Below are 144179 nucleotides of genomic sequence, written 5' to 3' on the forward strand. Positions count from 1 at the left end.
CGAGACAGGACCCCATCGTTTAGTAAAGATAGACTTTTGGAGCCTTAATGAATATGTGATTTGCTCCATTTGGTAGATGTCCCATACTTTTTGGGTCCATATATTGTATGTGGGGGGGGTCTGGTTTTAACCATTTGATGGTTATACACTTCAATGCTGCTGTGAGTAGTATGTTTAGCAGGTATTTTTTGGCCCTCCCATCCAGGCCTTCAGGCATCGCTCCCAATAGTGCTACTGTGGGGTCTTGTGGGATGTCCTGCTGGAATATCTCTTTGAGGGCAAAGACTTCTCTCCAGTATGTGTTTAACTTAGGGCAGAGCCAGAATATATGTGTGTGATTGGCAGCACGTGTTCCACAGTTCCGCCAACACAAGTTGGAATGAGTCGGGCCCATCTCGGCTAATCTGGTAATTATTTTCCATTTAAATTCCCTCCAGGTGTTTGAATTTGTAACTAGGTGTGCCTCTGTGCACATCCCCTCCCAGGTATTCTGTGGTATGACTGTGTTCATTTCTGCCTCCCATCTCTGCTTTATCTGTAGGGAATTATATAGATTCATAGATAGAAATATGTTATATAGTTTACTTATTGTTTTCTTATCTTCGTTCCCCATCTGTATTTCTATTAAGAACCCCTCTAAAGGGGTACGTTCTCAAAAAGTTCTCAATTGCAGATATCTGAAGAAATCTGTTTTGGGGAGATCAAAATCCCTTTTCAGCTGCTCGAATGTCTTGAGGTTGTCCTCATTAAATAGCTGGTGCAGGTAAACCAATCCCATATCTGACCACTTTCTAAAGCCTGTGTCTAGATTGTTAGGTGTGAAGGTCTTCATAGATCCAATGCTTGTTAGTGATGAAATTAACTTCGGAAGCCCAAAAGCGGTCTGTATTTTGTTCCAGGTTTTAAGAGTGATCTTAGTCCACTCTGCCAGTTCTTTTATGGGTGCATCTAAAAAAGGCAAGTTTTGTAAGGGCTCTGGGCATAGGTTTTTCTCAATATTAAGCCAGCGAGTGTATGTGCTATTCTGAATCCACGCTATCAAAGGTTTCATTTGTGCAGCCCAGAAGTAATATTTTAGGTTTGGAAGTTTAAGGCCTCCGTTTACCTTAGATAGTTGTAAGGTTTTAAGTCTAATTCTAGGGCGCTTTTTTTGCCAGATAAATTTGGAAATTATTTTATCCAGGTTATCAAAAACGCATTTGGGAATTTCTATAGGTAGCATCTGAAATAAGTCTGGGCAGAACATTCATGCGAATACTTTCAACACGACCGAGCAGGGACAGAGGGAGCGTAGACCATCGTTCCAGGTCACTATCAATGCACCGAATTATTTTACTATAATTGGCCTCGTACAAATTCTGTAAGGATGAGGGGATGTATATGCCAAGGTATTTTATACCGTCTTTTGGCCACTTAAATCCACTTTGGAGTTTTACAGTTCTTGAGATGTTACCATTGACATCTGTTTTTTCCACATTTACCTTGTATCCTGAGTAGTATCCATACTGTGAGATGAGTTCCTTTAGATGTGGTATAGTTGATGCAGGTTGGGTCAGATATAATAATACATCATCAGCGTAAAGGGATATTTTATGCTCTTCTTTATGTATTACAGTTCCTTTTATTTTGTTATCATCTCGGATGAGCTGGGCCAAGGGTTCGATACTAATTGCGAACAGCAGGGGTGATAAAGGGCAGCCTTGTCTGCAGCCGCGTTCCAGTGTGAATCTTTGTGATCTATATCCATTAACTTTAACAGCTGATGAATATAATGTTTGTATCCAATTTAGAAAGTTGGGGCCAAATTTGAACCGTTTTAGTGTTTGGAATAAATATTGCCATGATACCCGGTCAAATGCTTTTTGAGCATCTAGGGACAATTGATTCTGATTTTTCTTCTTTTTGATGGGATATAATGTTTAATAAGCGTCGTAAGTTATCGCCATAGTATCTTCCAGTGATGAATCCCGTCTGATCCGGGTGGATAATTTCAGTGATTATATGATTGACTCTTCTTGCTAAGATTGCTGTTAGAATGCGCAGATCCCCGTTCAGCAGCGATATCGGCCTATAGGATTGGCACTCTGTGGGGTCTTTACTTTCTTTATGAATTACCACTATAGTGGCCTCTTTCCAAGACGGTGCCATAGTTTTAGATTCTAATGCATGGTGGTATGCTTTTAGCAACAGTGGTGATAACATATCCTTAAAGGTTTTATAAAATTCATTAATATATCCGTCTGGTCCTGGGCTTTTATTATTTTTGAGCGTTGAGATCACTTGCTTGATCTCCCATTCCTCAATAGGCTCATCTAATTCCTTAGCTGCTGGTTCTGTCAGTTCAGTTAATTTTATAGGGTTTAGGAACTCTGTAAGTTTTGCATCATCAGAGCAGGTATCTGTATTTTTGTATAAAGATTCGTAAAACTCAGCAAAGGATTCTGCTATTTTATCTGGTTTTGTAACAAACGTTTCTTTTGATTTTATTTTCTGTATTGTATTAGATGATTGCTGTTTTCTTAATCTAAATGCTAATAATCTGCTTGCCTTGTTACCGTGTTCATAGTATCTTTGGTTTGTGAATCTTAAACTTCGCTCAATTTTATCTGATAGTAGGCTGTTGAGTTCTCTCCGGGTTGCGTTTAGGTCATTTAGGAGACTGGCCGACGCTGATTGTTTATATTTATGTTCTAAATCTTTTATTTTATCCTTTCTGTTTAGCCTCTTTTCCTCTTCTCCTAGCACATGTAAATGAAATAATACGGCCTCTGATGTATGCTTTGGCACAGTCCCACAATATAAGAGGAGTCGTTTCAGCCGAGGTATTATTATCCAAGTATTCCTTGACTTCTGCTGTGACAAAGGAGGTAAATTCTTTATCATTAAGGAGAGATGCATTAAGTCTCCATTGTTTAGATGTTGGTCTTTGGCCTATGTCCCATTTTAATGCCACAGGTGCGTGATCAGATATAGTTATAGGCAGAATCTCAATGTCCACTATCCTATGTAGCTCTGCTTTAGTGGTAAAGAAATAATCAATCCTTGAGTAGGATGTATGTCTACTTGAATAGAAGGTGAAATCCCTGCTTCTCGGAAACTTGCTTCTCCATATATCTACAAGGCCTGCTTCCAGGGATTGGTATTTGAGCATTCTACTCATTCTAGAGAGTGGAGCTTTAGAGGCAGGTTGTCGGTTGATTAATTGTGACATTACGCAATTCAGGTCTCCTCCCATCAGTAGCAGTCCTGAACTATATTGTAAGATCTTATTGAACAATGTCCTGATAAAGCCGGGCTCATCTTCATTAGGTGCATATACATTTATGAGAGACACTTCTATGCCATCAATTAAACCATTAACTATAATATATCTCCCCTCGGTATCTTTATGTACCAGTGTTTGTGTGAAGTTAATTTGTCTGTGTATAAGTATGGATACTCCCTTTTTTCTCCCTGACCGGTGTGAAGAGTAATATACTTTATCTGCCCAGGACCTTTTCAACTTTTCATGTTCCGCATCAGATAATGGGTTTCCTGTAGGAATGCAATGTGACAGTTGGCTTGTTTCATCTGATGCAGAATTTTCTTTCTCTTAGCAGGGCTATGGAGACCTTTGACATTATAACTTTTAGCGGGTCCATTACGTATAATATGCAATTTGCATATTTTGGGAGTTCGTTCAGGGAAATGGGAAGCGGAAGTAAACAGTGAGCACATGGGTCATGTATCTTGTTATGTGGAGTGTGAGGACTTGGACTACATAATGGAACCAATAGGGGTGGGTTAAACAAGGATATTTAAGAAAAATAGGTAATGACCTTGTTGTTCTTATATCCAACATAGGATCCCCTGGGAACAGTGGGATCAGAACAAGGGGAGCACAACAGTTGTGACTGCTGTTAACTAACATTAACAACAGTCCGGTGGGACCTAGTCCCTAGCCACTAAGGGCAAGCAGCAACGGTGCACAGTCGAATAGAATTGACTATGCTATGGGTGTGCTAAGATAAGGAATAGAGAAAGAAAGATTCAGGCCCCTGCAGTACCTGGCATAGGTCTGTAAAGTCAAACAGCTCCTCATGGTAAAATAGTATCTGAGTTGCACGCAGAGCTAATAGTCTCCTCTTAGGGTAGCTGCCTGTGAGCAAGTATAGTGGAATTATACAAATAATATGAATAGAAATAACAGGCACAATATAGGCTATAAGGGTTTGTGTTCTCAAGTGGGATTTGAGTAATATAAAAAATATATATATTTAAATACAAAATAAACTAGGAAATAATGATGTGCCAATATGTGAGAGTGCAAAGTGTTGGTAGGGATACATTTAGTCAGCAGCCTCAGTAGATGGAATAACTTTCTTCTGGACATACTCCATGGCTTTGCTGGGATCCAGAAACTCCTCGTCTTCGTTGTTGTGTGAAATCCGGAGCCTGGCTGGATACAGTAGACCGTAGCGGACTCCTTTCCTTCCTCGTAGGGCCTTCCGTATGTCTGTGAACGCGGCTCTGGCTTTGGCGACGCTGGGTGTATAGTCTGGGAAGATAGCGATCCGGTTCCCGTTGTACATCAGCGGTGCTCTGTCTCGGGCTCTCCTCAGGATCTCTACCGCATCTCCGTCATTGTGTAGTTTAGCGATGATCACTCGTGGTTTCTCCCGGTCTCCTGGTTTCCTAGTGGCGAATGTGCGGTGCGATTGGTCAATCTTTATATCCCGGTCCATCTGCAGGACTTCTCTGATAACTTTGGCAACTGTTTTGGGGGAGCTGGAGTCCAGTTGTTCTTGAATGCTGGCTATTCGGATATTACACCGTCTCATTCTCCCCTCCATGTCCTCGCATTGGTCTGTTAAAGTTGTCACCTGTCTTTGAAGGCTGGTTACCGTAGCTTGTTGTGCCGCCACCTCGTCGGACCATGTTGATAAGCCGCCCTTCATGTCTTTTATTTCGGTTTTCATGTGGTCAACTTCTGTTTGGATGGCGGTCGTGTTATTAGCAATTTCGGACCGCACCGCTTGTAACTCGGACTTCAGGGAATGGAAATCCTCCGCTAGCGCACTTTTAATTTCCTCTCTTATAATTTTGGAAATCTCTCCCTTTAGGGAAGACAAGATGTCCGCTTTAATTCTTTCAGTGGCCATACCTGGGCTTTCACTTCGGGTGGGGGAAGGTTGGTCCGGATCACCTGGTGGTCTCTGTCTTGTCGTTCTTGTAGGCCGCGATGAGCTACCGCCGGATTTATATTTGTATTTTTGAAGCTTTTCCGCCATTCAAAACGACGTAGCTTGCATAAGTCAGCTTTTGGCCTCTTTGTGTTGTCCTCGGTGAGCTTTGTTGCTGATATTTATGTAATAGTAGCTGTTTTTTGATGAAAATATTGTCGCTTCTGCAGGAGCACCGAAATTTGCGTCTTACTCCATATCTTGCTCACTAGCGCCCCCGGAGCTAGGGTTTTTAATGAATTTGTTGTTTATATCAACGGATAATACGGGTTTAAATGTAATTATTTCCTTAAATTTAGCTACAGCACTATCAGGTAGACATCTAGAAAATTTGTTTTTTATTAGTGGCATATATTCTGATAATGAAAAATTGAAGGTTATTAAATTATGGTCTGATAGAATTGGATTGCGCGGGAGTACTGTTAGATGTTCAATTTTGACACCGTATGATAATACAAGGTCAAGTGTGTGGTTACAACAATGAGTAGGTTGGTGTACACACTGACTGAAACCAATTGAGTCTAGTATGGAAATAAATGCTACACTAAGGCTATCTTTATTATTGTCAACATGAATATTAAAGTCACCAACAATAATAATTTTATCGGTCTTTAGGACTAGGTTTGATAAAAACTCAGGGAATTCTGTTAAAAATTCAGTATAAGCCCCAGGAGCAAGGTAAACTACAGCAAATATGATTGGCTGTTGGTGTTTCTTGGATGGGTGTGGAAGACTAAGAACAAGACTTTCAAATGAGTTGTAGCTTAGTTTAGGTTTAGGATTAATTGATAGACTGGAGTTAAAAATAGCAGCAACTCTACCTCCTCGGCCGAATTCTCTGGGAACGTGTGAATTTATATGACTGGGGGGAGTAGATTCATTTGGACTGACATATTCATCGGGATGCAGCCAGGTCTCAGTGAGGGACAATAAATCTATTTTTTGATCTGAGACTAGTTCATTTACTAAAATAGCCTTTGATGATAATGATCTTATGTTTAAAAGACCACATTTAAAAATCTTTGTTTCCTGAGTTGTTGCAGAGGTTGTGTTAATTTGTATTAGATTTGTTTGTGGAATTCTCCCTCTGTTATTGTTTGATTCACAAATCACAATTTGTCTCATAGGGCTTTAACAGTGTGTGACATCCTCTGCCCTTAACCCTTAACAAGAGTAAGGAAAAATTACTAAAAAAACTTTTAACAGGGTAAAAAGAAGGTAGAAACCTCAGAGAGAGCCACATGTGAGGATCCCTCTCCCAGGACGGACAGAAGTGCAATAGATGTCAAGTGTAAAGGAGAACATCAGCAAGATAAAGGTTTTAGCAGCATTGATAAGGGTAAATAAGAGGTGCAGCTCTAAGTAGACCTGTAGCCCCTCCCAGAGGGCAGCAGAGCTAACAGGTGGTTACCTGGGTGGGCCGATTCCTGGGTTATGTTTGTGGCCCGACGCCAGCATCGGACTCTGTATATGTCGGTAAGAGAAGGTAGTTGAGTGTTGGTGAGGTTCTGTGCTGAGGTAGTGCTTTTTTGTCAGCCGCTGTGCAGCTTGTAAACCACACCAGGATGTGGGAGGATACTTTCCACAGAACATCTGTAAAAAGACAGCAGCAGCTGCTGGGACAGGTTTACTCTCCTCAGTGTCCTTAAAAAGTAGAGCTGCTGTTGTGCCTTTTTCACCAGACAGGTGGTGTTAACAGTCCATGAAAGGTCCTGGGAGATGTGTGTGCCCAGGAATTTCAAGTTGCTGACTCTCTCCACCACGCCTCCTTTGATGTATAGAGTGGCTGGTTCCTGTCTCTTCCTCCTGAAGTCGATAATCAGTTCTTTTGTTTTGGAGTGGTTGAGTGCCAAGTTGTTGGCCGAGCACCATGCAGTCAGTTTTTGAATTTCATCCCTGTAGGCAGACTCTTTGTTGTTTTTTATCAGCCCCACCACAGTTGTGTCATCCGCAAACTTAATGATTGTGTTTGTGATGTGGGTTGGTGTGCAACCACTGCAGATGCTTGATGCTATATATATTCATGTCATTGTTATCATATTGGCTACACTATATCAATGACGTGAATATACATTTTTGGGGCAAAGAGAAAAAAAATGTATGCTGTAAATGTTGAATCAAAGCTTTATTTACAGTGTGTACATTTTGAACAAACAAAACTGGCCCAAGCAGTGTCAGCCAAATGCAGCCTACACCCAGATCTGGGGTATCATTTGAGACTTAAAATGTCTCTTTGCAGCCTCCGGGTCGTAGGATCTGGGTGGCAATCTGTCCGAATCTGCCCCAGTGTGCAGACGCCTGTGGTGCGTTGCTATGTACAGAACTAGGAATTTTAACAACAAAGAGCCTTGATGAACTTCAAACTAGAGTAGATAATATCAAAGTACCTTACGAGGTTGGAAGAATTCCCCTACGAATTTCATCTGGTTTCACAGGATTTACAGCAGATCAGTGGAAAAACTGATTTACAAAAAACAATTTACTCTCTGTTTTGTCTGAAGGGTCTTATTGACAGCAGACACTATGACATGTGGTTTGACTTTGTACAGGTGTAACAGAGTTAGAAATGTACTTTATTTATTTTTATTTATAATTTGTATTTGTGAATTTTATTAGTTATTTTACTTTATTAACGCTACCTGCGGAAATTACCTTGCTGTGCATCACCTTTTGTGTTCCTCCGAAAGCTCATACTTCCTGTCGACTCCTCCCCCCCTCAGTGTTGTTTTACATTGCTGAGGGTAAGTCACCTGCGGAAATGCTCCGCGCTATTTTATAATTTTCGTTGAAAATTAACGGTTTAAATTACATGTTGTAAATACAAGTACACTGTGCTGCTGTTTTGAGTGTTAATATGTTTTGTAAATGTCATTTAACTTTCACGGCGATATATTTTACACGATGGTGGCGCCATTTTGTTTAGTAGCGTCGCGGGGATTTCGGCAGCCCTTTGAAGTTAAATTATTTTATTTTGTATGTTTAAGAACGGAGGTGCAGCAAGAGAGGAAAAACAATCACAGCAAAATAATGTGTTGTTTTCTACAGGTATGTGGGTTTTCATTTTTGAAACCAAATTTTTGATTAAGCTGTTTAATAACCCAACCCAGGGCATTATTCTATTTCACCCAACAATGTGTCACTTTTGTCCTGTTGTATATAATTCATTTGTAATCGTTCCCTGCAAAAGTCTGTGTGGTAGACTGTGTTTATTACAGACTGTTGTGAAAAGTATGAATGAGAGTGTTGTTTTACATTGCTGAGGAATGGAGGTGCAGCAAGAGAGGAAAAACAATCACAGCAAAATAATGTGTTGTTTTCTACAGCAAATAAAAAGCTGGAAAACAACCCCCTGAGTCGTTCGTCCCTGTGCCCAATCCACATCCGTTACACAGGCTTGTATCATACTCTGCTCCAGAGTCATATTCATCAAGAGACTGGAAGTAACGGATAGATGCCTGCGGACATTTCTCTCAAAATTTGTCGAACTGTTTGGCCCATTGCACTGCACCCCCAACATGCATTTACATCTTCATTTGAAAGAGTGCATATTGGACTATGGACCAGTTTATTCTTTCTGGTGTTTTTCATTTGAGTGTGTTTTGGTGTCAGCAGAAAGACTTCTCTCAGAAAACTGTACAGTGGTGCCACTCTCTCCATTCCAACATATTATCTTGGATGAGCTTGACAGGCATGCAATGTTAACAATGTACCAACATTCTCAGGCTTGTAAAACTGCCAGAAACTGGAACCCCGCGTCAATTCCGGGCAGTTTTCTGTGCTGCCTGCAGATTCCTGTGAACAGTCGTTAACCTGAAATTCCACCGAAGTTTCCAGCGACACTAACTGACACAAATTCTTCTTTTCATGCAGTGAAAGCACTTCATTACTGTAGAGGTAAGAGCCACAGGTCTGTAGTCATTCAGGCAGTTGATAGATGGTTTCTTGGGTAGAGGCACAATGGTGGCAGATTTTAAACATTTAGGGACCGTTTAGTTGATAGAGAGAGGTTAAAGATGTTGCTAAATACCTCTGCCAGCTGGTCCGCACAGTCCCTGAGTACCCTCCCTGGTATGCAGTCGGGGCCAGCAGCCTTCCTGGGGTTCACACCACGGAGAACTCTCCTGACATCTTCTGTGTTTACAGTAAGTGCCAGGTTGTTTGTGGATGGTAGTGGTGCCGGCCCGGTCTCTGCCTAAGTCACCTCAAAACGGGCAAAGAAGTGATTGAGCTTCTCAGCAAGCAAGTCGCTGCAGGTGCTGGTAGTTGGGTCCTTGTTGTCCTTGTAGTTTGTCAGATGCTGAATGCCCTGCCAGACACCCCGGGGGTCCCTCTCGCTGAAGTGTCCCTCGATCTTCCTCCCATATGCTGCTTTGGCCTCTTTGATGCCTTTCTTTAGGTTAGATCTGGCAACGCTGTATAGTTCCTTGTCCCCAGACCTAAGGGCTGAATCACAGTCTCTCAGCAGCAGCTTGACATCCCTGGTCATCCATGGTTTGTTGATCCGATAACATCTGATCTGTTTGTTGACAGTGATGTTATCAATACAGTGGATGTGTAGTCTGCCACATCCTGTTGTGCAAATAGATCCCAGTGAGTGTGCTCAAAACAGTCTTGGAATTGGATGGAAGCATCCTCGGGCTAAATCTTTATGCTCCTCACACTAGGCATAGTTTTCCTAATGAGAGGCCTATATGCCGGGGTGAGAAAAAGGGAAAGGTGGTCAGACTGGCCTAAGTGAGAATGGGTGGAGACTTTGTATCCTTCCCTGATGTTGCTGTATACATGATCCAGTGTATTTTGACCCCTCGTCTGACATGTAACATGCTGGTAGAATTTAGAGAGAACAGTTTTTAGATTTGCATGGTTAAAGTCCCCAGCCACGATGAAAAACCCATCAGGGTGCAGTCTGTAGATTTTTGATGGCTGTAAGCAGGATGTTCAGTGCTATGTTGACAGACAAATACGCCCATGCTAGCGGTTACTGTCATGCTGAAGAGAAAGTTTTCCAAAGACCTCCAGGACTCTTCACAAAGTATACTATCTGGTCAGACAGTAACTTGGACAGTATTAGTTTGGCCCCCAGCTCTACTGTGAGGAACCTTGTAGTTATGTTTGACCAGGACATGTTATTTGACCCACATATAAAACAAGTCTCGAGGACAGCTTTTTTCCACCTGCTTTTATGAATGTAAATTTAATTGAATTGATTAGTGCTATACTTAAATTAGTCATACACAGTTAAGTGACGTTTAATGTGCTACGTCAATTCTTTAACATTAATTCAATTCAATTTTATTTGTATAGTGCCATATCCAGAGATGGGCAGTATTTCTATTACTTGTATTTGAAATTTCAATTACTTTTGAGTATTTTGTAATTTGTATTTGATAGGGCCGATAAAAAATCTAACGTAATTTGTAACAAAATACTTTAGAGTGGAGTAATTTTGTATTTAAAATACTCAAAATACTTTCTCCACGAATCAAAAAACAGTTCACGAGTTCAGTCTTCAGATCTTCAAGTTCAACGGATTGTCTGTCAAGGTAAATATTTTATCTGAGTGTGACAGATGTCAACTAGCTTGATGTATAATTTATGTCTGGGTACATAGCCTATTGTATATACATGGTGATGGTTATAATATCAAGCTAGCGATCGATGCTAACATGCTAATGACGCTAGCATGCTGTCTAGGCTAGTGCATAGCCAGTGTTTAGCAAGTTAACTTATCAGTCGAGTAGCTAGCTATAGGAAGAGGGAGATTGGGAGCTTGTATGTTCATACCCCTAACCAAAATGGAAGGATTATTATGTCATAAAGATGTCAGTGTGAACCTGTATGAGACACTTAACACTGTAATATAGAACTATGTGGCCTACCATGCCACTGGCCAATGTAAGAGAGAAATAAGTAGGCTACCATGCCACTGGCCAATGTAAGAGAGAAATAAGTAGGCTACCATGCCACTGGCCAAGGTACAGTAAAAGAGAAGTAAGTAGGCTACTCACTTGTTAAGTTACCTGTTCACTTCTGTATTGATTTACTATTTACCTTTTATTTGTATTCATTTTTCTGTGCAGAACTTGATGTACAGTAATTTATTTAGGCTCTTTACCTGTGTACAACTGGTTTTAATTCTATATTTTGCTTTTATAGTATACATAGGCCTAATGTGTGATGCTATTCATATGTGATGAATATTTTCTTGTTGATACAAAGCCAACGTTTATGGGCTGTTAAGTCCAATTAATAAAAATATATATACATAATCAATCAAGTTGTCTTTTAATAGCTTTGCTTAGTTACACTGACATTCTGTGACTGTTCTTCCTTTTTGTGGGGTTCACCAGAGCTTTGTGTACATTATATAGCCCAAACCTGAATGCTCTGCTATACCAAATTGTGAGAAAACGGAAAATCCAGAAAAAGTATTTCCTATATTTTAAATACAAAATACATGTATTGTATTTTGTTACATTTTCTGGCACCAGTATTTTGTATTTTATTTTAATACATTTATTTGAGGGGTATTTTGTATTTTGTATCAAAATACATTTTAATGTATTTTTGCCCATCTCTGGCCATATCATAATATTCATAATCTCAAGGCACTTTAGATAGAAGTTCAAGATATGGAAGCCCATTTCCGCCACTGTGATTAAGAAAATAAAAATCCTGTATCTCATAATTATGACTTAGTATCTCATTATTATGAGATAGTATCTCATTATTATGAGATACTAAGTCATAATAATGAGATACTAAGTCATAATTATGAGATACTCACTGTGGGCGTGGCGCAACAGAGCAGGGAAGCCGTGGTTGAGAGGCTGCGGTCAGGACAGCCGCCTGTCTCGCAGAAGAGAGCGACTTCGCATCGATACAGAGACATAACAATCGATTCATGTTTTCTGCTCAGTTCATTGTCTTCGCGATGTGCTGCTGCTGCATAATTATAACCAGCGCTGCTCCAGGATCAGAACAGACGCTCATTAAAGGTCCGGTCGATCTGTATGTGTCGGAGTCTGTTTACGCCTCACTTCCCCTCTGACCTGCGCTCACTTTACACTTTAACAATAAACACCAGCACTGATCACAAGTTAGTAGGACACGTACAGGACTGACGTTTACTTTGTGTTTGTTTGAGTTCATGAGACACATGTTTAAACACCGTGTCTAGTTATAATAAAAACAATATGAGTGTAAAGATGTTATTAAAATAGCAACAACAATTCATATAATAGTAATAATAATAATAATAGTTGTTACCACTATACATTCAAGTGCACTCGAAATTATTCAAAATTATTTGCACGAGGAATACGATTTTAGATTTTTATAGAGATGTAAGCCTATCAGAGGTGTGAGCAGCACTAGCAATACTCAAATTTATGACTATGAACAATTTTGCAAATTTTTCATATTTCATGTTTGAACTATTTGTGAACTCTATTAGGCTCTGTTATTTTAGTCATAGTCATCTCTCTAATTAGAGAATTACTATTATTATTATGATTATACTATGGCTTGGTTGAATCCTATTGTGACGCCTTCTTTATAGGAAAAACGATGAACACTACTACTGTGTGAAAAGGTGTCAACCCCAAATTTCTAAATGCCTCCTGATTCTGAGCGGTCTAGATCTGGGCCTGGTCCTGCCACACACTCTTAACCCGAATAAGTTGACTTTACTTGAAAAGTGCGTGGAAACCCGTTGCCTTAAATCATTTAAGTTTTTACGCAAGCTAAAACTTAACTGGTCAAGTTGTACTAACACAAAAACGTAATTAATCAGAGCACATATTCAAGTTTATATTAGCCATCTTCACTCAAAATCATTAGTTAACATAAATTATTTCCTAGTTTAATGAAATTATCATTTTAAGTTTAACAGAAAAACATATTTTAGGAATAATGAATAACAAACATTACTTAACACTACTTCAAATCATTTGTTAATGTAAGTAATGTCTTTTCTTTTAATTTAATCATATGAGATAGCTAAATACATAGTTTAAACTAAATTGTATGGAAAGTAAGACATTAAACAATAATGTAAATTCTCAAAAGCATTTTATTGTTAACAAAACCATTTCAATATTTTATCACAGCAGTAAAAAAGCTTGTCAATCTAAAGAAAGCACAGCACTTTCATGCTCAACAAGGAGGATCCCAATATCAATATGGTCATCATCAGAGCCCTTAATAAAGAAGACAAACATAAGAGCACAATGACAACTCATTAAATAAATATCAAAAATGTTTAGCGATGTAGCCGAAAAAGCTTGGAAAAGGCTATTGCTAGTACAGTGGGGCAAAAAAGTATTTAGTCAGCCACCAATTGTGCAAGTTCTCCCACTTAAAAAGATGAGAGATGCCTGTAATTTTCATCATAGGTACACTTCAACTATGAGAGACAGAATGGGGGGAAAGAATCCAGGAAATCACATTGTAGGATTTTTAATGAATTAATTGGTAAATTCCTCGGTAAAATAAGTATTTGGTCACCTACAAACAAGCAAGATGTGTGGCTCTCACAGACCTGTAACTTCTTCAAGAGGCTCCTCTGTCCTCCACTTGTTACCTGTATGAATGGCACCTGTTTGAACTCGTTATCAGTATAAAAGACACCTGTCCACAACCTCAAACAGTCACAATCCAAACTCCACTATGGCCAAGACCAAAGAGCTGTCAAAGGACACCAGAAACTAAATTGTAGACCTGCACCAGGCTGGGAAGACTGAATCTGCAATAGGTAAGCAGCTTGGTGTGAAGAAATCAACTGTGGGAGCAATTATTAGAAAATGGAAGACATACAAGACCACTGATAATCTCCCTCGATCTGGGGCTCCACGCAAGATCTCACCCCGTGGGGTCAAAATTATCACAAGAACGGTGAACAAAAATCCCAGAACCACACGGGGGGGACCTAGTGAATGACCTGCAGAGAGCTGGGACCAAAGTAACAAAGGCTACCATCAGTAACACACTACGCCGCCAGGGACTCAAATCCTGCAGTGCCAGACGTGTCCCCCTGCTTAAGCCAGTACATGTCCAGGCCCGTCTGAAGTTTGCTAGAGAGCATTTGGATGATCCAGAAGAGGATTGGGAGAATGTCATATGGTCAGATGAAACCAAAATATAACTTTTTGGTAAAAACTCAACTCGTCGTGTTTGGAGGAGAAAGAATGCCGAGTTGCATCCAAAGAACACCATACCTACTGTGAAGCATGGGGATGGAAACATCATGCTTTGGGGCTGTTTTTTCTGCAAGGGGACCAGGACGACTGATCCGTGTAAAGGAAAGAATGAATGGGGCCATGTATCGTGAGATTTTGAGTGAAAACCTCCTTCCATCAGCAAGGGCATTGAAGATGAAACGTGGCTGGGTCTTTCAGCATGACAATGATCCCAAACACACCGCCCGGGCAACGAAGGAGTGGCTTCGTAAGAAGCATTTCAAGGTCCTGGAGTGGCCTAGCCAGTCTCCAGATCTCAACCCCATAGAAAATCTGTGGAGGGAGTTGAAAGTCCGTGTTGCCCAGCGACAGCCCCAAAACATCACTGCTCTAGAGGAGATCTGCATGGAGGAATGGGCCAAAATACCAGCAACAGTGTGTGAAAAGCTTGTGAAGACTTACAGAAAATGTTTGACCTCTGTCATTGCCAACAAAGGGTATATAACAAAGTATTGAGATGAACTTTTGTTATTGACCAAATACTTATTTTCCACCATAATTTGCAAATAAATTCTTTAAAAATCCTACAATGTGATTTCCTGGATTTTTTTTTTCTCATTTTGTCTCTCATAGTTGAGGTATACCTATGATGAAAATTACAGGCCTCTCTCATCTTTTTAAGTGGGAGAACTTGCACAATTGGTGGCTGACTAAATACTTTTTTGCCCCACTGTATATAAGTTTACTCGTGTAAATGTCTGAACAGTTTGAGCTCAACAATAGACCACTTATCCAGCCTCAGTGGGGTACTCAGTGAAGAGAAATATTTTTGGCAGATTAAAAACCACCATTTTCACATGAAAAGTGGAACAATATCATATTTTTTTAATTGTATGGATAAAACTATGCCCATATGGTTTTACAAATAATTGTACAAGTTTATATAATATGTTTGGATACGCTTACATAAAGAAAGAAGTTACTTACAAGAAGTAGGAGTGAAGAAGTCTGTCGGGTTGTCTCCCAAGAATAATGGGAAGGCCTCCGTATGGATATCAGCTCTGTCATTTTTTTAGAGAGCAAAATGACACTTGATAGATAATATAATGACAAGAAATTAATGGTTTATAAATGAAAGCTGAAACAACCAAGCACAATTTGGATTGGATTGCACAATTACACAAGTAGAACTTTTCAGAAAATGTTGTCATGACATTGGCAAGTACATGATGGGTATGCACCAACATCTTGTGAGAACTGTGAATAGCTGCCCAACCTTCCCTCTATTGGATCAAAATATTTTAATACGAGCAGGACTGTGCCCATCAACGCCTTCATAGAATTTCTGCTTGAGGTTCTTGCCCCCAAACCTGTTGAACTCCACGTAAACCTGAAAAAACTGAGAATGTTACAGTATTACATTACAAGTCATTTCTGCTCAAGTTGTTTCCTTTCCACTCTACCTGTATTGTGTGTGCATATCAATACCACCCTGTACCTCTACAATCACAGTCATTTAAGGTTAAAATCGTGAGCAGTTCATTAACAAGCCTCATTGTTTCAACAAAACACAGTGCACATTTTGAATCGGTATGAACAGCGAGCATGAGCCCCAAGTACATGCTACATGCATGCTAACATCTTGCTAACACTAAATTCAAATTTTAGCTGAGAGTTTTGCACAATTTTTCCTTTACACACACACCATTTCATTTGGTGTAACTTTAATTAACACTGCTTTTTAAAAAAAACTGTTTTCGTAACTTAAAGTTAATGTTTCGCTATCGGCAGCAGTCTGTGAGCCGATAGCACATTGACACTTACTTAAGCTTGTGTTGTCACTGGACCATCTTTTTGATAATAACATGTTCCAGAGAGCTGTCTGAAAAATACTTAATTTGGTTAAACACACTCACCGTTCCACTTGGTGTTGATGCTTCCAAACTCTCACAGTTCTCACAGGTCAAGTTCTCCTGTCTACACAGTAGCAACGGACTCCTCACACAGAATGTCCCAAATTGTTACCGGCAGAAATTCAAATAAATTACCTCTGTTTAACATGATAATTAACACTGGATGCTACAGCTGAATAGTACAAACAACTAATTTGTTTTAGTAATGACATGATGTTTGTACAAAACAAGATAGAATAAGTAATGACCACTAAAGAAGTTTATTTCAAATAAAATCCGGGTTTAGAGCGCAAGCTGAGGAGTTTTTGGATACCATCTTCAGTTTAAATAGTGGCCTTTACAGCAGACAGTTAATCTCTGACTATCTCTCTGTGATTTTAAGCCGCTCCATTGACTTTCTAACTCTGAGAGAGTGGAAATCTGATTCCCCTCCTTGCTTTATATATCATATCCTCAACCTGCATCATCAAACAACACAGAAACCAGGCTAACTAGCCGGATAAGTTGCTGATCTGCCTTCAATCCTGTTCATGTTATCTGGCTGCATCAGAGGAGAGATCAAGAGCTGAGTGGCACAACCGCTTGCCCTGACTCCAGTGATCACATTACAAAAAAATGTATCCACATAGGGCTAAGGGAAAAAAAATATACAGGGAGACCAGCAGAGTAATCACTTTTTAAGTTTTATTCATTACGCTGCAGTTTAACTACAGCATAAGTACAAGCATAAAATCTTTGACTACAACAGCAACATTTTTAGATTTTTTTCTATTTTTTCTGTAAAAGTATTGCAATAACAGACCTTAGGCCTAAACCCTATTACATCACAATTGCTTAAATAAAAAGAGGCAAAAACACAACTTTATTTCTGTGGCTGAGCACAGAGGGAGAAGGGGAGAATGAGAATAATAAATCTTTGCAAATAAAGCAAACTGATGTTACAAAACCAATGATGGAAGCAGTCCTATGGTAACTGTCAAGACAGTGATACCAAACGGTTGAAATGCTATCTTTGCTATTATAATTGTTATTGTTATCTGGAACAGTAAAAACAGCTACTAGTCAGCATTTGAGTAAAGACTTCTTACAAGTGGAAAGAGGGAGCACACTGCAGGGGCAGAATTTAAATAATTATCAGTCAGAGCCCAAGCTAGTTCTTCAAGCTAGTGCAGGAAACAGAAAAAAAACTGGTCTATTGGAGGAACAAGAGCCAAGCTCTAACCAAAGTTACTGCCCCTTATTTGTTGCTTTGAAGAGGAAATGGCGTGTTGCTATGTACATCGTCTATAGGTAAGAATAAACATGCTCTGCTGTTACTCTACAGTGACGTTGTTTTCAGTACATACTGTAAATAAATGACTGCAGATTAAACATCACTCGTGTTTCAATATAATGTGCCAAATATAATATTGCAATGTAGAAAAAAGATAAATAAAAGAGAGAAACGTTCAATGACAGTTAAATATGCATTTTTCACACTGGTGCAACTGTCATCTTGACCACAAAAAAAAGAGTGGGAAATAAACCTTTTTCCTTTCTGTTCAGTAATCAAGTATTAAAACATTAACCATTCCAATTCTGAACAGCTGAAATGCTATATGTATAGCCCAACATTCAGCTACATCTATAGCATTTCTAGTGTGTTCTAGTTTTATTGTGACTGCTTGTTCTCAGAAGAGAAATTTAAAAAATATATATTTCTCAACAACTTGCTCAAACCAGAAGTTATCCTTATCACAACACACTATCATTTATAGCAAAATATTATGTTTTTATTTGGGTTACAACCATATTCTAAGCATAACTTGCAAACCATGTTTTCTCATTAAAAAAGACAAAGTACTTATTTATTTTTTTACTGTAGGCATATACAAATTTGATGCTTCCTTCTTAAAATTCTTATATTGTCTATACATTATATTACATCATTCACAAAAATGTTTGTGGTTTCTACCCATTGGGTAGGATATGTGCATAATATATTCAAGTTATATACAGCACCTTACAAATAAACAGAAAGACAGACTACTGAAAAAAGCACCGTTAGAAGTGAGGCACAACGAAGGTGGGAGCTTTTTGAGTGCAAGTGGGTTCCAATGTCTGCTCCACACGTGGCCTGTTACTGAATGAAATGGCTTAAGCTGCTTCACTGGGAACCACCACTCCTGTCTGGCACAATGGAAACACGCTTTGTAAACATTGTCAGTGAATCCAGTCATAACTCGGAGCTAAAAAAATCTTTTCAAGGCTGAGCTGCAGGTTATTATGTTGTCAACATGGAAACACACACACACACACACACACACACACACACACACACACACACACACACAGTGCTGGTCCTGTGGTAAGATTCAGTCTGTAATTATGGAGGAGCTTGAGAAGTGAAGACATTTTGGAAAAGCACTCCACACTCCAGGAAAGCGTGTCAGCACTGGAACTATACTTTGCAAAGAGATGGAAATTATCTTTTTAAGGCAATCTTAACCAACTCTCCCTCACATGTTTCTGTTCCAGTCGGCCAGACAGGCTGACGGTCAGCCCTCACATCAAGCACCTATAAGGATTCCAAGCAGCAGTTTCACCAAGGTGTGGTCTGGCACCTTATTTACTCACATAATAGTAACATGCAAACCTCCTTGTAGAAAACATAAAATGTATCTTTAGAACTACATTAACAAGCTATGACTGTGCAGACAGAACAAGCTGAGAAAACAGAATGAAGGAAGAAAAGTGAGGAAAGAAAGAAGGTCTGTATAGACAAAGGGCATGTGTTGGGACAGTATCTTCTCCCAGACCTTTCTGTGTAACAAAATGTTCTGACAGGTAAAAACAGACCATGTTTTCCCTCAATACTTGTGCATGTCACTGCAGACAGGCAGATTTCTCTCCTTTCAATTATAGGCGAGGGAACTTGGGAAGGGACATAAGAAGCAGCAGTAGCAACAATGGTAGCAGTAGCAGCAACAACAATAGCAGCAGTGATGTAGTAACACACACACACACGCACACGCGTGCACACGCACACACACACACACACACACACACAGATGATAACAGAACATAAGAGATATGTGCTGTTCTTATCTGCTGCATTAATATACTCTCTTTAGTCTCTACTAATCATGTATCAAGATAATGTCAGTATTAAATTCAAATGATAGCTGTGTTCCAACAGATGAATGTACTTTTCTTATTTGCAAAATACATGAAATAATATAAAAATGTGATTTTTGTATAACACCAATAATACAAACGAAAGGAGAAATCCGGTGATATTTTAGACTTTTGTAATGGTCAGTATATCCGCTAAAAACACAACAAACATCAAAACCAATCAACAAGTGTCTCATCCCCTTTCTGTCACTGGCCTCCACTGTTGTTTGAAAAACAATTTAAACACATCAGTGACAGTGCTGCACTTGGTAACACCATTGATTAGCATAAATAGACACTGACTTTTGAATCCACCCAAATAGGCCTATTCACTAGACTAAAGTACAACATGTGTAAGCTGCCACTGAAAATAGTCTAAAATATTCACTATTTCTTCTTAAAACTACAGATGGGCTAATGTGGACATGTCTGGGGCTTTATATTAAAAAGAAGATGAAACCCAGTTTTGGTGAGCCCCTAAAATGTGTTCTTGACATTGAAAACAGCTCCAGTTTCCTGGGGCCTTCCACCATCTATCACAGTCTTCATTTGCAGAAGGGGTTTGCTCAATCAATGACATGAAAGAAGTTGGTTGTATGTGTGGGGATCAGATTGGTAACCCATCTGTTTTAGTAAATGGATAACAGATAACATTAAAGGGGACATAGCATGCAAATTCCACTTTGTTAGTGCTTCTACAGGTTAATGTGGGTATCTGGCATGTCTACCAACCCAAAAACTCTGGGGAAAAAACACTCGCGCGTTTTGTTATAGTTCCTCTAAGTCAGAAACGTCATGCTTGAGCGACTCGATTGCGCTTCCTGGGTATTGTGTCGTAACAAGGAACTGGAAGTCTCCTACATGGTCTTGGCCCCCGTTACTTCGGGTTTACACCGAGGCAGCGCAGCGCCGTTCCAAACACGCAGGCGGGCTGTTCACACGGGGCCGAGCATTTCTCCGCTGGTCAGCCCGCGATTCACTCACATGTGGCATTTGTCTGGATCGTTGGGACTGGGAGGCTGCAGCAGCTTCTCGGGAGGGCCGCGCTCTCCCGTGCGTGAGCTGGAATTTGTGTCAGCGCCACACAGCGCCAGCAGTGTGGAGGACTTCCGCAGTGTTCAGCGCTACTGTAACCCCCGAACCCCGACATTCAACGGGTACAACAACAAGCGGAGAAAGCAGAATCGCGGGCTGACCTTATATATACAGTCTATGGGGCTGACCAGCGGAGAAATGCTCGTCCCGTGTGAACAGCCAGGCGGCTGCGCGCTTGAGAACGGCGCTGCGCTGCCCGCAGCGGTCTTCCACACTGCCAGCTGTGTGGAAGACTTCCGCAGTGTTCAGCTCTACTGTACGCCGGGGTACAGTAGTTATGCCGGGGTACACCGGACGCGGAAGCGCCGCTGCGAGGCAGCGCAGCGGCGTTCTCAAGCCTGCAGCCGCCTGGCTGTTCACACGGGACGAGCATTTCTCCGCTGGTCAGCCCCATAGACTGTATATATAAGGTCAGCCCGCGATTCTGCTTTCTCCGCTTGTTGTTGTACCCGTTGAATGTCGGGGTTCGGGGGTAAATGATGGTCTTCATAGCCCCCACCCCCACCCCTCTCTTTCTCTCTCTGTCTGTCTGCTTGTGTGCTTGTAGTGGATGGGCAGAGGGGACATTTAATTATGTGATTGGGAAAATTAAAACTCCAGGACAACAAGGGAATACAAAGTATGGGATGCATATTTGATAATTTATATCATATAAAATATGTAATTTATATCGTTTAAAATCATGGGGGGAGAGGGGGGAGGGGGGAGCTGGCTCATTAGCATTTAAAGGAACAGGCACTCAAAACAGGTCACTCTGTGGAGGGCTGTTTTATACAGGGTAAAAAGGGTGCTGTTTTAAATGATCCTTGTGGTATTTTGACCAAAGTATGTTACAGACATTTCATTAAGACCCCAAGGAACCATATCAACTTGTGGTAAAATGGGCATGCTATGTCCCCTTTAAAGTCTTCAGTATGAATCAATGGTCCTGAGGTTGATAGCCACAGCCAGCGTACAGAAGTCACCAAGAGTTAAGATTACTTTGTGTTTTCATGAAATTTATACATATGACATTTAGAATAAACACCAGCCTTCTCCTCTAATCTTCTACAAGACAAGCAAAATAGTTTCCTCAAGATTTAGTTCTTATTTTTTGTTGTTTGAGTAGTCTCAGTCTCTACAGCTGCAGTTTGTACTTTGCTCAGTTTACATTGTTTTCACTGTGCAGCTTTAATGGAGCCTGTGGGAGGACTGCGTGCCCTTTGTTTGAGCTTTTACCCTGAGGTCACTTCCACCCTATGTTAATAACCATAGTGCATCTGTGATTTTTTAAAGAGACACTCAACTGAATTCTAATTAATAGCTTAATTAATAATAATGGTTAACAAGGACAATGCCGCGCGCGCACGCACACGCACACGCACAAGCACACACACGCCTCACACACAGTAAGCACACAGGGAGAAGACAGCAAAAGCACACTGCCAAACAAGGTCTCCACTCCGGTCTACTTTAAAGGGCTTCAGTGGACTTCATTTTCACACACCTTTTCTGCACATGGATGAAAGGAGGGAATGATGAACACTGTTACAAAGCTGGGATGCATTTTGGGGGTGGGGGCAGGGGGGGGAAGAGAGTGCAAGAAACAGAAAAAGCACAAGAGCGAGTAGATAAGGCAACGATGAGCAGAGAAAATGGCTAGATTTTCATAAATGTTTTTTAACCCTCCCATAGCCCTTTCACTTTAACCACAATTTTCATCTTAAACCTGATTGCTGTGCTGACAGGAATCTTCACTTTGTAAAGTCTTGTTTTTGTGACTTAAGAGACTTTAAGTAGCCTTCTTCTTGTTGTTGTTTTGTGTTTATGTTGTTATGGTGGCAGGGTTCGAGTTTCAGTGTGGCTGTTGGCAGATAACTGTTCATGCCAAAATGAGCAATGAGAGGAGGTCAAGGGGGTAGGTGGAGTTATAGATGCAGGAAACTGGAAAGAGGAAGTGTCAAGTGCTCAGAGGTCAGGACAGGGTTGAGAAAAGACATATTTGCTGTGACCAGGCTGCTGAACAGACATGTAGATATTTTGTTATCGAGTTCAGCTGTTTAAGATTAGGTTGATATCCAACCAGCTGGCCAGATTAACCACTTGTTGGTATGGGTCTCACCAAGCAGCTCTCATCAATCTAATAGTTTACCCTGGCTTTGGAAAGCCATCTTCAAATCCTGTAACAATCCACCAGAGGATTTAGAGATGTTTTGTCCAACCAGCAGCTGGTTACACAGCAGATTCCATCCGCATGAGGCTGAAGTTTACTAAGACATGAAGCAGTACGAGGTTATTCTCTTACTAAGTCTCGCTGTGCCTGTGGTGTCAGCCGACAGTGATACCGTAGGCTGGGTACAAGCATTTCTTGTGGTTTTCAAAGGAAGGATTTAAGCTTATAATACTTGTTGTTGGTTTTAGTTTTTTGCTCCTTTGGAGCTTAAGTTCAGTCAGTCCATTCATGTAAAGGACAAAAATAAACCCCAAGAAAACAAACAAAAAATTAAATTAAACAAAACATCAGAATAATTATCATCACATACCATCTTCTCTTTAACAGCAAAGGGATAGTGCAACTTTTCTTGCTTGTGTTTTCAATGTCATAATGAGTAATTTCCACCCTTTGTTTTGTTTCCTCGTGAACCTTGGCACTAAGATTTGGGTTTGTGAGGCTCAGGTTTTGTTGTGTTCTCTTCATGTCCTTAATTCTCACCTCAGTTCTCGCTTTGTGCACAGGTCCGGAAAAAAAGGAAAGAAAAGAAATAAAAAATAGAAAACAAAAATGAAAATCATAATTTTCAGTTCCCAAAGAGGGGAAAAATAAAGCAAATGGTTTCAATCTATGCTCGCAGTATGTTTCTTTCTTATATGTTTCTTTCTTAAAAAAGTCTTCACGCAGTGCATATATCCCGAATCAACTCTTTGTTCCTCACATTCCTTGTTTAGTTTTAGCTAAGGTTGATATTTGTTTGTGCATGAGAGTGTGGAAGGAGGACATCAGAGAGACAGAGAGCAAGAACACTTATTGATCATCAGGGGTGAAGTGGAGAGACATTTCTCAGTCTGGGGTGGGTGGCCAAGCCTGCTTTGCTAGCCTTTTAGTCACACCAGGTCCTCCGGCTGGCCATCCTTGGCCTTTGTAGGTACTATTGTGCTTTCTGATTGGCTCTGCTGCGGGATTGTCCTGCTCCCTGCGCCCCCTAACCTCGGGTTATTGCTGTGCTGCTGTGGAAAGAATGCAGAGCCGGGGTAGTGGCACATCACCTCACTGTATGCCGGTGGGGGGCCCTCCAAGCATCCGTGGTTGCTAGAGTTGGCTGCGCTGATGCCCATGTTACTGCTGGGCGGCCTCGGACCACCACCTCCCATGCCTATCCCTCCACCCACAATGCCACCCAGACTCCCACCTCCTCCCATGTCGATCAAGTCACTGTCGTAGATGGTCCTGTTGGGTGGCGCCCTCACTGACTCACGGTTGAGCTCCATCTGCTGCTCAGAGTCACGGAGCTGCAGGGTGCAGGGCCCTTGATATGGTGGGGGCTCCTCGCCGTCCGACAGCGATATGGTGGGCGGAAGGTCAATCTGGTGCTGCAAGTAGGGATAGGTGGGCTGAAAGCGGCTGAAGCGGTCACGCTGCATAAAGGAGGGAGCAGTGAAGCGATCCCTGGCCTGGGGAGTGTATAATACCTGGGAAAGTGAGAGAAAGAAGGATGCAGAAAGGGTGAAGAAGAAAGGTAAAAGGAGGTGAGGAGGGGGGAGAGAGATGAGAGAAATTTAATTGACTTGTACTGACGAATGCTGTATCGTCTCTGTTTTGAGTTTATAAAGCAACCTGTGAAACCTTTTTAAATATCCATAGATAGAACTGCATGTCACCGAACACAATCACTACACAAAAATGCTGTTAAATTATGTTTTGCCTGTGTAAAACAATGAATTTAATGTAAACACTCCCAACATTTAAACATTTTAAAAAGCCAACTCTTGATTCAGAGGTTTTAGCTAATTATAAACCCGTATCAAACCTGCCCTTCATTTCCAAAATCCTTGAAAAAGTTGTTGCTAACCAGCTGTTTGATTACTTAGATCAGGTCTCTTCAACGTTTTTCAGGCCAAGGACCCCCAAACTGATGGAGAGATGGAGCAGGGACCCCCTACTATATATATTGTATAAAATTGTGTTTTATATTAAACTGGGCCTAGTGCCATGTATAAACATAGCTACCCTGTTATTGTGCATTCAATACTAAGCTATTCAAATAATACCCAGGTTCATATATTCATGTTTTTATTTTAAACATTTGCAAGGTACAGGGTGGCCGTGCCACTGCCATTTATAAACATACATCTTGCATACAATTATTTTAACACTGAGCTATTAAAATAATTCACAGATTCATGTTAATGTGTATTTAAAGACATTTAAATTTGTGGAAAAAAAATTGGTTGGAAAAAATTTTAATAAAATGTTTTTAAAAATTGTCTAATCAACCAAAAATTTCGCGACCCCCCTGCAGTACCTCCGCGGACCCCCTGTTGAAGACCTCTGACTTAGATAGTAATGGTTTGTTGGAAGACTTCAGTCAGGATTTAAAATCCATCACAGCACAGTTAAAAGTTACTAATGACCTTTTCATAGCCTCAGATAATGGACTTGTCCCTATACTCATCCTGTAGGATCTTAGTGCCTCATTTGACACCATAGATCACAAGATTCTTTTACAGAGACTGGAACAACATGTAGAGATTAAAGCAACGGCACTAGACTGGTTTAAATCATATTTATCAGATAGATTTAAATTTGTTAATGTTAACAATGACTGCTCCATGCACACACAAGTTAGTCATGGAGTACCACAAGATTCTGTCCTTGGACCGATACTTTTCACCCCTATATATTCTCCCTTTAGGCAACATCATCATAAAGCACCACATACACTTCCATTCTTATGCAGATGACACCCAGCTGTACATATCTATGAAGCCTCCAGCTGGTAAAAAGTGCTGCAGCAGGACTGCTGACGGTAACTAAAAGTAGAGATCATATTACTGCTGTCTTAGCTTCTCTGCATTGGCTCCCTGTAAAATTCCGAATAGAATTCAAGATCCTGCTCCTCACCTATAAAGACCTTAACAATCAAGCCCCTTCATATATCAAAGAGCTCATAATACTGTATTGTCCAAATAGATCCCTTCACTCCCAAAACACAGGCTCCCTTGTGGTTCCTAGGGTCTGTAAGAGTACAATGGGAGGTAGATCCTTCAGCTATCAGGCTGCTCTCCTGTGGAACCAGCTCCAAATCTGGGTTTGGAAGCAGACACCATCTCTGTATTTAAGGTCAAACTTAAAATGTTCCTTTTTGATAAAGCCTATAGTTAGGGCTGGATCAGGTGAGTCCTGAACCATCCCTTAGTTATGCTGCTGTAGGTGTGACTGCTGGGGGAACTCCCATCATGCACTGAGCACTTCTCCCCTTCTCTCTGTCTCTCTGCCCCCACATTTATTTATTTATTTTACTACATGTCACGAAGCATCACTACTTCTGGTAGCGGACATTTAGGCTACAGACATGGTGTAAATGATGCTGGTTCGAGTCGAATTTGAATGTCGGGGCTTACAGACACTTGGATGACACCACAGTAGCAGTATGGAGGCATTTTATTATGTATGTTACTTCAATTGTATTTGATTTGGCTGCAATGCTGTTTACCGCTGGACTCAAACACTTCACTCACCACTCCAGCAGCATAGTGGTGAGTAGATAATAAGAGTTTTCCGAGAGAGAGAGCAATGAATAGAATAAAGAAACTAAAGCATTTTCTGGACATTGGAGCCTGTAAACCTTTTCTAATTAAAATTATGAACAAAAATGAGCAAAATAGGCCTCCTTTAAAAACATTACAGTTTATTTACAGTGAAAAGAAAACTAAAATATTTAACACACTGCTTCATAGTGAAGCTTCCACCAGAGAGCTTCACATCAATTATTATTTCTCATATTTTTTTCCAATACAACACATTGCTGAGGAGAGTCCCTGTCAAAGGGAATCCATTTCCATCTGACTCTGGCTCCAATAGTCAACCTACACTGACAAGGCCGCTAGGATGGAGAGACCATCAGACTGGAAAAACATTAAAAAAATGGGGGGATAGAGGATCAGATCAATTGAAAGTGAGACACAGAAAGAGAAAGATAGGAAGTGAATGGATTAAAGGGAAGACTATTGAGATTCAAGATTCAAGATTCAAGAGTTTATTGTCATATGCACAACGATTACATTAAGCAGTCGTTTGCAATGAAATGCTTGGGTCACAGGCTCTCTTTAACAATGCTCAGAATATTACAAGCAGAAAAAATATAGAGTAAAATAAGATCAAATAAGATCAAATAGAATATCAAAATTTAAAATAGAAAATAAAATATACATATCTAAAATATATATATACACCTAAAGAAAAACAATAGTGCAAGTGTGTGCAATAGTGCAAATATGCAATAGTGCAAATATGCAATAGTGCAAATATGCTAAGGTGCAGAGTAGTGGAATTATGACAGATTGGAGGAGTTTAAAAGTCTTATGGCCTGGGGGATGAAACTGTCTCTGAGCCTGGTGACGGCAGCAGGCAGAACAGTTTATGGCTGGGGTGATAGGGGTCTTTGATGATCCGGTTGGTCTTCTTCCTACACCGCTGGGTGTAGAGGTCCTCCATGGATGGTAGCTCCGTCCTGGTGATGTGCTGAGCAGACTTCACCACCCTCTGTAAAGCCTTACGGTTCAGGGTGGGGCAGCTGCCATACCAGGCGGTGATGCAGCCAGTCAGGATACTCTCTATGGTGCACCTGTAGAAATTGCAGAGAATCCTGGCATCCATGTTGAGCCTCCGCAGCCTGTGGAGGAAGAAGAGCCGCTGTCTGGCCGTCTTCCTGATGGAGTCTGTGTGATGGGTCCAGGTCAGGTCATCACTGATGTGGACCCCGAGGAACCTGAAGCTGCTGACTCGCTCCACCGTAGTCCCGTTGATGGAGAGGGGGGCGTGTTCTCCTCCTTGTCTCTTCTTGTAGTCCACGATCAGCTCCTTTGTTTTGCTGACGTTGAGATGGAGGTTGTTGTCCTGACACCAAGATGTCAGGGCTCTGACCTCCTCTCTCTAGGCCATCTCATCGTCACCGGTGATCAGGCCTATGACAGTCGTGTCATCAGCAAACTTAACGATGGTGTTGGAGCTGTGGGTGGCCACGCAGTCATGCGTGAACAGGGAGTACAGGAGATGACTGAGCACACAGCCCTGGGGGGCACCGGTGTTTAGAGTCAGGGTGGAGGATGGTGCTGCCTATCCGCACCGCCTGTGGTCTGCCCGTCAGGAAGTTCAGGATCCAATCACGGAGGACGATGTTGAGCCCAAGGTTGGTGACGAGCTTCAGGGGCACGATGGTATTGAATGCTGAACTGTAGTCAATGAACAGCATTCTCACATATGTGTCCCTCTGGTCCAGGTGGGAGAGGGCAGTGTGAAGGGTGAGGCAGATGGCATCTGCAGTCGACCTATTTGGCCTGTAGGCAAACTGAAGAGGGTCCAGAGAGTCAGGGAGGGAGGAGGTGATGAAGGGTTTGACTAGCCGCTCAAAACACTTCATGATGGTGGAGGTGAGTGCTACTGGGCGGTAGCCGTTCAGGCAGAGGATTTTAGTTTTTTTGGGAACAGGGACAATGATGGTCTCCTTGAAACATGCGGGGACTGCAGACTGGAGCAGTGACAGGTTGAAAATGTCTGTGAACACATCTGCCAGCTGATCTGCACACACCTTGAGAGCTCGGCCAGGAATGCCATCAGGTCCAGGTGCCTTGCGTGTGTTGATCCGGTTAAAAGATCTCCACACGTCTGCCCTGGATATTACAGAGGGGCAGCGGTCCTCCTGGGCCTCTTGTATCTCCACAGCCGGGGAGTTGCTCTCAAAGCGAGCATAAAAGGTGTTCAGATCCTCTTGGAGAGATGCAGACACTACATCAGCACTGCTGGTCTTTCCTTTGTAGTCAGAGATGGTTTTGAGTCGAGCCCACATGTTCCTTGTGTTGGAGCCCTTGTAGTGAGACTCCACCTTGTCCCTGTAAAGTCTCTTGGCACTGCTAATAGCACTTCGGAGCACATACCTGGACTTCCTGTACTCCTCTCACCTGAGATGTAGGCGTCGTTCTGTGCTTTAAGTTTGGCATGGACGTCACCATTAATCCAGGGCTTCTGGTTTGGGAATGTTCGTACAGTAATCCTGGGTACGACGTCATTGATGCATTTGCTGATGTAGCAGAGCTGTGGGGGAGCTTGAGACACGGCAGCCTTCCTCGGCGCCATCATGTGGACTCATGTCCACATGATGTGGATGGATGGATTACAGAAAAAAGTAATGTAATGTAATGTACAGAAAAAAAAGAGAGAGCCATGTTGATAAAGAGAGGAAGAAGGGTAAAGGAGAGCTAAAGAGGTAAAGACAGAAAGAGATGGAAGAGAGAGAGAGAAAAAGAAAATGTATAGAGCCAGACAAATAGAGGGAGGGAAGGTGGGAGAGAAAGGTGCATCACCGATAGAGGGAGGAGAGTGCAATGGGGCAGGGCAGCTCTCAGACAGCTGTCTAGACAGTGTCAGGGGAGGTGTTGCTGATTAATGATGCACCAAAATCTGTCCACCTCCTCTGCCGCAAACACCAAGACACACATAGACACACACACATGCATGCACAGCCCCCCATCACTGCATCTATCAGCCACCCACACACATTGGCTGCGTCACCCTCTATGTTTTTCTTTCCATGGCCTTTTCCTTGTTTCTCCGTGTCTGTCTGGGTTCTGTCTCTCTAACGTTGACACTGTTTTTTTCTTAGCCTCCACTGATACTCCTACACCTCCTACTCTCTGTCAAATTTTCCCTGCCTTTTACCATTTACTCTCTCTATCCAATCCTCACGTTTTTCCCTCATCTACTTAAGTCGTTCACACATGACAATTTTAGCTGTCAGGAGACTTATAATGAAAAAAAAATGGTGTGTTTGTTTTGGTGGAAATGTGTTCTTTGAACTCTGTATTTTTCCCGGCGCGTCTCTGCCCACTGGTAATCGTAACCTCCTCCATCTGGCATGGACACCATCAAACAAACAGTCACAGTGAGTGTACTGGCATTTGTTTGTGGTTATGTATTCACGAGTCTTGCCAAATTGTGATTTTGTTTTTGGAGTGAATTGCCAGCTATACCCAGTGCAACATAGAAGCTCTAATTCCTGGATGATCAAATATTTACACTTCAAAAATATTTGCGCCCCAAGAGTTTTCCTGTCACTGCTGAGTGATTCTACAAATAGTGAGCACTAAGAAAAACAAACTGACAAAACAAAGAAGACCTGAGAAGAGACAGATATATTTTAATACAGAGCAGCTACAATACAAAAAAGAGATCACTGATTGGATTCAGCTCTTCTCCCTCTGTTTCATTTATATTATTTGCAATCTTCATAGCCTATACTTTCAACACTGCCTTTGTATGTCAAACAAAGTTTAATGTGCTACTTGAAGCAAGTTATCATTTAAACAAACTATATACAAAAGCTGTACAATGTGTAATTTTTCAATTTATTTAATTCAATTAAATTTTATTTGTATAGCGCCAAATTATAAAATACATTATTTCAAAGCACTTAACATTTTAAGGTCTTAAATATTATACGTAGTAATTGTTTTACTACAATTGATAGAACAGTGAAGCCTCTGAAACCAAATCAGATTCAGCAGGAAGTCCACTGAATTTCCTTACGGGACAGTGCGTTTATTTTATGGAACAAAACAAAGGGAAGGGTTACCTCTTTCAGCACAAATTACCCTTGGCAGAAAAGAAAATCCTACATGTTGAAATGTCTTCAGTGAAGCCCGAGAGGAAACAGAACAGGCACACATGGAGGAAAGGGGTAATAGTAACACTTGATTACAAGAAATGTGACTCACACTAACAACGCCATGGCACCGCTTTTTCACCCAGAGATATTTGTTTTCTTTCTATCGTGTGTTAGAAACGTCATCAACCCCTTACTTACTGCTACATTTGTCATTACTGAGATGAAACAAATGACTCCACTTATCAGGCTGCTTGTCATGTCAGCTCTCCTCAACACCTAATAACATGTCTCTACATACAGCTGTCATTGTGCTGTATATATCTGAATCTAAGTACAGTCTTGAGAGCAACAGTTCAGGGCTCTCAGAGTCACCATGGTTGTAAATATCAAGCATATCTATAGTCCTGCTGGGATGGCTATTCTCTATGATTAAGAGGGTTTAGTAGATGTCTTACCTCGGAGGCACCTTGTTGAGATCGAGTCGCTGAAGGCCACAGACACCCTTCCTAAACATTAAGACGAAACAAGGACAAAGGCTAAGGTTTAAAAGTTTCCCAAGTGGTTTGAATATGTTTATGCACGTGTCTGAAGATGATGTGTGAGCTTCAGGGGTTAAGTAAGTGCATCTTTATTTTCTAATGTTGACAAAGTCATCTTTTTGAACAGTCTACTTTTTTATTTGACAATATATTAAAATCAACATTAACTATAGATTTGTTACTTGTTATGTCTGGGATGATTTTTGATTTGACCCATTAAGCTGATGCTACAACCTTTCTCTCTTACAAAAAAAGGGAAGGAGAAGAAAAAATATAACAACTTAATTAGAACACAAACGATGAAACAGCCACGCGAAAGACGCCTGGTGGATTCAAACGAAAATCCTGTCCATTTTGGGAATGAGGACAAAATAGCTCCCTAAATATTGGGCAAAATAAAGGGTACAATAAAGAAATACAATGATGAAATAGTAGCTGTTTTTTTTTTATCTACATTAGGGCTGGCACCATATTAGGAAAACATGCAATAACGTTGTTGAATGTTGAAATGACGATATTCCTTGCGATAAATAAACAAATGCTTAAGTATACTGTGTTAAAGTCTTTCTTCTTTGGGTTTGCTGCTATTATAGACCTCATACAGTGAGTAGCTAATGCAGACACTGAAAAAAATTAAATGCATTATCAACATGTTTTTATTGAAAAAATTCCACCTGGCTACGGACGCAGGGACCATGGACAGCTACACAGCCCGAGGGAGAGGGCGCATAGACCGGCCATAGCGCCACCAAGTCTGGGGCAAACACCCAGCCTCCACTAAGTCTGCTTACAATGATCATTTGTGGTCTTTTCATTCATGTTTGGACCATAGAAAAGTCTTACAGTTTTACCAGTTCTGTCAGTAATTTACTGAACTATTGGAGGCTGCTTTAGTCTGATTCATTTTTACTTGTCGGCACACAGCAGAGAGTGACTAAAAAGATCAAAAAGAGGAGATGTGGGTTTATTAGCTGAATTTCAGTGGGTGCAATCTTGCAGTGTGCGTATGTGCAAGTGGGTAAGCATGTGTTTGTCGCCATGCCAGGGTGCAGCGGTGCTGCTGTCTAGACAGCACTGTAGTGAATTAAAGATCAAGGTCTGACAGAGCTTGGCTATGAAGAAACCAATTCTGCTAATTCACCTCACAGACTGGAGCAAAGCTCTTACCTCAGTGACACAGGGACACAGACTCTGACTAGGATGAAAGGATTAATTTAGCTCAGTGCAGCTTCACTGAGAACAAACTGTTGAGCTATGTTAGTCCTGCTTCAAAAAGGAAGAATGCACAGCCTCACTGACCACGCAGGGATATTCAGTGAGAACAGATGAACTGATACACTGACATACACTGAGCTTGTTACTCATCAGAAGTTTTGATCAAAATGTTATTGGCACAGATGCTGAGAGAATAGCACTGCCAGAATCAGAGCTCCAGAGTGGGTCACACAAGCGACTGAAAATTTACACCCGTGTGCCTAACATTTAGCTGGTCTGTCTCAGTGTATTTTAGTGAGTCATGTCCTCTGAATTTTTGTTAACAAAGCCAGAGAGTCCATTTTATTTATTGGTGTTTATTTAAATTTTTTTTTTTTAATTTATTCAGGATATTTTAATATTTAATTCAAATGTAAGACTGAATATTCTTTATAATTAAAAGTTAATTGCTCTTTGAAATGGTTAACTCGCAGGATTATGTTATATTATCATTATATCAGTGGTATAAAATGGTTTCAAAATGATGACAATAAAATCATTTATCGCAATAATTTATAATTTATTTGTTTATAACAAATTGTCCAACAAAATTTGTTATTGTTATAGCCTATCTTAAAATCTTTGATAATGTACTAAGTTAGAGGTTTCCTTGCACAGCTTTAGTTCTCTGAGAATTTCTTTCACAAAATAAATTGGTATTGTACAATGAAATATCCTTAAGTGAATCATTCACTCACCTTGTGAGTCGGAATCAAAACGATCTGAGAAAGCAGTGATAGTATCCAGCCCTAGTCAAGAAATTACCAATGTATATGGGAACTGTCAAGAAAAGTTATTATAGGAGCATTATTGAGGTGCCAAAAGGTACAGTGAAAATGTTTGGGCTCACCTAAATTATGTGCTGGTGCACCTAAATGACGACCATTTAAAATGTAAGTCTGGAGCCCTGGCCAGAACAGATAAATACAACCTGATACAAACATTTATTTTCTGTCTCATTCACTTTCACTTTCACTTTCACGCACGCACACGCAGAAAGACAGACTGACCTGCTGAAGGGCATGGTTGTGCCTGTGGGCCTGGCTCTGCCTTGTAATTAAAGACCAGGTGGAGAGCTTGTAGTGGTTGAGCAGGCAGATGATCACCACCACCATCACTGTCATCACCAGGATAATGATGACGATCTGAACAAACTCCAGTTCAGCTGCAGAGAAAAGGAGAGAGGGGTGGGGGTTAGAACCTGAAAAGTCTTTCCACGCAGGTCATGTCATGTCTTGTCTCCTATGTCTGTGTTACAGCTTTTTCACAGGGAGATATTAGTTTTTCAAATTTTGGCTTCTGTTGCGTGTTAGAACCTCCCCACACGCTCACTGTGAATCCAGCAGGGATCCCTATCGAATTCTCCCTTCTTTCTACAGACAATATACAAGGTCAGGCGGAGAGAGCCGCAAAAACTGCGGAGGCTGTCACTCTGACATTTGCGTTAAAACATGCACCACCTCCAGAGAAAATACGGAGGATCTACAGAGTTCAGTACATGTCTGAGAGCAGCTCAAGAGAGGTCTGTCCAAAATCAAATAATCCACATTAAAAAATATGACCTTGTTTAATTTATTGAGGCTATTTAAATAGTATTAAAATTTGGTATAATAAAATCGAAAGTAGTGGTACTACTAAAGGAATATGATTAATCTGTATATTATTCTATATTGATTAAGCCAACAATCTATAAAAATAAAAATATATAAAATGATTATTGAAAAAAACTGTTACTGTAATTTGATGCACTTAAATGATTTGCTTGAGTAAAACCACATCAACGTCATCAGTGACACTTGCGGTCTTCCTTCCATGACAAGTCAAAATATCTCTGGGGGAAAACGCTTTTTTTACAAAAGAATTCTACAGTTCCATGACAACAATACTCATGAAAACCCTGTGATATGAGCTACTAAATTGACCTAGTTTTCTCAAGTAGGAAACAATGTTTTAGTGTGTAAACAGAATATTTAAGGAGTTGCAGACTCATTGATTGAGCAGCACTCTGTCTGTTGTTAACAACTATTCACCAGCAGGGGGCAGCACACGACAGACTCCCAGTCAGTCTGTCACATACTGAGTGAATGCCTGGCTTTTGTTTGTAAAGTGTGCAGGGCATGTCAGTGTACAGTGGTTTCTTTGTGGAAACTCTGAATAACTGTGTTGTTTTGTCCTGTGATACTCACACTTGCACGCACTCATCAGAGCTGATCGGGCATGACCTCCCTCCCTCTCTTGTTCATTATTTTATCCTTTCATCTTTTTTTACTTTCCTCCCACACCATCTCTTTTAAGCCTTTATTTATCACCACATGGCCATCTTCTCTATAACCAATCTTTCCTTTCTTTACGCCACTATCCTCCTCTGTCTTTCCCACACCACTTCATGGACTCTCCCAACACTTCCTGCCCTTTATCAGTCTTTCTTCTTGCATTTCTCCCTCAAACACCATCATTCCTTCCCTGCTTGTCTCCTGAAGGTCGGCAGTTCGATCCCCAGTCTTCCCCATCTGCATGCCGAAGTGTCCTTGGGAAAGATGCTGAACCCCGAATTACCCCTCATAGAACAAAAAAGTGCTGCTAATTGCACTGTATGCATGTGTGTATGAATGGGTGAATGTAAGTGTACTGTAAAGAGCTTTGAGTGGTCATCAAGACTAGAAAAGCGCTATATAAATACAAAACCATTTACCATTTCCTATTCTTCAGTCTCCCATTTTCAATCATCCATTCCTCTTTCCTCCACGGAGGAAGTCTGCAGTCTGAGACACTTATCAGTTTGTTTTGAGCAAAAGTCTTGACCTTGTCTGGTCTTGGTACTCAGTGTCAGACCTGACTCACACTTACTCGTGGCTGGACACTCACTCACTTGTGTGAAGTTCCTGTGTGGGAGGAACAATACACAACACTCTGAGCTATAATGCCTGGGCGCTTGAGGACACTTTTTCCACAAAGCTCTGTGCAGCTTTTAGTGTATTACAACAAGCCATTGTAACATTTGGAACAGAACAGGGATTGAATCAGGGAAAGGTAAGACAGCATGATGTAAAAATCCCAAAACAGCGAGAGACTTTCAGAGTTTTAAGTTTGATTATAGTTGGAAAAAACACTTAATTCAAAATAACTTCTTAGGAGCAACATGACAATTTGCAAGAAACACAAAATGCCCACCCCAGTCCTGTTGTACCCAACCTATCCCAGTCTAAGGTTGGGCAGAAAAGTCCATCGATGATGGCTGAAAGTTTTAATTTTGGCTGCTCATCTCTTTGTCTCTATCACAACCGAATCGAGCCAAAACAAGCGCACCCCACCATCTTCTCCGGCTGTCCACACAATGTCTAAGTTTACAAATTCTGTTGTTTTTACCCAGTCTGAGTTTACACGTGTCTGATGACACTGTTTGTGTGTAAGAGTGCGTGTGTCGTTGTGTATCTGTGAGAGAGAGAGAGAGCGAGAGAGAGAGAGAGCGAGAGCGAGAGAGAGAGAAAGAAGACGGAGTCAGGATGAGCTGAAATAAGTGCAGCTATGAAGAAAGATTTAAGTCATTTAAGAAAAGTATTGATCATTATGTGGTGACCAGTGTTGATATTGTGACAGTTATTTCAGACAAAACAACGTTCAAACTGTAGCAAGTCAGCTGACATCTGCTGAGTCGTTTGTGTGTGTGCGTCTGCGAGTAGAGTAAGAAAATTTGTTTTACGACCCCCCCACCGGATGGCATCGTCCATCATACCTCGTCACAAGCCAATTAGGTTGACATCACCAAACCCTATCCCAGTCTTCCCAGCATCAGTAATCAACTGACATTAATCACCACAGAGCAGAGGAATGCAGTGTTTAAGTGCAAATGTCACTTCAGAGTTAATCTACATTAACACACTATTTACATTTCAATAAATTATGTTTACATTTGCACAAATTGGGTACTTACTGAATGTTATAATTCACTTTCAAATGTGATTATCAATTGAAAGGACAACCAACTGTTACAATACAGATAGAAATAAGGAATAGAATAAAGAATAAATGGGAATAGGGGAAAATAATTAACAGTCCAGCAGATCCATCAAATGCTCGTGTAGAAAACCTATGCATTCTATTAGCACAGTGGTTCTCAAACTTTTTACACCATGTACCACCTCAGAAAATATTAGGCTCTCCAAGTACCACTGTTATGAAACAAGTTAAAATACAGTAGTGTAGGCCTAACCTATTCAGCTACAGACAGTTCACGCAAGATGAAGGTTTATTCCTAATAAGAAAATTATTTTTGCCACGCTGTACAAAAGGTGTAGAACTAGAACTGGCACTTAAACACTTCCACACACACGGGTGTATAGATATAGACGCGGCTCCATCAAATCTCGCTCCGCTTCCTCCAACTAAACTAGTGATCACGTTTGTCTCGAGTTAAATTCATCATTATGAGCGGTTGATTATATAAAAGCATTTTGAAGCTTATTAATGATCCCAGAACCTGAGGGAAAAGTAACAGCACACACACACACACACACACACACACACACACACACACACACACACACACACACACACACACACACACACACACACACACACACACACACACACACACACACACACTCCGCTGCTGTGTCTCTCTCACTCTCTCTCTTATATGTTTGTCACCACAATATTAACACTGATCATCACATTATGATCGATACTTTTATTAATGAGTTCAATCTTTATTTAGAGCAGCATTCATCAACCGTCAGGCTCACTCTTTTCCTCTCTCTCCAAAAACAACACAAACAGTGTGATCGGACACGTGTATAAACTCAGTCTGAGTAAAAACAACAGACCTTGTAATCTTAGTAAATGTATTTAGAGCTGGAGGAGATGGCTGCGCGCTTGGTTTGGTTTGACGCGGTTGGTGCAGCGCGAATGACAGAGCCACAAGAGATGATGTAAACTACTTACAGAGCCACTAAAAACTGTTTCCAAACATGTATGAAAACACCCCACATTAACACTGTAAGTGGACATAGTGGAGCTGTGCATGGCTCCCTGGTTTCTGCCACAACTGGGTGGTGGCGCTGCCGCCGGGCTGAGCACCTTATCCCGGCTGTGGAGCTGTCTGTGATCTCTGCGTCCGTAGCCAGGGACTGTTTATATTTATTTATCGCAAGTCATATTGTCATTCCAATATTAAACAACATTATCGCATGTTTTCGTAATATCGTGCAGCCCTAATGCGATGGATTCATGGATTCATTGCTGAGAACATCGCCACATACCACACACTGCGGCCTGGGCTCATCCTGCATCCCGCTCCTACTAAATCCAAATTGGAGGTAACTAGTGTCATATCTCCTTACTGTTTTGCGCCGTTCCCTGCTAGCAGGTGCTGTGGAGACTTCACTGGCGCTGCTAACGTAGCTACTAGCACTTGCGCTCGGTTTACTGTCGGTGGCCACTTCACCTTCAACACGGCTCTTCCTTATACGGTCTTTTCTTCCAAATAGAAGAAAAGGAGCCAAGATTGTAGTATTTTTGAACCGTCTATTTTTTTTACAATAATATTATAATATTTCTGAGATTCTTATGCGTACCACTGTTGGTACGCGTACCATAGTTTGAGAATCAGTGTATTAGTGGATTGCTTGTTTGACTTTTTTGGAGTCATGATACCTCTGAAATATTCACAAGACATTCTCAGATGTTACAACACCCACATGAATGCTTTCTCTTAGCAGGCTTCAAAACTATTCAGTGTACAGGTCTAGTTTCTCAGTGAATTCTGTGAGACTCCAAGACACAGTGTACAGACTCTTGCACTGGCTAAAGAACAGAGTGTGTCCAAGCGCCAGTCTGATGTTATCAGAACAGTAATCCACTTGTCAAAACAAGTCTGGCATCTGCAGCGCCATTATTCCCTCAGCAAGCTGAATCATTTGCACTGTAAGTCACATGTTCCGTCACTTTTTTCTGCTGTGATGAGGAGAGAGGCCATCAAGTTCATTTAAATCATTTGAATGTGTTCAGAGAGGTTACAACAGTGACAACTCTTTCAAACAATGAGACAACAAACACCTATTCACTGAAAGTAGTAAAAGAACAACAACATTAAATTAGTTAAACTATCAAATGTAATGTAGGTTATTCTTTTAAGGCTAAATTAGCATAAAGTTGTTGACAGCAGAGTTGACAGAGAAGTTGACTTCTCTCCTTTTCATTTTATTGGACGAGTAAACGTTGTTTTGAGTGACTTGTAAATGCTTCAGTACCATTTCAGGCATTTCCTCTAAAACATTAAGGCTACATTTTACTGAATCAGCCTGTCCTCTCCTCCAAGCCATGTCATTGAAAATATGGTTTATTCAATAATAATGCAATTGCGTATCGTTGATTATGACCGTGATGGCGAATCGTGGTGGCAGTTGATATGAATATTTGAGTGTATAGGTGAATGGCAAAACTGGGATGTAAGGTGTGAGTGGTCATCAAGAATAGAAAAGTGTTCTATAAATACAGACCATTTACCATCCCTCACATGCGGCTTTCTCTGAGGTAGTATTTTGGTAGTTCTTATTAGTTTTGTTGAGAGTTAAGACAGACAAAGATACAGGGATATCCCATAGGGACTCGTGTGGTCCGGCCAGGTTTGAACAAGATTTTTAAAAAATATTCGGGTTAGGTCACGTTGGCTGGGCTATCTGCTTTATTTTTTTCACTCCAGTGGCCTGCAATCAGGTAAAACATCAGGCTCTGAGACAAAAAAAAACAGTGCTTATCGGGTTCAGGTCGCGCTTGGTATGTTTTCGTTTTTTATTACCTGTGAATTAGGGCTGCACCTATCAATTTTATTTTTATTAATTAATCTAAATAAAAATTTCAAAACTCGTGTGATTTATATTTATTTATTAATCTTCTCCTAAATACAGACAAATCTGACAACAAAGTATGCACTGCAAGGCATTATTCCATTATTATATCTGGAGCATCACATTTGTGGGTTCGATTATACTCTCAAAATGGCCAGAAAAAGAGAACTTTCATGTGAAACTCGCCAGTCTATTCTTGTTCTTAGAAATGAAGGCTATTCCATGCGAGAAATTGCGAAGAAACTGAAAATTTCCTACAACGGTGTGTACTACTCCCTTCAGAGAACAGCACAAACGGGCTCTAACCAGAGTAGAAAGAGAAGTGGGAGGCCCCGGTGCACAACTCAGCAAGTAGACAAGTATATTAGAGTCTCTAGTTTGAGAAATAGACGCCTCACAGGTCCTCAACTGGCAGCTTCTTTAAATGGTACCCGCAAAACGCCAGTGTCAACGTCTACAGTGAAGAGGCGACTCCGGGATGCTGGCCTTCTAGGCAGAGTGGCAAAGAAAGAGCCATATCTGAGACTGGCCAATAAAAAGAAAAGATTGATATGGGCAAAAGAACACAGACATTGGACAGAGGAAGATTCGAAAAAAGTGTTATGGACAGACGAATCAAAGTTTGAGGTGTTTGGATCACACAGAAGAACATTTGTGAGACGCAGAACAGGTGAAAAGATGCTGGACGAGTGCCTGACGCCATCTGTCAAGCATGGTGGAGGTAATGTGATGGTCTGGGGCTGCTTTGGTGCTGGTAAAGTGGGAGATTTGTACAAGGTAAAAGGGATTTTAAATAAGGAAGGCTATCACTCCATTTTGCAACGCCATGCCATACCCTGTGGACAGCGCTTGATTGGAGCCAATTTCCTCCTACAACAGGACAATGACCCAAAGCACACCTCCAAATTATGCAAGAACTATTTAGGGAAGAAGCAGGCAGCTGGTATGCTGTCTGTAATGGAGTGGCCAGCGCAGTCACCAGATCTCAACCCCATTGAGCTGTTGTGGGAGCAGCTTGACCGTATGGTACGCAAGAAGTGCCCATCAAGCCAATCCAACTTGTGGGAGGTGCTTCAGGAAGCGTGGGGTGAAATTTCTACAGATTACCTCAACAAATTAACAGCTAGAATGCCAAAGGTCTGCAATGCTGTAATTGCTGCAAATGGAGCATTCTTTGACGAAAGCAAAGTTTGAAAAACAAAATTAATATTTCAAATAAAAATCATTATTTCTAACCTTGTCAATGTCTTGACTATATTTTCTATTAGTTTTGCAACTCATTTGATAAATAAAAGTGTGAGTTTTCATGGAAAACACGAAATTGTCTGGGTGACCCCAAACTTTTGAACGGTAGTGTATGCCAATTATAAAAAACTCCTTTTCTAGATGTCTACCTGATAGTGCTGTAGCTAAATTTAAGGAAATAATTCCAATCTGAACCTCCACTGAACCCAGTATTCCTTGATCCCTGAATAACAATATCTTTATGAGCTTCTTTAATGATAAAAGTCAAAATATTACAGATAAAATCAACCATCTCCTGCCCTCAGTTGGCACTAATACCCTATCAAGAACAGAAATCTCAGGAACAGCTGAGAATCTTACCAATTATTTAGACAGCTTCTCTCTGATCACCCTTGATCAGCTGACCAAAATAATCTCATCTTCTAAACCCACAATTTGTATCTTAGATCCCATTCCCACAAAATTACTCAAAGAAATTCTGCCCCTAATTGATAGTACGTTACTGAACACAATCAATCTCTCATTATCATCAGGATATGTACCACAGTCTTTTAAACTAGCTGTAATCAAACCCCTTCTCAAAAAATCCAACCTAGACCCAGAGGTTTTAGCCAATTACAGACCGATATCTAATCTCCCCTTCCTGTCTAAAATCCTAGAAAAAGTTGTAGCCAATCAGCTGTGTGAGTTTCTCCAGGAAAATAATATATATGAAGACTTTCAGTCAGGGTTTAGAGCTAATCACAGCACGGAGACAGCCTTGGCAAAAGTCACTAATGACCTTCTAATAGCTTCAGATCAGGGATTTGTGTCTGTCCTCGTGCTGTTAGATCTTAGTGCAGCATTCGACACTATTGACCATCAAATTTTATTATAGAGACTAGAATAGTTAATAAGCATTAAAGGAACTGCCCTAAACTGGTTTAAATCCTATTTTTCAGATCAATTCCAATTTGTGCAAATTAATGATGAGTCATCTGTGCACACCAAAGTTAACTGCGGTGTTCCACAGGGCTCTGTGGTCAGCCCAATTTTATTCTCATTATATATGCTTCCACTAGGAAACATTATCAGGACACACTCTCTAAATTTCCACTGCTATGCGGATGACACCCAGAACAGTGTAATCAATTAACTAAACTCCAAGTATGTCTCAAGGAAATAAAAACCTGGATTAACCGAATTTTTCTCTTATTAAACTCAGATAAAACAGAGGTTCTAATACTTGGCCCTAAACACCTTAGAGATACATTATCTAATGATATAGCTGTGCTATACGACATTGCCCTTGCTTCCAATGAAACAGTCAGGAACTTGGGAGTGATCTTCGATCCCGATTTGTCCTTTAATTCACACTTAAAACAAATTTCTAGGACCGCCTTCTTTCACTTGCGTAACATCTAAAAAAATCTGACATGTCCTTTCTCAAAAAGATGCAGAAAAATTAGTCCACGCCTTTGTTACATCCAGACTTGATTATTGTAATTCCTTCTTATGAGGCTCCAGCAGTAAGTTGTTAAAGACTCTGCAGCACGTGTCCTCACAAGAACCGGGAAAAGAGACCACATTTCTTCTGTATTAGCTTCGCTACACTGGCTTCCGGTTAAATCTAGAATAGAATTTAAAATTCTCCTCCTCCCCTTCAAGGCCCTTAATAATATGACACCATTATACCTTAAAGAACTGATGGTAACATATCACCCCACTAGAGCACAGCGCTCCCATAATTCAGGCTTACTTGTCATCCCTAAAGTCTATAAAAGTAGAGTAGGAGCCAGAGCTTTCAGCTATCAAACTCGTCTCCTGTGGAATAATCTCCCAGTTTCAGTTCGGGAGGCAGACACCCTCTGTACGTTTAAGAGTAGGCTTAAAACCTTCCTTTACGATAAAGTGTATAGTTAGAGCCGGTCCAGGCTTGTCTTGTACCTGCTCTTAGTTATGCTGCTATAGGTCTAGAAGATCGGGGGACGCATGACACATGGAGCTTCTCTTCCCAGCTTCTCCAGCTTCTCCTTCCTCTTCTACCTCCTTATCTCACAAATAAATTAATATCTCATCAAAACATGTTACTGACTTGACTTCTTCTACGGAGTCCCTTTGCCTTATCGTCCGCAGATCCAGGCCGCCGCTGCGGCCACATCGTGGATTATGACGGTGGATCGCGTATCAGAGATCGTGATCGTAATGGTGGATCCTGTATCGTGCTGGCAGATCGTGATAATAATGGCGGATCATGTATCGTGCTGGCAGATCGTGATAATAATGGCGGATCCTGAATCGTGTTGGAATCTGATAGTGGTAGTGGACCACGATCGAAGTGGCAGCTGATGGCAGATCCTGATGGCGGCAGTGGATCATGATTGTGGACTATAGTGGCAACCGATCATGACGGTAGATCCTGATTGTGGTGGCTGCTGGCCGTGGAATATGATTACAACAAGACTGCTTGATATACAATATGTCTATCAGATACTCAACCATTACTGACAATAATCCATCAATTAATTTTCCTTCCATTATGCTGCAAACTGTTTATTCTAACCAATGCTGTAAATACTCTTATCTTTTTGATGCCCTATGAGACAAATTGTGATTTGTGATTATGGGCAATACAAATAAAATTTGATTGATTGATTGGGCTCAGGGGTTAGAGCAGTCATCCTCTAACCAGAAAATAGGCGGTTTGATCCCAGTCTTCCCCGTTCAAAATGGAAGGGACCATTTACCATTTACGTATTAACTCGAGTAACGGTGAAACCTTTTCTGGAAAGAGTGTCACAGTTGAACATTTTTATATTTTGTTTTTGTTGTAATACGGGAATCAAACCAACCTTTCTTTTTTTTTTATGTTGCCTTGAGGCCTAGACACACACAGACACACGCATTTACTATCCGAAGTGAGCACAACAACATCACCAGCCCAAACATGTCTGAGAGCGAGAGCAGCGTGTCAATAGTTTTGAAAAGATATCCAAGAAAACTGTTACTGCTAAAGGTGGAAACACAGCAAACACCACTTGAAGCGAAAACACACCGTCGAGTACAACCAGGCTGTGAAGGCATGCTAGCAGGAGACACGAGCAGCTGGTGATGTGTGGCCAAAAAGTAGACAAACGACTCAACCGAGCATCGCTAGTTGCTCTCGCTAGTGGTTCTCCATATGACAGGAAGAGCAACCGGTGGATGTAAAGTACTGATACGGTTACATATCCTCGCATGCAATGTATGAAGCATGCCGCAACAAACAAGCAGCTACACTATCGTTGGTGGAGTTTTTTGCCTCAACCACGGACCTGTGGTCTAGCCGAACCACGGAACGAAGGGTGAACATATTGCGAGTGGTTTAAGGGAGTTTCTGAACTCATGGAAGAGGACAAGCAGCGGTGCGAATGTTTTGAAAGCCATCGCTCTAAATAACTGGACAACACTGTCATGCTTTGCCCATCGTCTGCATATTGCTATGCGTAAGTTTAATTTACCATTAAAAAGCTTGTAATGTATTTTATGAGAAATGTCTGTTACTTTTCTCAAATATCAAGTAAGAACCAATCACAATCCTCTCTATTATAACCCCCACGTATAACCCCCAAGAGACAGAGAGAGAGGGAGGGTGTGTGTGTGTGACAGAGAGAGACTAACTATCTTTCTTTATCTTCAGAGAGGAGTGTGAAGGACCCCAGGATTGACAAAACAGTGCAAGTTGGAAAAAAGATTGTGGCTGCCTTTGCTCACCGCTGGAAGCGGCATCTGGCTTCTAATGCTCAAGTGGAAATAGTCCTACCTCAGCACAAACTGGTCACAGAAAGACAATATATGATCCAGCGGCTGTTAGAGCGAGAAAAGGCTGCCACACAGGTCTTGGCTGGTAACAGGTCAACCAGACACCTGATGCTAACGTCGCAAGAAGGAAAAGAAGGATGGAAAATGCCCATTAATTTAGTTCGGACTAATATATGCTGCTGCCTGCAAGCTGCAATCACAGATAAAACGTTGTTCAGTATTTTTTTCCCTATATCGTCATAAATATTGAATTTCCTTTAAATATCGTGATATAATTTTGAGGCTATATCGCCCACCCCTACCGTCTGCCTCTTTATTCTGGCTTAGCAAAACTTTTTCAGTGTTTAGCTCTCTATAAGTAGGACCAAGTTAAATCTACAGCAAATTCATTCCTACTGGCAACAAGAAACGGGGAAATCTCACTTCTGTGACTAATGACGGCGTATTGGCTTAGAATGTTTGGCCATGAAATGAAAATCAGGCTAATGGTTAACTACAGAGACTGCACACACACCAGGGCCTCTAAAAGCAACACACCTAACATCTGAGCTTACATGACCTTAGATTCACATGTGGCTCTCTCTGAGGTTTCTACGTTCTTTTTACCCTGTTAAAAGGTTTTTTTAGTAGTTTTTCCTTACTCTTGTTGAGGGTTAAGGACAGAGGATGCCACACCTTGTTAAAGCCCTATGAGACAAACTGTGATTTGTGAATATGGGCTATACAAATAAAATTTGATTGATTGATTGATAGATTCTTCCCAGAGAAAACAAGGCCATGGCTTGCTTAGCTTGCAAAAATGAGCATTATTTGTCCATAACCACAAGGAGGTGTTGTATTGGTCAGGTTTTAAAGCAGATGTATGGTGACAGCAGAGCAGAGTGTGGAGGGAACGTCTCCCAAGCTGCTTGCAAATTCAGAGTAGTAAAAAAGAAAATGCCTTTTTTCTCAGACTAAAGAGACTAAGCAGCTTCAGCTATTATGAATCCCTTCTTGAAACCAAGCAGCACACAGCCCCAGAGCTAAAGCAGCTGTTTCTGGGATCAATACAACAGTCAGCCTTATCAGATGCTACTCTGGGACATGATATGACAACAGAATACAGGACACGACTTAAGAATCTTCATCGAAATGGCCAAAATGTAATTGTCCCCATAATAACTAAGAGCATGCTGGGCACTTAACATGTCGCTTTCTTTGTTTAGTTGTACATCCATAAACCACAAACCTGAATTATTATAAATTTGAAAGAAATATGAGCGATAGAACAATTTAAATAAACAAAGAATTATTTTCTCCTTCTTGTTCATATTTCTCATGTTGCCCAGAGAGCTCCAGCCCAGCAAGAGACCTGCTGAGTTCACTGCCTTCTGCCCACCACACGGCAAACACACACACACGGAGAGAGAGAGAGAGAGAGAGAGAGAGAGAGAGAGAGAGAGAGAGAGAGAGAGAGAGAGAGAGAGAGTCCTCCTTTGACATACATAGACACACACTGCCCTGTCTGCTGCCACTGCCGTTGCTATGGTAACTCTTGGGCCTCGTGATCAACGAGGCCCGGAGCTGCTGGGGCACCATGGCAGCAACCTGGTTGGTTGGCACACACACACACAAACACATAGAGCAAGATAGAAGGAGACAAGGAGGGAGAGGAAGTGAATAATGAGCACTCATACACAGACACACAGACACAGACACACACACACACACACACACACACACACACACACACACACACACACACACACACACACACACACACACACACACACACACACACACACACACACACACAATGAAACAGAGCAAGATAGAAGAAGACACGGAGGGAGAGCAAGTGAATAGTGTGTGCACACACGAACACACAAAAATACACTACGTTCCTTGGGAGCAACAGTGTCACCCACACTTAACCACAGTATGAGTGTGTGTGAATGTTTATGACAAAGCATACTGTAGGTATCAGTTGAGAGGAGTCAGGGCAGCAAGACAGCTAACAATTACAGACCTGTGCTCAGAGCCCAGCACTGTGCAGCTCGATTGGCATTCGCCAGAGAACACCAGAATTGGAAGGTCCGCCACTGGCGCCCCATTTTCTTCACACATGAGAGCACATGTGATGTGGCGGTATATCAGTGATGTTCTGGGGAGGCAAACCTCCATGTCATAGCCAATGGTACCATGACTGCTGTTAGGTACAGGGATCTAATCCTCAGAGCGATTGTCAGACCTTACGCTGGTGCAGTGGGCCCTGGGTTCCTCCTGGTTCAGGACAATGCCCCAAAAACCCACCTACATGCATTAATACAAACAAACAAGAAAACACTTAACAGATAAAATACAATTTTATTGAGCATGGAAATAATGAACATAAAAGGCATTGTAAGTCTAGCATTTCATGGTGATAGATAATATTGGAGAGATGCAGACACCACCTCAGCACTGCTGGTCTTCCTTTTGTAGTCTGTGATGGTTTTAAGTCTAGTCCAAATGTGACTAGTGTTGGAGCCCTGGTAGTGAGACTCCACTTTGTCCCTGTACTGTCTCTTACCACTGCTAATAGCGCGTACCTGGACTTCCTGTACTCCTCCAGATCACCTGAGTTGTAGGCGTTGGTCTGTGCTTTAAGTTTGGCATGGACGTCACCATTAATCCAGGGCTTCTGGTTTGGGAATGTCCTTGCAGTAATCCTTGGTACGACGTCATAAATGCATTTGCTGATGTAGCAGATGACCGCGTGTTGATATTGTTGCTCTGGAACACACACCACTCCGTAGTGCTGAAGCAGTCCTGTAGAGCCAAGTCTGATTGGTCGAACCACCGCTGAATGGTCCGAGTCACCGGTCTGTCACATTTGAGTTTCTGCCTATCGGAAGGCAGCAGCAGAACTGAGACGTGATCTGATTTGCTGAATGGCGGGGGGATGGAGGGCCCTGTATGCATCCCGGAAGGGAGTGTAAACATGGTCCAGTGTGTTCTCACCACGCGTAGGACAGCTGATGTGTTGATGGTATCTTGGAAGGACTTAAATCACCAGCCACAATAAACGCAGCGTCCGGCCGTGAGGTCTCTGTCCTGTCGATAACCGCATGCAGCTCGTCCAGGGCCTGATAAGTGTCGGCATGTGGTCGAATATATATATACCGCTGTTATAACGACCAATGTAAACTCCCTTGGGATATAGTTCGGCATCTGATCATGAGGTGCTCCAGGTCCAGAGAACAGCCCGAAGAAATAATCTCCACATCTGAGCACCACATATTGTTCACCATGCAGCAGACACCTCCCCCCTTGCTCTTCCCCGAGTTTGTTGTCCGGTCCTGGCGGTGAATGGAGACCCCCTCGGGAACAATGGCGGAGTCCGGGATCGAGGGGTCGAGCCAAGTCTCTGTGAAAACCATAACATTACAAAACTTAATGTCCCGTTGAAAAACCATTGTGCTCCGAAGTTCGTCCAGCTTATTATCCAGAGACTGAACATTAGCCAGAAGAATACTCGAATACTGCAGGCCAGTTTGCACGTTTCCTCAGCCGGACTAGAACGCTGGCCTGCGACACTTGTTTCCTTCGACGCCTCCTTGTTCCAGGTACAACAGGTAAACACCGGCGTGTTTTCCACCTTCGACCGGATGTACAGAAGTTGTTGTCTATCATATTGCATGATAGGGCTTGCTTGGTCATTGTGCACAATGCAGAATAAAGCAGAATAAATAACAGAAAAACTGAAAGAAGAGCAGAGATATAGGGGAGCTTGAGACACGGCAACTGTCCTCGGCGCCGTCCTCAGCCCCGACTTTGGGCCTGCCGAGACCTGACTTGCTTGATCTGTTGGGCACACCTCTCCTTAACGCATATCTTGAATTATTTGTCGATGGGTCAGCTTCTGGTGCTCCGGAAACGGGCACTTGTCAGCTTGGGGTGTCCGTGGTTACACCACATGAAACACTGGTTAGTGGCAGACTTCCTTCAAACCTCTGCACAGGCAGCATTTGGTGTAGTGCATGATTTCGGATCTCTTTGGAAACACAGAGGGTACCTGACATCATCTGGTAAACCCATTGCACGCCACACCCTTGTTGCAGCTCTACTCGATGCTATTTTGTTACCCCAAGCTGTTACTGTGGTTAAATGTGAAGCTCATACCTCCTCTTCTGATCCTATTTTTTTAGGAAATGTGGCTGCAGCAGCAAAAACTGCAGCATCATCTGGTCCATTCTTCCCCCTAGCCCACCTGCTCTTGACACCAGTTGACTTTGACCCATATGCTGATCTTCCCACACTCCAGTCTCTCGCCGGTGCACAGGAGCGCTTCCTTTGGGCACGCTCCAGTGCAACATTTCATGTCGACGTCTGGATAAGTCAAGCGATAGTAATGATCTTCTTTTACATCCACGAATCACGACCACGTAACCCTGCCAAGGTTACGAGTCCCCACCATTGCCCCAAAAGATAATGGCAAGAAGACAAAATTGTTTTCCACTGCCCAGCCAATCAAATTTATATGAATAACTGTTTATATATTTGACAATGGTGCGCTAGTAAAAATTTAAAATCACCTCCTTCAAATCACTTGCAATGTAAAAGCAACATCTAAGAGTGGATGCACAGTAATGACACGCAAACTGCTCAATTCAAATGTAGACTCATTTTGGTGCAGGGAACAACAGTCGTGCCAGGAGGTCCCCACTTATATTGGCTATACCAACTGGAGAAAAATGTGTCAGGAGACACAACGACACATTTATCAGACACCATCTTTAGCGGCACTATCTGCAATGGTTAGCCCAAATCTGTCAATTACTGTTAGCCAAGCAGTTTGGAGGTAAGGAATTATAAGTTTTAAGTGTCTTAGAGAATCGTGCCCGGGGGATATTTGTGAAATATAAACATTAGGACTCAGCAAACCCCTTATTCAGTATTCCCCCCACAGGACATCCTAGACAGAGTGCAACGTTAACAAAACCTGTTCTGTGACACTGAGTGCAGATCATGACACGAGCTGGGAATACCCTCTCTGGTGCTGTAGGCCTGCAAACTGCAACACCGAACCTGCTTACCTAACTGAATTTGACTGGGTATATGCTTGTAAAGTAAGCCTGGTGTTAAGAGGACTGCTGGCTCGTATACCTCCTCATGAGGACGAAAATATTGCACTGACCATGATGTCTGAGTTTGCTCACAAAAGAAATATCTCAAACTGTTGGAGATGTCAATATATGCCCTTTTCTTCTAACATCCCTATGCTTGCACCAGTTCCATTGAGAGGAGCAGACTGGAGCATCATGTGGTGGCCTACTATATCTATCTATATCAGGTTGCAGTCAACGATGGGGGATGTTACACCCCCCCATCAAACGCAGAATCAGCCACCCAGACTACGCCCAACTACAAGGGGGACAAAGGGGAGGTTGTACAATTCGCGATGGGAACGTTCAATTATGAAAATAGACCTAGAAAGGCCAACTGGGTAGCTCTGTTTAGACTAACATATTATAAACGGTACGTTCAACAAGGGTTGAGTTATCAAATACAAATGACTAGCAGAAACTGATGGCAAAACGAAAAGTGAATGGTTAAATTCTGCATGCACTCTTATACCTGACACTGCTTCTATTCGATATAAAATAGGTATACAAAGCATACCTTGGGCAAAAACCTTTAAAGTTACATATTCTTCCTGGACAAGACATAATTGTACCAAGCCTTTAATTCCGACCTAAGGATAGAGATTGTACCAATCCAACACCCCCGTACCCGTACATCCCTTAACTAATGTTAGTCATTGTGTCCAATGTCTTGCAATGAAGGGATTCTTTATGGGCACAAGTAGCTGTACCGGCAAAATAGTTTACCTTTCTGGTGAAATGGACCTTACACTGCCAGAGCAAGCTTATTTAGTTTGCGATAACCTTGCTGTTCCCATTATAGGAAGAGCTCACAGGAAGCCAGTTACAGGTAGCTGTTATTTAGCTTATCTTATCCCATAAATTAGACAAGCTAATTCCAATGAGCTCGCTCCATACCGCGTACACCACAGACGTGCCATTTCTCTAAATTCAATAATCCTGAGTGTATTAATACCTTCAAATTCTTTGACTCAAACCTTAATTTAATGCATACTACCGGCGAATGTGTGTAGACGGGCTCTCGTACTGCTCAGTGGCCACTGTGTTTCACACGGATGACTAATACTGTTGCACAACAAGCCTGTTTAGAGGGCAGAGTTTCCCCAAAAGTTCACAGATTGTGTTGCCACTTGTTGTTCTCACCACCATTTCTTGTTCTTTGTTCCCCTGTGCATTACAAAGGAAATGAGATGACAGAAAGCATCGTTGACAATGCAAATGACATTTACCCCATAAGTTTAGTTTTTGGTGCTGCCTTCAGGTGCAGTTGAAAAACCAAAACACTTCACAGAGTACAACCAAGCTAAAGTCTCCCAGTTTACACAGTTTTCACATTTGCTAAAGCATAGCGGACTGTTTAATGTTTTTAAAAAATGCATTATTATTAATGTATTCAAAAATAATAGTCAGTGTTGTGTTTAATTGCAGCGTCGTCCACAAACAGTTTCCTTTTTTCCTGAGGTACCTGGACTCATCACCTGTATGTGTGCTTCTATGGAGGCGTAACAAAGTCCAGTGGCTCTATATAATTTGCCAGTTGTCACTTTCACCGGTACATCACTTCGCAACTGAAGATCAACTAGATGTGTGAAAATTTCTCAATTCTTAGATGCATTGCGATGCAGTCTGTTTGAATTAGAATTAAAAATATTAAAGGAGACTGTTATGCTAGTTTTTGGGGTTCATATTAATAATAACAATAATAATAATAATAATTTGGGCCACACTTGAAAAGGTTTACAGGCTCCAAAAATGCTTTAGTTTCTTCATTCTATTCATTGCTGCAGCAGCAGGAGACTCTCACAGACTCTGTCCGTGTGCGAGTGTGTAAGTGAGTGGGGGCCAGGCGAGCCAGGGGCTGTGTAAGTGTAAACTCTGCAGAGGAGATGAGATGAGGAAGCAACACGAATCGCTAAAATACAGAGACAAAACTAGCTAAATATTTGGTGCACCTTCACAGATTTTTGGTCGCACTCTGGAGCATTCAGTGGTCAGTGCTCTCCACATTGATTTGACATACATTCAGTTTAACCTTGTGTGCTAAAACTTAACTCTAAAAATGATTATAACCTTTACTGTACCAGGTTGGCCCCCCCCTGGTCCCCCTTGGCAGAGTCACTGCATTAAGGCGCATTAGCCTACTCTACTGGTAAGCAAGGGATTTCGCTCCTCTAATTTTTTCTAATCACTCACTGGTGAGATGGTCTTTATAATAACCTGCTGAATTCATATTTAGATTGGGCGTTGCATATTCTGCAACAATGAAGTAAAAAAAAAAAAGCTGCGGTGGTAATAATTATGCAATAATGTCCTGTCACTTTGATTCCCACTTAAAACAAATTTCTAGTACTACCTTCTTTCACTTACGTAACATCTAAAAAATCAGACATGTCCTGTCTCAAAAAGATGCATAAAAAACAGTCACCGCCTTTATTACATCCAGACTTGATTATTGTAATTCCTTATTATCAGGCTCCAGCAGTTAGTCGTTAAAGACTCTGTAGCTTTTCCAAAATGCTGCAGCACGTGTCCAGACAAAAACCAAGAAACGAGACCATCTCCTGTATTAGCTTCTTCAATCTAAATCTTTAAATCTAGAATAGAATTTAAAATTCTCCTCCTCACCTTCATGCCAAGCTTCTCAGGCTTGTAAAACTGCCCGGAACTTGTCCTTGGCCGCTGGTCATTACGAGCATTTCATTCCTACATCCACAACAACCACTGCATGAAAAGAAGAATTTGTGTCAGTTAGTGCCCCTGTAAATTTCTGTGGAAGTTCAGGTTAACGACTGTTCACAGGAATCTAAAGGCAGCACAGAAAACTGCCAGGAACTGCCGGGAATTGACGTGGGGTTCCAGTTTCGGGCAGTTTTACAAGCCTGAGAAGCTTGGCAGTTGATCCCCCTGCTCCGAGGTTTATGGGTCTATGGCTTTCACATGTAAGAGCTAAGCTAAAGAGAGAAGCCATTGCTAACTGCTAAGCTAACTAAGTAACTCTTAGATCACAACGAGGCAGTCACTGCACATTTGGCCGAGACTCTCGCTGCAATTCCGGATTTGCAGTGTGGAAAATGACGCCCTTGTATGTAAGTAACTGTTTAGTAATTGTGTTTTTTTACTGTGGATCTTCCAACGGTGATGTAGCGAGGCTATTTCTGTTTATTAATAATATACTCATGTTACTCATGTTGTTTTCCAGCTGCCTGTACTATGACGTACTAAGACATACTATGAGCCAGTATGAAGGAACTTCCTGTACATCCAACCGGACCTTGCAGCTCTTGCAGCAGCATTGAGAAGTTCAGGAGTTGACAGAGAAGAAAGAGGGAATTAGATTCATTAGATCATTTTTCGGTTACATGTATAGGTGTATATTGTCATTGAACTGTGCCGATTGTACCGATTGTGTTTACAGCTGATTGAAGTGGGACAGATGACATGGATCCATCCTTCCACAGCCAGGAGCTCACCGACCTGTGTGCCATACTTTAAAGAAGACCAGAAGCTACACTGAATCTCACAGCTACACACCACAGACGTCTACACACTGGAGCAGATTCAGACAGAGTCCCACCAAGAAGTTATGACCCAGAGGCGGCAAAGAGACATTTCAAGCTTCACCTGATTAGTTTTTCACTGGCTAGGCCAGTTGTGTTTTTACAATATTTGTACTGTATGTAAATAAAGCTTTGACTCAACATATACCTTTTATATGTTTTTTTCCCTCTACAATATAACATCAAGCATCACATGAATAAATGTAGTCTTCAGCAACTGCAGTGCTTTAGGTAAAGGCTTACTAATAATTCATATTAATAAATAAATTATTAGTAATAATAACTGTATATTCATTATTAGTAGTAGTAATATCGTGTGGGAGGGGATTACCCACCTGTGTATTATAATGACCCAGGGTGACTGTGACGACCCTCTCATTCTGCCTGCCGGTGTGCCTTGCTCTGTGCTGGTGGGTGGAGCTACAGCCACCTACCTGCCCATCTGGGTGGGCCTTCCCAGAATGCATACAAGTCTGCTCTTCTGGGAGTGTCGCTCTCTCTCTCAGCAGGGCCTGCTGCACCAGCCTGAACCTGGATCCTTTGTTTGGTTTGCTGCACTAACAAACACGCATCACACGATATTCTCACTCATCCACACACTTCTGACACCACTGATGCCCTTCATACTTACACACCTCAAAAGTTAGGAAATATGATGTTTGAGTTCAGTTGAATAAACTACTTTTGACTGGTCGATCTGTGTGTGATCTCCCTTTTTGTTGCCAGCCTTGAGTCAGGTGGTAACATGACCAATAGCAACAGATCTACCAGCCAATCACAAGTGACTTTTCGTTTCAAAGGTCTGTGGTTTATCCAATGGTGAAATGAGATAAGTTCTCACAAGCGATTTCGCTGCGATTCATATGCTAATTCGATCACACCTTCGCCCCGCAACCCCCTGGCAGACTCCCCCCACTGCACTACCAGGGGTATGTTTCTGCCAATTTGTGTCACGGGCGAACGCAGAATTCGCATCCTGTAAACGGGCACTAACTGCCAGGAATTAGGCGAGTTTACAGGTGTTTGCAGGGGTGAAAATTTGGCTTTTCGTGCAGTGATTGCCACAACAAATTCAACTAGGCAAGAAACGCAAAATATTATAATGCGCCATTACACTACCTGATTAACATTATTGTGAAGTCTAATAATGTATCCTTTTATTAAAAAGAAACAGTGTGTGCACATGTATCAAAAGTAAAGCAGTTCAAAGCTGAACCAGGAAGTCTGTCCTTAAAAGTGTTATTGTTTACATAAAGTTACGTTTGACTTACATGGGGGTATGTGTAAAGCAGTGGTAACCAGCCTTTAAGCCCAAGGGCACTTTGTAATTCCAAATGTTAACCGAGATCTATCAACTCAATGTACGAGCATAAATATACACAAAGAAAGGCAGTTATGCAACTTTATCTATTCAATGCACAATATTCAATGCACTTGCATTCAAGGAAATGCAGTAGATATGCCAGCAGCTCTGTTGCCAGTAGCAGACAACAGACAACCGCCACACACAGCTGGTCTGCGGCGCAATAGCGACCTGTGGATCGACGGGTTGGTGACCTCTGTGTATTAAAACATTAAATTGGCAAGTAAAAGGTTATCTTTAATGACAGCACTGATGGCCAAAAACTACTATTTTGTTTAAAATGCTCCCATCCACTGACTTTCCCAGGGAACTTAAAAGGATCACAGCAATGCAGGCTAGTAACTACAAACCTAGTCTAATCTACCTTTGATGGAAGTTTGCTTTGGAAAATTCTGATTTGAAAGCAGCCATACTAAAGGTCATTCGTACATAATACCACACAAACAAAATGCCTATAAAGGGTAAAGCAAAAATATTATGTTTCAATTACTGTTCCACTCATTCACTGTTGGGGCTTTGCAATGTGGCCAAAATACTCAATGAATCTCAAATCATAATTACTTTTAAGTTTAAAGACAGAAAGCACAAATGTATTTAGCAAAGAAAGTTAATTTTCTTTTTTTCTCCTTTTTTTGGTGGGGGTAGTTGTCTTCCAATACTTCTGAGTTAAATGTGCCTGGGGGTTCTGCAATCTCAGGGCTGTCATCCATCTTGAGTGCACAACTTAACTTTTACCGCAGGAATGATCACTCAATCTTGATTGGACCAAAACAGTCATGTGCAGGCAGAGAGCATACAATTTAACATACAGCTTGCACTAAATTAAAATAGAATACTGATTTTGTGATTTACATGTGTTATAGTGTTAATTGTGTCATGAAAAATTTAGTACATAAACAAAAAAAGTCACACAAAACAGAAGTAAAGTTACAAAACTTTACAAACTCTGCAACAGACATGGAGAAAGGCCGTCCAGACGCAACCGCGACACATAAGCCATGGACTTTTGAGACACAAACTGGTTCCTGTACTGTTAGGTTACAGGCCTGCTTGTTCACACACACATTTGCTTTTAAACTAGTGTCATTCTCATGTTGCGTCAATCACAGGTCTTTATTTCTTAAACCTAACATGTATTTGTGTTGGTTCCTGATTCTGAGAGAAGAGCAGCATTCATCCAGTCACTGAGCTGGCGGACGCCAGCTCGGATTTTGAACAGACAACAGCAGTCCCAACACCAGACAAGTGCTTCAAATAAGAATAAAGGAGCAAGGCAACAAGTGATGGAAACACCGGGATGACAGTGAAGGGTATTGTAGTGTGGGGGTTGGGTTGGGCACACACACACCAGACAATGTTGTCCTGCAGGCCATAATAGCCTGGAACAGATTAAGAAAGCCAGGGGTGTGTAGTAGTAGTGCGCTTTAACCTGAAAGGAGCATTTCGATAGTGGCTGGCAACGAAAGGCTTTGGATTATTATAAGGCGTGGCGTTTAAACGATGCTCAATTGGTACTAAGGGGCCCAAAGTGTGCCAAGAAAATATCCCCCCTTTCTTCCCCATTCTGATGCTCGGTTTGAACTTCAGCAAGTCATCTTCACCACGTCTAGATGGCTAAATGCATTGAGTTGCTGCCATGTTATTAGGTATTTGTGTTAACAAGCAATTGAACAGGTGTGCCTAATAAAGTGGCCGGTGAGTGTACGTCTCTTATTTAAACACTGTTGCCCGGGGCACACAGGCTGCAGAATGGCCGCGGAACCGCCGCTGTTCAGAGGGGCTCTTCTTCTTTTTCTGTGTTCCATGCACAGTTCATAGCAGAAAAAAGAAGAGAAAATTATCTTTCAGCACAGTTTCAATGCATCTGTTCCACGGAGCAGATGCTGCAGTGCGTAGGATTCATACTAAAAGTCTATGTGCGAACAAAAAAGCCGAAAATGGCGTAAGAAAAATAAGATTCAGATATATAAAACCATTTTATAAAGCAATAAAAGCATTTTTATGTTTTAAAAGCAATTTTCCCTTTATAAATCACACTGTTTGGTGGCCACAGCAGTGGTGTTATTACTAACGATAGAAAGAACAGTGCCTGAAATAAAAAAAAAAGGTGGAGGCAATGCAGAGGACTCTCTGCATTGTACATCACATGCTCATATGGGTCCTGATATCACATATGAAAAACAATGGTTTAGAGATGAATGCAAAAATGATAAACTTTTGATAACACATTTATGCTTGGACACTGATCAGTGTGTGGGTTTAATTAGCTTATCAGAAAAAACGTCTGAAATGTTTCAAGTCTCAGACTCCAGCCCACACATCTCACTTGCTTAAGGTGAAAAACAAAAATGAAAAGACCTAGGTCTCTTTGCTAAACAATTAAAAAATGTCACTGATTGGAAAAATACATAGGATGTATCTGTACTATATTCCGCCCAACTGTATGCATATAAAAAAAAAAAAATTCTGTTACAGCGCACACGCAGAGAACTGTTCATCTGGTACCTTTAATGTCGTCGACTAATCCTTTTTTATCTCAAATAGATGTTGTGAACATCTCCGCCCTACAGGAAATCCCTAAGACACTTTGGGCTCAAGGCAAACATGACGTTGGCTTAATAGAAACTGCTGAACCCGTAGTTATTAACGCCTTAAACTGACTACAGGCCCTGCCAACAGCAATATCCATTAAAAACTGAAGCCATTAAAAGGCATTACTCCAGTTTTTGAATCATTACGAAAAGTAGGAGTAATCATTCCCTGCCATCACTCACCAGTATGCTATGTTTCACGTGAAAAATCTAAATTGCAATTTGTTCGACAAAAGTAACTTTTCTGGGTCATGTGATCACCGCAGAGGGCAAATCCCTCTCACCCAAACATATAAAGACTTGACCAACGCAGAACAAAGACTTGACCGACGCAGAAGAACAAAGACTTGACTAAGACTATGCACCTCTGAGTTCCCTATGAGCAAAGAGAAACACTCAATGACGATGGAGATAGCAGAACTTCACCCCTGCGGGTGAGGCCATCCATGTTTGTTTCTACCTGAGACAAATCCCTACTGCTTTCCATGATTTCTGTTAGTGTGATTTCTAGTAATCAGACAGTGAATTCTTATAATTCTAATAATTGTGTTTCTGTTGCTTTAACTCCATAGATAATTTAGATATTATAAATGATTTACAGGACTGTTACCCTTTTTGTGACTAATTCTATATAATACTTTGTAATGAATTAAAATATTTAATTCCCAGTTTAACTTTAGCATATCTTTTGTTTAAGTGCTCCTATTTGATGTGATTATTAAACTGTTCTTATCCCAAGGGTTCATACCCTCCTAAAAAGCTCAGTTAGTAATTGTCCCAATAATTCTGTAACTGTACAATATGAATGTTTAGATTTTAACAATTCAATTAGAGAAGCAGTTTACTGAGCTGGTAACATATATCCTGTGTCAAATGTTTTTATGTATTCAAGAGCAATTTTTGTTAACGGGACTAGAGAGTCCATCTTATCTGGTGTTCTAGTTGTGAGTTGTTTTATTTATGTTTTTTTATTGTTTTATTAGACATTTATTATATTTATGTTTTTTTATTGTTTTATTAGATGTTTATTTTATTTGTTTTTTATGTTTTATTCATAAAGGATATTTTAATATTTCTAAATAAAAGGCAAATGTCAGACTGAGTAATGTTCATTGCTCTTTGAAAAGGTGAACTTGCATGATAATGTTATATTATTTTTATATCAGTGTCCTAAAATGGTTTGAGAGTTATGACATATCACCCTACAAAATTTGCTATCCAGATATTTTTTATAGTGCACCAATTTAGAGGTTTCCTTGCACTTTTACACATATCCAAGCAAAATTGGTGTTTTTGACAATGATATATCCTTAACTGAATAGATACTGAATCAAATCGAAATTAAATCGTGTGAATCGGAATTTATTAATAATAAACACGTTTTTATGTTAGACTTCTATAAGACATGAAATAACAGATGTTTTTACAGAACAGCAACTTTTATTCCCCTCCGACATTACAAAATATCTAAGTCAGTGCTAGCAACAGTAATTCAGACTTATATTTGAAACTTTTAGTCAGACTAAATAATTTTCAAATAAGACATTTGACCTTTGTGATGCATTGTATCTCTTCAGCTGACCTGCAATGCTTATTTTGGGAGGAGCATATGATTATCACCATGTTAATGATGTCCGAGATTGAATCTTTCAGAATTTCTGGGTCTGATGTTTATTATGTTTTATATATACTGTTGTGATCATTGTATGATCAAAAGGGAGGAATGCAATGGCAAATTTTACCATTATACCACACTTGTATTATCTCTGCTTATGCATACTATTTCTCCTTGTGAAACTGTTAAGATGACATCAGAGCCACAAATCTGACTGGGCTTGTCTCCCCCACCAAGACCTCGAAGAAGCCTTCAGCCAGTGTCTGGGTCTTGGCTTGGCCAGGAGGCCTTCAGCATGTGTCTTATCTCCTGGGATTTTACTATTCACTCAGTTGACACACATAGTTCTCACACACACACACAGTTCTCACACATAGTTCACACACACACACACACACACACACACACACACACACACACACACACACACACACACACACACACACACACACACACACACACACACACACACACACACACACACACACACACACACACACACACACGAAAAGCATACTGTATGACCTTCATTGCAAGGAATAAAGTCTACTTAAAAGACTATGATTCTCTAATCTCTTTATTTCAGAAGTCTCACCAGGTCAAATTTCCATCACAGTAGTTTTTCTTTATTTTTCGTGAGTGATATCCAGTGCGCTCGGTGCACTCTGTGCGCCTGATGGCACAATCACATTCACTGCAACGATTTTACACACACTTGTACTTGATGATACACAGTGTTAGAAGATATAAAAAACTATTAATGAATCGGCTCTTCAACTGCGCTGTTTAATTGGTATTTGAACGTAATTTGCTGTAAGTTGTTTAATATCTTTTTAAATTGAAGGTTCTTATGGAACTGTTTTGTCGCGCAAGCACATATAACACTGCTGGTTTTAATGTTAAAGATGAAGTGGATCAATAATCTGGCTTCAATTCATCACCTCACACCTGCATCGTAATTTCCCGTCTCCAAAATGTTCGCACGCATGGGTCAGAGTTAGCGTAAAGTGCGCACATTCTCCCTTGAGGTTGGTTTTAATAAATCCGAACGTTTACAGGGTTGTGGTGTAAGTATCTTTCAGGCCCTGTTGTGCATACACAGCAGTTATAAATGAGGCCCCTGGTCCTTGATTAGCTGGAGCTGCATTACCATTAGGTGAACTGGAGGCCCCTGGCCAGTGCCGCCTACCAAGACGCCAGTGTGCCATTGCCACTGACAACATGCACCACACCGTGATCATTTCAACCATATAACCACACTGATTCCACACTATCACATTCCATGTTGATTATTGACCTTTTCCTTAATAAACAATCTGCAGCTGAATATAGCTCCCAAAGTACTGTTTCCTCCAGCTTGAGAAACATATCCTAAGAGCTGCAGAGCCCAGCTGTTAAAAGTTACTGAGTTTTTGGAAGAAAAAAAAGATGAACCCAGTCGGCTTGCGGCTGAGTGTCACAGAGAGTAATGAGAGATGGACTAAAACAATTGATTGGATTTGTAGACAATAATAATATAGAAGACAACAAATATTATCCTTTAATATGTTAAAATGTTTGCTGGTATTGGAGTACTTCCTTAGCGCTTAAAAAAAAAAAAATACACATACGCAGTTAGTTCCCTGGATTTAATAGTAAGCAAACAAGACCCAAGGGCACCAATTAAAAAAGCCATCATTAATAGAGACTGCTTATGCACACATATGTACATACACCATCTCACCCTGCTGACTTCTATCAGCCAAAGGCAACTCAAACAGCCATGCAGAAACATTGACCTTTGTTAACTTAGCAGGCTGGTAATAGACATTATTCTGCAGTAAGGATACCAGGAATCTCATAGCCGGTACCAATAAAGGTGAAATCCAACAATTCCATCCATCCATTTGCCATATATCTTTTGACAGTCATGGATGGGAGGGTGGGGGGCTTGAGCCAATCCCAGCTGACATTGGATGAGAGGCAGATCGCCGCAGATCCTCTGCATTTTTTTTGGAGGAGGTGCATGTGTCAATGCAAAAGTCTGAGTGAGAGCCTCCACAGTTTCTACGGAGTTAGAAACTCAGGATCTCTAATGACGCTGTGTCACCGCAAAAATCCATTCTGTCACTGGATTCTATGGTTGAAAGATCAGTTTAAAGTACAAAATGGCAAATTATCGCACTAGCCTGAGAAATATAATCTCTGAAATCAATCAATCAAATTTATCAAATTTTATTTGTATAGCCCATATTCACAAATCACAGTTTGTCTCATAGGGCTTTAACATGGTGTGACATCCTCTGCCCTTAACCCTCAACAAGAGTAAGGAAAAACTACTAAAAAACCCTTTTAACAGGGAAAAAAGAACGTAGAAACCTCAGAGAGAGCCACATGTGAGGGATCCCTCTCCCAGGACGGACAGAAGTGCAATGGATGTCAAGTGTAAAGGAGAACATCAAGATAAAGGTTTTAGCAGCATAGCAGCAAATGAGCATCAATTCCCTGAAACAAAGACGAGGCGACACGCATACAAGGCCAAACTAACTAAAGAAACCCAGGAGAGCCGAAGTGAATTACTTACCAGACTATCCAGTCCAAAGAGAGTCTTGAGAAAGAGAGGTTGGAACTACTATCTGAGGTCAAGAAGAGGGACAACCATCTGATGATCAAGTGAAGATGGACAAAACCTTTGCCCACAGGAGGCATGAATTCATAATCGACATGCCCTCCAGTGCAGAATTCAAAAGCAGATGGCCAGCTTTTTTCTGAACGTGTGGTAAGTCAGAAATAAGTGTCCAACTCTTAACATGACACACTTAGAAGATAATTATTATTGAAAAAATATTTTATCAGAATTTGGAATGTAAAAAATCTTAATATTTCAACCATATCACCAAGCCCTACTGAACAATACAAATTTTTTTTTCATGCAGCTTTTTTTTTTTATTTCTGTATTGCCAAATTCTGTAAGTTGTTGTTTTGTGTCTCCCCTCCCCACCCCATAAACTCATATAATTCACATGTATTACCACCATCCCACTGATGTCCAAGTTTATGTCAGAACTTGACCACCACTCCACCAAGCTGTCCAGAGGGTGCCGTAAGAAGGGAGGAGCAGCAGGAAGCAAGATCGTGGAGATCATGGCTGTCATAAACAAGGTTTGTGATTAGTTGTTTTGTGGAGTGTTTTAGTCTTGCTGATTTTACACTAGAGACAACATTTAAAATGATATCACAGTTTTGTAGTAAGGATAAAATCACCCCATTAGCTCTGCGCTCCTGTCACCACAGTTTGTGAAAACTGGAAAACTCAGTTGGAGACGTCTTAATGCAGTTTCTTTCTCATTTGGACAATTGGGGAACATTTTTTAATAAAATTATATTACTAGTGCATGTGCCAAATCTTGCATCAATAAATCTGCTTTTGACTGTCTTGATAGGAGAAAAAGGACACTTTCACACGATTCACAGAGAGTCTAGCATGCCAGTCTTTCCATCGGGATGTTGTAAGGCAGTCATTCTCAAAGTGTGGGCCGCGGCCCCCTGGTGGGCAATCAAAAAATGCATGAATAAAAAAGTTTCAGATTTGTAAGTTAGCATTATATTACCACAAAATATTTGATTGATTAAAAAAAAAAAAAGTATTCATCACAGGTAATGAAAAAAAGCCATGAGATTTAAATTCCACGTTATTCTTTTATCTGAAAGCAGGTATCATTGTATTTGCTGACCATCACATTAACACCTGAACGCATCACACATCATTAGCGGGGAATCATAGGTGAGGGAAAACTTTGAGATGTGCTGGGTCGAGCAAGATGGAGCAGTGGCTGTCAGGGCGAAAGAGGCAAGCTGTTTATGACGAGGGGGAATCAGAAAATCAAACTGAATCATTCAAAACAAAAAAGAGGACTCGCAGAGAGTACTCAAGTGAGTACCTGTCGCTTGGATTTACGAGTGCTGGCTCAGAGGCAACCCCAAGCCAGTTTATGGACATGTGAGAGCAAGCATTTTTTCTTCAGGGGCCTTAAACGCGTCAAGTATATTTGGTTAAGCTGCAAATGTGTTTTTCTTCTTCCTGATATTATTGTTGTGAAATGTAATGTGTAAGTGCACTGTTATACAAACAGCAAGAATATACATGTATGTTTAACAACCCACTATTTGCACTTAATATTTTACATTTGTTGCTCTGCAAATTTTTACGCTTAAATGTGGATGGATTATTACGGACAATTTTTTGACTTTTGAGAGAGCGCTTTGATTTATCGAATGTTGGGAGTTGTGCGCACGGATCCCCTCTAAATTCATGGCAGCCACCATATTTGGAAGCTCCCTTTCTTCATACATGCAATAGATATGCAGTACTTTCCTTAAAGCTACAGTAGTTGTCTCTGAAGTTGGGTTAGTTTGTGTTCTAAAATATTTCATAATTTTTCAATACCGAGGGTATTTCCCTAGCTTGTCCCTGTATTTTTATCTAAACAAAAGTGGCACCGGGTTGTAATTCTGTGTTTCTATCCGTGGCAGTTGACCGTGCCATGGGGCTCTCCAACACACAGCCAGAGACAAGGCTGTTGCTTTTCAGCATCTTTTATTCTTAACTGTAACTCAAAAACACGCAACTTAACTGTGCTAGCTTTTAAGCTGGCACCTCGGCTTTGCAGCTCGGTTCAGTTCAGTGTCCATGTGCGTCTCTGTCCGTGATTCTCGTGTCTCAGTTCTCCGCTTGTATTCCTCCAGAGGCAGCACCGCTGCTGCCTTTTAAAGCTGAGGATCAATCAGCTAACAGCTCTCACCTGCGCGGAATGATCCTCTCCTACAGGTGGAGGTGCTCTCCCTGCCACCTCCACACTATCATTGACTGTAACACAGAGGGCACTGTGGAGCCAAAAAGTTTGATAGAAATACAGGGTCAGGCAAGACAAAAATCCCTCTGTATTAAGAATTATGTAAAATTTCAGAACAAAAACAATTGGACTTCAGAGACAACTGTGGCTTTAAGGCAAGTATTGTATATTGTGATTGTTGCATGTATATAGAAATGGGGACACCAAATGTAGTGGATACCACGAATTTAGGGAAGATCTGTGTGAGACTGAGGTGAACATTGAGGCTATGCATGTAGTGCTTTTGTTACATACATTGATCGACATTACTTGGCTAAATCTGTTCCCCATAACACTGTTAATTAACTATGCAGCAAAAATAATGGTGGGAGTAAAGAAAGAATGAATAGATTTACCTGTTCAACCCATGACATCTAATGTCCAATAAATTTAAGTCGTTTGACAGATTGTTGTCCCATGAATGTCTTTCTCCTGTGCAAAATTTTTTGTTCGTCAGGTTTTGCTGTACTTGCCTGTTAATCAATAATTAGCATAGTTCCTGAGCGATGTCTAAAGTGGAGGAAGAACAGGCGATTTCCTGAGAAATATGTTTTGGTAATATATGCACTTCAGCTGTTCATTTGAACATCAAGAATATTTTGTCTGTTTTTGAGAAATGTTCTGAGGCAAGTAAAAAATTTGCCTGTGAGCATCAATACAGTGAACAGATACATTTTGTTAACCCTTACTGTTTTACATGTCTGCACTTAAAGGACAGTTTTTGAGAGAGGAAAATGAGAAGGCTATGAGAGAATTGAGGTTTTATGTATTAAGCTGCTGCTGTTTTATTATGTTCTGTCAAGTTGCTTGCAATTTATGCAACTACAGTTAGCTGTTTACAAACTGCCGTTTAATGCAAAATAAATGCAGTTTTGTTGTGAAAGACACTGTGTGTGAGATTCCTTTTTTAACATTATTTTTCTATTTAACAGAGCCAGGCATTTCAGTAGGACAAATTCAGTTACTTTATATCTACTTTGTTGTGTTGAGTTTCAATTTACTTAAGAATGTTATGTCAAGTGTGGTTCCACGCAACTGTCTTACTTAGTAACTTAACTTGACTGTGTTCTTCTTATCTACTTAACTTAAATTAGTTGAACATCACAGTGTTAAGTAGGTTCAATGTAAGAAAAATCTATTACAAATTAACTAAACTAGTTAAATTGAATATACTCAATTCACTTCTGTATAACTTGAATTATTTGAACGTAACAGTATTAAGTAGGTTTAATGTAAGAATAATCCATAAAAATTTAGTCCATATTAAAAAATAAAGAACCTTAGCAGTTACTTAACACAGTTGCATGGAACCACTTGACATAACTTTTTTAAGTAAATCCCAAAATATTTTTTTAAGTGTACTTATCTGACTTACCTGCTTCTGAGGTGCTTAAAGAAGTCAGATGTTTTTCCATCTTTTGTTTGAAATGCTGTGTTAACAGATTATTATAATGCTGCTGACCTTGTCATTCCAGAGGACTTGCATATCCACCACATACCTACGACATCTACAGTACCTAAGTAGAATTTTGGCATCATTGTGATAATGAAGTATCGATGGAAAAAAACAAAAAAGGGAAAAGTAGAGGGGAAATAAATGAATAAGAAAACAAACTAAGAATGGAAAAGAGGGAGAGAGTTAGTGACAAAGAGAGAGATAAAGAGCTCAGAGAGCCGACAGGAGCAAAGATCATAGATGGGAAAAGGACAGACAGGGGAAACAATTGAGTAGAGGAAGAGATAGTGTGTGGGGGGAGAAAGTGGTAGAGGCAGACCGATGTTAAAAGCAGACAAACAACAAAGCATGGCGTCTTGTGTCTCATCTCTGAGACTGAACAATTAAACAGCAGAGCAGTGGAAACGAGTAAAACAAAAGATCATCTCTTTTGTCTTTGAGAGATGGGAGGGTAAGGAAGAAACAAGTGGGCTTTTGTCTGTCTGTGTCAGTCTATGTGCATGTCATGTCTGTCTGTCTGTCTGCATGCTTCTTTTCTGGCAGATAATAATTTGATTAAACAGTCAATTCCTGCTTCCCTCTAACTGTCACACACCTCACCAAGGAGAGGCAGATTTACTAGGGATTCACCGATATGGAAATTCTTGGCCGATACCGATATTTAAAACAACAATCTAGCCGATAGCCGATACCGATATTTGTTTATTACTTGCATGTGGCCTTCTTGGTGTGTAACGCCGGGTTTACACCGGGCGCTGAAGCGCCGCCCCGCGCCGCGCAGCGTCATTCTCAAGCGCGCAGCCGCCTGGCTGTTCACACCGGACCCGCATTTCTCTGCGCCGGTCAGCCCGACATTGAACGGGTTACATACAACAACAAGCGTTCCACCCGTTCAATGTCGAGTGTCGAGGGTAAATGACGTATTCTCCAAGCAAGCCTTTAGCCCCCCCTCTCTCTCTTTTTATCTATATGACTGCTTGTGTGGCTGTAGTGGATGGGCAGAGGGGGACATTTAATTATGTGATTGGGAAAATTAAAACTCCAGGACAACAGAAGGGGAATACAAAGTATGGGATGCATATTTGATCATTTATATCATACAAAATATGCAATTTATATTGTTTAAAATCATTTTTCAGTCTCTTTCCTGGCGCGATACGCTCGCTCGCACGCCGAAAATATCGGTGAAGGGCGCTGGTGCGACGCGGCGCATCGCAGCCCATGTGAACCGCACAAAGGTTTAACAGGGGGGTGGATGGGAGGCGCCTGGCTTTCCTTGGCGCTGCGCTGCGCGGCGCTTCAGTGCCCGGTGTAAACCCGGCGCCAGTGTACCATAATCTGGATGCCAGATTGGCAGGCTGCAGAAAACATACCAATGAACATCGGCCAATGTTATCGGTGAAAGTCAAGTTTATTACCGATACGCCGATGGCAGTAAACGAGGCGAATATCGGCCGCTACCGATATACGGCCGATACATCGGTGCACCACTAAGATTTACCATGCATCAAGATTTTCCTTGCATAGAGGTGTCCTAATACTTTTGCAGGGCGTATCACCAATAATTGGTATCACATGAGTATTAATAATATCTTAATGCCTCACGGTTTTAAGTAATTGAAAGGTTTTTCGCAGTAATTACTTAGTCAATCACCCAAAAAAGAAGACATTAAAATATAGTATTCTTTCACCAAATACTCTGTAATCCTAGCCTCTTAAATATGAGGATTTGCTTCATATCTGTTTTATAACATTGTAAATTGAAGCAGACACTGCAAGGATACGATCCTGCTGTTGCTTTCCAATATCTCAATGTGTACCAAATTTACAATACAATATTCTGCATAGTATTTATATTTCACCATATTTTACTAGTAGGTATAAAACAGGAATGTCACCAAATTGTCCCAAATGTAAAGCTCATGTCGATACTACCACAGTGTGCATAAATATCAGTTCATTAATTGTGCTGCAGGTGTCAATAGATCCACTAATCAATCTATGTATCTATCTATCTGATAATATAATCGTGTGTGTGTGTGTGTGTGTGTGTGTGTGTGTGTGTGTGTGTGTGTGTGTGTGTGTGTGTGTGTGTGTGTGTGTGTGTGTGTGTGTGTGTGTGTGTGTGTGTGTGTGTGCACTTTCAGGGTAAGAAGAAATTGTTAATTGCTTTTAATGCTGAGAAGGAGCGCAGTCGTGGCTGGTCCTTCCAATGTCATGAATTTGGAAAGAATGGAAGAAACCTCATTTGGACAACAATTATGATGGGAATCCATGTACCTAGATTTTTATTTTATATTATGTGCGTGCTTCCTACTTTCCTCTACGGACCAGTCAATTTCTTTCTTAGATGCAACGCGATGCAGACGTGAGCTACTCTGCATAGATGCAGACACAGAACATAATCGATTCATGTTTTCAGTTATGTTCATTGTTTTATTGATGTCCTGCCGCTGCATAATTAGAACCAGCACTGCTCCAGGACCATGACAGACGCTTATGAAAGGTCCGGTCGTCCTGTGTCAGAGTCTCTGTCGGAGTCTGCTTCCTCCTCACTCCCTTTACACTTTAACAATAAACACCATCACTGATCACAAGTTATAGTTACTTTGTGTTGATTTGATTCTCTAGAGCAGCCGTTCCCAAACTTAAGAATGTCGCGGCCCAATTTGAGAACTGAAAAATTTGTGCGGCCCACCCACACCTTTAATCACAACTATAAGATCCACACACAGGACAATAATCATCTATTACCAAACATATTATTCATTTTATAGCTAAAATAATTGTATATGAACGTAGGCATGTGCAGTGCAAATCCAATAACATCCACATTTAAGCGTAACAATTTGCAAAGCAACCAATGTAAAAAAACATGAAGTGCAAATAGTGGATTTTTAAAAATATATTCTTGCTGTTTGTATAACAGAGCACAACAACAATATCAGGGAGAAGAAAAACGCTCGCTACCACATATCCATAAACAGACATTAACACTGGAATTCCTCTAGTCTGACACCTCAAGCAATTTATCTCGATATACTTGATGTTGAATCACATATCGCGTGAAGTGACATTGTGTCACCTATAACTCATCCAATGAGAGGGGTGATGTTGCCGCGTAGCTGGCTCCGATGCTCTCTCAGCGTATTTTTAAAAGATGCTCGAGGCTTGGATAAATATTGTCCATGTTTAGTTTCTAAATGGCGGCGCACTTTACATGGTCCCAGGGTCTTGTTAGCTAGCATCTCAGCGCACAGCACACACAGGCTTGGGGGTTGTCCTCTGGGCCAGCGACAGGTACTCACTTGAGTCCTTTCTGCGAGTCCTCTTTTTAGTTTTGAATGATTCAGTTGGACTTTCTGATTCCCCTTCGTCATTAGCAGCTTTCCTCTGCTCCATCTTGCTCGACCCAGCAGACAACAAAGTTCTCCCTCACCTATGATTCCCCCGCTAATGATGCGTTCAAGTGTTAATGTGACGGTCAGCAAAAACAATGACACCTGCTATATAGGTCAGATAAAATAAGAACAACGTGGAATTTATATCTCATGTCTTTGTTTCATTACCTGTGATGATTACTTTTTTTTTTTTAAATCAATCATAAATGTTTTGTGGTAATTTATTGCTTACTTACAAATCTGAAACTTTTTTATCTATTTATTTTCTGATGACCTCTCACGGCCCACCTGCAGTGGCTGCACGGCCCACACTTTGGGAATGACTGCTCTAGAGTTTATGAGAGACATGTTTAAACACACCGCGCATGCATTCCCCTGCTTCACACAACATGAGACACAAAGACAAGAGATCAGGGTTAAAGTGTGTGGAGCAATCCGGAGTCATGATCCAACATCATCGATTAATAACTAAATACATGTGGTTATCAGTTTGTGTTTGAAGAGTAACAGAGACGAGCAGACACACACACGCAAACACACTCTTGCAGACATACGTTTTCCCCTGCAGATTACAATGTAACGCAGCACAGAGTGATGTGCCTTAGTGCAGTGGCACTGCTAAGGGGGGGCCAGTCGGTGCCACCTTGATACAGTAAAGTCTATAATCAGTTTGTCCTTTTAAGCCTTAGGTGCAACACACAAACTAACATTGACCATGGGCCTCCTCCCCTCCTTCTGTCTCCCCCCTTCAGGTTGAGATGCTTAACAACAAAGAACTAGGGCTGTCAAACGATTAACATTTTAAATCAGATTATCACAGGGTAGCTTTGATTAATCACGATTAATCACCATTTCTAAATGTCCGAAAAATCCCCATTTTCTATGTATTTTGTTGCGGGAATGGAAAGACAGAAGGTGGATATATACATTTAACATTTGTTTTTTTATCGATGACAAGTCCAAATGATAGAGTTATTAAGTTATTAAGAAAAATAAAATAAAATCAAACTAAAACATACCACACCATAATTAAATTTGGCTGTCTCTTTGCTATGCCTCTGAGCAAACATAGGATGATGTTATTTATCAAACTCAAAGATAACCTTTATCCTAAACAATTGGGGCATCTTAGCTTTTGCTCTTCTTCTTTTTAAGCAAATATAGGATGGTTGAATAAAACTTATTTCTTTTTCTTTTTTAAATCAAATTAACACCCAAACCTTTACACAATCAAATGTGAATGGGAAATCTGAATCTGAGCCCATCTGTAGAAGCAGTGTTGAGCCAGTTCACACTTAAAAAGAACGAGTTCCAAGTTCAGTTCATGCAGATGAAAACAAACTGGTTCACGTACATAGTTATTTTTTTATTGGGATGATTTAGGTGAAAAAACTTATGGTCATGTGTTTGGTTATGAATCGATGTCAGATCATGTCTGCGCGTCGCTCCCTTCACTTAAACACTGCGTCCTGACTGTGTGTGTCACGTCTCGTGTTGTACAGAGCACAAAATGTTGCCAAGTCATTTTCATGATGTTTAAATGCAGCCTCATAAACTCTGGAGCGAATCAAACAAACACTAAGTTACTTCATGTATTGATCAGGTCCTGATAACTAGTGATGAGTGTTTATTAGTTCAAGTGAGAGCAGAGTGGAGGAGGACACAGAGACTCCAGCTCGGTACAAACCAACTGCAGCTTCTGCTCTGATCATGACGCAGCGCCGCTGATCACTGAGCAGCTCTGACCAGAATAAAGGGAAGTATGTGAGCAACAGCTGCTGACAACAGAGGAAACAGCTGAAAAAGAAAAGAAGCTTCAGTACAAGGAGGCGGAGCAGGCAGGCAAGGTGTAGGGGTGGGGGTCGAACTATTCTCTAAGTAATGGTGGTGGTATTTTGAAGATGGCAAGGATGTTTTAGGCTGAGGGAAGGACAGAGGTATAAAAAGACCAGGGATTGGCGGGGTGGAGGGGGGAGCGATGGGAGGACAGACGGGAGGACAGTTCCATGCAGACAGCAGCTCACGTCTTTCCAACAAGAAGTTAAACTTGACTCCTCTGAGTATAAGACCCTCCCAGATGCTACAGTACTCAAGTCTATTATTTACCTCTGCAGTTGACTGCTTCCCTCGTCCGACATGCTTCCACGAATGCTAAGTGTGCAGTGGTTCATCCATTTTTATTGAATTTTCAACACGTTCTCTTTCTCTCTGACCTTCAGTGGTAAGTATAGCTGCCCCCTGAAGTCCAAGATTCAAATCATTCTTCCGGGAATTTATTTCCCCTCAAAACTTATACTCCAAAATACTGTTTCACTGTTGGTTCTGTGGATGATCCACATGGATGGGGTGACTTATTCTGGAAAATTCTTCTGATTCTTTAAAGGGGACATAGCATGCCCATTTTACCACAAGTTGATATGGTTCCTTGGGGTCTTAATGAAATGTCTGTAACATACTTTGGTCAAAATACCACAAGGATCATATAAAACAGCACCCTTTTTACCCTGTATAAAACAGCCCTCCACAGAGTGACCTGTTTTGAGTGCCTGTTCCTTTAAATGCTAATGAGCCAGCTCCCCCCTCCCCCCTCTCCCCCCATGATTTTAAACGATATAAATTACATATTTTATATGATATAAATTATCAAATATGCATCCCATACTTTGTATTCCCCTTCTGTTGTCCTGGAGTTTTAATTTTCCCAATCACATAATTAAATATCCCCCTCTGCCCATCCACTACAAGCACACAAGCAGACAGACAGAGAGAGAAAGAGAGGGGTGGGGGGGGGCTATGAAGACCATCATTCCCCCGAACCCCGACATTCAACGGGTACAACAACAAGCGGAGAAAGCAGAATCGCGGGCTGACCTTATATATACAGTCTATGGGGCTGACCAGCGGAGAAATGCTCGTCCCGTGTGAACAGCCAGGCGGCTCTGCGTGGAGAACGGCGCTGCGCTGCTCGCAGCGGCGCTTCCGTCCGGTGTACCCCGCGTAACTACTGTAACCCGGCGTAACTACTGTACCCCGCGTAACTACTGTAACCCGCGGCACAGTAGAGCTGAACACTGCGGAAGTCTTCCACACAGCTGGCAGTGTGGAAGACCGCTGCGAGGCAGCGCAGCGCCGCTTCGCCGCAGCCGGCTGGCTGGTCACACGGGACGAGCATTTCTCCGCTGGTCAGCCCCATAGACTGTATATATAAGGTCAGCCCGCGATTCTGCTTTCTCCGCTTGTTGTTGTACCCGTTGAATGTCGGGTTCGGGGTTACAGTAGCGCTGAACACTGCGGAAGTCTTCCACACTGTTGGCTGTGTGGCGCTGACACAAATTCCAGCTCACGCACGGGAGAGCGAGCGGTCGCGCCCGAGCAGCTGCTGCAGCCTCCCAGTCCCAACGATCCAGACAAATGCCACATGTGAGTGAATCGCGGGCTGACCAGCGGAGAAATGCTCGTCCCCGTGAACAGCCCGGCTGCGTGCTTGGGAACGGCGCTGCGCTGCCTCCGGTGTAAACCCGGAAGTAACGGGGGGGGGCCAAGACCATGTAGGAGACTTCCAGTTCCTTGTTACGACACAATACCCAGGAAGCGCAATCAGGTCGCCAAGCATGACGTTTCTGACTTAGAGGAACTATAACAAAACGCGCAAGTGTTTTTTCCCCAGAGTTTTTGGGTTGGTAGACATGCCAGATACCCACATTAACCTGTAGAAGCACTAACAAAGTGGAATTTGCATGCTATGTCCCCTTTAAAGATCTTTTTTTCGCAGGTTTGAGCAATATTAATACAATTTCCATGGGGTGAAGGCAAAGGTCTAATTGAGGGTTAGGCTTCAAGAGACTGATCCAATTTGGATTCACTTGCTGGTTGGCAAAACTGATGCCAGCAACTGTATTCTGTAAAGAGAAGTGTAGAAAAAATTCGGGGAGCAGCTTCTCATCTCATGTTCACGCCACATCAATGCACATGCAATTTGACAATGTTGGTGACGGACGGATCTTTGACCACGAGTGGAAAAGGTTTTTTTCAGTTCAACAAGAACAACATGGTGGTGACACTTTGCTAGAGAAACCATCAGCTGACCATATCATGTCAAATCTAATACATATCACTGTTAAACTTTGATGCACAGCTCATCTATATTTATCAGCTTAACTCTTGTTATTTAGTAGTATCATGATGAAACTACTGAAATTATGAAACTTGGAGGAAGGATGTTGTATGAGTCCCAAATTTTGGTGCGGATAATTGTTTTAGTTTTGTCTTAAGAAATAATGGTGAGATCTTTGTAAAAATTCTGTAGATCTGTAGAAACCCAGTATCTATTAATATGTGAAAATGTGTGCGGATCTGGACAATGATGCAGATTATGTGAATCAAAATGTGTATTTTTGGGTTGGTGATAATTTTTTAATTGCTGTATGCTAGCAAATATTCCTTTCAGCTATATCAGAGAATGGATATTTAGTCTGTGTTCGATAAACAGTCTGCTGTGCACGTAGTATATGTATCTGATGCAATACTGTGATAAAGTGGCTAATCTGCCTTGGTGGAAGTAAACACTCTGCCCTTGTAGTTTCCATGTATCATACACGTACTAACATATTAAGGAAAGATTATCTACATTCTATTTTCAAATTTGATAATTAAATTTTTTGGTCTATATATAATGCCAGGAACATGTCCAAAACCCACAGCAACAACCTAAAGATAGTGCATTTATTATCCTTTAAGACAAAAAAAAGCTCTGAGGGTTAATATGGGAAAAGCTGTAACTAGGGAGAGTATTTTTGTGCATGAAAAATCATTTTAATGATTAAGGCTGTATCAAAGTAGTTAATGATTAATAATCTCCTTCAGTGGATATAACGATTAATCTCTAACTGTTTCAGTCAGGTTGAAGCCTCTAGGTGTGAACATGAGCCTGCCACTTAATGGTTTTTGTCTCCTCAAATACAAGAACAATACAGATCATAAAGTGTTGAGTGAGTTTTTTATAAGATACATTTTTCGAAAGGTATATTTTAATCAAATTGAATTAGGCTTGATGCACTTGGAAAAGATTTGAAAAAACACATGGAACACGAAGTTCTGAAGCCAACTCTGGACCTTTTTTCCATAAACTTTAATTATATTGGAGTTTGTATGGTCAGTTGGTTTGCAGCTAGAAGCATTACTGTGTGTTTATCCTCTGTCTTCTGTACATTTTCAGCATAATGGGATGTGGTAATCTTAGCTAACGATAGCAGAGAATGTTAGCAAACTTTTTTATTCTAAAGTTTGAAAATACTCCAACATTATGCTCGACATATTTTGGCACGTAAGACGGTATGCATATGCACACACGAGACATTTCAGTCTGTATTTCTTTTAATAAGATGTATGTCATGTTTGATGTGTTTGGTGCAGTCATTTGTTTTCTGGCATTGCGATTGGTACGATAGGGTTGTTCTGATTATCCATCATTATTAATGCCAGTGGAGAGAGTTACAAAAAACATATGGTAGACAGGTTTAAGTTCATGCTTACAATGCAGGTTCAGTCAACTTGATGCTCTTCTAAATTTGTATCAGTATTGATGCTGAATAGTTACATGACAAATGGAACTATGTGTTTTTTTATTGTTGATAGCTGCTAAACGCTTTTTTCAGACTTCAGATGGACTCATCCTTCTTGCAGACAGTAGTTTGTTTCTCTTCTCTTTTCATTTATATTGCATTGAATTTTTGCCATCTTGAAAATCATCCTATGAAACTAACATTCTCACCACAGTTTGGTTTTGCTGCAGGACCAACCTTTGACTCCTTGTCTAATATTGCTCAGTAATTAACATTTATTATATTGTATATTAGATAGGTTTTTAAAGTTAAGTGTACTTGAATGAAGCATTAATTTTCTTCCTAATAAAGACGTTTGCAAAAGTCGAGATGCTGTTTGAGTTTCAGATGGAAAAGAGCATGTGACAGTTGGACACTGGATGATCAGCACTGAGGATCATATCGTATGTGAGGGCATCCACAAAACTTTGTTGTTTTTACAGGGCTTGCTGCTCTGTTTTCAGTGTACTACATCTTTAACTGGGAAGCTGCCTGCCTACAAGGTATGGCTTGCACTGTCCATTAGTCATTTTCTCTTTTTTTCCCATGTGTATTTTAACCCAAACTCCATGATCACTTCATATAGTAGCTAACTTTATTTCTATTCAACCTCTAATCTCAGATTCCAGAGTTTTTAGATGCTTCAATTAGTCTCTGCTCACCCCAACCGGTCCAGGCAGATGGCCGTCCACATTGAGTCTGGTTCTGCTAGAGGTTTCTTCCAGTTATAAGGGAGTTTTTTTCTTTCCACAGTCGCCAAAATGCTTGCTCATTGTGGGAACTGTTGGGTTTCTCTATCATTTTTAAGGTCTTGATCTTCTATGTAAAGTGCCTTGAGATAATGTATATTATGATTTGGCACGATGCAAATAAAATTGAATTGAATTAATTGGAATCAACCCAGAAAGAGGGATAAAAGCCGTTAGGAGCTAGATCGTCTACAAGAAAACAGTCATTCAGAAGAAGTATGTCACAGTCAATCCTCATGTTCAATCCTCTTGTGATGAACCTCATAGACTGTTAGTGGAATTTCATAGGTCAATGAGAACTCTCTACCAAGGCACATCAATGCAGCCACGATTATTTGCCAATTTTTGTCTTTAATTATGTGATCATAGTTGTTGGGATCTAAAGCCAGTAAAGAGAACAATAGAGGGGCCTACACGTAACCCCAGTAGCCTAAGCCAGAGTTTTCAGTAGTTGGTTAAAGTGTGACAGAATTCCCTTGTGGACCCCCCGGAATTGCAAACCGCTGTCTGAATTCGAACTTTGGCCTCTCACTGGCTGAGAGACAACAGACTCCCCGTGACCCCCCAGGAGCTGCCTGTAATGCCATGCAGGTGATAAAAGAGAGCTGGCTCCTCAGCTCTGTGCTTTTTCCCGTGCTCCGCTGTTACTACAAGGACCTCTCCAAGTTGTTCCGTGTGACCCGGTCACTAAAAGGGAGCAAACCCGCAGACGTTTGTTTTACTTTCATTTCGTTTTACTCTGTTAGTTTTTACCTTTCTGCCACGGACCGCGCTGATTACGCACAGAAAAACCACGGAGCAGCACCAAGTAATAGGCTTATGTCTGGGCAGAGACTAGTTAATATTTAGTTTTATTTTTTAATACAATATTGTGTCGGACCGCTGGGTCCTTGTTGTTGCTGTGTATTTACTGCTGTGTATAGAATCCGTGCTTTAAGCACACCCGCGAACTGTTAGACTTGCCTACGTCAGAGCAATAGCGGGTATTTTACAAGTTAGAAGACCGGTACCAAGCTGGACAGACCTCAGGGTTAGCCTGGTTACCACATGGTAAAATCACCGCATATTGTCCTTGGTGGTGATTTAGATCTCCTCTTATCACTGATTGCATGTTTCTTTCTTCTCTCTCTCTCTTTCTCTCATAACCCGCTTACAGACACACATTCAGATGCATCTATACACACAATCACACTTATATACATTCTGGGGACCAGATAGTGTGATCAAGCCACGTTGTTCATCAATCGCCATTCCTCGACTAGAGCCACGAGTTAGGTCACATTGTCCTTTGTTCTCGAACTCCCTTTGTTTAAATCATGCGGTTCAGCTGCCATATTGAATTTGGCGATATGACGTCACCAGCGTGACCTCGTACGCCATCTTTATTGCCCCTCTCTCACACACACACACACACACACACAGTGTTACAATCATTATAGTTGTCGGTGTTGGTAGTGTCTTTAGTACATTGGACTTTTGTTGAGATAGTGTTATTGATTTGAATTAATGTTACTATGTTTAATAAATTATATTTATAATTAAAGAACTAGCATTTGTGATTATTCGTGCATATGTGTGCAAAACAGCTGGATTGTGACAGTCAGTGCTCGGACTTAAACCTTCACTGTTCATTTTATAACCATTCATTTGCATATTGATTTTATTTTATTTATTTATTGATTACTAATAATTAAGAATTGATCAAATCTGCTCCTTCCTGTGTAGAACATAGTCTTGTTCTCCTGTCCACAATTTTTTTTTTATTTAGTATGTTTTATGTTTGTTTTAATTATTTCACTTAAAAAATGTTGGTATTCTAACTTTTTCTGTACACAAAAAGGAAGTTGTTCATTTATCCCAGGACAGGTAAACCATTGTTGTATTTCAAAATGTTTGCCTTTAAAGGTTACTGTGTATCAAAGCAGTATCTGAGCAGACCCTATTATTCTTCCTGTTTAAGTTCGTTAGCCGAATTTGTGCAATGTTTTTCACTCTGGCAGAAATGTTGATTAGTTATTGGTGGTGTTTACTTCACATGTCACTTCTTGGCTTCACATGCAATAAAATTGCCTACCATCTGTCCTTCACACACATTACCTCACCATAATTATAATAATAATAATTGTCTGATGAAGGTGATATATATATATATATATATATATATATTATAGAATATGTATAGAGTTTCAAATCAAAACAGCTAAACAAGGTTACAGATAAGGGGATGTTTAATCTATAGTAATTAACTCATCCATACTGTTATTACATTAAATTACATTGTACTGTTTTTAAGATTATTGTGTAATTCCATCAAAAACAAATATTGTACAGGCTGCTGCTAATAGTACACTGCAAATAAAATACACTGTTACCACATAGTAAAACACTATAGTGTTTTACTATGTGGTAACAGCACTAAACTTTAGATTGAGGTTACAGTAAGCGGTAAATTGCTTGCAACCCTGCTGCCAGTAGTTTACTGTGACAATAAGAAAATACAGCGATGTGCTGTAATTTAGTTAAAGCTGGGCGAAATGGAAAAAAATCTTATCATGATATTTTTTTTCATATCAGTCGATATCGATATATCGCGATATAAATCAAATAACCAGAAAATAATTTGTATGCACATTTGTGTTTATGTACAATGTTCTTCTGTACAAACATAATATAATTTTTATATGCAAAAAACTGATTTTACTTGCTAGTACAATAATTTTGTGCAATGCACTTTACTTACTATAAACAACTACAGTGAAAAGGTGTATATCATTTATTAAAATTTTTTTCTATTACCTATTTCTATTTCTTTATTCTCGTGTCTACCTAATTCTGACCTGCCTGCTGCTGTAACAACAACATTTCCCAGTGTGTGGATTAATAAAGTTTGATCTTATCTTAACTTAAATCAGCTCCACTCCACTGAGGCGCATTTCTCCACTGGTCAACAAGTTGATTTTGTAATCACTCACACTTATATTATATATATTATTATCTAAAAAGCTGACGAATTCATATTTAGGTTCCTGGATAAACAGGGCGTCGATTCTTCTGCATCTATGAAGTTAAAACACTGCGTTACGTCGTAATTTGCGGGAGGAACTTCTGTGTGTGTGTGTGTGTGTGTGTGTGTGTGTGTGTGTGTGTGTGTGTGTGTGTGTGTGTGTGTTTGTCCCCCCGCTCGTCTCTGTCCCTCTTCACACATTAACTGATAATCACATGGGATATTCACCATCTAGTCCTATATTCTAAATAGTTATTAATCGATGATGTCAGATCAAGACTCTGGATCGTTCTGGTCACTTTAACCCTGATGTCCTGACTGTGCGCGTCACGTTACGTCTCGTGTTGTGTACCAGATTTATACATGTGTCTCATAAACTCTAGAGCGGATCAAACAAAGTAAACCTCAGTCCTGTACGTGTCCTAGTAACTTGTGATCTGTGATGGTGTTTATTGTTAAAGTGTTAAGTGAGCGCAGGTCAGAGGGGGAGTGAGGAGGAAGCAGACTCCGACACAGGACGACCGGACCTTTAGGCCCAATCCCATTTCACCCCTTGGCCCTACCCCTAACCCTACCCCTTGTTTTCGAGGGTTATCTTGCCCCTTGAAACGGAGTCACAAGGAGTAGTGGTTGAAATCTTCCCCTACGAATTAGGACAGCCCTTCAAGAAGCCGTTACCATCATCAGTAGTCGTCGCGAAAACCCGACACGTCATCAGTAGTCGATGCGAAAAATAGGTATTGGGACAGCCTACCCCTGCATGTGAACGCGCAAAACGAAGGGGAAGGGCTAAGGGGTAGGGCCAAGGGGTGAAATGGGATTGGTCCTTAATGTGCGTCTGTCTTGAAGCAGCTGTGTTATAATTATTCAGCGGTGGAAACCCGCTAAAACTATGAACGTAGCTGAAAACATTATTGTGTTCAGTCACTGCATCGATGCAGAATCGTCCACCTCTGTGCAGGAGCCCAAACATTAACACGTGTGCTGCTGCTCCTACACTCTGTGCTGTGGGCATCAACCTAACCTGATGTGGGCGTAATCTATTCCAGCCACATGATTGGTTCGGCACGGCGCTATGCTCATTCTCATTGGCTGTTCCGGTTGTCCGTCAAAACATGGACGGCATGAGTTCTATTGACGTTATATCGACATGTCTTAAATTTCTATAGAGGAAAAGTTATATCGCGATAATAATCGATATCCAGCCCAAAATTCAGTATATCACTGTAAAGTTGATTACAGTAGGAGAAATGTAAAATTAAGTAAACTGCAGACAACTCTACTGCAAGTATTTTACTGTTAATTTACATGAGAATTGTTTACAGTGTATGAAAATTAAATCTGTTATTTGCGTGGTTTAAGTGGTAAGTGGAAAATTGCCTGTATTTTTTTGTACTTTAGCTCAGGCTGGTCCGTTAATATGTTGGGATTCTTTATGTTTTTATTTTCTTTAGAAAAATCAAGTTGTTTAAATAGAACTGTAGCTCTGTGCATGTAATTTTCCCTAATGTGATTAGCTGAAGAGAAAATGGGCTGATCCAGCTGGGGTCAGGTAGATGACATTAAATTAAGCATTTCTCTTATGATTGTTTTGAAAAAATTCATCTTCTAGAGTGACTAAGGAGAGCAAAGAGAACAACACAGAATTGACATTTTCCATCTCTTTTTCCTCTCTCTCTTTTCTTCCCTTTTGTATCTTTCTTGCCTTCTATTTTGCACTCTTTCTTCCCACCCACACCACCCACTTCCACTTCTGTAGAAATACCACTTGGGGAGTTCAGCTCAAGGCGAATATTGCAGAATGAAAAGACTCGCCAGACTCAATGAGTTAAAACTCTTTTGGCTAACACAAAGATCCAGTTTAACCAGAGATATCAACAACTTGGCAACACCCACGCACAGACACACACTTTTATATCATTTTACTAATCTTTTCAGTACTGCCTCAGCTAATAGCGGCTTCTCTTTCTTGTCAGATGGCAAAAGTCAGGTCAAAATCACGGAGAGTTTTCACTTAGCCGTATTCACTGGACAGCTTTGAAGAAATAATTTTTGAAGTGTTGTAAGGTGGTTTAAAAATTCAAGAGTTTATTCTGGGTAAAAATCTAAGCAGCGCTACACAATATTAACCTGAGGTTGATTCACAGCAATCCAGTGCTGCATGGAGTTGCAGTCCGTTTCTGTGCTCAGGCAGACAAAAACAGCTGAGAGGGCATGTCTGTTTAGAGCTCTCTCACACACACGCATGCTCTCACTCCCTCAGTCAGTCAGTCAGACACACACACACACACGCACACACAAACACCTCCTAGACAGTCAGCCACACTACAAGACTTTCACTGGTGCAAGTCACACATTAACTAAGGGTGAGTAATTTGGCTCTTGAATGGGACTCCCGAACATCACCACCACCCCACCCACTCACACATATATTGATGTAATTCATAATGGTAAGAAAGTTTCTTATGAGGACCCATAAACTCCTACTTTTAAGATTCTTGCCTCATGAAAACATAATTACTGTAAATGGCACTTTGTTAATGTTTGTGTGGTATGCCCCAAAATATTTGATTTATTACTTTTAACAGTCATTTTTGCAATTTTCAGGGTCTAATATTATTCCTAATAATATATGTGATAGTCAAGTGGGGTTATGTTTCATATGCATTATGGAGAGATCAGTAAATGAGCACTCAGGTGGAACGTTTGGCACGGGAGCAGTTGCACCCCGTACTGTCTCTTTGGAGGTAACTTCCGCCCACATATCAGATGCAGTCTGGATGATGAACTGAATGCTCCGTGTCTTTATTGCTGCTGCATTCATGCTGTATTTTACAGGTTAGTAGTGGGTGAGAGTCATCTACATTAATTCCTTAAAGCTTAGCTTTATCACCACGAGTGTTATTGAGACATATTGATGACGTTTCGATTATTTTGTCGGACTGTTAAAAACTTTGAAACTTGGCTAGTCATTGAGGCGGGAGACACAAGTGGCACTAGGTGGGCGGTGACCATATTCGCGTGTATAGGTGTTTATTTTACCTGCGCATAGTCTTGCAGGCAGGTCGCTATAGTTTGTTTACTTTACACATTGTGTATTTCAGCTCCGACACGCACGTACGTTGTAATAGAGTCATGAATTGTTATTGTGCCTGTTATAAGCTAATGATCCAGCCTAATAGATTTATATTGAAAATGTTTGTATTTCTTCCTGAGTGAAAGCTGTGTTGTGATTAAGTGTGCATGTCCAGAATTAATTTCTGATTTCACTACAGTTAAGAATCACTGTAACCTGCACTATGTGATTATAGTAGCCCTGTTCACTTATATATGAGTGATAATGTGTATTAAGATGTTGATTGAAGTAAGGAGACATAAGATGTACACCAGAAGTGTGAGTAATACTGAGAACACATTCCATTACAAAGGAGAGGATAATTGAATGTATGTGTTATGCACTTTAAAATGCAGTTATAAACTGAAACAGAGACTGACACTCAGAGAATTGTTTGTATTTGAAATTGTGTTGAATTTGAATAAGATGCAGTCTGGATGATGAATTGAATGCTCCGTGTCTTCATTGCTGCTGCATTCATGCTGTATTTTACAGACATACTTTGTTGCTGTGGTACCAATCCTGGGAAGCGTAACATTTGTAATAACCATGCTTTGCACAATCACAAAAAGGACTATAAGTTTTGAATATGGCTGCACAATATTAAGAAAACATGCAATATGCTATATCATTGTTGAATATCGCGAAGATGATATGTTTCGCGATAAATAAACAAATGCTTAAGTATACAGTGTTTAAGTATTTTTTGCTTTGGTTTCACTTCTAACATAGACCCCATACAGTAAGTGGTCTATGTAGACAGTGAAAAAATTATTTCCATTTAAACAACATGGTTTAAATGAAAACATTTCACCTGGCTACAGACGCAGGGAACCATGCACAGCTCCACTAAGTCCACTTATAGTGGTAATTTGTGGTCTTTTTATACATGAAAAGTTATATATTTTTGAATTTTTTAGCAGCTCTGGCAGTAATTTTCTGCTCCTCTCTGTAAAATTAAATAAGTGCATGTGCAAAATCACCGCCGGATTCATGACACGTGTGCACCAGCCAATTTTGTTCTCACCACCTTGCGTATGTTTGTGAATCAGAATGATTCTAAATTGACAGGAACGTGTCCACTGTCTGCAATTAGCATACAGCCATGCCCCTATTTCGCCATACAAGGATATCCATTTGGTGTATCATGAAGAGAGCGGTGTGCTGAACTGGGAGGTTGAAGTTATAAGAGATGGCCCCATGTCTGTTGGAAATATTAATGTGGTTCAATAATAAAACTTAATATAAAAAAATGTTGATATGGCACACTAATTAACAAGAAAATGTCACAGCGGCACTTATTGTCAAAAAGGTTGCCGACCCCTGATATAGGAGCTTGATGCCAGCTGTGTCCAAGCGCACCCAATGACCCTTGAGCTGCCCAAATATGCGCTTTATAACGGTGCGTGTGTGGGCATGGATGTCAATGTAGCACACCTTTTTGGGGGTTTGAGGGTTGAAGTTAGAGCAGAACTATGTACCAGTACAGGCCTTTCGATTCGGTAAGCACATGTACCCATCTTGACACACAAGACCGACCGCCATCTGAATCACAAATGAAGGTGGAGGAGGATGAGAAGGATCTGGGCAACCACACTCCCACAAACCTCCTGCTAGGGTTGGGTACCGAACTATGTCCTTTTAAGGGTACCAACCGGATTAAGTTGGTACTACCGGGTACCAATTTACGCTAAATCGGTGCCAAATCTTGGTACCTGTGAGCGCATTTGGGTGAGAGAGTATGTATATGTGAATGAGAGTGAAAGAGAGAGTATACATTAGATAAAGAAAGAGAGAGCGAGCAAGACCATGTGACTCTCCCTTGGGACGTGATCAAGCCAAGCTCATTTCTTATCAGTGCACACGGTCAGAACAATGGTGAATCAATGGCGACAGCTCGACCACAGCGCCACCAAGGGAGCCATACACAGTTCGCTTACAGCAGTGGTCGCCAACCCGTCCATCGCGATCGACCGGTCGATCTTTGAGACTTCCCAGTAGCTCCCGAAATGAATAGAAGAAAAAAAAAGTTTTGCAAAAGCATTACCTTTCCCTCCCCGCTCTCTCCCCTCTCTCTCCCTCCCGTTCTCTCCCTCTCTCGCTCCCCGCACTCTGCCTCTCCTTCTCTCTCTCTCTCAACGCTGTCTCTCCGGCTCTCACTCTCGCTCTCTCCCCCGCTCCCTGTTTCTCGATCCAACTGCTGAGAGTTCTTCATGACCAGGTTCTGCCTTGACCAATGATATTAGAGATAAGTGCCTGTACGTTAATTGTCGTAAATTTCAATATACGGTACTCACCGGTGACAGGTAGCTAACAGTAAGCTAGCATGGCTGAGGCTCCACGGAAGAAGATGAAAACATACAATTTCCATTCAGAATGGGAAGAGGAATTTCTTTTTACCTCGGTGAAAGACAAGTGTGTATGCATGTTATGCCGCCAAACACAATCACTGTTTAAAAGAGGAAATCTGGAGCGGCACCACAACAACAACCACCACAACTTTAAAGACCGGTACCCGCCGAAGAGCGAAATCCGTAAAAGGAAAGTTGAAGAGCTCAAATCGGAGTTGAAGGCTCAGCAAACACTTTTCACAAAACCTGCTACTCTAAATAAGGCTGCTACTGAAGCATCATTTCGTGTCAGTCACCTTTTGGCTAAACACAAGAAGCCTTTTACAGATGGCAATTTATTCAAGGAAGCAATGGCCATTACAGCAGATACTGTTTTCAACGACTTCAAAAACAAAGACGACATCAAAACCGCCCTCCGCTGTATATCGCTTGGCCCGACAACAGTGACAAGGAGGGTTGAGTCACTATCAGAGGACGTGGATCAACAATTGTTAAAGGACTTGTCACTCTGTGAATATGTTTCACTACAGTTTGATGAATCTCTGGATGTAATGGACACAGCTCAGCTTGTTGTATTTGTCAGAATGGCTTTCCAGGATTCTTCAACAAAGGAGGACTTCCTCACTCTTTTGCACTTAAAGGAGAGAACGAGAGGTGAGGATATTTACAATGAGTTTTAAAAATATGTTGATGAAAATGATTTCCCCATTCACAGACTGGTGGCAATTACTACTGATGAGGCCCTGGCAATGCGCGGTGTGCGCTCTGGTTTTATAGCACTGTGCCGTAATGACCCTGATTTTCCAGACTTCGTAAATTTTTACTATGTGATTGATCAGCAGGCCTTGGCAGGGAAAGTCGTGGACTTTTCTCATGTAATGACATTGGTGGTCAAACTGATAAACTTGATTCGAGCGAAAGCACTTCAGCGCCGCATGTTCAAGGCATTATTAGATGAGCTCGATGCCGCTTACAGAGACCTCCTTCTCCATGCCGATGTCCGGTGGTCGAGAAGGAACGAGGAGCACCGGGAACTGTTAGATGATGCGTGGCTATTGGACCTGGGGTTTCTGACAGACCTAACAGCAAAACTGAACGCACTCAACAACGAGCTCCAGGGAAAAGACAGACACCTGCCCCACATGATAAGCGCAGTGAATGCGTTCAAGGCCAAGCTCGGTGTCTGGACCACACATTTAAAGAACGGAAGAATGACACCCAACCTGGAGAAAATGTCACAGGCCATCGTAGACGAGGATGCTTTTCAACCTGGACTGTACTGTGCGCACCTGGACAAAGTGGCAACAGAGTTCAGTCGGCGTTTTGGTGAGTTAGACGTCATGGAAGATATTGCTGCATTTGTGTCAAATCCATTTCAGTCCTTTGAAATAGAACAAGTAGCAACCAAATTCCAGCAAGTATTTTCTTTGCCATGTGGAGCTGACATGGAAATGGTTGATTTGCAAAATGACAGAGCTGAAAGCCAGATCAAGGGACAGTGACTTTTGGGGACTTGTCAGCAGAGAGAAGTTTCCACTCCTCACTGCATGTGCACTAAGAGTGAGTGCCTACTTTGGATCCACCTACCTGTGTGAAATGGCGTTTTCACAAATGAAAATAATCAAATCTAAGTACAGGAGCCGGCTTACTGACAGACACCTCACAGACTGCCTCAGACTGGCTGTCTGTAGCTATGAGCCGAACTACAAAGCACTCACAGACAATATTCAGTCACAGCCATCACATTAACAGTTTTGCCTTCTGATGGCATTGTGGCATTGTGAAAAGTGATGCTGCATAAGATGGGACATAGAATTGCACTTAGTTTCATTGCACTGACTGAGAATTTTGTTCTTTGTTTTGTTGTGCACATTACAGTTCTACTTTCTAAAATGTTAATTGAAAACATAGTAACTTACATGAAGCTTCAGAGGATAAACATTTTCAGTTAACAATGGCACCTAATATGATCTGCTCAGTGCAAGTATGTTGATTTTTTTCTTTGTTGACTACAATTAACAAAATAATTTCCTTATACAAGATAGACCACATGCCTTTTTTTGGTGTCGGAATAAAATTAAATAAAACTTAGAATTTATTTTATTCTTAAAGCAAGACAGACCTGCTTGATGTGCTAGTTACATTGTTTTCTTTGTTGCATCCATTTGAAAGTTGGTCCAAAGCATTTCATGTAATTCAAATACAATTTGCCTAAATAAAAGTCCGCAAGTTGGAAGTTCAGTGCTTCAATAGGTAGGTCTTGCCTTTCACCAACGCCAAGGTCGGGGATCTTGAGCTTAAAAAGGTTGGTGACCACTGGCTTACAGTGTTCATTTGGGTCTTTTCATACATGTTTGGACCGTAAAAAAAGTTATTTTTTACCGGCTGTGTCAGTAATTTTCTGCTCCTGTGTCTCTATCATTCGCGCAGCGCACTGCCAACGGAATCGAGCTAAACTGTGGCACCCAGCCATCTCCTCCTGCTCTCCATATATTGACTAAGTTTACAAATTCTGTTTTTTGTACCCTGTCCGAGTTTACACATGTGTCCGATCTGTTTGTGTGTGTGTGTGTAAGTAGGGCAACAACTATCGTAAAAAATAAATATCGATTAAGCTAACGATCATGTTTTATTACTTGATTAATATAACAATTAATTCATCAAAAATAAAATGCATATTTATTCAGTCATCTTCTCTACAAACAAATCTATTAAAAAACAAATTATGCACTGCAAGGCATTATTCCACAGCAACAAATAGCCCAGTCTGAACTGCTAATCTCCCTTTTACAGTCAGCTTGAGAGACACTAACACTTTCCCTTTGAAATTAATTACTGGAGCAGTGATGGCAAAATCTGTCTTGAAGGACTACACATCCACTCCCCAAGGCCCTAAATTTTTTTATTGCAACTGTGAGTTTTATGTCATTTTCTGAGGCTCATTGTTAGAATTCATTAATATCCATCCAAACCAACAACACCTCCACAAACAAAGCATACAAAAAAATAGGCTAAAATAAACAATCCCAAACAAACAACAAAGAGCTTAGTGGGAGATTGGATTGGTTGTCTGGCTGGAGACTGAAGGGTAAATATTGGCTGTGCCTAAGTGTGCCTGTGTGTGTGGGTCTATATAGCTGCTTTCAGACATGCTCTACAGTCTCTGCGGACTTTCTCCACCTGGCCTTCTAGTATAATGTCCGTAGACATTTCAGGAGAATATGATGTGTGAACACAGCAGGGGATCCCTGCTGGATTCACCATGAGCGGGTGCGTGGCTTCTAAAGCGCGACAGATGCAAAAATAAAAGAAAACAAATAGTCAAAATAAACACATAGAAGACACAGATGAAGATGTCAAGAGAGATTTTAGTGATAATATGTCACTTCCTGTCTCTGCCTGCTGTACTCGGCTGCACCACCTCTCGCCTGAATAATGCTGTTGTGAACGCGTCTGTGCAGATAACCCCTGCTGTGTTGTGCATGTGTGAAAGGCAAACTCTGTAGCCAATTCTCCGTCTGAAAACGGCTTGCAGGCATATATCTAGATACAGTGATGTTGATAGGTACGCCCACTGCGTCCCTGACGCATTAAAATCTGAAAGGACGCAGTAAACTCACTATCCATGCGTCCTACGTATACGCGCCTCATTGTGAACAACAAACTTGTGTAAAAAATCTCAGTAACCAGCAAAAGAAACCTTGTTGTCAGCAGACCAGGCAAGCGCTGTTTCAACCATCTGAGCATCTAGTCAGCGCAGACGAGATCCTGCGTGCACAGTCTTGCAACATGCTAGTTTAGACACTACCACAACAACTAGCCAGTCAGCACAGATTTTATTTCAACAATTAAGGACACAAACTTCATAGTAGTAAATAAACTCACGTTTCCACTGCTTGATGCTGTGTTCACTCATGTCGAAGATGTTTAACTTCTAGGGGACGTGCTGTAATGAAATAAAGAAAACATACTCCGGTGGCTGTGATAAAAAATATTTAGATATGCTCAGACGACGCATACATACTGTACCGCTCCTGATGAGATACTATTTTTTCTCGAGTAAGCAGAAGAAGGAAAACGTAAAAATGCCACCGAAGAAAAAGATGAAAGCTATTGGTGGCCAGCAGACTATTACAGTTGTATTTTTTGTTTAGATTTAAGTTTCATTTTTGTCCTAAGATTTTCACAGTGATTGACTCAGTTAATTTTTTTTATCACTTATAATCACATTTGATTTAGTTCATGTTCAGACTAGAAGATGTTGGTGTTATTTTGGTGACAGTTTATTTTGTAGACTGTCTTGTTTTGTTTATGTGTTAAAATCAGAACTCTTATTGATAAATACATTTTGAACATACACGATCATATCCGTTCATTATAATCATATCATACAATACCAACATCAAACAGGAGTTTAACAAATTTTATTGGGGACCCATCGAATTTCCCAGGGACACACTAAAATCACCCCCTTTGGGTACCGGGGACTCACTACATTGAAAACCTATCAACATTACTGTGTATGTGTGTCCAAGAGTCAACAAGTGGTGTGTGTGTTTGGCCTGAGGTAGTTGACAGATGACCCTGCTGCCACCTACAGACTAACACCACTCTTACACAGGATTACAGATCAGGTTGTTTACATCTGTCTGTCTGGCTGGTCCCTTTAACTGTTACATATACATAGACACAGACAGCCCCTCAAGTCTCTGACACATGGATCAAAGAGGAAAGTCATGTATACTGCATTTCTACTACGTGTGCATATAAAGGATTGAGAGGATGTATTGTTTTCTCTGAGGAGAGACACATTTTGGAAGTTATTTCATAGTTTGAGCTGAGTATGATTTGAAAGTGACTGATTCTATTGAGAATGTAATTGAGTTTGAGTAAGAATATCAAACATACTTTACCAACATGATTTTCTTCAAAGCACTTTAAAGCACACAGCCGGGTGAGAACTTGACTGATTCAAAAAAATGTCAGGACAGGAGATCCAACAGATACAACCAGGTAACCAATGACGTGACCTGGTGCTATGGACTATGGATTGTTTAAAGAAAAATTACCAGCCCTGTTCATGGATTGCTTTCTAATGGATAATCAACACATATGTATAAAGCTGTGGTGTTCAACCTCAGCACTTTATCATACCACACCCACAGTACAAGATAAATTCACTACACAACGAATGCAAGCTCAGCAACAGCTTGAGAGGAACACTTATAAAAGATCTCTGCCATTCACCTCCCTAAATGTGAATCCCAGTGCGTAAGCTAAGGTTGGATTCCTGGCTGTGGCAAACTCACCACCATGCACTCTCTTAGTTTGTAGGTCCTTTGAATTTCCCTTCTTTTCTAAGCTTATTAGCATGAGCTTATGTTATTCAGTCCTGCAAAGTTTGCATGACAACACAGCCGACATACAAGAGCTCTTTTCAATCTAGAAGGCCACTACAGTAGAGCACAGTTATTTCAGGCCGCTTGTGAATTTGCAACGTGTTTCTTGTCTGAGTAGTTGGTGCGAGTTCACCAACTACTCAGACAAGAAATGACCTGAAAATACCAGGCCAAAGTATTAAACACAGATGTGTGTATAAACTGTGTATAACACATTTATTTGTAGTTAAATTTACTGCAAGTATTAATCATCACAATCATTTTCTTTTATGCAGTGCATCTCGTCTGCTAATTTTTACAGTCTTGAGGCAGTTCTACTGGATTATTGAATCAGGCTCTCTCTGCTGTATCACTATAGCTGCTTTCAGCCATGCACTGGACTCAGCAGATCCTCCGTATTTTCTCCGGAGGAGGTGCATGTGTGAACACAAATGTCAGAGTGAAACTTTCCATAGTTTCTACGGACTTTATCCACCTGGTCTCCTAGTATAAAGTCCGTAGAAATCCAGCAGAAGTGGATGTGTGAACACAGCAGGGGATCCCCTGCTGGATTTGCCGCGACCGAGTGCATGGGTTGATGACGCTTCTATCACGCGACAGATGCAAAAATGCAAAAACAAAAACAAATCTCCGGGTAAAAAAGCGTTGACACACACGTAGGAGACACAGAAGAAGATGTCATGAGAGTTTGCGGTGATAAGAGCTGACAATGGTGTCGGGGTGCTGTAAACATGATCACGTGATCTACAAAGCAGAGTTAATATGCCACTCCCTGCCTCTTCCTGCTGCACCCGGCTCCTCCAGGATTTGTTGCTGTAAACATGTCTGTGCAGAAAACCTGCTGCGTTGTGCATGTGTGAAAGGCAGACTCTGGGTAAACTCTGAAGCCAATTCTCCGGATTTTACCCGGAGATCATGTCTGAAAACGGCTTATGTCTGTGTGGATGGTGGTGGATGGCACTGGTTCGTGCCTGATTAGGTGTGTTTTTTCCTGGCTAGCAATACCATGACGCCACAGAAAACGAATGGTGGAACACTGGTGCATCTGCCAGACAAACCCACACACACACACATAACCACACAAAAACACTTCTTGGTTACAATGTGGCGTCAGTGCAACCACCCTCTGCTGCCAAATCTAAATATAATATCCTGCATTCACCTCACATTGCCCAGGCATGGCCTCTGCCCCAATGGAAAATACACTTTATTGTAACTCTGTCCTTAGGTCTGTAGCGTATCTGTTTGTCTGCATGTCAACATATCTGTCTGGCTTGCACCACTGTTCATATCTCTGTCTGTGCTTCTCTCTGCTCGTTGTTATGAATGTCTACTATGTGCCAGTTAATTTGTCTTCATAAGTTTGTCTGCAAATCAGCTACATTAGATGTACAGTATGTCTGGCAGGGGTCTACCTGTTTGCCTGCTCTCTGAAAGGTCGGACTCGGTCATGAACTGGAAATGTCTTCAGTGGATCTGGCTTGCGGCAGCATTAAGGGCAGAGCTGATACGAAAGTTTCTCTCTGGTTTGCTCACAAGACAGACAGACAGACATAACACACCATTCCTATGTTTCCTTTCTGTGCCAACTATTTAACCCTCTGTGGTGATCCTTCAAAGCATGTGCACGGCCCAACAGGACTAAATCTGCAAGTGTTCATAACTATAAGTCTGAACAGTGGTACTGCTATATGAATGACACATTTTAACTGATGTAATATAAAGATAAGATAAAATAAGATAATCCTTTATTAATCCCACTGTGGGGAAATTTGCAACGTTACAGCAGCAAGAGGGCAGTCAAAAATAAACATCACTAAAGTAATAATAAATAATACTTATAAATATAAGGAGATATACATATATAAAATATAAATAGAATTTATGACGACTTCAGCTCCACTATGACATCAATTATGCTAGAAATGCTAGAAAATGATATGTGGTACAGAGACACCACAGGAGTTGAGAGTACAGAGAGACAACAGCAATAAGTAGACTAGGGTAACCATAAAGTTTCTGCGAGACAGCGTGGACATAACATGAAAGCCCTACACATGATTCACAGGAACACTATAAAGAATTGTCTTGCTAATGGGAACGGCTGATAGAGAATGAATGCATTGTCTTGTGTGAATGCTAAATCTGATCTGAACGTCCTTCCGTTACTACACTGGAGGAGTGCACATAAAAGGGATTAGACACCACAATCTCTCAGCAGGTTTTTAAGGTCAGGAGAAGCAAAAGTAATGTTACTTACATATCTCCATTGCCTGTGGCTGAGAAGCAGTGCAGTTGCAGGAGCAGGTGACATTGGAGTTTCCGGGGCCGCCTGGGGCCGTTAGGTTTTGCATGGAGCTGGGCAGACAGTGACACCGCTCCGGGGAGAGAGCCGCCGCCACCGTCGGGGCCCCTCGACAGGGGAAAAAGCCACACACTCACGCTCACACACAAAAACTTCCAGGCAGTGGCAGCAGAGTCCGCCACTACGAGTAACTCCCGATAGTTTCGCATTTAGTTTCCATGGTTTTCCTCACGCCATATTCCTCTGGGAGCGGCAGAGCCAGAGAATTGGCAAGTGGTATGGGGACGAGCCACTGCCCGGTGTCTAACGCATTGTGTTGGATTTTCGTTTCCTTCCTCCGCTCTGCGAGCAGCTATCCTTGGTCCACCACAGCACACACAGCGGGTTCAAGCACCGCCAGGCGCAACTGACAGACAGCTGCCGCGGCCAATCAGAGGGCTGCTGAGGAGGACCACATTGGGAGGAGGAGAGGTGCTGCCTTCAATAATAGTCAGAAATAACACAACTGTGACCCCAACTCCTCAAAAACAAAGTAAAACGTCATATACTTCACACACCTCCCTGAAAGTATAGACCAGGGAAAGACTGGCTTAACAAAACACCAGAGTCAGGGTCAGTTTAACAACAAATCATCTGGCTGAACCAAAGTTAGTGCTGACAATAAGAAAAGTGCAAATTTGAAATCCTTGAATTTTATCACTTGAGCTTGTGGTCAGATCAAATGAATATAATTTTTTTGCCTCCTGCATGTATCAGCTGCATTAATTGGATAAGATTCCAGATTCCTTAGATAGGATACCTAAGGGCTATTGTGCTGCCAGACCATTCATACATATTAAAGTGGTGCATCTGTTTTAAAGTTACGTCTTGGGCCTTTGTTTGGAGCACAAAAATATTCTAAGATGAGTTTTAAAAACGCCATCAGCTCATAAATGAAATGTCAGATTGATATTTTTTAGTGCCCCGCAGGAAACATGGTGGCACTTCATTTCTAAAGAAAAACTGTTCAATTAAGTAAAACATCTTTCCCTGAAGGTCCACATTATCATTTAGTCGCTAATTTTTCACCAAAAGCACATAAATGTACACTGACATACATATACAACTAGTAAGTAGAACTGTACGAGGAGGACATGAAGGCATCAACGTAGAGGGGATGGGACAGGGAGTGTGTGTGTGTGTGTGTGTGTGTGTGTGTGTGTGTGTGTGTGTGTTTTAGGCGGTGGACCCAGATGAATGGGTTGGAGGGGGGGTAGACCTCACTAAAGAAGGTCAGCAGAGGGCCTGGTTGACAATAAAGGGGAGAGCGGGGAAGGGGTGGGGGTGATCGGTCTGTTGTGGGGGAGAGCACTTTAAGTCGGGCTGCAGCCAATGTTGACAGTTCGGTGAATTGGTTTACCTTGAGGTAACATGCTACAGACAACTCTCCCCCCCCCCCCCCCACCCACAGAGCATCCCATCCTGCCCAATCAACCCTCACACTCAACACACACACACACACACACACACACACACACATTAGTGGGGCCTATAAATAAAATGAGGCTGTACAAATCTGAGATAGTCTCTGAATGCGACTCCAGACTGGCAGGTTCCCAAAACTCTGTGTCTTGGGACCTTTGTGGCGACTGCTGCACATTAAATGTTATGTTTTCAGTTTTATTTACCATTACAACACCACTCACAGTAATTTGGCTTTAACCAATTTTCACACTCTACCATATGAGTATTGACACCTCTGGAAGGAAATGAAAAAAAGTGATACATGACCCTGGCAAACACCTGGCAGCTGTCATCATTTTACTGAAGCAATAAACACAAGCTATGATGTCTTGTCAGCTAATGCAACACTGTCAGTTACTCTCTTAATGTGAGGTCACTCATGTCCTTACACAGACACAAACACACACAATGCTCTCATACACAGACAGACTCAGACACACATTGATTCTCACTGTTGCAACAACCTCTGCACCCTAAAATACCCCCCACCACCACCACCAAACACACACTCAGACACACACACACACACACACACACACACACACACGCACAGTCTGTCTGGATCATCAATTTAGTCCCCTGGGGAGCATGCAGGGTGACACCACTAACAAGCCAGACCAGACTAGACAGCCAACAGACAGATAAATACTGGGCACTGCTGAATACCAAATGCACCCTAGTCTACAAAACCCCGACCCCCAGCTGCAATCTGCACACACATGCTGCTCCAGAGTAAAACCTGCACCTGCAAAACTGGTAATCAGAACCAGAACTACATTTACAATACACCCACCATGATTATCTCTGAATCAAACCCTCTCCCCCCAGGTTAATTAAACACAACAGCGACAGACATGTAGACAGGGCTTTGCATGATTGCCAGTCTGACGTTATCAGCCGTTATGTGTGAAAATTCTGGTTGAGATGTACGAGGTAATCGCTTAGTGGACTATCACCCGTCAGTGCAAAGTTACACTGAGATAACTGATTCTTTGGGAATCATCTGTTCACATATCAAATAGTGACTGCCCCATTGTTGTCCAACCATCAAACTGTTCGGTCTGTAATAATAATAATAATAATAATGCATTAATATTGTATTAGTATTGTATTATCATCATTTGCTTTATGAATTTTGCTGATTTAGATAATTTTCTATTTTCATATATGATTCTTACCTGGGCCGTTACTCATCAATTAATAAACTATAAACATTTTTATACCTGTTATACTCTGCATGTGTCTGAAGAGACTTTGCACAGGGTTTCATTCTCATTCAGAAGTTCATCAGGGAGTCTCATGACACATCTCTACCCCTTTTTCTCTGTGAAAAAAAACCTATGACATCGAGAGCAACCTCTCCTGAACCTGTGCGGTGCTGAATTACAGACTATTTCATAGCGCCATCTTGTGGCTTGGCTAAGAAAAGGTCCCAAAATGATGGAGGATGGAAGAACTGTTGTAACCCCTCCTCTCTGTAGCTTCATTACTTCTGAAACCAAAGCTATCTCACAAGCTCACAAGCTTTGATTCATTTTCATCACCATCATTTCATATATAAAAAACACATATATATATTATATGTGTATTTATGTGTATGTACTGTGTATATATATATATACATATATACATACATACATACATACATACATACATACATACATACATACATACATACATACATACATACATACATACATACATACATACATAAAGTAATGCTAATATATACAATTGAAAAACCAGGGTTCATTTGTTCATTCAAATTTGGGTAAATTTATTTGAATAATAATGATTTGTTGCTTTTAGTTATAACAGTATATTTTTTAATCTCTATTTTGTATGTTAGACAACTGATGATCTTACACACAGAGAGGCCACAGCTCTACAGTGTCTACCTTTATATGTGAGGGAGAAGACAAATGGCTCTCTGAAGAGATGTCTGGTAAGACCAATTATTTGAATGCCTTTTCATCTATTCATTTGTTGACTGCCTGGCCAAAGAAAATATACAAGGGGCCAATAAATCTCTGATTAAAGAGCAAACAAACTACTTCAATAGAAACCCGTCACCTTTGCTGCTACAACTTAGGGGGAAATGAAGCTATCTCTAAGAGTACATAATGAAAGTGATGTGCTGTTTTGCTGTATTTTGCCGTATTTGTTCTTTATGTATAATGTCGGAATGAGAACCTCTGAAGTTTCTTGGTCTCCTGCCGCCTGGCCTCTTGGAATAAAGTCTGCAGAAACTCTGTTTCTATCACGCAACAGACACAAAAATGAAAAAAGAAATCTCCAGAGAAAAAGCATTCTAGCATGTAGAAGACATTAACGAAGAGAGTTTGTGTTGATGAGAGCCGACACTGGTGTCAATCTGCTGTTAACAAAACAGCCTGAAAGCATCTGAGCAGAGAATCTCCCACTGCGTTGTGCATGTGTAAAAGGCAACCTTTGGAGAGAGTGCTGAACCAATTCTTCTTTGTATGGTATTGGAGCCCCTCTAGTCCCCAGAATAGTAGGCATTGAAGTCTCCAAATCTTTCTGGAGGGATGAACACCATTCTTCTAAAAGATATTCCCTCATTTGGTGTCTTGGTGATGGTGGTGGAGAGTCCTCTCTAACACATCTTGTCCAAAATCTCACATTCATGCTCACTTGGGTTCAAATATGGTGAATGCAAAAGCCATAGTAAAATAATTTACATTATTTCCATACTCAAAAAACTCAAACTAATATTTGTTGTTATTGTTATCTATCTGTATGTGGCAGTAGACCATGCCACGGGGCTCTCACCACAGCAGCCAGAGATAAACCATTCGGGTTTCAACATTTCAACTTGTTTTATTCAGAGACCAGGTGCAATTATAAACTTATAACTCAACATAAAGATGTTGACACACACACACACACACACACACACACACACACACACACACACACACACACACACACACACACACACACACACACACACACACACAGAGAGAGAGAGAGAGAGAGAGAGAGAGAGAGAGAGAGAGAGAGAGAGAGAGATGATGAAGATTGTAATTATGTTTATTAACTACCATTGTCTACTATTTTAGTAGGGGCTATGTTGGCAGACAAATCAGAAAAGTTTGTAGTTTACAGCAAATGCTGGCCAATTTTAATACATTGTCCATGTTTGAAGATTTTTGCTGTCTTTTTATTTGTACTTACATTTTTAGGGCTGTAACAAGTAAGGCAACTGAGCAAAAGATTTTTGAGTAAGCTCAACTGATGTGGTAGTTGTAGTAACAAAACATTTTAGGTTAAAGGTAACATTCTCTTGATTTAAAATACAAAAACAACACAACACACAATATGGGTTATTTTGTTTGGTACTATTTCGCCATATAAGGACATCCGTTTGTCATGAAGAGAGCAGTGCGCTGAAAAGACGGAAGTTTTATTTATAAGAGAGAAAAAGTATTTCACAGCAGAAATTGAAACAATTGTGTCGGAGGTGGAAGTCACAAAAGGAACCCTTCTCTGTAGCGTGTTCTCCAGAGTGACGATGTTTAAAAAATTCAACCTGGGCTGCAATAACTGAGCCGTTGCATGCTTTGTCCTGCACAGTGCTGAGCACTAGAGCTGTGGACATTTCTCCATCGGACATGGACTCCGCTGAATAATTATATAACGACGCTGCTTCAGGATCAGGACAGACGCACATTAATGGTCCGGTCATCCTGTCTCTCTGTCGGAGTCTATTTACTCCTCACTTCCCCTTTGACCTGCACTCACTCTACGTGGTTGAGGGTTGACCAATCACATTCAATAAAAGAAACGTAAATCAAAACCTATTAGTTGTAAATAAAATTGGGACGCTGGGACGGGAGTGCAGAGAGCTGCGTCCCATGGAAAATCTGCAATAACCAATTAAAGAGCAGCCTCAGGTTGTGTGGTTGCCAAAAGTTTAAGGACATTCACATCCATTTGGCCAGTGCCCGCACCCAGAAGTATATGTATTTGGACAGAAATTAACCAAATACAGTTTGAAAACAACTTATATTGAATGCTCACAGTTTCTTATGGTTAACCAGGAGCATTGTACAAGTATTGAGAATTGAGAATATAGGACGAGATGTTGAATATCCCTTGTACGTTTGAAGGTCTTCTGCACAATTTAGGTTACCAACTACCAGTAGATGTTAGCAGGTGTTAGTGGCCACCAGTGGATGTTAGGGACATAACTGTGCACCTTAGCGCCATCAAGTGTTTTGGGCTTGTAATCAATGATACAGGCCGAACTTGAGGGTACGCTGAGGCTAAAGGTAAATCTGACTGGCTACTGGCTTGTATGGCAGTACTATGAAAGCCATGTGGCCCGCTCAGTAGATCAGACATCAGTACCTCTATGTCTTTTTAAACTAAACACTTTCCCTTTTTTGAACATAGGACAAGATGGAAAATACGTAATGCACGTTCGGCCGCACTAATTAATGCCTACCGCCAGTTGATGTAATCGGATGTTAGTGACATATCTTCAGTTGTGTACCTTAGTGTCATCGGGTGTTTCAGCCTTTTAATCACAAGACAATCTTTTCTCTGGGAGGGTCATCTCCAGCCTTGTTTTGGTGCATTTCAACTCTAAAGTCTCTACAGACTTGAGATGGGCAGCTCGAGAATGTCTTGTCCATACAGGCCGATGTTGCTCAGACATCTTGGGACTCCTAACCACTTTCTCACATAGGAGTTGATCGTTCTCTCCATGTTCTCAACTTTTGTGATAGGAACGTCAACTACTGTAAGTGGCCACATCAGTCGGGGTAAAAGGCCAAAGCTTTAGTTTGCCAGGAAGCATGGACTGGTCGATGTTCCTAAGACCTCTGTTGACATCCTGCTTCAGTTGCTGGAGTCTTTGAGGCTTGCATCATAGCATCGTCCAAGGCTTTTTATTGGTTTCTCAGACACTGTTGGAATGGGTTCTCCATTAATGTAGAACCTATGGTCTGATCTCTTACCTTTGATTATTGAGATGCTTCTTGATTTTGATGGATTGATCCTCATTCTGGCCCATGTGATGTTGTCTTCAAGTTTCCATAGCAACCGTCTGGTGCATGGTGCTGTTGTGGTCAGGGTTGTCATGTCGTCCATGTAGGCCCTGATTGGTGTTAACCGGACCCTTTGTCACTCGCCACCTACTACCACTTTTGAAGCTCTTATAATCACCTCCATCGCCATAGTGAACGCTAGTTGGGAGATAGTGCAGCCAGCCATGATGCCCACTTCGAGACGCTGCCATATGGTGGTAAAATCTGGTGTTGTGAAGCAGAATTGCAGATCTTCGAAGTAGGCTTTAATCAAATTTGTGATGGGCTCTGGTACTTTGAAGAAGTCTAAAGCAGCCGAGAAGACACTATGTGGTACTGACCCAAATGCATTAGCGAGATCAAGGAAGATGACATGTAGATCTCTCTTGTCACTCTTGGCTGATTGGATTTGGTGCCAGATCATGTTAGTGTGTTCTAAACATCGAGAGAACCCTGGAATTCCAGCTTTTTGGACCATTGTATCCACCAGCTTGTTTTTCACCAGATAACTTGTCAGCCTTTGGGCTATGATGCTAAAGAAGATCCTGCCTTCTACATTGAGGAAACTGATGGGTCGGAATTGGCTGATGTTTGAGGATTCCTCCTCTTTTGGTATCAATACTCCTCCAGCTCTGCGCCGAGCTTTGGGTATTGTTTGCTTCACCCATGCCACTCTCATTAATTTCCACTAGAAGCGAAGAATGTCAGGAGCATTTCTGTATACCCTTTACGGGACACCGTTCGGGCCTGGGGCTGATGATGCTCTTGCCTACCACACATTTGGTGTTTTGGCTGCTCAATGGGTGGGATATCAGATGGAATAGCTATGGGATCATGTGGGTCATAGTGTGTTCTTTCCAGGTGCTCCTCTACATCCTGCTTTGAGGTCCTCAGGGTTCCTCCCTTCTTTGTGGTGAAGGGAGATTTCACGAACTTGAAGGGGTCTTTAAAGGAACGGGTTCTTGCTTTTTATTTTATTTTCCAAGCTGTTCTTAGGCGCTCTGCTCACCTTAAGGTTGTCAGTCGGCTCTTGATGTTCTCCTGCAGTATGTTAATTCCCTCCTTCTGCTCCTCTGATGCTTTCTTCCACTGTTTTTTAAGCTGCCGTCTCTCTTGTACCAGGCAGTCTATTTCCAGCTGCCTTCTGGACTTGGTTTCCATTGCTGATGTTATCTGCTCTTTCTGTGTCACACCAAAGTGTTCCGCTCTGTAGTCATTGATGACATTACCCATCCTTTCAAGTTTTGTCTCTACTGTTCACTTTATCTTTTCCAGGATAGTGCTTAACTCTGCATTGATTGCCTCCCATTTGGCTTTTTCTGATGCTCCAGGCCAGTTTACCATTGGTTTGTTTTGTAAAGGTTTCTTCTCCCTTGTTGGCTTTCCTGGCCGAGTGGGCTCTATGGGCTCTTCTGATACTGCCTCTGTGCTTGTAATAACTTCCTCAGATACAGGGGGACTGATGTCCTGCAAAATTTGGGTTGAGTCCGGTCGCTGGACTTCACTCGACTGACTTGATTGACTTCTTAGAAAGTATTGATCAATGCGAGATCCCTGCATAATTTAGGTTACCAACTACCAGTAGATGTTAGCAGGTGTTAGTGGCAACCAGCGGATGTTAGGTAAATAACTGTACACCTTAGTGCCATACAACAAGACTGTTTGATATACAATATGTCTACTCAGATACTCCACCATTACTGACAATAATCCATCAATTAATTTACCTTCCATTATGCTACACCTGTTTATTCGAATCAATGCTGTAAATACCCGTAGCTTTCTGATGTTCTCCATTACACGTGGCATCTATTGCACTTCTGTTCGTCCCAGGAGAGGGATCCTTTTTACCCTGTTAAAAGGTCTTTTTTTGTTGTAGTTTTTCCTTGCTCTTGTTGAGGGTTAAGGGCAGAGGATGTCACACCTTGTTAAAGCTCTGTGAGACAAATTGTGATTTGTGAATATGGGCTGTACAAATAAAATGTGATTGATTGATGATCAAGTGTTTTGAGCTTGTAATCAATGATACAGGCGGAACTTGAGGGTATGCTAAGGCTAAAGGTAAATCTGAATGGCTACTGGCTTGTATGGCAGTACTATGAAAGCCATGTGCCCGCTCATTAGATCCGACATTATTACCTCTATATTACCTCTACCTCTACACTAAACAAAAACTATAATTTTTTATTATGTTTACATTTTTTATATTGGCTTTTTTGTCTCAGGATGTTGGAGGGGGTGGCGCGTATATTGTCTTTTATCTTTTCTGTAAATGACACTGAAACAACACCATGTGCCTATATATGTGCACTTCACCTATTTATCTTATGACCTAGTATGGAAGATGTATATCAAATGGCATGGAATTACTTTCATTTTTGAATGTCTTCTGCAATATTAGGTTACATTTTTTAAGTTAAATTTCAGTTTGTCTTGGAAACTACATGCATGCGCACACACAATGCAGGCTGCATCCAAGCAGTTCCTATGAGGATTCAGTGAAATTTGTGTCTTTATGTTTGAAAGCAAACAGGGCTTAACAGTATGTATTTTGGCATTTGACTAGTTTTGAATGTCATTTTATTAATTACAATCAATGTGCACTTTACATTGTTATTACCTCAAAATATCCTGTTCGAAAGCAATACATTCTAATGAAGTTATTCACCACTTGAGTAGTTTTTTATGATCTACTTTTTTACTCTTAGTCAAGTACTTGTTTATTAGTACTTTTATTTTACTTGAGTCATTATAATTATAAAGTAACGATACTTGAGTACTGTTTTTGTTTACTCTACCCACCACTGGAACCAGACTTTGTGGAGTATTGCCATGCTCTAAAATGATGATCCATTTTGACTCTAACATAACACATTACAGTTGCACCAATAACTGGAAACACCCTGCGCCTTCTGTGTGTAGTCACCATTACTGAATGCCATTCCAAATGCAAGAGCAAAAGATTGATATGACTCAGTCTTAAAACCAAGGCTGAATGATATTCATAAATTAAACGCAATTCATCTCACCAGCTGACAACAGGGGGCTGTGAGCGGTAGTCCGCCAACCATAAGATCGGTGGTTCGATCCCAGTTTTGGGAGGCCACAAAGTTTCCTTGGTCAAGATACTGAACACTAAATTGTCCCTCATAGAAAAAAAGTGCTGCCCAAAGATGCACTGTATGAATGTTTGTGTGAATGGGTGAATGGCAAAATAAACTGTACTGTAAAGCGCTTTGAGTGGTCATCAGGAAAAGCACTATATAAATACAGACCATTTATCATTTACAGAGAAGAGAGAGAGACAAAGGGTGGGCTTTCATCAACTGTAGCTTGCGTCTTCAAAGAGGAGCTAAATAACAGAAAGGCCACTCCAGACAGTTGTCTGAGAGAGTTATGTTCAATAAAAACTGCATCTAGCATGCCAAACAGCATCTAGCATGCCACATCATATTTGCTGCTTCCTGTCCTTGCCTGACTGCAGTGCCGAGGTGCACCTCTGTGGACAGGGTTGGTTTCCCAACCCTGTCATTTCTACACACACACACACACACACGCACACACAAACAAACACCCACACACATCCACACACACCAAACCACTGCAGGCACCACCGCAATGACACCACAGCACTGATTGAGAAGTTGTGTCTGTGTTAGAAACAGAAAAGAAAGAAAGAAAGACTATGTGTATTTCAGTTTGAATGCAAAATAAAAGTAAGTAAGGAGACAAAATAGAGGAGAAGAGTCAGGATCCCTTTCCTCTCTCCCTTTTTTCACCTCGTTTCTTCTCTGATGTTTCCCATCTCTTCTGTGTTTGTGAGTCACCTGTCTGTCTATCTGTCTGTTTGTCTGTCTTTCTGTTTGTGTGTGTGTGTGTCTGGGCTTGTCCTCTGAGCTCTGCTGATTGCCTACACATCTGTGGCTCATTCTCCGCATCAACCTCAGATGCATTTAAACCCAGCTCTTCTCTCCACTCAGTGCCAGCTCGTTCTGTCATTACTAGTGGTATCAACTTGGCTCTACCTTGTGGGTTATATTTGCTCTTGTCAGCTAGTTTGAACTCAGACTCTCAGCCCAGCTCAACAATCCAGCTTCAGTCAGCACACCAGCCTCTGCTCAGCTCAATCTGGAAATCCATCCTCACCTTGCGCATTCAACTTTGGAATTCAAATAAACTGCTTAAACTTATTTTTGTCTTCAGCCTGTGGCTGCAATTCGGTCCAGTTTATCGTTCAATATAACAAGAAGAGAAAATAAGAGAGAATAGAAGAAAATTTGAAATCAGGAGAGAGGAGAGAAGATAGAACAAGAATAAGAGAAGATTAAGAAGATGAAGAGACAGTGATGGTGAAAGACAGAGATAAATAGTAGATAATCAGAAGCCATTCAGCTCTTTTCACCCCTGCTGTATGGGCAATGCAGAGCATTGTAGCTGTCGGTCCAGCTGGGCCGATGAGCTCATGTCTGGCTTTAATGCCAATCTCCTGAACTGGCACAACGCTCGGCCGGGTGAGCACAGACGCAGGGCAACAGCACTGCTGCTGTACCAGAAGAAGGACAGAGCACTGCTGAGAGAAGAAAAGGAAGATGAGAGAAAAAAATTAAGAAAAGAGGTGCAAAGAGAGCCGGGAACAACAAAGGTGTGTTTGTGTGTGTTGATGTGTGAGTCCCCATCAGCCACTTCCTTCACAACACTGATAAAAGCCCTAACCTAGGCAGCAATAATCACATATCCCCTTAGATGAACAGCGGGTATAATTGTGTGTGTGCATTTGTTTGTGTGTAGTGTGTATGTCTTTAAAATTGAGGAAAGGAGAGATAGGAGGAGTGTGCGTTGGTTTTATGCAGTCATAAACAGCAGTGATTACAGTGTGGCTGGTGCAGGGTACAGCCTCCTACTGTTACCTGCATATGTACACGTACACACGTACACACACACACACACACCAAGGGTAGATACATCTCAACGCAGCTGTTGCTTAAACGTAAAATAGAATGATGTATATATACACCAGCATATTTAAGCATGCATGTATGGACAGCTATGCAAGGCATGTCACAACAGCCATAAATTGCTCTCTTATTACCAGTTCTGCTGCTCAGACAGTGATAACTATGTGTTGTGTAAACCATGGCTAAATAACCAAAATGAATTTATTAAAAGTTAAAATTGCCAACAATTTCTGCTGGCGTCTCAGCTTGGCTCAGTTCAGTCTCTTTCTTCTCATGTGTCTGTCAGTGTCTCCGTGTTTCTCTCCATGTTCCTCTCATGCATCATCCCTATGGCAGCTCAGCTGCTGCCTTTTAAACTGGTACAGGTGGAGGTGCTCTCTGAGCCACCTACATGCCTATATTCACAAATCACAATTTGTCTCATAGGGCTTAAAATATACAAAATAAAGTATTGTCATGCCGACAAATCACACAAACTGTACATGTCCACATTATGTAAGCACTGACTCTGGGTGAGGTCACATTGTCAATCACTATAAATACTGCACTGAGGTTGTAAGCTTCCACCAACCAGTGGAGCCTAGAAATATTTTTTTCCAGATTCATATGATTGTCACCGGGGCCTCTACCTTAGACCACTGAAATCTAATCAGTTATTATTTGAGTCCGAGAGACCAGATCAATAGATGAAAATATTCCTTCAAGGCAGACTTGATATATCACATTCAAGAGGCAAAAAACATGTTTTGTGACCACCATGACCTTGCCCTTTGACCTTTGCCCACCAAAATCAAATCAGTTAATCTGTGTGTCCAAATGATAATGTGGGCCACATTTAAAGGAATTCCCATGGGGTGTTCTTAAGATATCACCTTCACAAGGCAAAACACATGCTTTGAGACGTCACAGTGACCTTGACCTTTGACTACAAAATTGTAATCAAGTCATCCTTGAGTCCAAGTGAATGTTTGTGCTAGATGTAATGAAATTACCTTTGGGCATCCCGATATATTGCATTTGCAACAATGTCAGGTCACGTGACCTTGAACTGTTGAGTCCAAGTAAATGTGTGTACCAAATTTGAAGATATTCCCTCAAGCTGATCTTAAGATATAACGTTAAAGAAAATCATAAATATACTTTGTGAAGCCACCTTGACCTTTGGCTACCTAAATTAAATCAGTTATTCTTTGAGACAACGTGAATGTTTGTGCTAAATGTGAAAGCATTCCAACAATGCAGTCTGGAGATATCATGTTCACAAGGCAAACATTTACTTTGTGAGGTCAAAGTGACCTTGACCTTTGACAACCAAAATCAAATCCCTTCATTCTTCAGTCCAAGTTAATGTTTGTAACAAATTTGAAGATATTCCCTTGTGACCTTGAGATCTGGTTCACAAATGGTAAATGGCCTGTATTTATAGACAAGGAGTAACCTGATGTCCTTAGCATGTGTAGTGGAAAAAGCTAAGTGTGGTGGGAAACTATTTTGTAGTTGAAAAGTTACTTTTTTTATACCTGTCTGAGACTTTTATGACCTGAACTATTTGTGACCTGAAACCTATATGACCTTTCTGAATACGTTTATCACCTTTCTATTACTTATTGACTGTCCAAAAACTTAATTTCCGTCTGCTTTATCTTCAGAGGAAACGTATGCAAATCAGTTTCCTGTGTCTTAATTCCTGTCTCAAACTGCGCCTACAGAACCAGTCTGAACTGGCTCAGACAAACAGCCTTAGTTCTCCTATATAAGATCCTTGTATTTGACTGTTCTCCATCAACACTCTGAGATCCCTGTGACTATCTGTGTTGATCCTTTCTGCAGAAAGACCCTATTAAAATACACAAAGACAAATTTGGTGTTCCAGCATCTTGTATTTTCAGATTTCCATCATGGTGTCAGAAGTGGGATTGCACGACTGGGCGCACCTGGACTCGGTGTCTATGGTTGAGTGGCCTTCTTGGGGAAGTAGTTTCCAATCTTTACCTCTCCAAAAGGACGTAGGGACCGAGACCCGAGCCCGGATTGTCTCAGCGCTGCGATCTATCTGATGAGAATCTCAAAGTTCAAGTGTATTTTATACCGGCATACAGAGTGTTTAGGAGAAGTTGGTCCAAGGGGATTGGATCCCAGACGTGTGAAAGCCTCGTAAATTTTTAACCAAGATGTAGAAGAAACCTGGAAGGTAGACTGACGAGGTACGTTAGAGTTTGCTAAGACCACAACCACGGAATGATATATTACTGGGTAGTATTGGGATTGTGTGAAGCAAGACTCCAAACGCGCGCTACGTAGACAATTTCTCTAAGGCATTAGGATTTATGTTGGTCAGGCAGGATATTTGAAAGTGTATTAAGCAAAAAAGAAAGAAAAAAAGAAAGAAAAAAAGAAAAAAAAAGAGAGAAAAATTTAGAAATTACCGGTGACCAAGTAATTACAAGAGGAAATTACTATTGAAATTACTATTAGGGGTATTACATTATTTTGAGGATGTTTATATTACTAAGTTTCCTTTTGCTCCTTACGAAAGCGTTTTGGAGATTGGTTGAAGACTTAAGGTAACTAATACTAAACATAAAAAAAATTGAAATAGGTAAAAGAAAAATGTAAAGATTTGGATAATGGAACTGATATGAGTAGTCCTAACATGAACTTCATGTGGAGGAACTATGGTGACACAGCACTAAGTCTGATACAAGTGTGAATGTAAGAATGTGGGTTTCCAGCTGGGGGAAGTTTTAGTAAAAAGCAGCTAAAACAGCTGAGACTGAAGCTAGAGGAGAAAGAAAAAGTAAGTCAGGCCAGAAAAGTAAAACTAACATTTCAGGCAGATAGGAAGGTATGCGGAATGTGGTTAGAAGAATTGCATCAAAGGGATAGAAAACAAACACTGGCAGGGACAGATAACTCCTCACAAGTGTCTCAGTGTCTCAAAATGCAGGTTTCCGACCTTGACTTAGCCGCCCCCCCCACCCCTCTCTTTCTCTCTCTGTCTGTCTGCTTGTGTGCTTGTAGTGGATGGGCAGATGGGGAAATTTAATAATGTGAGGGGAAAAATCTGGGAAATTGAAACTCCAGGACAACAGAAGGGGAATGCATATTTAATCATTTATATCATATAAAATATGTCATTCATATCGTTTAAAATCATTTTTCAGTGTGTTTCCTGGCGCAATACGCTCGCGGCGAGCAGAAAAAATAGACTTGACGCCCTCGGCGCTGCGCGGCGCATCGCAGAAAGGAGGCGCCTGGCTTTTCTTGGCGCGGCGCTTCCGCGTCCGGTGTAAACCCGGCGTAATACTGCCAGGAACTGCCGGGAATTGATGTGTACCAGTTTCGGGGAGTTTTACAAGCCTGAGAAGCTTGGCAGTTGACCCCCCTGCTCCTAGGTCTATGGGGGGGTTTTCACATGTAAATGACAAAACTGTGATCTTTACAAATGCAAATCAGGATAGTTTCACTCAGTGGTGCAGAGGTTACACCTTTTTCTAAAAGGTACTAACTCCCTTTTAAGAAAATCTCTCCTATAAATACATCAGGCTTATTATAATTATAGAAGCATAAATTGTAGCTTGAATAGATTTGCCTTATATAAGTTAGTATGCTATAATGAGTGTAATCAGTGATACCATTTTCAGAGTACATCTGATGATACATCTAAGACAGAGGTCTTCAACAGGGGGTCCGCGACCCCTAGGGGGTCCGCGGAGGTACTGCAGGGGGGTCGCGAAGTTTTTGGTTGATTAGACAATTTTTTTTAATATTCTTTTAATTTAAAAAAAAAATTTCCAACCAATTTTTTTCCCACAAATTTAAATGTCTTTAAATACACATTAACATGAATCCAACATATTGTAGCGAACGGATAAATGGAGGCAGAAGACGTTATCTTTCAGTCAGCAATGCACACATTCAGCGACATATATGTTGCTGATATATGAACCTGTGTATTATTTGAATAGCTTAGTATTGAATGCACAATAACAGGGTAGCTATGTTTATACATGGCACTAGGCCAAGTTTAATATAAAAAACAATTTTATACAATATATATATAGTAGGGGGTCCCTTCTCCATCTCTCCATCAGTTTGGGGGTCCTTGGCCTGAAAAAGTTGAAGACCCCTGCTTTAGACATTAGGTTTCAATAAAAAAATTTTAAAAGTCATTACTTCTCCAAAAGTTAAGAGTCTTCAGTGTTACCGCATCCAAGTTATATAATAAAAAATATAATCTTTTCTCTAGTATATATCTATTGAATTATTTTGTCTTTTGCAGATTTAAGTAACTTACCCTCATAATATCTTATTTTCTTTAAGCCAAATCAACAGCCAGCTTAAAAGAGGAATACAACATTACATTTCATTTAGCTGACGCTTTTATCCAAAGCGACTTACAATAAGTGCATTCAACCATGAGGGTACAAACCCAGAACAACAAGAATAGAGAAAGTACAATTTCTTCAAAAAAGCTAAACTACAAACTGCTATAAGTAAGTGCCATTTTAAGTGCTACTAAATTGTTCGTTTTAAAAATGTTATTCAAGGTATAACATCAAATGCTCTTTTTTTAAATAATTTTAAATAACTTAATTATGACTTTGCTTAAGTATTTTTGGAGACATTGTGTCATGTGTTTTAAGTCAAGCTTAGAACTTATATAATTTATCAGCGCCGGTTTCAACATCAATCCATCAGAAATACACCAACTGCATGCCTGCACCAACAGTCTCATCCAGAGTCCCAGGGCCTGAGGAGAGACCTCCTGAGCAGCTGAGACCACTGGCAGAAGTCCTTGCTGAACAACTGAAGCGTTTTAAGGAGAACCCACCTGGACCCGACATGAGGTTACCAGCCACCAAAACATATTTATTATATCCCAACCAAGAAGGTCCACAGCACAGCGGCACATTCAAGTAGACTTGGTCCAACCATTCGTTTCTGCAATGAATGACTGTGTTGACGAAATTATAATCTCTAAATGTACCTTTACAGAATCATTCATTTACGCAGTCCCTCATATTAGTTTGTGTTAACATTTCTTCTGTTCAATCATACTCAACATATCATCTGCCGCCACCATCACCCAAGACATTGCTATACATCCAGTTTTCTTTTACTCCATTTTGAATATTCCCTGTTTTATCATCCATGTAAATGTTCCCTTCCTAGTACACAATGGTCTATAAGTTAGTACATATTAGTCAATACGTCTAATGTTTTTGTATCTGTTGCATTGTGTTGTCTTTTAACGTACAGAACTGCGATCAATTGAATTGAGATTTCATGACTTTATGATTTGAGACTGCTTGAGAAACTTGCCTGTGGAATTCAACTCTCTTCTCTCTTACAAACTTTCACCTTAGTCTACTCTTCAATTCTATAGACAGAGAGGCACATGGCTTGGGTAAAATATTAAAGCCTTTGTTGGATAATAGTCGATCTCTTTTAACAGAATAGATAGATAGGTTGAAATTGAGGGTCAGAGTTCTCTGCTCCATGCTCTTATCTGCTTCCTGAGTGCTGATCATTTTGATTGCCATTCACTTGGAGGGTTTTTAGAAAGCTTTTCAGCCAACAAATGTTGCCATTATTGTCAAACTGACAAACCCAGCATTTTAATTTATTTTTATTTAACCTTTATTTAACAATAAAGTCCCATTGAGATCTTTTTCAAGGTAGACCTGGCCAAGATAGGCAGCAGCATAGGTTAAAACATACAGCATAGGTATGAACATACAGCACAGGTACAAACACATTGTTACGAACAACAACACAAAAGACCACAACCAAAAATGAGATAAAAAGAACCAAAAAGGATTCTAGGTACACAACCAGGTAAATTAAAAACGGCAACATTTTATATAATCTGCCTACAGTTCTTTTATTCTGGGTTTAAAGGCGCTTAGTGAGATTCATTTATTGAGCTTTAAGAAGGTTTAAAAAACCTTCTTTAGTTGATCACTCACAAATGACCTAGATATAGGTCTGTTGTAATAACTGAGTACGTAAACTGAGGATTCAAAACCATAACTCTGAAACAGTGTCCGGTTTCCAAAAACGGTGGTCATTTATTTCCAGTCAGGGTTCGGTACACAGAAGGCAAAAAGACAAGGCAGAGGTACCCAAAAAACGTGAGGCTAAGGCTAGGTCGATAAATACAAAGACGTGGTCAAAAGCACAAGACAAGACGTGGGTATAACGCTGGAACTCTACGTACAAGATGAGACAAACTCGCACTGGACAGGGGGAGACGCAGACTATATATACTAACTGAAGTTAAGTCAACTAGACACAGATGTAACATATTAGGGAGGGGAAGGTAATCAGTGAGACACACGAGGGCAGGAGTGAAGTAACCTAAAGGAATAGAGGCAAGCGTGAGTGTCAAAGTAAAACAGGAAGTGGCATATTACATGAAACAGGAAATGCTCTGTGTGTGTGTGTGTGTGTGTGTGTGTGTGTGTGTAACCATGACACTGTAATTGTTTAAAAGAGCTGGATCACCCCCTTTTAATTATGGGAGAACAAAGGCAGATTTCCATATCCTAGGAATTTCCTTATTTATCAGTGTCAGGTTAAAAAGATATGCAAGAGGCTCAGCTATGAAATCAGCTGCTAATTAAAAAAAAATAAGGATCAATAGGATCAGGTCCAGGGGTTTTTCTTTGATCTACATTTTTTAGGGCTCGATGAACTTTTTGCACAGTTATTGTCAGGGTACACAAAATGGCAAACGAGAACCCAATAGCACGACTCTTGAGCAGTTTAGATGTAGCAAGAGTTCAGGTTTAATGAACGAGCAGGGGTCAAAACCAGGCAGACAGTCAACGAGGGCAAACAAATCCAATAGGGAGCAGGCAAAAAGGGAATCCAGGGTCCAAGAAGGCAGTTCAGAACAGGAATCAGGCAGAGCAGAGAAACAACGCTGGAAAGCTAGGAATACACACTAGACAATCTGGCACAGAACACAGGAAATGGGCCGATATATATATTGAGTGACTGATTGACTGATGGAAAGCAGGTGAGTCTGGGGGTGGGGCAGGCCAGGTAATTGGAATCCGTGGGAAGAGGTGATGCAGAGCAGGGGGGAGTGGCTGAGTTCTGAAACGACATGAGAGTTAATATATGGCAAAGCAGAAAACAGGATAGCAGACAATGAAAATACTATGAGCTGCCTGAAGTTGTGACAGTTCAAAGACTGACCAGTGTAAGTTGGAGCGTCAATCAAAGAAGCAGAACAAGTGTGCGAGTCAAACAGCGAGCCAGAAGATATAAAATGTTCATTAAAACAATTCAAAATCTCCATTTGGTCATAAACAGTAACTGAGTCCTTCATAACAAAGGTAGGTACAGCTTGAGAGTTTTTGCTCACAGAAAAGGATTTTATGATTTTCCAAAACCTCTTAGGATCATTTAGATTTTTCTTAAATAATATTCTGATTTGGCTTTCTTGATAGGAGCAAGCATTTATTTCTGAGTTGTCTAAAAACAAGCCAATCAGTGGTAAAACCTTTTGACCTTGCCTTAGTCCAAGACAAATAACAGTCATGAATAATATCTGTTAGTTCAGATGTAAACCAAGGATTATAACGCCCCTTTACTCTGTCTTTTGAATGGGCATGTATATTGATAATTTGCATAAATCCATCATTAAAGAATGACCATGCTATCTCTACATCAGGGATCAGCTCAATTCTACTCCAATTAAAAGAAAACAAATCATGATAAAACCCCTGTTCGTTAAAATGTTTAAGATCCCTCTTATAAATAATGCTGGGTTTAGATTTAGGGACATTAGTGTTAGGGCTGATCCGAGTGGTGTGACATGCTGGAAGTGTGCGGCATGTATAGAGAGGTGCAAATGGTCCTGGACACCGAGGAGAGATGAGGAGACAAAGCCAGATGATCTGAGCAGTTTATATCCCAGCTAGAAGGTCCAGGAGGGAGATATCCTTATACTCACAAATTATTGAGTATGAATAATACAATTTTAAAGGACGTATTAGTAAAAAATAGAGGAACACTTAAGACTTAACAATGACATGGACTGACATGTCATTGGAAGTATTAAGCATGTGTTTGATGATGATCACCAATCCAACTGTAACTGGTATAAAAGATGATTCCTGCTTAAACTCACTCCATTTCTGACCGAAACATTTGCGTAGACATTGTGCATTACTGAACTAGTTCGCGTTCATAGTTCATTATTTATTGGGATGATTTAGGTGACAAACGTCCGGTCATGTGTTTGGTTAGGAATCCATGGTGTCGGATCATGTCTGCATGTCGCTCCGCTCATTTTAACACTGAGTCCTGACTGAGAGCGTCACGTATCCTGTCATTTTCATGATGTTTAAATGCAGCCTCATAAACTCTGGAGCAAATCAAACAAACACTAAGTTACTTCATGTATTGATCAGGTCCTGATAACTAGTGATGAGTTTATTAGTTACAGTGAGAGCAGAGTGGAGGAGGACACAGAGACTCCAGCTCGGTACAAACCAACTGTAGCTTCTGTTCTGATCATGACGCAGCGCCGCTGATCACTGAGCAGCTGTGACCAGAGAAACTTTGTATTTCACAGTGGGGGCGATGTGGGTACATGGAGCGGGTCATTCTGCGCATGTGTTAAAAAAATGTAAGCGTTAATTCCACAAATTAATCATCCTGCGTTAACGCGTTAATTTTTACAGCCCTAGTTAAAACATTTAATCTAAAAACTTTTCACCTCAAAGCATCACTACAAACAGTATTTCCCCCAGTTGTTAGTACTTGCTGTCTGTTTAGAGCAGTTGGTCATAGATCCCAACAATGTGTTCAAGAATCTTAATCCAGACACACAATTGGCACATGATGATAAAGGTTGGCCCACTTTTGAAGTTATGGTTTATGAGAATTGAGAGTAAGCATGGTCCTCTAAAAAGGGATGCTCATGTTGTGAGTAACTTCATTCTAAGACTTTGGCCTTTATGAATCAAGTTCAAAGTATGTTTAACTGGAAATTAAATGACCCTCATACAAAAAACTGTCAGCTCCAAACACTTTTCTAGTCATGTTTGGAACTTAGGAAAAAAGTGATCTGGTCATTGAAAAAATATTTTAAAGCACTTGGGTTTAATATTGGTAGCAGCACAATTCATGTTGCACATTCTATATGTGGAGGGTGTGCGGGACACAAGCTAACATGGGGTCAGTTGTAACACAGACCTTTTACACGTAGTTACACAGGGTTGGGTAGGGTTTGCTTATGGTACCTTTACAACACATTTTCAGGAAGTTTGGACCTGTATTCATGGGGATACTGGCAGAGATGGTTTTCGGTGGCATAAAAGTACATTATTTATCATTCCTATTTTTTGATTACTGAGCTCTGTGTGTAAGTCACCGAATCCAAACATATTATCTTAATTACCATCTTATTTCTTAAAGTTTCTGTGTGTAAGATTTAGGTGTTAGGAATCTATTTGCTGAAATTTAATATAAAATAATCCTAGTGATGTTTCCACCATGTGTTTCATTTAAATTGTACAAATTGTTGTTTTCTTTACGCTAGAATGGGCCTTTTATATTTAAATACTTTATATTTATCTCATATTTATCTCTTTTTTACAGTAGTCATAACTGGTCAAACACCTTTTGAGTTTTTATGACAACTGAAGGTTTCCAAAGGTTCTCTTTAATGTTTGGAAGGGGATGGTGAGGTGAGGGGTATTCAGCTGCAACATGCAACTTCACCACTAGATGTCACTAAATTCTACACACTGAACGTTTAATATGTAGCACTATTAAGATACATGCAACCAACTCATAGCCAGTGTTAACAAGGCTTGTAAAAAGCTCCACACAGCAGGGTTAGTAAGTTGTAACATGGTGTTACAACTAAGCCATGGGTCTTTAATCTTTAGTGTGGCAATATGTCAATATTATATATATTTTCTGGATATACTCAAATAAAAGACATGTATATCCATTCATCCATTAAATATATCGAAAGATACATCCAGGTTTGTCAGTGTGGAGAGCTAACTGCAACTAATTTGTCCTGACACGCACTACGCACTGACGTACTACGGTAAGCGAATTGCACCACTTCCTATTTTCCTGCCGCCGGTTGTGGCCACTGTCTCTGAACTAGCTCCTCTGCTAACACCGATATTTCTCTATACACTACGGCTAAATCGCCGGTCTATAGTTAAACATCCACACATACCAACCCCTACTTTTTGGTGCTTTAGCGACTCGGTGTTTTTCCATCTGCGTGTCACTGGATTTTTCTGTTTGAGGTCACCCTCGTAGGCTAACAGGCTAATATATTAGCGATGGCTTCTCTCCCTCCCTCTTCCTCCACTGCTCTCTCCTCCGAGTGTCTAATGTTCACTTACTCCTCTGCCTTCTTTAACAGTAGTGGTACATGTAACAAATGTAGTGTGTTGGTAGCGATGGAAGCGAGGCTTAGCGACTTAGAAGCTCGGCTCCGCAGCTTAGAACCTCCGTTAGCTGTAGTTAGCCAGCCCTCGCTAGCCGCCGCAGAGCCACTTAGCTTAGCCTCCACTAGCAGTCCCTCGACTTGTCCCGTGCAGCCGGGAGCCCAAGGGCGGCTGGGTGACTGTCCGGAGGGGGCATAGTGCTATCTTTAAAAAGCCCACGATTAAAGACCCACCAGCTCACGTTTCAAACAGATTCTCTCCACTCAACGAAGCACCCATTGAGAAGCAAACTCTGGTCATTGGCGACTCGGTCCTGAGAAATGAGAGGTTAGCGACACCAGCAACCATAGTCAATTGCATGCCAGGGGCCAGAGCAGGCGACATTGAATCCAAACTGAAGCTGCTGGCTAAAGCTAAACGTAAATACAGTAAGATCGTAATTCACATCGGCAGCAACGACTCCCGGCTTCGTATGTCTGAGGTCACTAAAGTTAATGTTGAGTCGGTGTGTGCTTTTGCAAAAAACGATGTCGGACACTGTAGTTTTCTCTGGACCTCTTCCTAACACGACAGGTGATGACATGTTTAGCCGCATGTTGTCTTTTAACCGCTGGCTGTCAAGGTGGTGTCCTGTAAATGGTGTGTAGATAATTGGCAAACTTTTTGGAGGAAACCTGGTCTTGTTGGGAGAGACGGCGTTCATCCCACTTGGGATGGAGCAGCTCTATTATCTAGGAATATTACTCAGTCTATAAAATGACAACCAAGAGTTGGGACCAGGACGCAGAGCTGCAGTGCTACACACTTCTCTGTGCTCCATCTGGATCATTCACACAACCACAAACCCATAGAGACTGTGTCTGTCCACTGTCCCATTAAATTATTTAAATCAAACATTAACCGGGGAAGAATTCTACACAAATAACTAATACAAATTAACACAACCTCTGCAACAACTCAACAAACAAAGACTTTTAAATGTGGACTTTTAAACATAAGATCACTATCATCAAAGGCTATTTTAGTAAATGAACTAGTATCAGATAAAAAAATAGATTTATTGTCCCTCACTGAGACCTGGCTGCATCCCGATGAATATGTCAGCCTAAATGAATCTACTCCCCCCAGTCATGTAAATACACATGTTCCCCAAGACTTTGGCCGAGGAGGTGGAGTTGCTGCTATTTTTAACTCCAGTCTATCAATTAATCCTAAACCTAAACTAAGCTACAACTCATTTGAAAGTCTTGTTCTTAGTCTTCCACACCCATCCAAGAAACACCAACAGCCAAACATATTTGCTGTAGTTTACCGTGCTCCTGGGGCTTATTCTGAATTTTGAACTGAATTCCCTGAGTTTTTATCAAACCTAGTCCTAAAAAACAATAAAATGATTATTGTCGGTGACTTTAATATTCATGTTGAAAATAATAATGATAGCCTTAGCGTAGCATTTATTTCAGTACTAGACTCAATTGGTTTCAGTCAGTGTGTACACCAACCTACTTATTGTTGTAACCACACACTTGACCTTGTACTATCATATGGTGTCAAAATTGAACATCTAATAGTACTTCCACGTAATCCAATTCTATCAGACCATAATTTAATAACCTTCGATTTTTCATTATCAGAATATATGCCACTAATAAAAAACTCCTTTTCTAGATGTCTACCTGATAGTGCTGTAGCTAAATTTAAGGAAATAATTCCAATTACATTTAAACCCGTACTATCCGTCGATATAACCAACAAATTCATTAAAATCCCTTGCTCCACTGAGATTGACCATCTCGTCGATAGCTCTGTAAAGTAATTACGATTAACATTAGACTCAATAGCTCCTCTAAAAAAGAAACGTGTAAAACATAGTAAATTAGCTCCGTGGTATAATTCCAAGACACATGAATTAAAACAAGCGTCAAGAAAACTAGAAAGGAAGTGGCGCTCCAGCAACCGTGTTGAAAATCTCCTAGCCTGGAAAAATACTGTTATAGCATATAAGAAGGCCCTCCACAAAACAAGAGCTGCCTACTACTCCACACTGATAGAAGAAAATAAAAACAACCCCAGGTTTCTCTTCAGCACTGCAGCCAGGCTGACAGAGAGTCACACCTCCATCGAACCCAGTATTCCTCGATCCCTAAATAACAATATCTTTATGACCTTCTTTAATGATAAAATTCTAACTATTAGAAATAAAACCAACCATCTCCTGCCGTCAGTTGGCACTAATACCCCATCAAGAACAGAAATCTCAGAAACTGCTGAGAATATTATCAATTATTTAGACAGCTTCTCTCTGATCACCCTTGATCAGCTGACCAAAATAATCTCATGTTCTAAACCAACAACTTGTATCTTAGATCCCATTCCCACAAAATTACTTAAAGAAATTCTGCCCCTAGTTGATAGTACGTTACTGAACACAATAAATCTCTCATTATCATCAGGATATGTACCACAGTCATTTAAACTAGCTGTAATCAAACCCCTTCTCAAAAAATCCACCCTGGACACGGAGGTTTTAGCCAATTACAGACCGATATCTAACCTCCCCTTCCTGTCTAAAATCCTTGAAAAGGTTGTAGCCAATCAGCTGTGTCAGTTTCTCCAGGAAATTAATGTATATGAAGACTTTCAGTCAGCGTTTAGAGCTAATCACAGCACGGTGACAGCCTTGGCAAAAGTCACAAATGACCTTCTAATAGCTTCAGATCAGGGATTTGTGTCTGTCCAGTGTTGCCAACTCCTCAGTAAGGAAAGTAGCTATTGGCTGTCCTAAAAGTCGCTAGAAGTCGCTAAATGACGTCATCGCCTAATTTGCATAATTGTAATGGACGCTGTAGGAGAGAGGAATAACGTCGTGGGAGAGACAAAAAGTGAGTAAAAAACACCCTAAATATATTTAGAACTACAAATGAGCTTTCTTCTGTTGATATTTTTTCTTTTTTCAAGAAAATTACTTGAGTCAAAGTCTTAAAGTAGCTCATATTAAATCAGAATCAGAATCAGAATCAGAATTCTTTTTATTGCCAAGTATATTTACATATACAGGAAATTGCCTTGGTGTGGTTGGTGCCTTTGGACATAACAACAAATCGGACATAAAACAACAATATATACAGAAAAAACAATAGGCACGTGCGGTGCTAAGGTGCAGTGATTGGTTCCGGATAGTGCCAACAATATATAAGTTATAAGTTATGTGCGGGTCAGTGTGATGCAGGGGGCTTGTTTGTGAGCCCCACTGCCATGGGGAAAAAACTGTTCAGGTGGCGCAAGGTTTTGGTCTTGATGGCCCGGAACCTTTTTCCAGATGGGAGTCTCTGGAATAGGTGGTGGCCGGGATGGGAAGGATCAGCAATGATCTTGCCTGCTCTCTTCCTGGTCCTGGAGTGGAACAGGTGTAGGAGAGCCGGCAGGTCACAGCGGTTGACCTTCTCAGCTGACCGATGGTGGTGATTTTCTCAGCCCACCTCAGGTCCTGTGCAATTATAGTCCCCAGGAATCTGAAAGACTCCACTGTTTTAACTGGGGAGTCGCACATGGTGAGGGGGGCGGTTTGGGCAGGGCTCCTCCTGAAGTCTGCTATCATCTCTACAGTTTTCGAAGCGTTCAGCTCCAGGAAGTTCTGGCTGCACCAGGAAGCCAGGCTGTCAACTTCCTCTCTGTAGGCGGCCTCGTCCCCATTGGAGATTAATCCAATTAGGGTTGTGTCGTCTGCAAACTTCAGGAGTTTGACAGAGGGGTGGCTGGAGATGCAGTTGTTGGTGTAGAGGGAGAAGAGTAGAGGGGAGAGCACACAACCTTGTGGGGCTCCAGTGCTGATGGTCCGGGGCTCAGAGACAAGCTTGCCCAGCCTCACGCGCTGCTTCCTGTCTGTCAGGAAGTCAGTGATCCACCTGCAGGTGGGCTCAGGCACGCTCAGCTGTGTCAACTTGTCTCGGAGAAGAGCTGGGGCGATAGTGTTGAATGCGGAGCTGAAGTCCACAAACAGGATCCTGGCGTAGGTGCCGGGGGAGTCAAGGTGCTGGAGGATGAAGTGGAGTCCCATGTTGACTGCGTCGTCTACAGACCTGTTGGCTCTGTAGGCAAACTGCAGTGGGTCGAGGAGGTGGTTGGTTATGGCCTTGAGGTGGGTCAGCACGAGGCGCTCAAAGGTCTTCATTACTACAGAGGTCAGGGCGACTGGTCTGTAGTCATTAAGGTCTGTGATCCTCTGCTTTTTGGGAACGGGGATGATGGTGGATGTTTTGAGGCAGGCAGGTACCACGCATTCAGCCAGTGAGGTGTTGAAGATGTCCGTGAACACTGGAGACAGCTGGTCCGCACAGTACCTGAGTGTGGAGGGGGAGACAGCGTCTGGTCCAGCTGCCTTGCGGGGGTTCAGTCTCTTCAGTAGTTTGTTGACATCTCTCTCCTGAATGGAGAGAGGTGTGATGGGGGGGAGGGGGCAGTCTGGGACCATTTTGTGTGGGGGAGTGTCTTTGTCCAGGCTGGGAAGAAGAGGTGTGATAGCTGTGGGGGTTCAGAATGTGGGGTAGGGTTAGAACTGGTCCATTGTCTGTCGAATCTGCAGTAGAACTCATTCAGGTCGTTTGCAAGTTGAAGGTCTTCCACAGAGTGGGGGGATTTGGTTTTGCAGCCGGTGATCACCCGAAGGCCTTTCCAGACTGACGAGGAGTCGTTCATAAGAACTCGTTTCCGTCAGCCACGATTCCGTAAAACACAAAACAGAAGAAAGGGAAAAGTCTCTATTTGTCCTGATGAGAAGGCGCAGTTCGTCCATCTTATTGCACAGTGAGCGGACATTGGAGAGGAGTACACTCGGGAGAGGCGAGCGTAATCCTCTCTCCCTGAAGCGCACCAGGGCCCCAGCACGCTTTCCTCTCCGTCTCCGCCTCAGTCTCGCTGCGTGACCGAGGACCACGGCACCTTTGATAAGTAAATCCACTAAATCCACGGAAGAGGCGAGAAAGTTGGGAAATAAATCAGATGGTGTTGTGTCCCTGATGTTAAGTAGCTCGTCCATCGTGAAAATAATCCGAGTTGAGTCGCAATTAACTGAGTTAAAGACTAAAAACAAACAAAAAAGTGCGCACCAACACACCGAGGCGGCCGTTCGAGGCGCCATCATCAATCCATGTACTTAAGTATCAAAAGTATCTGGTGTTGAAATGTACTTAAGTATCAAAAGTAAAAGTACAAGTACAAAAATTAAAGATGCAAAATGCTTTTTATAGTAGGCATATACAGACACAAAACAACCCAAAAGAAGACGAGAAGACGATCAAACTTGACTATCTAGAGCAGGGGTATTCAACTAAAATTTAAAGAGGTCCAGTTGGAGAAAATTTCTTGAAGCAACGGTCCGGAAGATCATAATGTCTAACTATTTAGTGTGATATATATTTAAGTAGCCTAGTAGTTGTATCAACATCTGCATGTACTAAATACCTGACTGTCAAATCAAATGAATTCAGTACGATTCAAAAACTTTGACAATATTTATTGTCACGTAACATAGAACTGAACATATATGTATGATTGCAGATATGTATAATGTTCTCTCATTAACTAAATAAAAGTAGGGCTGCATTTCAAAATAAGAGAAAATAAATAAAATGTGAAAATTGTGCATGTTCAAATAAAGGGCTTAACTTGAGAAAAATTAAATAAAGGGAGCAAAAGCTTGAATTTCCCTTTTTCTGTTTCACATCTTGACTCAAAAGTCTCAACCAATTTTACAGATAATAAATCTCAACACATCTTAACAATTGAACAGTTTTAGAATCACTTTCTTCCCCTCTTATATCCCACTCCCCCACTTTTTCGTCTGTTTCTCTCCCTTTCTCCGTCTCACTCCTGTTTCTCTCCCTTTCTCCGTCTCACTCCTCTGTTTCTCTCCCTTTGTTTTCTCTACCTGTATCGCTATCTTTCTTTTTCTTTATACCATCTTCTCATGTGTAACTTGCCTCTAACTCTCATCTGTCTGCACTGTAGAGTCGCAATGTTTACCGCCTGGAATGCACAGACTTGATTGGCTGAGTAGTATCACGTGGGATGGCTTATCTCGCATGCAATTGGTCTGTGCGTTTCCTCATCCGCTAAACCACTACCGTAAAGACTATAAAAGCTGCGCCGGTTACAAATAAAAGCGCCCCGTCAGGTTTTAAATCATAACCTTCTGTTTTGGCTGTAGGTCCGGGTCCGTACGGGACGGCTTCTGGGTCCGGACCCGGACCGCGGTCCGCCTGTTAGTGACCTCTGATCTAGAGGAAGTTAAACTCATAACAAAGTTTCTGAAGGTGAACCTGCGGAGGGATCATTACCGGTACAGCCTGCTCGACCCCGGTCGACCAAGGCAGCCCGACCAACCTCCGGACGCTTAGGGTCTTGCGCTGCCCCCCCCGACGGCAAACACGCATCTCTAGGGTCTTGCGCATCTCCCGAGGCAGGGGGTGCGCCGTGCGTACAGGCACGCGTTGCGCCAACCTCCGCTGCTCAAGTAACGAGCCAGTTTTCATAATATAAGAAGTAGAAAGTACAGAAATTTGTGTTCAAATGTATCGAGTAAAAGTAAAAAGTCGTCAGGAAAATAAATACTCAAGTAAAGTACAGATATGTGAAAAATGTACTTGAGTACAGTAACAAAGTATTTGTACTTTACTGTTCCCACCACTGGTTACTTAGGTTTTTTGGGGGTTTTCTTAAGTTTGGTTTAGTTTCTAACCTTATGCTCCACTTAGGAGCCTACAACAAGTCACTACAAAACATGACATTTTTTTGCCATAACTATAATATTTTTAACATTTTTTTGTATAGACGGTTTTAACTTGACAACATTAACAATCTAAATGGACCAAAAAGAGACAATAGAAAAAACTGTAGATGGCAATTTGATAAAATGATGGTAACTAGTCTGGCCCTAATTCAGGTTCATTGTTTGTTCTTTTTTTCAGAACCCCCTCCACACACACATGCTGTACTGGCTAACAGAAAGAGTAGGTCATCTTCATTTTGGTCAAGGCTTTCTATGGCAGGTTCAGCAACTGAGGGAGCTGACTTAAATGAGTAAGCAGCTGATGTGCCAAAAAGCTGAAAAACATTATCAGGCAGCTTGTGCTCATAGCAAGCCTCACCAGACAGCTTCAGACCATATCGGACATACAGGATGGAGTTAAGGGTCTGCAAGGACATCCGATTTCTAAGTTTGCTTTTTACCACACTCATCTGGCTGAATAATCTCTTGACTTCAGCATTTGAGTGTGGCAAGGACAACACAGACACAGCAGCCATGGCAAGTTCCTGAAATGGGTTGATATCAGCTGCATCCCTGAACTTCCAAATCTCACTCCAGAAGCCCACTGTGTTTTTTGTTTCATTCCACTTACTAAGATGGATGGCACGCCATTGCTGGACAATCTTGTCTATCTCTGCAGGAGAGTAGCCAAGGAGCTTGTGCTTTATTGTGCTTTAGAGTTTCCTCTACATTGAAAACTGACATGTACTGCAATGCTTTGATGTTGTCCGGCAGTCTCACCCTCAACTCGTTAGTGAGGGAGATGGTGAAGGCTACACACCGCTTTCGAACATAGTTCTTCTCCTCAGGCGCAAGGTGGAGCTCAGCTGCCTTTGACTCAAAAAAGTAACCCAGGTACGGTTTGGGACTGATGTATCCATCAATTGGCTCTATGAGTACATCAATATTTGCCAGTGGATTCAGCACCCTGCTACTCACAGACTTTATCAGGCTACCCAAGCTGTCAAGACGTTTAAGAGGATCTACCTGCTCCCCCTCAAAAGCCTTGATGGCCAACTGTACCTCACCCAGCACTGACTTCAAAAAGGTCAGATACAAGATGTTTTGAGGATCACTGTAGATGGAGTATAAAACCTCAGCCATGTAGCAGAGTTCACTGGACTTGGTGACTGCGAAATGCAGTTTAAGCGCCTCCCACTGGTCCAAAATGCTTGAAACCGCTGGTTCAATGGAGAGCCAACATGTGGCACACACCTTGGTTATTTGTAAGGGTTTCTCCCCACAGTTGAAGGTCTCCTATATGGCCTTGTAGGCCTCCCTGCGCTTTGGAGACACTGAAAACCAGTTATAAGTCTCCCGTACCAAGTATTCCACACTACGGGGGATGGTGTCATTGGAAGCATGACTTACAGCAAGCTGCAGAGAGTGACACACACAGCAAATAAGAACCAGATCTTTGAGGCCATACTCCTCCTTCAGCACTTTATGGACCCCATTGTTAATCCCCGTCATAACGGAGGCATTGTCAGTCCCTATCCCCAGGAGTTTCTCTTTTTTAAGACAACACTTCTCCAGGAAAGCCAAAACAGCTCAGGCTATAGATCTGGCATCTCCTCCCTCCAACTCAACAAGCCCCAGAAATGTTGAGACAGTTGTGTGTTTGGTGTCACTAAAGTACCTTATCACAACCCCCAGGTACTTAGAAACACTTACATCTGTGGACTCATCGAGGAGGAGGCTGAAACGCTGGTCACCCACATCTGCGACCAACTTTTTTAGAAAGTATGGTGCTAGTGTAACAGATGTGGATTGGGCATAGGAACGAACGACTCAGGGGGTTGTTTTCCAGCTTTTCCTCTGTAGAAAACAACACACATTGTTTTGCTGTGATTATTTTCTCCTCTTGCTGCACCTCCGTTCCTCAGCAATGCAAAACAACACTGTCATTCATACTTTTCACAACAGTATGTAGTAGACACAGTCTACCACACAGACTTTTGCAGGGAGCAATTACAATTGTCCGAAAAACATTTGACTTAAATTACAACAAATATCCTCAAAACTACAAAAGAATTATATACAACAGGACAACAGTGACACATTGTTGGGTGAAATAGAAAGGTTCCTTGAGTTGGGTTATTAAACAGCTACATCAAAAATTTAGTTTCAAAAAGGAAAACCACATACCTGTAGAAAACAACACACATTATTTTGCTGTGATTATTTTCTCCTCTTGCTGCAACTCAGTTCTTAAACATACAAAATAAAATAATTTAATTTCAAAGGGCTGATGCTACTAAACAAAATGGCGCTCCACCACCAAATGTATCGCCGTGAAAGTTAAATGATAAACTTTTACAAGACATATTAACACTCAAAACAGCAGCGCAGTGTACTTGTATTTACAATATGCAACTTAAACCGTTCATTTTTCAAAGAAAATTATAAAATAGCACGGAGCATTTCCACAGGTGACCTACCCTCAGCAATGCAAAACAACACTGAGGGGGGGAAGGGTCGACAGGAAGTATGAACTTCCGGAGGAACACAAAAGATGATGCACAGCAAGGTCATTTCCGCAGGTAACGTTAATAAAGTAAAATAACTAATAAAATTCACAAATACAAATTATAAATAAGAATAAATAAAGTACATTTCTAACTCTGTTACACCCACTGAATTTTATCGAAGTGAAGCACCAACTACACAGTACGTATCCAACAAAACACTACAATTTGGCAAATGACAGAGGGTCATCTTCAAGAAAACCAACATTGAATGTATCCCATAAGGATGAAGTGGTATGAGGGCAGCGCTTATCCCTCAATCCATCAACTGGAAACAGGGTGCCTTGTACACCCCACAAGACCCTAACACATTGTCTAGTGCAAGCTCGTGGCATAGATGAAAGTTAAAACAATTGAACATTAAACCAAAACAAAACATTCAGACCTATTAAGGCTTAGGCTAGCTGATTAAAACTCTAGTCAGCAAAAGCCTGGAACATAGATTTGAATATAGCCTTAACATCAAACTTGTCCTGAACAACATCCTGCCTGGACATGGTTTGTAGGAGCCTGTTAACAGGTTTAACCAGCCGACCAAATCTAGATCTAACCTGAGTTTGTGCAGTAGAGAGGTCACAGGGTGTTTGTGAAGTCTGATCAACGGTATGTACCACGTCCGTATAATAAGTCTTTGTCACAGTATCAAAGTCCGACTGCCTCACATGTGCTGAAATGTCCACAGTAGTCACAGGGCTAAAATTACAAATAACTGAGTCAGCTGGCAGATTGTCCTCTTGTAAAACTGAGGATTTTTGGGGAACAGAGGTCATGCTCTGGTGGTCAGAAACATCCACTACTGATGGGCATGGTGTCGACAGCTCAGTGATCCAATCTATGGTCCTCCTCTCAGAATCTACAGGTTCTAGTTCAGTCATGAGACCCTGACTAACTCCATCAGACGCAGGTGAGTCTTTGTCATTGTCAGCATCAAGACTGTCACTGGCCATAATAGACACACCATCACTCTCAAACTGGGTCTCTCCGGCTCCTTCCACATTAACAGTTCCTGGGACTGACGAAGCCATAACAGGCTCAGACGAGGCGGGTTCAGATGCTACACTTGTGTCCCCAACAGGGAGGAAAGTGACCGGCATCAGTAGGTTCCTATGGATAACCTTCTCTTGAGCACTGATTGTGTCACGGATCCTGTACGTGTGTGTCCCTTCTTTCATGTCCACCACAGTATAAATGGTTGAGTCCCATCTATCAGCAATCTTCTTTTTACCCCTGTCTTTCTTGTTGGCCATGAGCACTCTGTCACCGATGTTAATGTTGGAACCTTTCACTTTCTTGTTGTACAACTGTGCATGTCTGTACTGCTCTCTTCCAGCGTGGTCTTGGGAGATCTCCATCGCTGCTTTCAGATCATTAGCGAGACATGTAACGTACTTGTCATAGCTTGTCACAGCAGAATCATGAAGGACAGTATGAAAGAGAACGTCAACAGGCAGGCGGGGGACACGTCCGAACATGAGGTAAAAGGGTGCATAGCCCGTTGTTTCATGGGCACTGCAGTTGTACATGAATGTCAGAGTCTGTAAGTGCCTTGGCCAGTCACTTTTCTCATCAGGAGACAATGCACGGATCATGCCACCCAAGGTACGGCTGAAACGTTCTACACTCCCATTTCCCATAGGATGGTAGGGAGTAGTGTGTGATTTTCTGATGCCTGAGACTCTGAGAAGCTCACTCATCAGGTGACTCTCGAAGTTAGCACCCTGGTCACTATGGATCCTCTCAGGAAAACCAAAGACACAGAAGTATCGATCCCAGAGAACTCTTGCAACCTGTTTGGCTGTCTGATCCCTACACGGAAATGCCTGAGCCATTCTTGTGAAATGGTCCGTAACCACTAAGACATCAATGGACTTGTTTTTGGAATCCTCAGCTGACCAAAAGTCAATGCATACTAATTCTAGCAGCCTTGTAGATGTTATGCTCTCCAACGGAGCTCTCCCCTCAGGCTCAACCGTCTTGCTGACGATGCATCGCTGACAATGATGAACATAATCTCTCACATCTCTATCAAGGTTTGGCCAGAAAAACCTCTGTCTAGTCAAACTGAGAGTCCTGAACTGAGCCTGGTGTCCTGCTCTGTCATGAACTCCTTGCAGGACCACAGACTTGAGTGAATCAGGGACAATGTACTGAAAACGCTTTGCCTTAGTTTTGTGGTCCCTTGAAACCCTGTACAACACACCGTTACTGACACTCAGCTTATCCCAATGCTTCAGGTACCTTGTAACAGAGACAGACTCTTTAAACCTTTCTCTCCTGGAAGGCCTCTGATGCCTCTCAACATAGAACAAAACACGGGAGAGGGCTTCGTCCTCCAACTGTTTATCACGAAGTTCTTTCTCGGTGTAGGCAGGTAAGGCATCCAGCCCAGGTGGAATCAACTGAGGTAGGTGCTGCAACACTTCAGCTGCGTGGACCCTTGAACCTGTGTCCCACTCAATGTGTGACTGCAGCACGGCAGACACGTCCTCCATTACAATAGACTGAAGTTGCATATGAACTGGAGTGCACGTGGACTGAATGTCGTTACTATCCAGATGGGATGTTTTGTGACCACTGGAAGATTCAGGCTCTCTGAACAGAAGCACTAGACACATTTGAGACCTCGTTAATGTAGTGGTCAAAAGTTTAGTGTGACAGTTGAATGCCAATTGGGTTCACCACATATATCCAGAATAAACGGGACGGGAGGCTGATAATTCCAGAAATAGACAATTTATTCAAGTTGGACAAAGGATTTAAAAAGACTGATCAAACAGCACAGGATCATGTGTAATGTAGGGAGTACTGGCCTATACTTGATATAAATAACAGATTAAAAAGAGAGAAATTAAAGGCTCCAGACCCAATTTAACAAAGCTAAAATATCATGCATAAAACAAACACAGCACACTTTAAGAATCCCAATACTGGTGTAATTGCACCAGTGGATTATCACTGCAAGCGATATTATACACTGAAATAACAGAAGAGGGCCTCTAGGTTACGGAGCCAATAACTCAACAATATTCAAGCCATTAAACCAGGATTGCACAGTACCCGTCAACCATATTGCACATTACCCATAGAACAAAGAACAAAATAAAATGAACAAAGAAACCAGAAATCAAACCAATTAATCAGAAAGAAACTAAATCTAAACAAGGCCAAATAATCTAAATGAAATCTAAATGTGGGAAAAAACAGTGACCGTAAATATTCTGCCTGAAGGCAGCCCTATGAAACAAACATGTCATATTAGGTCACACAATTATTAAACAAGTTTATCAAAATGTTTAAAAACATTTACAAATATAAAACACATCGTTATGCCATACCTTCAATTCATTAAAATAAAGCAGAGACCCACGCCGTCCTTATTGTCTTGACGACAAGTACTAAAACAAGAAAGGACAATTACACTTAACGTCACAGACACAATAGTATAGACTCTGGATAAATGTTCCGGCGCATTACTTACAAGTATCGTTCCCATTAGTTTGTGTGTACACGCTGACTGGAGATTATTACAGCGTGCCTGTATGGCGACGCTGATGCCGTCTCTCACACACACGGGCGCGCACACACACACACACACACAGCTGTACGCTGGGCTCGCAACAAACAATTGGCGTCCACACCTGCTGCGCCCACGCTACACTTCCTCACAGGACCGGCAGTGCAGAGAGAGAGAGAGAGAGAGGCGAGAGGGAGAGAGCGACTACGGGGTCCCTAAATAAACTTCGCCAACTCCCCTCATCCTATAGGCATCGCCGTCCTGTCAGGTTAATTAGAGCTGTGATTTTATATCTACAATGACATGTAAGCATAACTGGTAAAGTAACACTGCTAAAACTATCCTGTTTTAGCTAAAGCTTTTTATTAAGGATTGACCCCATTACATTAAGAAGACCTTTGTAAGGCTCAGCGAGCAGTCTGTGACCAACACTCTCTCTGACAAATGGCACACGGCTCAGAGCATCAGCTACAACGTTCTGCCGACCCGGGACGTACTTAATGTCAAAGTCATAACTTGCCAGCTTGGCTACCCAGCGTTGCTCACAACAGCCTAGTTTCGGCTTCGTCAGGATGTGAGTCAGCGGGTTGTTGTCTGTCCAAACTGTGAGTTGGTGGCCTTTCAGCCAATTGACTGAATTTGTCGCAGACTGACCATTTCAAAGCGAGAAACTCTAACCGGTGGGCTGGATAGTTCTTTTGGGACTGAGACAATGACTTGCTCGCAAAAGCAATGGGTCTGGCACGTGTATCACCTTCCTGGATTTGAGACAACACAGCTCCCACGCCATCCAAGGATGCATCAGTCGACAGCAAGAAGGGACGGGTGAAGTCAGGGTGAGCCAAGGCGACACTGCCGACTAGCAAGTCCTTCAGGTTTTTGAAAGCTTGGTCCTGCTCTCTAGTCCAGGCAGCTTCACACAGCTTTCTGCCTGACAATTTGCTTTTGAGCTGTTTGCCTTTCCTTTTTCCACCTTTCAGCAGATCGAAAAGCGGCTTGGCGATGGCAGAGAACCTGGGCACGAAGTGTTGGTAGTAATTCACCATCCCTAAAAAGGACCTAATTCTCTTCTGAGACGGTGTCTTGCCATCCGGCTCCATCAGGTCATTGCTCGTCATGCTTGTGATGCTGTCAACCTTAGACGGGTCTGTTGAAACACCATTCCCATCTATTATGTGACCAAGAAACTTTACGGATCTCCTGAGGAAGAAGCATTTCTTGGGGGCCAACTTCAGGTTATGACCACGCAATCTACTGAACACCATCTCCAGGCGTTGCAAGGCAGTCCTCTCAACAGGTGCAAACACCAGCAAATCATCCAAGTAGCACAGCAGACTCAGATAATTTTGGTCACCGAAGATGCTGGTCATCATGCGCATGAAGCTCCCTGGGCTGTTACAGAGACCTTGTGACAAACGGTTGTATTTGAACAGGCCCATGGGCGTGGTGAAGGCAGAGTACTTCCTATCATCCTCGTGGAGGGGCATGTTGTAAAAGCCGGAGGTCAAATCCATTGTGGTGAACAGGCAGTTGCCTCCAAGTGCTGCCAAACAGTCCCCTTGATGGGGAAGAGGGTGAGCGTCCTTCAGAGTTCTCCTATTCAACCACCGAAAGTCTGTACAGATGTGGAGGTCTCGGTTTTTCTTCCACACAAGCACCAAAGGCGATACATATTCACTGGATGATTTTCTGATGATTTCTTTCTCCTACATCTCGCTCAACACTTGAGAAGAGTGCTCAACCCGTTTCAACAGCAACGGGGATTCTCAAACCCAGAACCTCGCCAGTGCTTCCACTGTGGCCAAATAGGCCATATCTCGTGGCAGTGTGACAAGCCGGACGAGCCAATGGCGAAGTTTCTGGGGGCACTCTCCTGTATGGGAGTCTGAATGGTCTGTTGTCTGACAGGTGTATGCGGTGTGGCATCACGAGAGGACTTGTGGTAGAGGGGCGGTATGTTCCTCTCCGGGAGGGGCTACCACGCCACAAGATGGCTGCCGGGCAAACTACATCTCCCAGAATGCACTACTCGGAGAGGTGCAGATGCCTCAGCCCTCTGATTGAAGCTGGAGCTCAGGTGTGGGAGAGGGAGAGCACAAAGGAGTGGACACACACACCAAGCAGGCGGCCTCGTACGTGGCACAGACTGAGCGCGGCGTCAGAAGAACTTTGATTTGGCAAACTGCCGTTAGGAGGATACCAGTAAGGAGCAACGTTATGGAGGATATGATTTGACTTTGAAGAACGCTTATGTTTTACTTCCCGAAAAGACTTTGTATTGGTGAATAAACCAGATTTTTTACTTTGAAAGCACTTCTGCCTGCTCTGTCCTGTTTTGACGCACTGCCCTACACCTTGCTTAATGAGTAAAACCTCTCATGATACCACATGTGGTGGAGAATGTGGGCATCGGCGTAGGTGCGAATGAGCAGAAGTGAAGGGATCGACGACTTGGTGGAACTTTTTTCAGGACTTCACACAGCTGATCCCCAAAGCAAAATGGAACAATTGCTGCAGATGCTGGTGGAGGGCCACAGAACTCAACAGGAAATTAATACGGCTTTGCTGCAACAACAAGTAAGGACAAGAGCAGGAGCTTCGACAAACCAGCTCCTCACCCCGGGCCAGCCATTTCATTTCTAAGTTGGGAGTGATGGATGATGTAGAAGCTTACCTCCATGCCTTCGAGGCCACAGCCGCTCGAGAGGGGTGGGCAAAGACACAATGGGTAGGGCTGGTGGCTCCTTTTCTGTCAGGTGAGGCTCTTAAAGCCTTTCGGGATGTTGAATCGAGTGTTGGGCAGGACTATGACAAATTAAAGGAAGAGATACTGAGCCGCCAGGGCCTTACCAAGTTTAGTTTGGCTCAACGGTTCCATGAGTGGACATTTCAAACAGGGGCAACCCCACGTTCACAAATGCATGAGTTGACGCGAGTAACAAACAGGTGGCTGGACCCTGGAAAAAACAGCCCAGCAGCCATTGTAGAGATCCTTCTCATGGACCGATATCTAAGAGCCCTGCCATTTGAGGCTAAAAAGGTTAACAGCCAGCAGAAGCTAACAACAACCATGCAGTTAGTAGAAGCCGTAGAACAGTATCAGGCATCCATGGATATGCTGCGTCTCACACGGAAAGAACCAACAGCTCTGGCTCCGGTTCGGCGTAGTGGAATTCGCCCTGGAGTTGCTCAACAGCATAGCCCCCCTGCTAGCTCACAGAGAAGAGTGCTCAACCCGTTTCAACAGCAACGGGGATTCTCAAACCCAGAACCTCGCCAGTGCTTCCGCTGTGGCCAAATAGGCCATATCTCGTGGCAGTGTGACAAGCCGGACGAGCCAATGCCCACAGCTGCGTCCTCCAGCAGTCTGCAAGCCAACTTCGCTGCTCTCCTTGGGGAAAGTGTGGACTGCAGACCGACCTGCCCCGTAACAGTAAATCAATGTGATGTAGAAGCCTTGCTCGATTCGGGAAGTGCCCGAACACTAGTCCAGGAGTCCGTGCTGGAAGCATCACCTCTTGCTCAGAGTGAACACGTCCCGGTCGTGTGTGTACATGGGGACACTCGTGAATATCCAACTGCCAGGGTGAGGCTGAAAACTACCAAAGGCACATTTAATGTTGAAGTGGGGGTAATCAAGTCCCTCCCCGTCCCTGTCCTGATCGGTCGAGATTGCCCAGCCTTCTCCATGCTGTGGAAAGATGCAGAAAAGAGGCGTAAGCGAGAACCACGAAAACGTAAGTCTCCAGTCACAAAAGTTAATAAGTCAGGGGTCAACCCTTCCAAGCCATGCGATTCCCCCTCTGTTGTAGCTCAAGTTTTTGCAGCAGACTCCAGTGGTGTGGATTCAGAACCAGAAGAGATGGCCGACTCAGAGCTGCACCCTGGGCCAAGTGACGAGGAGGCCATGGACGTTGAAGCGAAACCACCACTGAAAGGTCAGTTTGGAACGGCCCCGATACAGGACCCTACCCTAAATAATGCTCTAAAAAATGTCCAGGTCGTGGAGGGAACCCTGGTGGGACCTAGGCTAACTCCTTCATTTCCTCACTTCGCCGTCAAGAATGCTCTCTTGTATCAGGTCATTAAGTATCAAGATAAAGTAGTGGAGCAACTTCTGGTGCCAAAACCTCACTGTCCCACGGTTATGCAGTTAGCTCATACGCACATCCTAGGGGCTCACTTGGGGGTGGAGAAAACCAAAGAGAGAATATTACAGAGGTTCTTTTGGCCAGGTATTCACAGGGAGGTAGACAATTTCTGTCGCAGTTGCCCAGAGTGCCAGGTCACCGCTCCAAAACCAAGGTACAAGAGTCCTCTCATTCCCTTACCCATTATAGAAACTCCTTTTGAAAGGGTGGGGCTGGATATTGTGGGCCTGCTACCCAAGAGTGCTCGAGGCCATCAGTACATCCTTGTCCTGGTGGACTACGCAACCAGGTATCCTGAAGCCATACCCCTTAGAAAGGCTAATGCTAGACAAATAGCAAATGAGCTATTCCTCTTCAGCACTAGGGTAGGTTACCAAAGGAAATACTGACGGACCAAGGGAGTCCCTTTATGTCCCGGGTCATGAGGCAGTGGTGTGCCCTGCTGCGAGTGAAACAGGTCCGAACCTCTGTATACCATCCACAGACTGATGGATTAGTGGAGAGGTTCAACAAAACTCTTAAAGCCATGCTAAGGAAGGCAGTCGGCCAAGATGGAAGAAACTGGGATCAGCTCATCCCGTACCTCCTGTTTGCGGTTAGGGAAGTCCCACAGTTCTCCACTGGGTTTTCGCCCTTTGACCTTCTGTATTCCCACAAACCCAGGGGACTGCTAGACATAGCCAAGGAGACCTGGGAGGAACAACCATGTCCCCATAGGTCCATGATTGAACATGTGACGGCAATGCGCAACCAAATGGCCGCCATATTTCCCATTGTGAAGGAGCACATGGAGAAGGCACAGAGAGATCAAAGGGCTGTGTATGACCGAACAGCCCAACCCAGGGAGTTCCAACCAGGAGACAGGGTCTTAGTTCTGGTGCCCACAGTAGAATGTAAATTCTTGGCCAACTGGCAAGGACCATACGACGTCATGGAGAAGGTGGGGGAAGTTAATTATAAAGTACGACAACCCGGAAAGCGTAAAGGGGAGCAAATATACCATGTTAACCTCTTGAAGAAATGGCAGGACAGAGAGACATTGTTTAGTGGCTGTCCCCCAAGGGAGCCAAAAGAATTAGCCCGGGAAGCAGTGCGTTTTGGCCCCGAACTTTCCCCTCACCAGCTACAGCTAAGCAAAGGAGCTGGTAGACCGCAACCAAGATGTTTTCTCATCCCTCCCGGGCTGCACACACCTGGTGGAGCATGAAGTACGCACCCAGGTAGGAAAAACAGTAAACCAAAGGCCGTATCGGGTACCGGAGCCCCGCAGAAAAGTAATTGAGGAGGAGGTAAGCAAGATGTTGGAATTGAATGTGATTGAAGAGTCAAAGAGTGCGTGGTCAAGCCCTATCGTCCTTGTGGCCAAGCCTGATAACACAGTACGTTTCTGTAATGACTTTAGGGTGCGGTGTCTGAATTTGATGCCTACCCCATGCCTCATGTTGACGAGCTCATTGAAAGCCTGGGTAATGCCCGGTTCATAACTACTCTTGATCTTACAAAAGGCTATTGGCAGGTTCCGTTGGCAGCCGAGTCAAAGGAAAAGACAGCCTTCTCCACTCCGGGAGGTCTCTGGCAGTACCAGATGTTGCCTTTCGGTTTGGCCGGAGCACCTGCGAGCTTCCAACGCTTAATGGATCAGGTACTGAAACCTCATAAAGTATATGCTTCTGCGTATTTAGATGATGTGGTGATCCAGAGTCCTGATTGGGATAGTCACTTACCTCGTGTGGAGAAGGTCCTGGAGTCCATAAGAGAAGCAGGCTTGACGGCGAATCCAAAAAAATGCAACCTGGCCTACAGTGAGACAAACTACCTGGGGTATACCATTGGCCGAGGCCTCGTCAAGCCGCAGGAGGTGAAACTTGATGCCATCCAGAAGTGGCCAAAACCATTGACGAAGAAGCAGGTGAGATAATTTTTAGGCCTTGCAAATTATTACAGACGATTCATTCCGGAGTTTGCTGGGATAGCTGCTCCACTCACAGAACTGACCACAAAGAAGCACTCGAGGATGGTGAAGTGGACCCCGGAAGCAGAAGAAGCATTTGGCAGTCTCAAGAGAAACTTATGTTCAAAACCAGTCCTCATGGCCCCCAACTTCAGTAAGGAGTTTGTGGTCCAGGCAGATGCCTCGGAGGTGGGGCTGGGTGCTGTCCTGTCCCAGATCCATGAGGGTGAGGAACATCCAGTTCTTTATTTGAGTCATAAGGTGCTGCCAAGAGAGAGGAACTATGCCACGGTTGAGAAAGGTTTAGCGATAAAGTGGGCCCTGGAAACACTCAAATACTATCTGTTGGGGAGGAGGTTCACTCTAGTAACGGATCATGCGCCACTACAGTGGATGGCCAAAAACAAAGAGTCTAACAGTAGGGTAACCAGGTGGTTTTTAGGGCTCCAACCTTTTAACTTCTCTGTCATTCACAGGCCCGGTCGTAGTCATGGAAACGCTGACGCACTATCCCGCCGTGATGCCTTTTGGTCCTCATTCACCCTACCGAGGACGTCTGGCCCGGGGGGAGGGATGTGTGGCATCACGAGAGGACGTGTGGTAGAGGGGCGGTATGTTCCTCTCCGGGAGGGGCTACCACGCCACAAGATGGCTGCCGGGCAAACTACATCTCCCAAAATGCACTACTCGGAGAAGTGCAGATGCCTCAGCCCTCTGATTGAAGCTGGAGCTCAGGTGTGGGAGAGGGAGAGCACAAAGGAGTGGACACACACACCAAGCAGGCGGCCTCGTACGTGGCACAGACTGAGCGCGGCGTCAGAAGAACTTTGATTTGGCAAACTGCCGTTAGGAGGATACCAGTAAGGAGCAACGTTATGGAGGATATGATTTGACTTTGAAGAACGCTTATGTTTTACTTCCCGAAAAGACTTTGTATTGGTGAATAAACCAGATTTTTTACTTTGAAAGCACTTCTGCCTGCTCTGTCCTGTTTTGACGCACTGCCCTACACCTTGCTTAATGAGTAAAACCTCTCATGATACCACATGTGGTGGAGAATGTGGGCACCGGCGTAGGTGCGAATGAGCAGAAGTGAAGGGATCGACGACTTGGTGGAACTTTTTTCAGGACTTCACACAGCTGATCCCCAAAGCAAAATGGAACAATTGCTGCAGATGCTGGTGGAGGGCCAGAGAACTCAACAGGAAATTAATACGGCTTTGCTGCAACAAGTAAGGGCGAATCAACTCAAAGAGCAGGAGCTTCGACAAACCAGCTCCTCACCCCGGGCCAGCCATTTCATTTCTAAGTTGGGAGTGATGGATGATGTAGAAGCTTACCTCCATGCCAACAGCAAGTGGCACAGTTGACTGAGTGTAACTGGAAAGGGCAACCTCAGAGTGATCAGCAACATCCATATCCTCAAGTGCTACACAGGAGAAGATGTCAGCCAGTTTTGCATTGCGCCTCAGCACTATAGACTTGCTTGTTGTGTTGACTATAGTGGGACCCATCTGTCTACCCAGAGTGTAGTTACAAGTCTCGCAACCATAAAGCCTCTAGGAATCGAGCGTGATGACGTGGGCTCTGACATGACAGCGCTGCCAGGTGAAACAACAGTGTTTTTTTGCAGTTTTCCCCAGATGAGATATTCCCGACCAGGCTCGAGACAGGTAGCTGAGTTACACCTCACCGTTCCAACTTTGTCGGGAACTGCCTCTCCTTTCCAAGGGTTCACACCAGACAGCATAGACAGGAAATTTACCGTTTCTGAGTCAATGGTTGGACAGGGACCAGACACTGTCTTCCAATATAATTCACGCTGCTTAGACTGATGCATTATGTGTTTTATGACATTAGTCCCTATGATCAACTCGTCATGCTGTCCTGGAACAACTAGTGTGGAAACCAACATCCATACACTTCCATCTCCACATCAAAAGCACATTTGGGTTTAACATGAAGCCCGCCGCAGCCAACCAGGACTACATTCACATCAACACATTTCTGATCTGTAATTGACCCAGCATCTCTCAGTTTCATCTCAGCCTTTTCATTAATACTGCAGGCCATAGAACCACTGTCCAACATACCACCTATCACTAGTCCATTCACCACTGCAGGTGTGTAGAACAGACTGTCACTATTGCCAATTCTATGAATATTTTGATAAACAACTGTAGGGTTATTACATGAGTCTTTCACAGATCAGCATGAGTCTTTTACAGATCAGCATGAGTCTTTCGCAGATCAGCGTCTCAGCGTCAGACATATCATCAGTTTGGGAGTTTCTGGTGAAACCTGTACTGCCTCCCTCCAAATACAGGTCAGTTAGTTTCCCTCAGCCTGGGAAGGGGAGGAGCTTTTGGCAGGACAATTTGGCCAGGTGTGGCCAGGGGCGTAACAGCCAAAACACAGTCTCTCGGCCATGCAGTGCGAAGTGGTGGTGTGGCTAGAGTCGTTACACACTCTGCAAACCGCCTCTCTGGAACGTCTGTCGTGAGAGTTATTTTGAAACCTCCCACCTCGAGTCGCGCGGTTAATACTACGCTGCTGCATTCTCTCCATCATCTCCTGAAACATGTCCACTACGCGAGTGAGGAGCCTCTCTTCTGACTGTTGGAGGTTTTGTGCCACAGCTGGCACAGGGGCATAATTCTGAGCCGGACGGGATTCACCTTGAATTGTTACAGACGCTGGAGAGGGGCAAAGGGTGTGATGCTGCTCAGACGCTGCTGGTGTACTGGATTGCTCAGGAGCTACAGAGGCAGTGTGGCTTTTTAGCTGACTAACACTGGCGGTTCTGCCACTAGCTCTCAACTCCCTCTGATAGTCATCAACCCTCAGCTGTACATCACGTGAGTTCCACTCGTGGACTGGTTTACACTTTAGGATACAGGTGAGCTCTGGGTCTGGACAATGTTTGACGAACATCAGGGTCACTTCATCAGCCATGTCCTCCGTCTGCTTCCCTTGCCTGCGCAGGCCCTCATTGGCTTGGTCTGCCACCTTATTCAGTCTTATCCAGTAATCGACTGGATTCTCTTTATGCTTTGGCAGAGTGGCGTAAAAGTCTGCCAGGGGAAGACATGAGGAAGCATCACTGAAATACTGGAGAAGAATGTCATACACCAGTTCTGGTTTCTGCCGTACATCAAGCGCTGGGTCACTGCGTAGGGCGATTTCCACAACATCCCTGGCCTTGCCCATTAAATGGCTTATAATTTCCTCTGCCTGTTCATGCATAGGAACATCTTGCTTTCTGAGGTAAGTCTTAGTCATGTCGATCCAGTCCTGGACTGAGTTTTTGTCAGTGTTGTCACCTCTGAATGCCTGTAGTTCTCTGTCAGGCTTAACACGTACAGTCACACATGGAACATCATGTCCGGTAGTGTCACTAGGTGCGTTCTCAGTCATAGAAGCAGTACGATTATCACTATTTAAGTTTACAACACCAGCCGACATCAGCTTTGCTACAATAGATTCACTAATCTGAGCTCCTAACTGCCCTACCATGTCTGTGAGATGGTGAATGGCATCAACATCACTGCCAGGGGTGGAAGTATGTGGACCCCCAGGTACACTAGTGGGAGTATAACTCGGGCTCTGACCTAAGCCTGTATCTGCATAACTATCCGGCATTGCTTTTGAGCATCCCACTTCCCTACTGTTAATGATAGCACTGATCCATGCACCTCTACCTTTTGGCAGAATAGGACTAGAAAAAACATCCATTGTTATTTAAGCAACTACTTTCGACCATGAAATGTACTTGCGTTGTGTATATTCAACCAGAACCAAAATACAGCATAAAAGTAGGCAAATAGAAAGTACACAAATATTTAACAACGAAAACAGTTGTCAACTCACTGGAGGAAAAAAAATTTAAAATTTAAATCACTATGCCCCAATCAATAGTCCTTTATAGCTCTGACTGCACTATAATCTTGAGACGTAGATCAGGACGGCAGCACAGCATCCGCGGCGATGAGCATCAAGCTGATCTGAAGATCCAAAAGGTCACGGCACCAGTGTAACAGATGTGGATTGGGCATCGGAACGAACGACTCAGGGGGTTGTTTTCCAGCTTTTTATTTGCTTCCTCTTGAATGTAACACAAAATGTGTTGTCCTTAACTAGACACGCAAATGTGTTGAAAAATGTACACATGTTGTGTTACTTTAACATATCTGTTTTGATAGTGTAGTTGCCTAGTATTACACCAAGCAGCTACAACACAAAGTAATGTTGTGGATAATCATTATCACTGACAGGCCTTACTGTATGTAACTGAGTGCTAAACCTGGTAGGTTATGCAGATTGTTTCATTTATTATTTGGGTTGGGTTTATTTTGTACTTTATGTTCAAGTATGTATCGTGTTATTTAAGTTAGTAATTTGTTGTCCTTTTTAAACGTAGCGACTCACCTCGCGTAAATGCCTGTAGCTTTCACGGCACGGACAGATGTAATATGCACACCAAATCCCTCGCTTCCGGTCCGAGCGGATATAAAACACCTGCCGTACAGCTGCGTCTTAAGGATGGTAGCAGCGGAAATGACAGGACGCCAGCTGCACGGCGATTCCTTACCTTACGGACATATTTTAATCCTCGTTTAACACCCCTCGCCAAGCGGAATGAGGTAGGAAGCAGGTTTTATTCACTTTGCTACAGGTAGCGCGGAACGGGAGTCGCTATGTCACATTAACCCGTCAAACTTGTCTCACGTGGTTATTTGTTTGTTTAGCTGATGTTTAGGTATTTTAACGGTTGTATTTGTCTTTTATTAAATGATTATGTTGTACTTGCTGTTGTAGCCAGATGCGCGCTCCCTCCCTGCCGCTGCGGGGCGCTCTACCTGTTCTAATGGCGCACCAGTCATTAGGCGACGTCAGGCGTCCCGTATTTAAGGAGGCGGCCGTGTTTGGCTCGCACTCCTTCCATTTCCGCTCCTCTCCGGTGGGTCGTGGATAGCGCGGAAGAGCTACCTCTGTAGCCGCGGCGTGGTTGTGCAACAGCCAGCGCCTCCTCTAATTTTCCCCCCTCGTACGCAGCGTGACTGACTGCTGGCGTGGGATCGCTCCGCCGGGGGACCTTCGGGGTGCAGTTGCGGGTCTGCTTTGTAAGTAACGTTGTCTGCCGTTTCTTGCTTCTCTTACCCAAGCTGACTGTTTATGTCATGCAACAGGTGGACTCATCTACGGCTGGGGGAGACTCTCACCCTCCGGGTTGCTGTGACGGTGCCTTGGCTTGCAGGGTGGTGCGTATGGCCCCATTATTCACCCAATTCAGTTATGTTGTCATATTAATTATTAAATTTGTTTATTTCGCCCTCCTAGAGGCCCTGCTCCTTCGCTGCCGTCATTGGCCACCAACGACGGATCTGCTGTTTTTGCTTTTTGGCCGAAAATTGCACTATCCTAAATCACACTTTTAATGAACTGTTGCAGCTGATAAGAGCACGGCTCCACAGTTGAAGACTGCCCGGGCTCAGGACCAATTCTGTGTGTTCTTAAAGTGTTGTCTCGTGCACTGTGGCTCTCCATGTTACACCTTCACGGCGCGTGGAGTGATCACCACAAAGGGACGCCTAGTTTTTTAGCAACCTTTAAATCCCGTTTATATTGGTTGGTATTTCATTGTTTTGTTGTTCTGTTTTGTTTTGTTGTTTCCACGCGGACATGTTTTAATTATTCTTTTATTGTTGGTCAGGTGCTGTGGGCCTGAGGCGGCGACCCAATTCCTGGTGGCGGGGTTTTCTTCACAACCTGTTTTGTTGGTTTGCTGTGTCACGTGTGGCGAGTTTATTAATCCTTCCCCTTTTTCTTTGGTTGTCGTCGCCGTGGTAAGTCCCAGCCCTGTCCCTGTGTTGCTCCTGTCAAGCATTTTATTGCATGTTAATTGGTGTTTGTTTTCATTTTGCTTGTTGATTTATGCATTTATTTGAGTTATATTAAAGTTCTTTTTTTTATTAGTTAAACACGTCTCTTGCCCCGTGATTTAAACGAACCTGTGCTGTTGCACCTACAATATTTGAGTTATTTCCTGGAGGTGAAATTCCCCAGGTGGCGTTGTGGCAACCTCTCACTATCCCCCGCTTTCCCACCTCGCTACACTGTCATTCTAGTTTTACGGTGTTTCTACGGCGCCACGATGTATTGTCTGAATAAAGAGCCATGACGCATCAGTCTGAAACTCTCTGCGTCATGCTTTGCCAGCCAGGGGCTGTAACAGTAAAACTCAATGCTACATTTGGAACGTCTTCCTGAGCCGCGTCGTAGAAGAAACAACCTACAATCGACCGGCAGGCAAGACTGGATAACGCATCAAAGGTGCACGCACGATAGATGCACTGAGAGACTTGAATAAAAGACAGTAAATAGACTGTACTATGAATATGCAAATCTAATGAAGTGTTTTCACATGTAAATACTAAAAATGCTGGGGACTTTCCTGCTGTCCTAAAGTAAAAACTGATCACAAAATGGGAATCTTTGGAGAAGTTGATTGATGATTATAACGACCAATGGTAAATATGTGTCATGTTGCAACTAACATTATTTATTGTTGTCTTTGAGGAGCCTAAACACTGTTTAATTGCCTAGTATAGTTTGCTAAGCACACTTATAGCGCATTCTCTTTCGATTGTGCCTGTCAAGCCTTTTTCTTTCTACTTATGATATTTATGTTGCATCTGTTTTTGTTCTAAAACGCTGAGTATTCAACTGTTTTGTAAATGTCTGGCTAAAGAAATAGCAGTTACCAAATTAAAGCGACTACTTGCAGAGGTTCTATTCAGGCATACTGCATATTACACCCAACGATTAAAAGTTCGATAGTCAAATCAGCAACGCAAGTAAAACAAAATGTCACTCGAAGCAGCAGCAACAAGTAAATCAGTTCCCACACATCAAGACAGACCAGGCTCGCGGCAAAGAATAATACCAGAGAAGGTCCAAGAACTGCACAAAGAGACTGCCCTAAAGCACAAAAAGACTCTCTATAAGGCCTATGAGTCCTGGAAATTGTCAGCAAGAGAAGTTCGGACTGAATTGAAGAACTACTGCTCCCCAGATGACCTCGATAAAATCCAACACAAAATTATCACAAAACATGATGCGGTGCACCATCATTATGAGCCACTTTTACGCAACCAAACCTCCACTCCAGATATTGTTGGTAAAATGGACACCTGCTCCGCTCTGACTGAAGAGATCCTTGCTCTTGTGAGTAATCGTAGAGACATCATCAATGGGAACTATAATGAACGAGTCGAGAAGGAGAGAGTGAGAATAGTGCTGAGTAAGGAGGAGCATGGCTCCATCTTTGGACTTACAAATACTGAAACCGCACTTTCAGAAGCATCACGGAACTCAGATCAATCAATTGCAACTTCCACTAGCTCTAGTAAACGACAAGATGCAGAAGCAGAACTCGCAGCCAAGCAAGAGGAGGTAAAGGCGACAAAAGACATTCTAACTCAGCAATCCAAGCTCAGAACACTGGAAAGCGAATGGAAACTTGAAGAGGCGGCCATGTTGACTGAAGTGGAGCATAAAAGGACAGAGAGACAATCAAAGCTAGAAGAGGAAAGAACGAACCTGCAGCAGCTGAAGGCAGAGAAGGAAGTCCAGGTAGCAGCTGCTAGAGTAAGAGCATATAACAGTTTCGAAGATGACTGCCAAAATGGGATGAACCACGAATCGGATGCTGCTCACCAGGAGACCGAATACGAAGCTCGGCTAAATCCATCATTTCAACCTCAACGAGCACCTCTGAGAGCAACTACATCTGAAGATACCGTCTCTCTGGCCCAAGCGATAGCAAGCTCACTCAGCATAAATCGCCTGCCTGTACCTGAGCCAGCAATGTTTAATGGCGATCCCATGAAATTCCTTGATTGGAAGATGTCTTTCACAACCCTTATTGATCAGAAACCTCTCTCACCAAGCGAGAATATGTTTTACCTAAAAACTTACCTCGTCGGAGAAGCCCGCAAAGCGGTGGAAGGGTTCTTCTACAGGAACTCGGAGGACGCATATACAGGCGCCTGGAAAGTCCTACATGAGAGATATGGGAACCCATTCCTTGTTCAAAAGGCCTTCCGAGACAAGCTCGCCAGATGGCCTAAAATCAGTGCGACCGATCCTTTAGCACTGAGAGATTTTACAGACTTTCTCCAAGGCTGCGCAGAGGCAATCCCACATGTTAAAGGTTTGACCATTTTGAATGATTGCGAAGAAAACCACAAGTTACTTCAAAAACTACCGGAATGGATTGTACGAAAGTGGGGCCGAATTGTCGACGATAACCTGTATAAGTCTGGGGATTACCCCGATTTCAAAAGTTTCACAACGTTCCTGAACAAAGAGGCCCGGATATCTTGTAACCCTATCACCTCCCCACATTGGATGAACTTTAAACCCACAGTCGAAAAGGGAGCCAGATCCCTCAATACAACTGCCCAATTAAAGAACGCCACCCGAGATGCACCTGAAATGTACAATTATAGGGGAAGACCCCCATGTGTGGTGTGCAAGGATGAAATGCATGGCATTGCCAGGTGCCCTTCCTTTGCTGCAAAACCCATGGAAAACAAAAAGGCATTCATCCATGAAAATCGCCTCTGTTTTGGTTGCTTAAGGAAGGGACATATCACCAAAGATTGTAAAGGGCGACATACATGTAATACCTGTGGTCGTAGGCATCCCACTTGCTTGCATGAGGAGTGGATGAAAGGACCAGGGGAAGTGATGAAAAATGGCTCTGCCCTAGCAGACGATGGCCCGAGTGAAGAGGCTCTCAAGGTCACATCCTATGCATCAATTCAATGTGCCCCCGCTACCTCAAGCATAGTCCCAGTCCTGGTGTCGTCGGTAAAAGAGCCGCAAAGAGAAGTTCTCACCTATGCATTACTTGATACACAGAGCGATTCAACATTCATTCTAGACGACTTGCTTCAGGACCTGGATGTGGACTCTCAACCAGTGAAGCTGAAACTCAGCACAATGACAGCTGTCGACACCATCTTGGCAAGTACGAGTATCTGCGGTCTACGAGTTCGAGGTCTTAATTCTGATAAGCACATCCATGTAAAGCAAGCCTACACCCGTAGCTTTATTCCGGTGGATAAGTCTTATATCCCAACAAGAGAAACGGCACAAATGTGGCCTCACCTCAGACATCTAGCAGACATGTTGCTACCACTTCAAGACTGCGAAGTAGGACTGCTAATTGGGTATGATTCTCCATCAGCACTAGCCCCACTTGAAGCTGTCATAGGCAAAGACAATGAACCCTTTGCACAGAGAACTGAGCTTGGCTGGAGCATTATAGGTTCATCCAATCCTCATCTGGACAGGCAGGGAGGTCAGAGCTTCGTTCACAGGGTTGCTGTAAAAGAAATTCCTGCCCCATCAGTCAATGACGTTTTGAAAGCCCTGGAGTTAGACTTCAATGAAAGGGTCTATGAGGACAAGTATGTATCTCAGGAGGATGTTCAGTTCATACAGTTCCTCAGTAAACACATCAAGCAGAAGGAAGACAGACACTTTGAAATGCCTCTCCCCTTCAAGAGTGTCAGTCCACCTTTGCTACCAAACAACAAGAGATTAGCTACCGTTCGCCTTCAGTGTTTGAAGAAGAAGTTAAAGGCTAATAAAAAATATCATGACCACTACAAAAAATTCATGGAAGAAATCATTAAGAGAGGTGATGCAGAACTGGCACCCAGTCCAACCGAAGGTGAGATCATTTGGTACCTCCCTCATCATGCTGTTTACCACCCCAAAAAACCTGAGAAACTAAGAGTTGTCTTTGACTGCTCGGCTAAATTCCGTGGCATCTCCTTGAATGACACCCTATCAACCGGACCCAACTTAATCAACTCCCTTGTAGGAGTTCTCTGTCGTTTCAGGAAGGATGCTGTAGCCATCATCTGCGACATTGAAAAAATGTTCCACCAATTCCTCATCAGTCCTGGATGTCGTAATTATCTACGGTTCCTTTGGTGGGAGAATGGAGAACTGGAAAAGGAACCACAGGAGTATAGGATGGCCGTCCACCTTTTTGGAGCAGCTTCATCTCCAGGATGCGCCAACTTCGGGTTAAAGTATCTGGCATGGCATCACGCAATTGACCATCCAGCCGCATCGGCTTTCATCGAGAAAAACTTTTACGTTGACGATGGGCTAGCCAGTGTTGCATCAGTCCAGGAAGCTAAGAAACTGGTCGTTGAGGCACAGGACTTGTGCAATAATGGAGGGCTACGCCTTCACAAGTTCAACTCAAATCGAAAGGAGGTCCTGGACTGTGTGAAACCCTCAGAAAGAGCACCAACCATTGAACCTTTTGAGTTGAAGATGGGCATTATTCCGACGGAACATGCAGTTGGTATTCAGTGGGCAATAGAAAAAGACACTTTTAGCTTTAATATCAGATTGAAAGACCATCCCTCAACTCGCCGAGGTATATTATCAGTTGTAGCTGCTCTTTATGATCCACTTGGGTTCATCGCCCCTTTTGCCCTAAACGGAAAGTGTATACTACAAGACCTATGTCGCAGAGGCTTTGGATGGGATGACCCCTTGCCTGAAGATTTGAGATCACGGTGGGAGGAGTGGAAGGTCGGCCTTCTGAGGTTAAAGGATGTTGCCATTTCAAGATGTTACCACCCACTAGACTTTGGCAACATAATCAGAACAGAACTACATCACTTCTCTGATGCCAGCAGAAAGGGATACGGGGCCTGCTCATACCTCAGGTACAAGGATGAACAAGGTAGAGTGCATTGCAGCCTCGCAATGGCCAAAGCAAGAGTTGCACCAACAAAGGTGACAAGCATCCCAAGACTAGAACTCTCAGCGGCTGTAGTGGCAGCCAAATTAAGCGTCATGCTGAAACACGAGCTAGACATGGAAATTGATGAGCAGTTCTTCTGGACAGATTCCCAGGTGGTGCTGGGATACATCAACAATGATGCACGTAGGTTTCATGTCCTTGTTGCAAACCGTGTCCAACTGATAAGGGAGAATACCGATCCCAGCCAGTGGCATTATGTTGACACCACAAATAACCCAGCCGATCATGCATCAAGAGGGCTCCATGCAACGCAAATTCTGCCCTCAAGCTGGATCCCAGGACCCAAGTTTCTCTGGGAGCAAGAGGTACATCCGACATTAAATCCATTAACTGAACTGCTCGTTGGTGACCCAGAAGTTAAAGCAGTTTTTGTGTCCGTAACCAAGGTTAATGACTGCCCAGACATCCTTCATCAAATGGGCCAGTTTTCTTCTTGGACAAAGCTTCTCAAAGGGGTCGCAAGGATTAAGAGGCTTGGATTAAAAGGAGAACACAGTGAGCTTGTGACTATCAAAGAACGAGAAAAAGCTGCTCGAGTTATAATCAAACTTGTTCAACAGCAAGCCTTTGTTAAAGAGTTGGAAATGCTCCTAAAGGGTAAGAGTATTTCAAGATCAAGTTATCTCTTTCCCCTTGACCCGATCCTACATGATGGAGTTATTTGTGTTGGTGGAAGATTGAAGCAGTCTTCTCTTGGTCACGAACTAAAACACCCAATAATCCTTCCAAAGGAGAGTTCTATCACTGCGCTGATTCTGGCTCATTGCCATATTAAGACCTGCCATCAGGGCCGAAGCCAGACTCAAATGGAACTCAGAGCAAATGGATTCTGGGTTATTGGTGGGAGTAAGCTAGTGGCCAGGCTGATTCATGATTGTGTGCAATGTAGGAAACTTCGACGACCGGCCCATTTCTTGTCAAGAAGGCTCGCAAGGAGTATAAAAGATATGGTCTAATATTTACTTTCTTCTAGAGCAGTCCATGTTGAGATGCTGGAAGACCTATCAACTGATGCATTCATAAATGCCTTTAGGTGCTTCATCAGTATCAGAGGAGCTGTCCGACAACTTCACTGTGATCAAGGTACCAACTTTGTCGGTGCTAGGAATGAGTTGAGAGGAGCTTTTAAACAATCTGACACTAAGCAAATAGAACTCTTCCTAGCTGAAAACCACTGCGAATTCGTCTTTACTGCCCCCTCTGCAAGCCATGCAGGTGGTGTGTGGGAGCGCCAAATCCGGACCGTTAGGAGCGTGCTGAATGCTACCCTTGCACAATGCTCCGGTCGAATTGACGATGCTTCCCTCAGAACTTTGTTCTATGAAGCTATGGCCATCGTTAACAGTCGCCCCCTTACTGTGGATGGAATCAATGATCCCAAGGCGCTAGAGCCATTGACTCCCAACCACCTCATCATGACGAAGTCCAAAGTCCCTTTGCCACCTCCTGGGAAGTTTGTTAAGGAGGATCTGTATGCAACAAAGAGGTGGCGAAGAGTCCAGTATTTGGTTGAACAGTTTTGGAGTCGGTGGAAAAAAGAGTATCTCTTGAACATCTGTAAGCGACAGAAATGGCATGTACCACAACGTAACCTGAAAGTAAATGATATCGTCAGAGACGATAACCTCCCAAGGAATCAGTGGCTACTAGCACGAGTGGTTGAAGCAATTCCAGACAGCGACGGTCTCGTTCGTCGGGTCAAGATTCAAACAGGAGTGCGGAAAGCAATGAAAAGGCAAGGTCTTTCATCCAAACCCTCATTGGTCGAGAGACCCGTCCAGAAACTGGTGCTCCTCCTTGAGAGCAAATAGTATAAACATGCTGCACATAGAT

General features: G+C 42.1%; 1 protein-coding gene across 2 annotated transcripts; it reads right to left on the minus strand.

Annotated features, from left to right (window-relative positions):
* Positions 1–21346: 21346 nt before the first annotated feature.
* ldlrad4b (low density lipoprotein receptor class A domain containing 4b) lies at positions 21347–90976 on the minus strand. Of its 2 annotated transcripts, XM_035163403.1 has the most exons (5): positions 90544–90976; positions 86770–86830; positions 33226–33380; positions 30878–30928; positions 21347–24231 (listed from the first exon to the last, which is right to left on the minus strand). In XM_035163403.1, the coding sequence occupies exons 2-5, from the start codon at positions 86798–86800 to the stop codon at positions 23647–23649; spliced, it is 822 nt and encodes a 273-aa protein (XP_035019294.1). In that variant the 5' UTR covers positions 86801–86830; positions 90544–90976; the 3' UTR covers positions 21347–23646. The 2 variants fall into 2 exon arrangements, with proteins under 2 accessions (XP_035019294.1, XP_035019292.1); XM_035163401.1 differs by lacking the exon at positions 86770–86830.
* Positions 90977–144179: the final 53203 nt, after the last annotated feature.

This window comes from Hippoglossus stenolepis, chromosome 8, assembly GCF_022539355.2.
Source record: "Hippoglossus stenolepis isolate QCI-W04-F060 chromosome 8, HSTE1.2, whole genome shotgun sequence".
NCBI classification, from domain to species: domain Eukaryota; kingdom Metazoa; phylum Chordata; class Actinopteri; order Pleuronectiformes; family Pleuronectidae; genus Hippoglossus; species Hippoglossus stenolepis.

Coding starts and splice junctions, on each gene's coding strand:
- ldlrad4b (XM_035163401.1), bottom strand. CDS start 90,637: ATGCAAAACCTAACGGCCCCAGGCGGCCCCGGAAACTCCAATGTCACC. Junction 33,381..90,543: donor GCCACAGGCAATGGAGATAT/GTAAGTAACATT, acceptor TTTTCTCTGCAG/CTGAACTGGAGTTTGTTCAG. Junction 30,929..33,225: donor ACAACCATGCCCTTCAGCAG/GTCAGTCTGTCT, acceptor CTTAATGTTTAG/GAAGGGTGTCTGTGGCCTTC.